Source organism: Pseudopodoces humilis, chromosome 17 (assembly GCF_049639895.1).
Source record: "Pseudopodoces humilis isolate 2021_Gansu_Grassland_sample_001 chromosome 17, ASM4963989v1, whole genome shotgun sequence".
NCBI classification, from domain to species: domain Eukaryota; kingdom Metazoa; phylum Chordata; class Aves; order Passeriformes; family Paridae; genus Pseudopodoces; species Pseudopodoces humilis.
In genome coordinates, this window is record NC_142216.1 from 5,346,769 (window position 1) to 5,477,048 (window position 130,280).

The 130,280-nt window shown below is 45.2% G+C and overlaps 2 protein-coding genes across 2 annotated transcripts; both read right to left on the reverse strand.

Moving 5' to 3' along the window:
- Positions 1–727: 727 nt before the first annotated feature.
- On the reverse strand, positions 728–12,340 carry SAP30L (SAP30 like). Its single transcript, XM_005523605.3, has 4 exons — positions 11,957–12,340; positions 10,031–10,153; positions 8,277–8,375; positions 728–6,325 (listed from the first exon to the last, which is right to left on the reverse strand). Exons 1-4 carry the CDS (start codon positions 12,140–12,142, stop codon positions 6,197–6,199), a joined length of 537 nt encoding a protein of 178 aa, XP_005523662.1. The 5' UTR covers positions 12,143–12,340; the 3' UTR covers positions 728–6,196.
- Positions 12,341–15,795: 3,455 nt separating this feature from the next.
- Positions 15,796–96,984, reverse strand: GALNT10 (polypeptide N-acetylgalactosaminyltransferase 10). The gene is made up of 12 exons (XM_014253225.2): positions 96,715–96,984; positions 59,131–59,233; positions 58,129–58,267; positions 54,881–55,047; positions 38,395–38,580; positions 36,701–36,884; positions 35,679–35,796; positions 27,536–27,643; positions 25,568–25,789; positions 24,199–24,315; positions 22,337–22,486; positions 15,796–21,627 (listed from the first exon to the last, which is right to left on the reverse strand). Exons 1-12 carry the CDS (start codon positions 96,886–96,888, stop codon positions 21,460–21,462), a joined length of 1,836 nt encoding a protein of 611 aa, XP_014108700.2. The 5' UTR covers positions 96,889–96,984; the 3' UTR covers positions 15,796–21,459.
- Positions 96,985–130,280: the final 33,296 nt, after the last annotated feature.

Here is a 130,280-nt window from a genome sequence, read left to right on the forward strand (position 1 = left end):
GCTTCCTCAGTGCAGCAAAAAAGTGAGGCACCTTTGTCTGTAAGGCTGATGGTCAGGAGGAGTATCAGAGAAAGAAATAAAACAAAGCATTTAGTGGGAAAAGATCTTGAATGCTGGGATGGGGATGGTCCATGTCATTACTGCTCTGGAGCAGTGCCCACCTTGTCAGCTGGGCATGCAGGTTTGACTCTGGACAACAGGAGCTATAAATCATGCATGAAATGAAGCCGAAGATGTGCTTGAGAAAGGAGCAGAAGCACAGGGTTGAACTAGACATAAAGAAGATTCATTAGAAAACATGAATCAAATGAGAAGCTGCACTTGACAGACTCTTCATCGTACAGGAGGGGAGGAATTCCCATCATAGAAAAAGCTCAAGACGCCCCAAAACGCAAGGGCACATGGCTCTTCAACAGCCTCCATCTTTCTTGCAAGTTGCCTTTTTGTTGCATTCAAAAGATTCCATTAATTGCACCCGTGAAACCCACATGGATTTGCTAGAAAATAATCCCATCACCTGAGATTTCTGCTGCAGGCTTGGCATTCCCACTGAGCAGTGCCATTCGCTGCTCCATGTCTGCAGTGTTTTCAGCCCTGGGGAGGTGGGTGGGAAAAGGCAGTGAATCTGAGAAGCCTGGCACAAAATATCCACACAAACCAAAACTCCCTTGGCTCTGGAACCATCAGTGCTGAGGGTAGAAAGGCAAACAAGGGAATGTGGGCCTGGTTGCTAGATAGATCATTTATTAAAGTGAAATTCAGAATTTTATCTTTTTCAGACAGTACAGAGTTAAAGTCTCATACACAGTGGAAGCAGGACATTTCCTACACCTCAGAGAAATGAGTTCTACAGTTTTTGCTATAAGTTACTAAGTTGCTTTAACAATACACAGCTATATTACACAGTTAAAAATACAAGGTGTCCAAAACATTTGGCATAAGATCAGCACAACACATGGAGGCCAGAAACAGAAGAGGGAACACAGTTTTCTCTCCCAGTAAGCCTGCCAAAAGACTCCAAACCATTCTGCAAGTTACCTGCTACCCACCTCTCCTGCAGCAGACTCTGTGGAGCAGAGGTTTGGGTAGGACAGGAGTAAACCCAGCCCTGGTGAGGCTCAGGTAAGCCAGAGGCTCCTGGAGCCTGCTGATGCACAGGATGGCCTGCAGAGCTGCTTGCAAGGGAAGTTCAGGTTTAAGGCAGGAGCCTCCCCCTCTCCCCACACTTTGTTCAAGCATTAATTCATCCCAAACAGATGTGTTCACAAGCAAGTCAAAAACACGAGACCAGGGATAGCTGTGAAAAGTGCAAGGAGTATCTTACATCCTAATAGCTCATTTGCACTTTGAAAGTGGAAAATGAGAACTCCCTAACTTGATAAGCTAGAGATGGTTAAAGGGCATCAGTGACACGAGAAGTGAGGCATCAATAACATTCCTTTCCCTTTGGGACTCTTCAGTCCTTACTCTGGGCGGGACAAGGACTCCTTTTGGAAGGGAGGCCACCTTGTTTTACCCACGTTTCTAAACTGTAGAGACAAAGTGACTCTAGTGCTCCAGGGAAGTCCAGCGATCTGCGAACCTAAACAAACAGTCCCTCAGCAGACCCCTCCTCTCCCCTCCAACTGCAGTTCCTGCTGAAGATCTCCCATTGGTATTTACATTTGGCTCAACCAAAAGATGTAAAGTGCACAGCTCGCCCTCCTCCCCCTCTCATAAAACATCCATCACAAGAGCTGAGGCAGAACAAATCTCCCTCCACGCTGCTGCTGCTGCTGTGGAAGCGCGTTTTGTTCAGTCTCCCTGTGGGCCATGTCCTGTTCATCCTCCCTGTGCCATCATGACCCGCATGAAAACTCCCATTTACTGTAGATTATTTTGGCTCTTGTGTTCAAAGCCTCTCTGAACCCAGCCTGCACTTTAGACTCACTTGAAATTCCAGGCTTGACATGTTCTGGTCAATTTTTACACCCCGGGGTATCTAGTGGTTTACAGCCACTTTTCTAAGGAAAACTGGGACACCAGAATAGTGGAGAGAAGTGGTACAAAGCTCTGCTTTTCTCAGGCTGAGCATCTAAAGCACCTGGCAAAAGAAATGTTGTTTCTTAATGCAATAGTTTACTTCAGGTTGATATACAATAATCTTTCAGATTATAAAATTTTGAAAACTGCATTCTAACAGAGCCTCCTTGGATGTGTTTGCACTTTTCAGCCATCAGGTTGCTACTGACTCGAGTCTTTGCATGCTTCCAACTCCCCTGAGTTGAGCTCAAGCCAATAACTACCAGCAATGATTTCTTCTTCTTCCCTTGAAGTGAGCAGAGGGTCAGCATACAGGATGAAATTAAACCCAGAAGAGATGTTTCTGCATTATTTGGATTGCATACTAATGGCTTTGGATCTATTCAGAACTCTAATTAAGTTAATGGAACTCTGAAATGAGAATTGAGCTAGGCTATGGAATTGCATTAGGCTATATAATGGCTGGAGACCTTCAGAGACAATTCCTCTGCCCCATGGTGAATGTCACCTATGCAGGCTTGTAAGAAATAAGCTTCCACTATTATAAATAGAAGATGACATCTGGTCATCCTCCGTGCCCCCAAGGCTTGTGCTCCATGGTTCAAAGCTAGACAGAATTTAAGGCCCATCTGTGAAAAGCAAAATGCAAAATGCAAAAAAAATATACCAGCCAAAGCGATTTGGGTCTTACACCTTTCCAACAAGTCCCTTCTGAAAGTGCTGAGAAAATGTCCCACCTCATGGCTTCACAAGTGTGAGGTTCAAACACATTTACTTTGACATTTAAAATAAAAAGTTGGAAAGTCTTTTTTTTTGTTTTTTTTTACTTGGCATGCAGCATAAGGAATCGAACACACAGCACGGTATCGTACACAACGACAATTGCATTGTTGCGTTTTCTGGTTATTAGACACTAAATGCTTTTCAAGAATCACAGGCACCCTGAACATGGATATTGCTACTGAATTGACGTGTGGTTTCAGTTCATAGCACGGGAGCCAGCAAGTGGCTGACCCTTCCATCAAGACCATCAGCTTTCTGTTGCTCAAGGTGTTTTGCTCTAGCTAAGTTGAGAACAAGTAATAAGGCATTTGCAAGGGGTTTATAAGGCCATGGGGTCTGACAGCCAAAGATTCTTCTGTTTCTTTGGTGTCTTGCCTCCAAGCTTTCCACCTTATAAACAACTGCTAATGGCTGGTAAACATCTCTTCATCATCACACTTCACTAAGAATTTTTTTTTTCAAAAAAGTATAATTGCTTTAGAAGTGAAACCAACAAGGATCACATTTAACATCAATTGACTATTTCAGGAAAAAAAGAAAAGAAAAGTTTCCTGGATACCACCTCGGCGCAAAAGCATTCCAGTGAATACACCTGAACAGATGGAACCTGCCACCGTATTTCCTTGAAAAGAATCATTTTGCTGCTGGCTACTAAAACACCCCAACAGATTTATTTACTCTTAAAAATTAAACAAAATAAAATACAACCACAAAAAAAGTAAATCCCAAACAAACTACATTTTTACAGTTTTGGTCTAGAATCACAGAATCACAGAATCAATTAGGTTGGAAAAGACCTCTGAGATCATCGAGTCCAACCTATGACCAAACACCACTGTGTCAATTAGACCACGGCACCAAGTGCCAGTCTTTCCTTAAAACACCTCCAGGGACAGTGACTCCACCACCTCCCTGGGCAGCCCATTCCCTTATTTAATCACCCTTTCTGTGAAGAAATTCCTCCAAATGTCCAACCTAAACCTTCCTGGTGCAGCTTGAGGCAATTTCCTTTTGTCCTGTTGCTGGTTGCTTGGGAGAAGAGGCCAACCCCCACCTGGCTCCACCCTCCTGTCAGGGAGTTGCAGAGAATAAGGTGCACCCTGAACCTCCTCTTCTCCAGGCTGAGCAACCCCAGCTCCCTCAGCCATTCCTCACAGGACTTGTGCTCCAGATCCTTCACCAGCTTTATTTCCTTTCTCTGGACCTGCTCCAGCACCTCAATGTCCTTCCTGAATTGAGGGACCAGAACTGAACACCGCACTTGCGGTGTTGCCTCACCAGTGCCCAGTACGGGGGAAAAATCACTATGAGGCATAACCCTCTCAACTCAGAAGCTCATTTTCCCTTGGTAACATCCTCTGATTACATGAGCACGTGGAAGGTTAACATGCAGTCAGAGAATGTACCCATCTAAGCATCTGCCCTGAATGAGAAAAGCCAGATCACGTTGACTGATGTGGGAACTACTCCACCCTTTCAATAAGGAAAGGACCAGCACAAATAGGAAATTTTTAAACATTCATGAAATACCGACACAAGACATTCTCTCCTCATTCCTTGAACCTCTCTCTTGTATGATGTTCTAAAAATCCATACGGAATTAACAAGGAAATGCTGAAACAATCACACTCCCCAGATGTCACAAATGGGACATGTATCATAACAGAGTATTTCTGCCTACGACACAGGACTTAAGACATGTTGAAGTTTGTTGAACATGTTTTTTGGAGTATTAGCAAACAATTCAGAGTGATGTGAACTCGCTTTAAACTGTGACTTCAATTTTAAAGAGACCCTGGGAGAGTTTCAACAAGAGCTTCACTAAGTGAACCCTTCATGCCTTACAAAACACAATGCAATACTAAGCTGAGACCATGACCAGTGTGTTTAGCTCTTAAACAAAGCTTCATCCAGTTCTGAAATAATAAAACCTGCCATTTACAAAATGCTAGCTGAAGTTTTCTACTGTTCATTTCGTTGCTTAAGGCTTGTTAAGAATATCCTCTCTATGTGGAGTCTTGGCATCTTGTACCAGAATGGAGACACTGGTCAGGACAGCAAAGAAACAGAGCGGTGCTTTTAATCATGAGATCCCCTGAAGAGAATTTGAGGTCACTGGAGAACAGTCAGTCACAACCAACACTTTTAAAAGCTCCTTTTGCCAAAATAATCACTGTATTATCTGTAAGGACACCTCGGCTTTAAATAAAATCAGGGTGATCTCCTCCTACAGTGCCCTGTTAGGGAGCACCAGTGTGCCACCCTCACTCACACAGCTCTCATGAAAGCACATGTAATGTCTGTGAAACATTTGTGAAAGGTAAATGCTTTGATGCTTCTTACACATTGCAAAGGGAGATGAAATGTAATCATGAAATGCTCCAGTCAGATCACTGCCCTGGTTATGGTGACTCACCCATAAATCTGCTTTATACGAAACAGAGCCCCTGAATATACACAGCAGTTTTGTGACAGCTGCTAAAGCTTCAGTATAAAATGCACATCACTTGTGACCAATACTGACCTGACACAGAAATTAAGAGACTGATGTCTCAAGCCATTGTTTTACCTACCATCACTGAAATATGCATAAATCAATTAAATAAGCACTTCTACCAACATGATCAGACACAGCAAATAGGTTGTGTTTGCCTTAATACCACATTCAGAGAAATGCAGAAATTTTTAAATGCCTACAGAAAATTTAATTAGTGAGTTCTTAAAAGAAATTAGAAAACAGACTGCAGAGAGTTGGTTGGCATCTGTGTCGGATGGGGTCGGGAGGAAAAAATGGCAAAAAAACCCCATCAATTTCAGACTGGTCAAGTGTGTTCACTGGAGTAGATCTGGTGAGCTGGAGCATTTGTAGAAGTTTGGGACTTGAAGCACTGACTCAAGGCAAGACAGAGCATGTGTAGGTGAGCAGCAAGCTTCAGACAAACTTCTGACCCATGCACCTTGATAATGAATTTTATCTCTGCTGCTCTTCCAGTCCTGTACCAAGACAAACTGCATGGTGGTTTGTGATGCAGCCTGAATTCAGTGAAAAAAAATCCATCTGGCATTTGAATTGCACTGAGATGTAGATTTCCAGAAATGGTTTAAAACACCAAGTTGACAAACTCCACAGTTCTACAGGTTTATTTGGTTTCCCCATTATCCTCATTTCTTTGTTCCAATATGACTTTGAAATGAGGGGAAGAAGTCTTCGGAAACATGCTGGGCACATGTTTTCAAATACTCCTCATAAGAATGTCTATATTTTTTTTCTGTCATCCAGACACTGCATTTAAAAAAAATTTACAATATACTTTAACAGTTTTTATAAACCTAAAATGCACAATACCACATGTTCCTTCAAGGTGTCTCTTATTCCAAGGCTTGTTAATCTTCAGTCGAGTTGCTTGCTGCCTTCTGATTTCTGGTCCAGCCTGCTCTTATTGTTCTTCACCATGTAGATGAAATATGCAAGTGTCTCCTTCTCATTCACTGGAATATTCCTGAAATGACGACTGACAGTCTAGAAGGACAACAGGTAAAGAGACAGAAATGCTGGAATTAAAAACTAGAAATCAGAACAGGGTTTCTCTTCACTTTCCAAAAACGATTTTATGGCCACTGAGCACATTATCCTTTGAGTGAAACATGCACCAATTCCAACTGTCAGTCCTCATTTACCTCCCTCTCTCTTTGCAGCTGGAATGTGTGTATGAACATAGTGTAGCCTTGCTATGTCAGCAGGATTTGCAGCCAACCTACAAGAGGAATTTGGAAGCCAGAACGTCCTCCTGCCAAAGCAGCACAGCTTCTCCTCAGCGACATTTTTGTGCTGAGATTATCTGGCGAGCGAGTTTTCCCTGCACCTCTGTGTTTTAAAGGAGTGTCAGAAACACTGCAGCACTTCGCTGTGTGAATCAGGTGTAGCAAAGTTTTATCCAGAGCTGTTTCCTCTGGACTCTTAAGTCTTCACTGAAAGGAACATCAGGGAATTTGCAATGGGACAGTTAGGGTTTAGTTAGGGCTACCCTTCTCTGACAGAAGCATAAGCCCTGAAACATTAGCTGCTTTTTCCTCAGAAAGTGAATGCAGAAAACATGCTAGAGCTGGACAAGATCTACGTCTCACACAGAAGAAACTCTTTTTTTGGTACCCAACACAGATCTAGACTGGGATTTTGAAGCAGGTTGAGCAGTAAGTCACTCCAAGGAGATTTATGGAAGCTTGAGTTTTCCTTATGGTGGGGTAGCATGAGGAGTGTAAAAGCCTCAGGCAGCAGTGATTAAAGCATGGGATCTGGATGAGGATCTGCCATAGAGTCAAAGCTGCTTCACCTGGTTCACAGGAAATTTGGGAAGTGTGTGACAGCTTTAAGTTAGGCTCCCTTTATTTTCCGCCTGCACAGTAATTGATCTTTTCTTTCCTCTTGGAAAGAAAATTACTCATGGTAAATTGCTTTAACAGGCAGTCCTTCATGGCAGGAGGCAGCTGACATATATGAACTGGTTGGTTAAAATATGACAAATCAGGACTGCTAATGAGGAATCACCCCACCCTACTTCATTCAGCTTATTCCTACATGCCCTACACTGTACATTCTCTATATTCTGTATATTCACTCTCTGGTAGACTCTGAAAGAAAGACAGTGTCTTGCTGACTTTTTTGGTCTGTCAGGATTTTTTGTTCTTTGAAGCAAAAGTAAAACCAAACCAGACAGTTTTAGGCAGACAGTTGTGAAAGCCACAACTTTTATCAGCCTCAGTATTAATGAGCAACTACTACAGATTTTTCAAGTTTAGAGGAGATTTTCCCCACAGCATGACTTCAGATCAAGTCAGGAAAGAGCAGAGCAGAAGCGCAGCAAGTACAACTTGCCCAAATACCAGAGATACAGAGAGTTCTTTCTGAACAAGTAGCCCATATGGTGAGAAAGCAGCAGAGGCCCTTAAGAAAAAAGCCTTTTATAATACAGGATCATCAGGACTAAGGAGGGAAATAAAGAATCTGAATCCATGGACAGTGATGTTGCCTTTAATAATAAGCAATTCCAATGAATTTGAGTGCCTGTGAGGAAAGAAAAACTAACAGCAGCACTTAGGGAGATAATTAGTGGGTTAAGTCTGAGTTTCAGCTGAGGAGCCATCCCCAGAAAACACCCAAAACTGGGTCCTGTTCCTGCTCCCTAAAGGGCACCAACTGGGACTATGAAAAGAGTGGGAAAGGAAGCAGAGACAAGCAAGTTACTAAAACAGGCTTTCAACAGCCAGTGTCTGTGCCTTCCAAGCCTGTCCCAGGTGAAAGCAAGCAGGCAGCTTTCCTGCTGAAACCTCTCAGAGGGCACTCAGTCAGTACCAGTGAGTCACACAGGTGTGAGTGCCCACAAAATGTGCCCCTGAACAGAGCAGATTTTCTTGTAACAAGAAGTTCCAAGTTTTCTTGTAACAGAGATAACACCACCGCTGTCATCACTTACTTCTGCAAGCTGAGCCTTGTTGAGTCCAGGCCTAGTCTGCAACTTATAATGTCTCTTGTAACGTCGCAGGGTGTTCACTTGGAGCTGGAACAAGTCAACCTGGAAGTGATAAAGGGAAGAGGGCATGAGCACTACCTTTAGCTTCTATGATTAGTTATTTTATCTAAAAATATCTAAAAATAACTACTTCTTCCTCAACAGGACTTCTCATTGCTTGCATTCAGAACCGCACTGGCTTGTCTTACTGACAAAGCTAAGTATATTTTGTATTTGTTAATGCTAAAGGACCAAAATAGCCTCAGGGAAATAGAAATTTTTGTTCTGGTTCACATGCTGTCAACAGAATTGCTGGCCAATTTCTGCTCTCAATTACACCTCTGCAACCTCCAAGCAAAGGGGAACCTTTTGTTCCCACAAGGTTTAAAAAGCTCACACATGAAATAACAATTTAGCAGGCACCGAACAAACGGCTTGTGACATAAAACAGAGTACAAAGATGAAATGAAATTCAAATACTTAAATAGGAAGTGCACAGTTTAAAAGCAAAGGGGGTGGTGGCGAGGTTACAGTAGGGAAGATGAAGATCATGTGGGAAATGCCAAGTTTCAAAGACAAAAGGAATCTCTGCTGAAAACTGAGAGGGAAATGACATGAAAACTGACACGGTGCAGAGTTCCCTGTTCAGCTGAGTGACGTGCATCCAGCAGGTTTCAGCCACCAAATACTCTGTGTGCTCTACAGCACCAACATTTTTAGATGCCAACTGGGTCTCCAGCAATCACCCTGGCAACTACTGCAAAGCTTGAACAGGAAAGTTTTGATGGAGAACCTTGTAGAATGGAAACATGAACAGTGATAACAAAAGGTCAGGTTATCTTAAAAAAAAAACCAAAAAACAACATACCAAAAACTTGCTACTCTTTCAACACCTCCACACAGGAGGTGTGTGCACCAGCTTTGCACCAAGACACAGCTTTGCAGGCAAAATGATTCTTGGTGGCTTTCTTTTTTTTTTTTTTCCTTTCAGAAATAAAAGGCTTTTTGCCAATAGGGTTGGCATTTCCAGCAGAGGGCTCTGCTGACGTGGCCACGCTCTGCTTCTCTGAACATCACCTCTGCACAACTTTTGCCGTGTCAACAGTACCAGAAACATCACTGATGCAAGTGCAACACGCAGTGGCACAGAGAAGGGATTATTCTAGAGTTCTCTATCACAGAAAACTTCCCCCAGGCCTATATCCTGAAAATAAAAATGTGTCACAAACTATTTAAAGGTAGTTTTAAATAGTGCTAAGAAACATCATATATGCAAATAACTGGAGCAGCTCAATATTCCTGGGTATCAAATACCCAATCCAAGAGAGTGACCTATTGAATTCTGTAGTGTATTTGCAAAATGATGCATGCTAAGTAACAAAGAATTATGTCAGGGCATCAGCCACCACCAAAAATAACAAATTTTTAGACTTAAAAAAAATTGGTATCAAATACAATTTTAACTGTATATACGTGAAGAAGCTGTGCAGTTACCTTATCACACCTCTTTTTATAGAAAACTTTACATGGGCAAAGAATCCATATGGGAATGAAGAAAATTAGGACACCACACATTAAAAAAAATTCTTCTGGGAAAGTGAACGCAACTCCACAGCAGCTTCAATGGCATTGCAATTTAAATATAAATATTTTCTGATATATGAGAACATCCAAGTCAAACTTCAACAAGCTAAGAACTGGTAAAGCAGCCCACGAACCTCCGGAACATCCGTGTCGTGCTCAGGAGAATCACCTCCATCATCGCTCGTCTTCCTCTTCCTTTTGTTCCGAACACTTTGAATGAAGTTCTTGTGAAAATCACAAATATATAGATGTCTCACCTGAGAACCAGAAGTGGCGAAAAAGCAATCAAAAAAGATACTGTGAAACAGCATCCAACAGCAGCCACTTAAACACCTGTGTCAGGTGCATCCCTCCAGACTGGTTTGACTGACTGACATCAAGGAATTTCTGATCTTAAATCCCAGCCCTGATATCACACTGTTTATTCAGAGATAACTTACCTTACAAAGACTAAAGGCAAAGAAAACAAAGAACTCAAGTTCCAGCTGAACTTGAACCTTTGCAGATAATATACTTCTTTTTTCTGGCTGCAAACATATGTCAGGAAAAAAACGGATGATTGTCTGGAGGAAGTGCATTTATTTCAGGACTTATTAGAAGGTAACTACCAAAAAAATGTATTATTCCATTCCACTCTTCTGAACTCTCTGGCTTGAATAGTACAGAAGATTATTAAGGAAAGTGTTTTAAAACCTTGATCAAATAAAACTTAGCCTTATCACCTCAATTAAAACAAACAAACCAAGTGCAGAATAGCCTCCTTCCTATTGCTTGTTCAGCCATGGAACCTCCCTTTTAAGAAATATTACCTTACTAGGGTTAGCAAAATAAAGGACTTCACATGATCAAAATTATTTGCTATCTATAAGGCAAAATATCTTCAGATAACATAAGCACCGTACATCCAAAAATCACTCCATGCCGCCTGCTTTACACTTTCCCTTTGTTCCGACTGCATTAGTCTGACTTCCCCTTTTTGTTTCTAAAGCCTGGCATCTGTCAACAAAGACTCATTTCTAAAATGCAAGAAATTACTACGCCACTAGACAAATCTGCTGAGAACTACAACTGGGAGAAATACTCTATTTTTTAAGAATATGTTTCAAACTGAGTCACTTTTCCCGTGACACGATGCATTTTGGCTGTGTAGAAGGGACCCAACCAACTGGGGGAGCTGCCAAACAGACTGACTCAAAACTTCACCTTTTTTTTTTTTTTTTTTTTTTTCTTTTGCTTTGCTTTCAGTGGTTTTGATCTTTAAAGATCAGGCAAGAAAAGCGTGCAGACCTGAATTCCGTTAACGAAGTCACTTCCGAGAAATTGAGAAATTCCTTCTGTGATCTGCTCAGCTCTATTTCTCTGCTGGGCAAATAACCCGTTTCTATCTCGAGCTGACAGCTGTCACTTAATGTCATTAGGCAGCAAACCGGGCTGTTCTGTGTGCGAATAAACCCTGCTGAAGAGGCAGCACATCTCACTGCCAGCTCGATTTTTAACCTGCTTCACTACAACACCAATTCTTACCAATTAAAGAAGTAACGTCAGTGCCGCCTGACTGAAGCAGTAACCACAGCGCTGTTTTCACCTGACAGCACCAGCCTTTCCAACCTGAAACCGCAATGGGAACAGCACTCCTGCCTCCGAAGCGCTGACAGCTCGCTCCTTTGCTTCCCTGCACAGCACCTGCCTCCCAAACGCGGGGTTTAGTGCTTTAGCTACGTTATGCTTCAGAAGGCGGACAGTGCCACGGGGAAAAGCCGGCTCTGCACCCGGGGAACAGCCGGGTCCACCCAGGCACGTCCTTCCCTTCCCGAGCGCTGTAAGGCTGAGGATGGGCAGAGGCGGTCCGGAGGCACCGTGTGTGCCGCACACAGCCCCGCAGCCCGCACCCTCCGCCCGCAGGGCCAGCGCCAAGCCCCGGGGCCGCCCGGGAGCCCAACTCGCCGGGCGGATCCGCATCTCCCCGGAGGCACCGCAGTGCGGTGGCGGCTGGGGCCGGCCCGGCCGCCCCTCCGGGGGGCTCGGCGGCGCCCGGCAGCCCCGGCCGAGGCCTCACTCACACTTTTGTCGATGTCCAGCTTCAGCTTCTTCTGCGAGATGCTCTTCTGGATCCTCTTGCTGAAGGACGCGTTGCCGGCGGGGCGCACGCAGCGGTCCCCGTCGTCGATGAGGCAGCAGCTCTGGCCGTAAAAGGGGGCGGCGGGCGGCCCATCCCGGCTGTCCTCCTCGGTGCTGAACCCATTCATCGCCCACCTGCCCGCCCCTCACCCCGCGCGGGGAGCCGACAACCGGGGGATCAACCGGGGGACGAGCCGCCGTCACTACCGCGCCCTCGGGGGGACCCCGCCGCCCCCGCGGGGGCCCCCCACTAGGGCAGGGGAGGAGACCCCCCTCCTCCGCCGCCGCTCAGCGCTGCCCGCGGGGTCGGGCCGGGCCGGGCCCCCCAAGCGCCGCCGCCCGCGGGGAGCCGGGACCGCGCAGCGCTCGCACACACAAAACCGCCTCCCCGGCCGCGGAAGTCCCGCCCCCCGACTCGCAGGCGGGGCTCTGATTGGGCCGCGCTGCTGGAGGGGCGGGGCTCACCGCGCCGCTCCGAGCTCCCATTGGTCGGAAGAGCTGTCAGTCCGCCGCCACCGCCCGGCCCCCGCAGCCGGAAGGTCGCCGTGAGGGGCGCGCGGAGGGAGCGGCGGCTCGGCCCCCCCGGAGCCTGAGGGGAGCCGGCCGCTCCCTGCGCTGCTCAGCAGGTGCCGGGCTGGGACCGCCCGCAGGATGCGGGAGCCGCGCCGACCCCGCCGGCCTTCGGGCTTCCCCTGCTGCCGAGACGCGCACGGGACAGCCGCATGCAGCCGCGGCACCGCGGGTTCCTCCCGCCGCCCGCAGCTGCACCGGCACCGCTCCTGTGACGGACCTGAGCCCGTAACAGAGCCGGAGCTGCGGCTCTCACCCGGCCCTCGTACAAAACTCGGGGCGGCACAGCCACATATGCCTGTTCTTGGGTCGTCACTCGGGCTGGAGTTCCTGGCTGAAATGTAATTTTTATTTTTTTTTTTAATGTTATAAAAAATAGAGGATTTAGATTTCTTCCCCCAATTACAAGGCAGGGATAGTGAAAAGATAGGACCTGGAGAAGCGTCTCCTCAAAGCAATGTAACTTTAAGCTTCGCAAATTATATCTTCAGGGAAAAAAAAGTCAAAAAGAACCCTGAAAAAGCAAAAAAAAACCCACTCCAACCCCAAAATCTCCCCAAAAAATATAAAAGGGGAGAAAAAAAGGAGGCGGCAAGGGGGGGTGGCGGACAGCAAATAATGAAATTCCTTCTGATCTGTGAAGAAAAGATGTAACTTCTGGAAATGGTGTGACTTCTGTAATACCAGACAGCAAGTGCTGTTGTCAGAGGTTCCTGAGCAGCTATAAAAGGAAAAGGATTTCATCTTCCTGAAGAAAGGAGTTTCTGCTCAGAAAGAAGAAAGGTTCTATAGACTATGACTTCAAAGCCTGAAATCCTGCATGTGGAACAATGTGCGCGAGCACTGGCTGAACTGTGCTGAATCACACGAAATACCTTCCTAAGAAAGAGACTCCTTGAAGCCCTTGAAGGTCATCAGCTCAGGCTGCTCCACACAGCAAGCAGTTCTGCATGCTCTGCACAGGACAACTGAGAAAACTCAAAATCTATATTTTCCAAGCACTCTTTACAATACCAAACAAGCCTCAGAATAAATCCAGAGGGCAGAGACTTAATACTCATCATCAGCTCCGCCTCTTCTCTTGGCTTTTACTGCGGGTGCCCTCGGGCAATTAGTAATTTGTGTTTGTGCATGTGACCAGCAGACAACCACAGTGCACCCTCCTGGGTACACGCTCCCTGGAGCTGGCCGTTCTCACGGGAAGCTGGTGGAAACTAATGACTTTACCCACAGACCAAACAAGCAGTTAGCAAAGAGATTTTAAAGAGAGTAAAACACTACGGCTTATAAAAGCCCCAGGCCAAACTGATTGGAATCTGCCTGCCTGAAGTAATACCCTCCTGGCAAAGCCATACAGATATTCCCTTGTTTTGGGAAAAGGGAAAACACCAAGAGGCCGACAGAGATCTCAGAGCTGCTGATAACAAGCTTTCTGGCTTTTTCTTAACATTAGCAATAAAAATCAAATGGCTGGCTGAGGAAATATTACAGAAGGATTATCTTGACACTCAGGAAGCCAAAACCACAGACTGTAGGGACAGATGAAATAACAGCAAGCAAGGAGATAAAAGGGAACATAGCCCTAACAAGCAGAACTTCTTCCTGTCCGCTTGAGGAGGAGATTGTGTAGGTGCTCCCTGAGTATATTTTGGGAAGAAACGGGCACCTTAAGTGTCAGAACAGGTTGGTACTGACCATCAGATTGTATTTCATCTTGTGCTGCAACCTCTCATCCCTGCAGATAAAAAGGTTTTAAGGCCTTTTGCAATGCTCACTAGAAGGAAAAACCCAGGTTTTGTCACTGTTTGCTAACTCAATGCTAATTACCTCCTGCTCAGGCTAACAGGATGACACCTTTTTTCAGTCTTTCAAAATAAAAAAAAAAATGCATGGAGGTGTTTTTATAATTGGAGTTTATTTCAGCATATTTATCCTCATGGGAACCTCCAGATTTCACAGTCTGCTAGTCTGGAACAAGCTTGCTGCAAAATAAACTGCCTCATGGAGACATTCTTTATTAGGTATCTATCACTAACCTGATCCAATAATTCTTTGTGGGAGCTGCAATGAAGTGAGAAACAATGTTTCATAAACCCATCAGTACCCAGGCAGTTTTAGTGCCTCTGAAGCAGTAATAGCTTGGCCATCCCAGTCAGCCTCTAATCAAATTAGGGGAGCCTGTGCAGGCCTGTAAATCTCACCTGGAGCAGCACTACCCTCTGAAGACAAGTCGGTGGTGTAGCTGTCATCTGGAACTTACTATTTTAATGGAGCCATTCAGGGGGCTCAGGACAGAAATACTTCTCTCTCAACGGTCTGTGCTGCTTGAGACGTCCTGGGAAGAAGGTTTTTTTTAAACTTTTCATCAGCAGAAATCAGACCATTTCCTTTCGCAGTACCTTGGAGAGGCCAATGAAAACACTGCTCTGGCACCTTCCTCCAGACTCCCACTCTCCTCAGCACTTTTCTAGGGTGGCACATATTGAACCTGCTAAAATGCTTAAACTGTCACAGCTTTTGGCACATACTTACCCTGGGCAACGTTCCCGTGGCCAAGAATCACAGCACAGTTTTCCCTGGGGATCATGCCTTGCTGGTCGCCCCCCAGAAACACTCCTTTTCCCACACACAGATTTTCACACATGTCATTGTCTCCGTCCCATCCATTTTTCCCCCACTGTTTTTCACCCAATGGAGCAGAGTAAAAAGGAGTATTGAGAAGGCCACTGAAGAGATGAAGTGGTGACAGCAGGAAGCAGAGGGTCCTAGTGGGAACATGAGCAATGCTGATACACTTCTGTTGGCTTGGGCTGAGCCTGTGCTCCCCACCAGGAGATCAGAACACAAACAAGGCCGTGAGCTGTTAAAGCCCTCCCATGCAAACCAAGGGGTGGGGTGGATTTCCCAGCAGTCGCTTCCAAGGCAAACAGAGAAAGAAGAGTCACAGCCATCTTTTCTCTATTCCTCTGTGCTTCCCAGTGTGTTCTACCAAGGACAGTCCGTGGCTGCCGTCCCTCAGGGGTGTCCTACCTGGGCACAATTCATCCACTACAGCTGTGGTTCCTTCAGGACTGCACCACTGGACATGGAGTGACAGGAAACCTGTGCTGGGGAAACACCACACCAGGGCAGCTGAGCTTATTCTCACAAGGAGAACAGAAATCAATCACTGGAGCAAAGCAGGCGGGGACAGTCATGTCTGCACACACAGTTTTCAGAAAACACATTAAAAATTTATTTTAAATATATTATAAAAGGAAGTCCATTCAACTTTAAAAACACTAGGCATTCTATCAATGATTCCCAATTTATGAAAGCTACTACATTAAAGTGCTACAAGTCCTTTACCACCCCCAGATATTAGGCTGTTGGTCCTAATACGCACAAAATAAATACACACTGATTCAAGAGGCACCATCCAGTTTTACAGAGAAAATGCATGCAGTACAAGGTACAGACAAACTTAGACCTAATCACCGAGATCCTAGAGAATGCATTTCGAAACCAATTCCCTTCTCCACCCTAGAGGCTAAAGCTATTTGTTGCTGTTACCGTAAGGGCTAAGGTTTCAGGCTGTTAGCTTGAGCAGTTTTTATCTTATTTTGTGGTTGAAGTTCACATTTGTTTGCTCACTACCTGGGATTAAGATTTTTCTCCTTGAGTTGAACCAGTATATTTAAAACCACATAGATCCAGTGGCTTTATATAAAACTCCAAAATCACTCACAACTGCTGGAATCTTTGAAGCCTTTTGGATCACACAGAAGCATCAAGAAAGCTCAAATGCAGTCAGCTAAGGAGTGTACTTGGCTAGCAGAGTCAAAAACAGACACAGGCTTTTTATTAGGGTTTCCATGATCTGTCATTGCCTATTTCCATACAGACTCTCCAAGCTAAAGCATGACACTACAAAGTAGAAATCAGAGCAGGAGGTGAGCTTGTTTTGGTTAAACTTCAAATTTATAATGTGAATAAATCAATCTGACTTATTAATGAGGAATATGAAATGAATTGACAAGTCTGTGTTGAATGCTGATGGCAATTTCAGATCTCATTTCCCATTCTCCACCCACTGCATCTCTCTCCACTTGAATCAGGTGAGGATCTGCAGCTTGGTTTAAAATCTGGACTCAGCACTCATTAGGTCAGAAAACAAAGCACTTAAAGGTGAATCCTACACAAGCTGGGAAATTGCAGCACACAGACTTTCCTTGCTTAAGATCAACTCACAGGCCATGGCAGCCGAGGAGCAGGACTCAGTGCTCCTGACTCCCAAGGCAGCTCCCCTTTGCTGTGTATCTTGTGAAACCACGCAGTGAATGCAAGAACCCCAGCAGCTGTGCAAGTGGAATGCAAGGTACACGTGCATCACTTGGGCTGTTTCACACATGGCTTTATCAGGGCTCTTTTGACTGCAAGCGTGACAGGCTGACTGCCAGAGGCTGGCTGTTCTCCCCAATCAATTCAAGTCCCTGTCTGTATCCTGAAAGACAATTTAGAATAAAATCTTCTCCCTTTTCACCTGGCAGTTCTGTGATTGCCCAGTCTGACTTTTAGGAGATGTCTCCCCTGGGTGATGTGAGCCAGCAGAGCTGCTGTCACAGCCCTGCAGCAGCCCCAGAGCACTGTCTCCTGCAATGCTGGTGGTGCCTGTTTGACTCTCAGGTCACTGATATCAGTGCAGCAGGGAAAAGGAAAGTTTGCTGACTGGAACACTCCAGTAGTAAAGGAAAGCAAAGCCCTGTGCACAGACCGCTGTAAAACCAACCACAAGGAAAGCTAGTCTGAGAAATCGCTTTCTTGCTACTTCTGTATTAGAGTTTTAATACACTCTGTATTTCCTGCGTGAAAAAGTTTCCCAGTGATGGAAGGCATCGAATTCTTCTGAAAGACATTTCTGCTACAGATTTCATATGCTTTTGGGACTATTTTTGATTTGCATACTTAGAAAATAAAATGCAGGATCCCACATGCCAGTGAAATCATGAGCCTTTACCATGAGGTGGAACATCCAGCAGCTAACCAAGGCATCTTCCAGTGCAGCTGCAGCTGTTACAGCACACCCAGAGGAAGCTGCCAACCTTTCCAAGTCTTCCTATTAGGAGTGACAAACCTCCCCAGAGTCATTAACAATATCGATTTAACAGAGGGAACCCAAGAGCTTCTGAATTACTGTCGTTCACACAAATTTTGCACTGAAAATCAGACATTTAAAAAAAACCCCACACACAAACACTGCAGGAGTCAAGCTTTCTCTTATATCCTTATCCCCCAACCCCAATCCCTCTCTCTTGTCCAGCAAGGCACTAGGAAGTGGTTCAAGTTTAAGCATTTGCTGTACATTTACATTTAAAAAGGCACATCTTTATTTTAATGATGCTGTATTCCCCTTTCAGGAAGGCTCACACGTTCTTCTATTGTGGTTTGAAAAAGAAAATTAATTTCCTAGGTATAAGAAAAGACACCTTGCACACATGAGAGCCCCAAGCCTATTTACTGTCTGTAGGCCTTAGAGATTAGCACCAGTATAGATCAACAGCTTCAAGAGCAAATCAAAGTATTTTTATGCAACACAACACACACCCTGTTGTCTGGGATTCTGATACTTAAAAGCAGCAAAACTTATGCAGCCACAAAGAGAGGGGTGTTTCAATACTTTGGGGGGAAAAAATATGAAAACATGTATTTGGCATTAGATAATCACCAGTATTTAATCTCCAGTCTTGACTCGCATGCAGATGTGAAGATTTGTGATTATGTATTCATGCTTTAGTGATTTTGCTTACAAATAACCAAAAGTAATTGGAATAATTAACTAGATTGCCCAGCAAAGGCTCAGTTAAAGATGCAGATGATCAAATACAGCTTACATTTCTTAATCAGTGGATGGTTGGCTATATGAAGTCTATGCATTGGTCAACAAAGCTTCTAGGGTACTGCAAAGTATAACTGATGCAAATAATTAATAGCTCCAAGCCCAGTGAGCTAGTCAGAAGTGTACAGAATTTGTGAGGCTCTAACCACACTCAGATCCCAAACCTTCAGAAAAGAGATCAACCATGCTGAGATAGACCTGGTACAACCACTGACACTACATCTCCAGGTTCTGTGTACTGGTAGTGGCTTGTCAAACAGGAATTGCCTCAACTATTGCCTAATCTGTTGGTGCAAGCTGCTAAGAGCTGACCTTTCTCTCCAAATTAAGATCACCAAGTGGTAAAAGACCTGTTCATTGCTGCAGGTCTCTCTGAAGCAAGAATCCAGTTAGCCAAGCGAGGGCTCCCTTCACAAGGTGAGCCCAAGAACAAAGCAAGCCATGCAGTTTAGAAACAGAAGCTAATCCTCTCATTAGAAAACTAAGACACACAAAGCTGCAACCTGCAAGCAGAACAACCTACAGTCCATTTATAGAATATGCTGATTATGTCCCAGTTATAAAAAACTATCACTCTTCATGGACAAACAGCTTCTTGTTCCACAGGCATTAAAACATTCATAAAGACATCTAGTCAGGCCATCTAGTGGCTCCACAGTCAGCACTACTCGGCTAATGAGAGCATTAATAACTTAAGGAAAGCAGCAGTCAGACACAAAGCACTGGAAGGTGACTCTGTCTCCCACAGAAACACAACGGGATCCTCATGACAGACATATTGCAGAAACTGAGAACATAAGACGTCAACTCTGCTTGATACTAGTGTCACTTCCATCCAATACTGCTGCAGAACTGCCACAAGGGAAGTCTAGGGTTATTTTTCCTTTCTTCACCTCCAAATCTTAGACACGAACATTTGGGAAGGCTGGTCCCAGCTGCAATGCAGTGCCCATGTTTCCTGTTCTCCATGACTGCATGGACCAGCTAAGTTGGCAGAAAAGGTCAGACATGGCCTCAGCTGTGAGGATGAGAGAGGTGGAAACGATTCTGAGCCTCCTCCTCAATCCATCAGACTGGAGAGTTTGGGGGACAGACAGCTGTGTCCTTGTTTACTCCCAGCTGCCAGGCACAGCACTACATGGCCTCAAACACATCTGAAACATGGGACACAACCCTACAATTGGCAACAAAAGGGCTTCTTGCTTCTGGAGCTCTGCAGAGGGAGCCATCCTGCTCATTTGGGGAGGGAAGCACCTCCTTGCCTTCACATGAAAGACATCCCAGAGCAGAGCTTCCCTGCCCCTCAGAGGAGGGCAATGTACTAACCATGCTCATCAAGCATCCCACAAGGGTCCCATCCCCATCACCCCAGAGCTGGCTGCATGCTACCTACTCTTGCAACACCCGTGGGCAGCTAGACAATCCAAGGAGCTGGGCAATTCCTGACAAAGGAATATTGTTTACTAATTTACACAGCATCTGTTCACTGCATCACCATTCACAGCTTTTACCAGAAAATGCCACTGCTCCCTTCAGTACAAGATTAAGTCAGGAGAACTAGTAAATGTGCTTTTGCAACAACTTCATTTTAAATCAGATTTTTTTTAAATACTTGCTTCAGATAAACTTGAACCAATGGTCCTCTATTCATTCTTTAATGTCAGTACATTCCAGCTCCTGGGATTAGACAATCCTGGTTCATTGTGTGGCAGATCCCACAGCCAAACCTGAAGGGGTAACACCTTGCACTGCTCACTCACTGCACAAGGGATAGGATACCAGGAATGGGTCCATCAGTCCCACATCTCTGCTAAAGCAAACAGATTTCCAGTCACAGTAAACTGAACAGTGCTGTGGATGCTGGGAAATGAGAAGAGATTAATAGCACGTTTCCACAAGGCTAAAACGACCACTGACCACAGGACTTGAGAAACTAAAGACTGATGAACAAATGGATAAAGACCAATGGCTAATCTCAGCCCTGATTTAATTATCCTGAATTAATCTGCTCACACCAACTGTAAATTAATTTAGCCTTCAAACCCCTAAAGGAAGAATGGAAATTGTCTTCACGCAGTAGATTTAACTCTGAGAAATCCTGGAGATGTCTGTGCTAAAAAGGTTATAAGAAGCAAATTTGGAACCTGATATCCAAAGGCTTTTAGAATAAAGTCTTCAACTATAAGAACTGCGATTATTTAAAAACCCTCTACTAATCTTTCACCTTGAATATTCAACAGTGAGTGACAAACTGACTGCAAAGTGAATGGACCAGAAACCCAGATTCCTCATGGCTAATAACAACAGTTATATTCCCAACACTTGGCTGCACTTCCACTAGAGCTCATTCCTTCATCAGAGCTATGATTTGGAAAGTAATAATACTCAACCTATTTGAAATGTATTTGGTTCAGGGCAAAAAAATATTCATTTCATATTACAAAAATGGGTTTTTGGTGTTTTGTTTTTTGGTTTTTTTTTTTGGTTTTTTTTTTTGATTGGAGGCTTAAATCTTGTCTTCAATATTTTACTTAAATGGAGTTTGGAAGATAAAGCACCTATGTGGGAATGCTTCAGTGCGTGGTATAGCAGCTACAAAAAGTCCTGCAGGGTCCTGGATAACAAAATCATTTAACACCAGACCCCAGTGGGAAATAAAACAAAAAAGGAAAAAAAAACAAACCCAAAAAACAAAACAAAGCAAAAAAAACCCCACCAAAACAAGCCATTTGAAACACATTCAGACTCCTCTAAAAACAGAGTTTCTGTTCAGTCTTAGCACAGAAGTGGCTCTGGCAAAGCCTTTAAAATTCCACCATCCCCAGAAGAGAAGGATGCAGCATCTTCACAATAAAGACTGGCCTGCTAGTTAACCTTCTCCTGAGATTCTCCCTTTTACCTTCATTTAGTGTTTAAAAAAAAGTATTTAAAAATTTTTTTTGTAACCCTCCCCAGTAAAAACTATAATTGTAAAATATATATATATTTTCTCTCAGTCTTTTAAAGATCAAGGTTTCTGTTAAATTTTTCCAAGATGGTTGAGTTTGTGTGTTCAAATATCCACTGCTGTGTTGGAGATGAAGGATTGCAGCTATTCATAAAGATCTTTCGATCACTCTCACTGCAGTCCATACAGCTGCTGCTTACTGGGTGGTAGAGGGTCTTGTCCTGGAGGAGAGAAATTTGATGTGAGGTTGCTTAAGTGGACAAGAAAAGTTGTTTTAAAACCAACAGAAAGAAGTCTTAAAAACCAAGGTGAGCTATTATGCCACTTGGGTGTATCTGAAGTTGTTCCACACTTAACTGTTTGACAAGTATCTGGGTTCATTCCCACCCCTTCCAACAGAATGGAATGCAGCCCAATCCTCACGCCTGCACTGGGACTGTCTAAAGCTTCCCAGGGGCTCTCCAGGCTGGAATCTTGCTGCATCCCTCCTGGGCACCTGCCAGCAGATTGCTAGGTCTAGGACAGGGCACGTAGACAAGAATTTACTTACCTGTGGCCCACAATAGCATTGCTTAGTAGGAGAATGAATAAATCCTTATCTGCTTTTGGCAGGGCAGTCCAGTGCTCAGAACAAACCAACTCTCAGAACACCTCTTTGCAAACACAAGGGCATTGCATCACCTCAGTGGGGACACTGCACAGAGAGTGTCCTCTGCTCAGCAGCCCTGGGGTCCTCACCCTTCTAACCAGTGGCACAGGGGAGTCACCTCTTTTTAATCAATGCTACAAGGACAATAAGCTGTCTGCAGATTCTCTAATTACAGCTACATGAAGAGAAAGAATAAACACAAGTGGTGACATTTTCAGGAAACGTAAGCGCCTCAGGCAATTTGACACCTTAGATGAGAATACGCCCACACACAGACTCACTTTTCGGTATCTCCAGAGCTGGTTCCCCTTCATTCCATGACAGTCATAGAGGGTCACAGGGCTGCTGTGGGAAATGGCATCAAAACAAAACTTCTTGGTATGCTGAGGATCCCCTGGACGGATGTCCTCTCTCCAGCTGAAGGTGAATACCTGTCAGGACAAACAGGACCCTCACAATGGCTGGTACTGGGCATAATACTTTCACTGGCAGAATGTTGTTCCTTGTGCCCACAGAGTGGGGATGGCTTCAAGGAAAGGACACTATCTTCTAGAGAAAAAACTCCTCCCACCCCTGGGGACAGGGACTGCTGACCAGGGGACCCTGTACCAGCTGTCACACAGCATATGAAACAAGATTGTGCTGCTGCAGCCAGCCATGCTGGTCAGCCCAGGTACTAGAGCAGCCCTGGATGTCTCTGCAATGCAGACATACATCAAGGATTAAGCGAGCAGCTGACCAATTACAGCCCTTCCCAGCCAGCAGAAAAGCCAGAGAGCTCCAGCAGCTCGAGTTAATGCTGGCAGCGAACACCGGAGTCTGCACAGGCAGCCTGCAGTCACCTTGAGAAATTGTCCCACACTCCTGGGACAAGAGACCAGGAGCCACAGCTTCCCACCCCACTCACACAAGTACAGGAAGGGCAAACACTTGGGCGTTGCTTCCTGATGCTCCCTTCTGCTGACCCTGCAATGAACTCTCAGCACTCTCAGGTGAAATGAAGGAGGGATGAAAGAAGAGTTTTAACTCCAGTAACTGAGCACACCCTATGCCTGGCAATGCAGTGCCCTGAGGGAAGATTCTGAAAGGGCAGCAGTGGCCCATGAGGTTCTGCAGGGCTGCCAGCCAGCACAGCTCCCTTTCAGTCCCTATCCTTAGCTAGGCTTTTCTGGAGGAACAGCTCTCCTCAGAGATCTCTCACGGGGCAGTCAGAAAGGCAAGTAATGATCAGGGTGCTGCTATTTGAAGCATTGTGGCCAAAAACTTTTGCACAAAGAAACTACTTTGTTCTTGGCTGTCTTTTAAATCCCTCCTGAGAGAGAAATTACCACAATCATTTAGGCTCAACACTACTCAGAAGTTCAAACCGCATTCTCTTCCTAAACATAAGCCAAAACTAATTTTCAAGATCCTCCTGACACAACAGAGGCTTAGTTTTGGTCTGTGTCTGAGTAAATTGGTTTTGTTTCTATTTTTCACGCATCAAATTGATATGCAACAACCCTCTGTCTCCCTACTACTGAAGCCATTCCCTGAAGAGTTATGCATGGCTCTGTAATAGAGGCATTGTTTTCTTGATCCTTTCTCAGCTCAGCTGCTACAGTTTAGACAAACTAATATTTTCCTCCCTTCTGTTACAATAAAGCTGTCGTTTCTGGCACCTCATATGTTGAGAGGGTGAATCTATAACCTGACTGGTTTCATCTCTCCAGCATTGGTTGGGTGTTTATAATGCATTTGCCTCCTGTCAGGAGGATGATAGTGAACAGTTATTGAATGCTCCTGCAGGTTCATTAATATGCATGATGCTCCTCTATCACTTCTTTCAGCACAACCTTTGAAGTTAATATTCACTTTGTTACATATTACAGCTGCCATGTTACTGGTTTATTGTTTTGGCACACTGTTTTCTTGTCATTTCTTTTGTTCACTCTGAGAACTTCAAAGCAGAGGTAAAAGCTCTACAGACTGCCAGGCTCCAGACACCCCTGTGCCACAAGCACAAGCCACATCCTGTACGAAAGTACAATCATCATGTGAGCATTGGGGTGCACCTGACAGCTCTAAATGGCCTTCCCTCAACACTGGTCCTTGGAACTTCACCCTCCCCAGATTTAAGGCTAATGATTTATCAGACTGTTACCTGCACATTGTTCCATGCTGCCTCTCCTCTGTCCTTCACACAGTTTTCCAGCCTCAGTGGGGATCCCAGGGCTCCATGTTTAGTATCCACACACAGTCCAGTTCCCACATTGCGTATCTGAAATAGTTAATTAGTCACTGAATCTCCTACCAGGAAAGAAGGCTCAAATTATCTCAAATTGCAGTATTCGTATGAAGTTAGTTTTTAAGATTCCTCTCTTAGCTGTGAGTCTGAGCTGGCCAGTAACAGTTGGAAGAAAGCACAGAATTCAAAATGGGGCCCAGTTGTACCTCCAGCACACAGCAAAACTTAGCAGTGACAGGACTGCAGAGCACACTGTGGGCTGGGCTGTCTCTGGTGGTGCCATTTTCCACAGGTCTATACCTTATATATCCTCCCTTAAGTCTGTGCCAGTGTGAATATGCTATAGCAAATGCACAATGAATGTTGCTCTTCTGGATTCTTAAGTACTTTAGATTTGGGAGTTACTCTTGTGCTATAGTAAATTCTACATTAATCTTTTGTTCAATTGTTTAACTTAAGCTATAGATTAAATGCTGTTAGACTTTCAGGCTTAAACTGTTGGTTGAGTTAGAGCTAAGTTTAGTAAGGGGGTCCACTCTGAACCTTGTGACTCCATGGGAAGATCTCCCTTATTCTTTTTTATCCATGCCCTTTTCCATTCCCAGTCTTCACACAGGTAACTTTTGGTTGGTTTCAATTTTAGATTGATTGATTTTAGTTTGCTTTTTCTCTGTGTGCTTTAACCTTCTACAAAGTAGAAGTGTGAAGCTTACCAATAAACTTTGTCAGGCTTTCACTTTTATATTACACCTGCTTTTGTCAACACCTTTTCCAGTGATTCTTTAAGCAACCCAAAACACTCAGCCATGAGAGCTGTGTTTAACAACTCACAACCTCGCTTCTGGGGTGAGTCTATTCCCAGAACACAGCTGACTTTCAAAAATATGGATGGTTTTCTTGCCTTTCACATGGGAAAGCTAAGGACAAGAGTAGCTCAACACAGTTGTGGAACCCTTTGGAAATACAAGATTTCACTATTGCTCAGCTGCTGCCTCTCCCTAGTCCTCCCTCTGGCATATTCTGCTTTCTACTAAATACACAACATGCAGAACAAGCCAAGTCTCTATTCTCGTTGGAGCTGTGCACCAATAGAAGCAGCTGCCTGCCCAACTGCCTGCTTTGATCAGGCCACTGCAATGGTAGAGGAGTTTTAGGTTTTGAAACATCAAGCAGATCTTTAAACGCTCGCTCACACCTTACCCACAGCAACTGAGGCACACAGGCAACCTTAAAAAACCAAACCGCAGCCTGTCTGCCCATTGCAGATGTCAGAGCACAAACTTGCCTCTCCCCAGGCAGCTGCTGGAGGCTCCACTGGTGGGTAGAACTTTGGCAAGTCCCAGGCGACCTCGTTCATGAACCACTTGAAGCTTTTGCAGTTGAGGTTGTTGCGGAGCTCCTTCTGAGCGGCGACGTCGCCCGCGGAGAGGTGCCGGTACTCAGGTCTGCGCTGGTAAATGAACTCCGCATATTCATCCATCCACACCTCAGCCACTCGCTTCAGGTTCTGTGGGGGAGAACGAGAGGGGAAACCACCTGAGAGTGCTGTACAAACCACCATTAGCATTCAGAGCAGCTCGCATGTTTTTGCTCAGAAAGGATTTTCATTCACATCCACTCTTTCTCTCCAGCTTCAGGACAAAGATTATTTTTATTACTCTGTAGTTGCAAGGGACTTTTAGAAAGATATTTTCAGTTGAGGTCAAAACAGAATCCTGGCACTTGGCCATTATATCTAGTTCCTTGTGGCTAAGAAAAACAACATTAATCAAAAGTTGTTTTTTTTCCTTTTTTTCTGTAAGGAAACTAGTCAGAACATGATGCTGGTAAATACCACTGGACATTCAAAGGTCTCTGACAAAAAGCTGCTTTCTTAAATCCTTCTTATTGCATCTTTTATATCCATCTAGGAATGGGATTTGCAGTACTCCCTTCTGAAAAGCTCCAGTTCACAATACTCTTTCTTAGCACTATTTTTCCATTTCCTTGGGTAAAACTCTGAGATACCTCCGGAATACTGAGCTTTCAGGTGATGACCCTTCAGAACAGAAGCAAAGGGTTTTACCTCGTGGCAGCAGCACATTTCATGTATTACTATAAACCTTAATTCCCTGTGCACCTCCAAGACAGCAACAAACACCACCCACTCAACACAACCTGCTTGTCACAGTGCACTTGAGAGTGCTGGACCTGGGGCTGTTCTCTGGCAACATCAGGCACACTCTTGGTGCCCCTCAGTAATGTGCCACGTGCAGTTGGGACTCCTTGCATGAAGCTGCTCAGTCCAACAGTGAACACTTACTACCAGAGAAGTTAAGAAGAGTGAGCAGCATGCTGATCCTGCCCCAAATGCAGTGTGCACTCAACACGAGCAGGTGTTTACCTCAAGATGTCTGTTAAGAAGCCAAGAAACAGCCTTTCCTACCTCTCTGCCATCTCCTTCCAGCACTGTGGGAGTCCAGAAGAGCCAAATAGTGAATCAAAAGAAATACAGCTCCCTCCTGATGGCACAGACAGAAGAGTGCTGTTCTGACAGGTCATTGCTGGGCTGAGGAATAAATCCAAATCTATAACTGGGATGATGCCACTAACCTGGGAAGCATTGTAAGGCTGTGCAAGCCTTAAGATTTCAGAACAGCAGGGCACCTCTCTGAGGTTTTTAGTTTTGCAGCCTTTCTGCTCCTAGGATGTTTTTCTCCCACCAGAGGGCAATACAATCCCTCCTCAATTTAAAAATTAGCTAGAGAAACCCAGTGCAGGATAGACAAAATCTCTTTCTTCTTTGGGCTACACTAGATTAAGTAATAAGATGGCATGGAACATTCCATTGTGGAAAATTACAGCTTGCCCATTCAGTGGTCTGTGATGCTTGAAGTTGAGAGGTCTTTCAATCACCAAAACCAATCACCACGCTGAAGCCTGCTGCTCTTGGAAAGCACAGCTATAAAATGACTGAAGTATTATACAAATAAAGCCATATCTTGTTTTTATAGCCAGCGCCTGATCACAAAGTCCCTGCCCAGCACCCAGCAGTGGCTGATGTCTGGAGCATGGCAGCTGTTCACACACACATCTGCAGCTCTCACCCTTTGTGCTACACATCCAGCACTGCAAAACTGCTCAACTTGCACTGAACAAGTGCAAATTACAGACAAAAGCCCCTACATTTGTCTCCCATTGTGGGGTGAGAGTAGACAACAGCATGGCCACGTTGCAGTCAGACTGTTGTCGTGGGAATGTCACTGCCACTTACTCTTGCCAGGCTGACTCCTGTGGGAACCTTGTATGGAACATATTTCCTGTAGATATGACCAACTCTAGAGCAAGGGATGTCCTCCATGCGACCCCCACACATCCATACCTGTGGAACAGCGGAGAAACACGTTCAATCTTGGCTTAATGGAGGAAAATGAAAAAGACTTCCAAGGAATAAAAAAAACTTAACCCAGATTTTTACATTAAAGTACAGTCTTCCCAAATCCCCTCCCTGCCTTAGTCCCAAATCCTATAACAACCCGCTTAGAGCCATGCAGCAAGCTTTGATTTAGCACAAGTGTTCTCAAGCCTTCTGTACAGAAAAGAACAGGGAAAAAAATCCAAGCACTGAGAAAACAGCACACACCTTGCTTTAAACTGATATATGTTATTACAGCAACAGTAACCACAATAGTTAAACTGGGCTGCCATAAAAAGCCCTGGGTGTAGGTTGTGTAACGAGGCTGTAAAAGGGAGGCCATCTCCCTAGTACAGGTGGTCATGTGTTATGCAAAATGCTCCAGGGAATTCATGAGCCTGTTCCAGTGCCAGAAATCAGAAGAAACTGCTACTTTTTCCCGTGGTTATCACTGCTCTTTTATGGTTTCATTGCTGACATTCATTCACTGCTTTTGCAGCCTTACAATTAAGTGGAAATTTCTGCCTGGTGAACACATAAATAGCTTTAAAAAAGCCCTCAGGAAGTCACTAGAACACACTGCTAGTTGGAGATGACTACCTTGATGGTTGGTTAATGTCTAGAATGGGCTCAAAAGCTTCCTTCCCCATATGGGAGGATTTCATTTTGTGCCAGCACTCTGCAGCAACTTTTACTTTCTTTTACTCTTTATTTAAAACATGGATGTAGTAATTTTGTCCAAGTGAAACAAAAGGAGACATTTTCTAAACCAGTCAATCTACCTCATTAGGTTTAAGAAATATTTCTGTGCTTCACAGAAATATCCAATCAATACTTAAATACCCTTTAGAATGCCAAACAAACGACTTTCTGAATTTCTGAAGCAAGGCACTGCCTTTGCCCTTCTGTTTGTCCCTGGATCCCATGGGAGTGCCCCAAAGGCCATGGATTTTGGGCAGGCTGGTGCAGTGCTCTTGATCTCCCCATTCACTGGGGCTAATTTGAGCCACCACAGTTCACTGTACAATGAGCTTAGTCAACAGCTTCACACATAGCAGGCAATTCCATTAATATTCTACAGCGATGATATTAAATACTTAGCTCGGAAGAGAAATATTTGGCCAAGGCTGCTGCATAATTATTAGCTCTGACACTAAAGTCCTCTGGAGTTTCAGCTCTGTCTGCTGGCCCTAATAACTACAGTCATTTGCTGACTGCGTATAACTTAATGGAGGTTGGTTATTCTCAGAGAAATATTTTTCACAGGCAACTTTCTAAAGTTCAAAGTTCTTAATTACATTTTGTTATGGTGAGAGAGACAAGAAGAAAGTTGACAAACACTCCTATAGAATTTCATTCCTTTTGTCCCTTTTGTGTCCCGAGAGGCTGGTGCAGAAGAGATGAAAAAGCAACTAGCACTCAGCTTCTGTGAAGTTTCTTATGGAATTAGCAATACTTTTTATTCTGCAGTGACTGTGCTTTTGGCTGCAGAGGGCCAGAGCACTATTTTGCTGCTGGGAAATTAACAGGCTGAGAAAACAAGCATTTGGGCATGGTTTGTGTTTCTAGGAAGGCTGTGAGGGCTGCAACAGATCTGGGAACCATAAAAACCTGCAGGAGCAGCAGCAGAAGCCCTGAGCTCAGCTGCAGACACACACAACAACCTGCACTACTCTGCACTGCACCCTGCAGTGAGAAGCCCGAGAGGTTCACAGCAGCTGCAATTTAGTGTAACACAAGCCTGGCTGCAAACACCAGCCTGTTTTCCTTGCTGCCTACCCACAGGATGCTGCCCCATCTCTAAGGAAAGGCTTTCAGCCAGGCCACCACAATTACTCTTCTCTGGAGCATGATGTCCCTGTGTAAGCTGAGCAGCAGAGTCCTGCAGTCAGTCCAGCTGGAGAGGAGAGAGCTGTCCCTGTGCTGCAGAGCTGGAGAGGCAGCAGGAGTGGGAAGCTGGACAGAAGTGATGGGCCAGGAGATTGAAGCTGGTACAAGACTCCAGGCATAGAAGACAACATTACACAAACATATGCAGTGTGATCAGAGAAGCTGCTTAATTGAGCTGCTTAATAAGTAAAACCTAACATCAGTTTGACTTGCTCTTTACCTGATCATGCTTTAAAATATTTACTTGCAAACTATGCTGCAATGTAGGCAATGGAAAGCTTCCTAATCCCTACCAGCAGAGGTAGGGACCTTTCAAGGCACTCTGCCACTTCTGTGCCTTTTTAACGTTGCCTTATGCTGCCAGTGACAGTGTGGCACCCGCAGTACAAATCTAATTTTAAAGGCATGCTTTCCATTCATTCGTTGCTGCTTTGATTTATTTTATTAGTGAGCTGCTTTGTGTGGTGACAGAACTCATTACAACCTCCATAAAGACAATTACCAGTCCTTATCTATACAACTGGAAGAACGGGGAGAGGGAAAGAGCGTGATATGCATTGGTAAAACACAGCTAACAAAAGCATTAGAAAGCCAGAGCTAAAGGTCAGAGAATCTCATCCAGGGGTCTGTCAAAGAGTAAATGCAAGGGAAGCAAACCCAAAATAGCTGTGTGCTAGCTGAGGGAATGCTTCCACTCAGTTACTGATATTTGGTTGTTTTTAAACAAGAGTACAGTTCCCAGCACGACACACCAGAACGTACACTGCTAAAAATACCGTGCTGTCAGACAGCTGAAATGGTGCTGGGCTGTGGGGCAGCTCCTCATGCCTTCCCCACATCACTGACTGTCCCTTACTGTCTTCTCCTTCAGCCATGGGAGCCAGTTTCTTCTAGGTGTTTTACAGCTCGTGCCTCACTCCTCAGCTGACGTGACAGAAAACGTCAGAGCCTGAACTTGCAGCTGATTTCAAACAGCCATTTATGCCGTAAGAACAAGAATTAAAGCTGGTCAGGCAGACAGTGCTTCTTACAATAATCTAATCAGATCTCATCAAGAGAGAACAGGAAATTTCTCTTCTTCCTCGGGCACAATTTTGCCAATCTGCATTTTGGGCTTGGAATCCAGCAGCTGACAGATCTGCTAGAATGAAGAGAAAACCTGGCTACACTGAGGTCAACGGGCACACTGAGCAGATTTAGCTAAGGCCACAGTCTCACCCTAATAATAAAAAAATACACAAGGGAAATAAAATAACACTGGTGATATTGCTTCCATCTTCCCAGCAACCTGAAGAGCTGTAACTCCATATTCATAAAGCGACTCCAGAGCCTTTGATTCAGTCAGTATGCTGTGAAAGCAGCAGATAATATGCCACCTATTCTCTACATGGGAATGTTACGCTGATCCAATTCCCTTTCTGCAATTTCAGAAAACAATGTCAGGTAAGACAGCTGAACCTCTCCTCTCAAACACACAATACAATGCTGCAGTTGGTGTGTGAACACAAATTATCTGGGTATACAAGGTTTATGGTTTCCAAAGACTGCACCATGATGAGCCAATGCTTCCCAAGAGAGGGAAAAAACACAAAGGATAGCTAAGCCTTGAAAATAAAGCTGCTTCTGCAGGACACAACAGAAATGAAGACCATGGGATGGATCAACAGAGAGCAGCTGGCTGGTTGTGTAAGCACACACTGAAAGGTGGGAAGGAAAGGACACAGAGGGTAAGTCATGGGGGTTCTCTGCATAACAAAGTAGGTGAGAGGATGAAAGCAAGGCAAATAACTCAGGAAAACTGTAATCCTCTATACTGGAAGCATCAGCTGTTCCTGCTGCTGGGACTTGGTGCTCCCTGAGAGATTAAGGTAGTCCGTGAGGCACTGGGATCTGTGTGTGCACAGCACCTTCTCACACACCACACACCAGTACAGCCCCTCCTCACTGTCTGGAGCATTTGAGAGCGATGACAGCACTTTCTAATAATCACATTTCAGGGAGTGGAGGGGAGCACTTCCCTGCTGCTGCTTGGTGGGAGGCTGCTCAGCAACCTGAACCAAGAAGAGGGTGAACAGAGGCAAAAAATTCAAGTCAGTGGTCTGAAACTGATCTGTGCATCACCAGATAGGGAGAAAGAAGCTACCCTGTACTGCAGCTGAGAGCCTTAGAATTAAGCAGCATGTGCTGGCTAAAAAAAAAAAACAAACCAAAAAAAGCAGCAGAATGCCCAGCCTGTTCCAGTGTGGGCAAATGTGAGCTGCTGGAAAGTGGAGTGAGTATGTGCCTGGAATAAGCAGTGCAGGCTCACAATCAGCACTAACTTCGGCAACACAAGTAGAAATGCTGTCAGAAGGGATCCCTTGGCAGCTGCACCCGAACTACACACCTGCCAGAGCCCAGTGGCAAAATGGGAATCTGAAACATGCTGCTGGCATGGGACAAAGGAGAGGCAGGCATTAGACATGTGAACAGAAGCTGTGCAGCACTGGGATTTGCTGGAAAACACGTAACATGTTTTATGCTGTGGAAATCAGAAGCAGTCCATGCTGATAGTTTGGGAAAAGGATCTGGAAAAATGCAATGACCTACAATCACCAGGCTCTTTTCCTGTTGCTGAAGCAAGAACTGAAGACCACAAGTACTGACCAGTTCTTTTGTCTCCCTTCTAATTGTTCTTTTTAGGGCAACTATCAATTTGGCTTGTTTGCACTGAGCCTTTGCATTTTATGAAGGCTTTACAATCTCCAAATTACAAGGCAAATGTTTCTAAAACTGAAATGATTTATCACCTAGAGAGGGACATTCTGGAGTCTCATTCTTTGCTCTTCAAGTACAGCATGCAATTCAAGGACTGAAAACCACACCACTCGGATCTGAGATACAAAGTACATCTATATTTATGCCTACACAAGTCAGAGACGTCCCTTTTTACTCTTCTGTTTCCCCATAACCAGAAAAAAATCAGAGACTATGTATTTATGGAAGAGAGGCGTGAAGCAGTTTAGTGGAGATTTATGTAAGCCAAACAGAATAGAAGCCACAAAAATACTGGAAAAGAGGCAACACCATCTCAAATAAAACTGATGCAGATAAGTGCTGTACAAAGTAGCACTTGATGAAGGGAACAGTTTAAATGCTTCACACATACTGCTCCAAATTAAATGCATTTATGTCCAAAAAAATGAAGCAGTTATGTAGGCAGCTATTACATTGTGTTTAGAAGAGGAAAGGTCCATTATAACTTTGGGTAAAGAACTGGGTTTTGCTCACGCAATCAGGAAGATAAAAAAGATCAAGAAAACTGTAAGAGAGGAGAGGTAAGGAGATGACTCCAAAAGAGTGACTCCAAAGAACCCCACCTCAATGAAGCCTGCTGAACACAGGAGCTGCGAGGCAGCAGAAAAAGGTGACAAACGCCCCACAGAGAATGCTGTGAGTGCTTGTTTACCCTTTTTCCAAATTACAAGAACACACTTCAAGGTCAGCACCTGATGATTTACCTGTAACTACCACTGGAGATTGTGATGTGTCTGTTGTGTCTGGGTGACCTGACCAGGATCACCCTGAGCTGCAGCAGTGCTGGCTGTGAGATGCTGAGCTCTGGATACACACAGGTCAAGAGAAGGAAGGAGTGCCTGTTATCTGCTTGAATACGGAATGGATACATCAACTCCTTCATTTCTAAACTAGAAATTTCTGTTTTAAGGGATTGCTAAGGCCCAGAAAATGACAAACCAGAAGTTAAGGTTAGAAAGTTCACCTCAATTTTTTTTGTCCCTCCTACATACAATATTTCCTAATGATGTTTGATGCATATGTTTCATACAAAGTGAAAGGCTTCACTTGGAAAGAGTTTGATCCACCCTCTGGCTAAATGTTTTCTGAGGTGCTAAACATTGATGCTTTCTCTGTTGGCTTGCTTGAAAATTTCTGCTCAGAAGGAAGCAGAGCCAGCTGATAACAGAAATAGGTATGATTTCCAAAAACAAGGGCAAGAGGCTCCTAAATAAACTTGTTTATTTCCAGTCTCTTGACAACAGAGCCCTGTATTTTAAAATAAAGACAAAACCAGCAAGGCACAGTCCATAAATGGCAAAAAAAGAATATGCTGAAGGAAAAAAAAATTCCAAAGCACAAAGTAACCCCCCAAGAAGCCCTGTACTCCTGGTGAGGCTCGAGGAGGCCACATCCAATGCAATGGATCAGAGGCCAGCAGTACAGAAGAGTACTTGCACCCACAGCCACCAGGGACAGCAACAGATTCTTTGATAAAACTGGTCTGTAAATCTGGCATGCTTAGAATCTGAATTCCCATGAGATAAATAATGTGAAAACAGGTACCCCATGCCTAAAGCCAGAGCTTTAAATTATTTGACACTGCACCTTTAACTACAAAATCTCAGTCTGCTTCTAAAGGTAAAAACGTAGCTCTAAGCTCACCAGGAAATGCCATAGCTTCATAAATTCTATGAACAAACCTTCTATTCTTGCAATTCCAGCAGAATTATTAAATCTATCAGTCACAGATGAATGTATCAATTTATCTTAATTTCTGAAAATACACTGAGCCTCTTTCAGAGAAAACTTCATTTTTCTGTTGCACAATGAAAGAAAAAAGGGGGTCTTTGCAGAGATTAATTAAAGCAAATTTATCCCTCCATAAATTACCATCTCTGGACTGAAATAAAACACAGCGTGTTTCAGAGGGGATAAGCAAACAGATGAATGAAGCAGTCTTATTTCCTGCAGATCAAGCAGTGTGACTGTCTGCTGTGGCACTGGAGACAAAAGGCTTGCCCAGCTACTGTCATCACTCTTGGAAACCAGCATTTTCAGAGAGGAAGAGGCTGAATGCTGCCCCTCCTGCAGAGAATGAGCGCCTTACACAATTTCATTACACGCAACACAAAGATGAAATGGCTCTAAGCACAATGACACCCCCAAAGAGGGTGCCCTCGTCCCTCCCTTCCTGACACTGTTACAGAGGACAAGGGACATCCAAGATGACTTATGCGTTCTGGTGAGGAAATGATGGAAGCAAAGGCTGTCTCAAAATCAATGTCTTTTCTCCTACTGTTTGCTGTCCAGTAGCATACGGGGTGTGTATGGCAATGTGGCTTGCTGAGGATTGATATCCTCTGAACTGCACAGAGGCATGGAGGTTCAGGCATCTGTTTTGTAAGAGATCAGCCATGACAGAATTGCCGAACTGTGTCCTACATCCCTGCTATCCTCTAGCCTTGTGCCAAGGTCAGTTATCTTAGATCAGTGGCATCCAGACACCTGTAAAATTAAATATTCAACCTCTTAAAGAAACCTCAGAGTTTAATGTAGACATCTTTACTCAGTTTGGTCCAGGCTATGGGAAGGAATCCCCCCACTAAAGACTGGCCACTTGCCTTCAGGGGTTTGGGACATTGTGGTGGGTTTCCCAAACTGGATTTCACAGTGCCATATTCCAACCTAACACAGGTACCAGCAGTCTTGGTGGGTTACAGTGACTTGTTACTCTTTGTAAGCATTTTTGGTCAGCTGGCTAACTCTCAAAGGCCTCCACTGACCAGCTCAATCAGTGAGTAGCAGAACTGTCCCCAGGCCAGGCAGATAATGATCCAAAGTCACTGCCAGCAACAGTAATGACTCCAGTTGTTGAAGATTTCTTCCTGGGTAAGTAATAGCCTGAGTTCCTCACAGCCGGGGGTCAGGTGGATTGACTACAGACAAAGTTGTTCTCCTCTCTGAGAACTCAAGCTGGAACTGGAATCCTCCTGCCCTCAAGGAGGAGAATATTTCCCCATCTTGCCAGGGTGAGCACTGAGCAGCCCCAGAGGCAGAGAGCTCCAGAGAAGCTGACTTACCCTTGCTGGGAAGAGCGCACACATGGGAGCTGTGGCCACAGAACGGGCCACCCCAGCTCACCCTGCTCCAAAACTGGCCCTCACAAGTCACTGCTCACATCAGTGCTGATTCTTCTGTGCACTCTTACTACTCCCAACTCTTTCACCTTCAGTCACACGCAACAGTAAGGACAAGACAGATCATTCACATTCTGCGCCTCAGAACAAATTCTTACTTTTCAAAACAAAAGGAATTTCCAGAGAACATGGCTCACCTTAAAGGATATTTCATACTGCTCTCCTCCCCATATCTCCAGACCTGCATCATACCCTCCCAGCTCCCAGAACCACTTTCTATCGACTGCAAACAGTCCTCCAGCCATTACAGGAGACCTTAAGGAAAAACCAGACTCCATATTACAAACATATTCAAAGACACAGATCTCTAGCTAAACATTTAAAAAACAAAGCAAGATTTGACAAATATTCTTTTCACCACCCAGCATACCCAGTGCCTTTACAGCCACATCAGCACATCAAATAGTTGTTTTGGTGTTATCTCCTGATTTCCCACTTGCAAACGAGGAGGACCAGACCAGGCTCCCTTCAGAACCTGCCAATGCCTCTCCTCCAAGCAGGCAGGAGTTGACCATTAAGTGACAGGACACCACCTCGGGCCCAAGGGACCTGTACGCTTCATACATGGTGCTCTGCTTCTGTTGTAGGATTGAGTCTTTGAGTTTGACCTCAAAAAGTGTTTTGTTGGTTTTTCTTTTTTTTTTTCTTTTAAACACTGCAGAGTACAAACACAGCAGAACTGTCTCAATGTTGGCAAGCACAGCAACAGCAGAGCACAAATTGATCACAGATTTACTTCTGCAGTGCACTGTAATAATCAAAATTGCTATAATTATGCTCCTAGGTTTTCTTCTTCCCCCACCTGGGAATGACACATACCCCACCATTGGTTTGTTGGTTTTGGCAGAGCATTAGAGATACTAAGTTATGTTTGAAAGATCTCAGTAATAAATGACCACATTAATTGTTACACATTAGAGTTTTCAGTGAAATGTTAACTTCTGCAGGAATTAACGTGGCAAAAACCAGCAATGAAAAGGAGAGGGTTCACAGCTACTATACAATGCTTTTCTTTTAAACCAGCAAAGCAAACAGCTGCCAAAAAAGCAAGTAGCTTAACACCAGCTTCTGGCTTTTGCTGTGCTGAGGTGTAAACCAACCCTGCAGCAGGGTGTTATTCATTAGCTGGCTCTTAGCACTCTGCATTTCAGTAACTTACTCAAAGGGATCACTGGGATCAGGTTTCTGCAACTCAGGAGGAATAGGGATCCTCTTGTAATACATCTCCCAGTCAAAGGCCCCTCGCATTGCATCTCCAGCCTGAGTCTCATATCCAAAGTGGTCGTGATCAATAACATCAATCATTGGGCAAACGATAGTCTTGCGGTTTCGGGCAATGCGATCTGAAGATTGGAGAAATATGTTAGAAAACCTGCACCAGCCAGTTCCTTTGACCATGAAATTACAAAAAAAGAGCATCAAAATATGAAGTTGTCCAAGAATGACAGAGCTTTCTTCCTGTTCCTTCTCTTGTGAGCAGATGCTTGAATTTATATCAATTTATCTGCTACTTCTGCAATCCCTGAGAAAAACACCAGGCACCCATCACCCAGAAGCAGAATGGGAAGACACAGCCACACTACCCCAGAGAACTGACTGCCAGGCTAAAACCAGACTTCTTGTACTTGATGAACAATCCTCATTTCCACAAGTGACCAGGATATGAACCCCTTCTGTGCCGATCCAAATCCAGGGAATAACCCACTGCACCACCCAGCTCTAACTGCCACACCAGAACCTGGCAGGAAGGGTTTCAGACTAATAGCGTAAGTGCTCTCAGCACGGTCAAGAAATGCAAGTGTTACATCCTCCCCTCCAATCTTTTCTTCCAACCAAATAATACAACACAGGATAAATTCCTGCATAAACATCTGGAATTTCTTAAATACTTTATTACTGAGATGGCCTCTTGTTGGAAGTTAGCTCTCAGAGTAGAGGCAATAAAATGATGTTTCAGCTTCCAAAACACATCTCACAGAAATCCTTTCTGTGCTTTAAAAAAATCAAAGCATCCTCTTCGTGTTCTCATTTAAATGGCATTGGAGCTAATTCTGTCCTCCCTCCCTGGGGCTCGTAAAGCTGCAAATGTTTCAAACTACTGCCAGATACAAACTGTAGTGAAAGCAACAGGATAAACCATCCATCAATCCTGGCGGAAAATCTGACTCTCTTCTTAAAGCTCCGCTTGGCTGTTGTTGCCACAGCCTATTTGAGCAAGTCACACCTCAGAGAGCTCTGACAGGTCACTGGCAGCAGGGCTGGGAAGGAGTTTGGTACCGGCTGGAGGCAGACAGGTACCAGAACCAGACGGCACTGTCCCTTCAATTAGTCATCCTTGGAGAGAACTGACACCTCCTCAAAGATGGATTGCTGCCTTGGAGAAGGGTGCCCATGTTCTACAAATACACACCAGCAGCTCTCATTCACAAGAAGTGTTTTTCACAGCCTTGCAGACTATGAAGTTAAATATAGTTATACAGGAGATAAAACCCTTAAAAGCTACTCAAAAACTGTATCTGAAGATCTTTTCTGTATCATAAAGCCATTCCTCTCTGCAAGCTGTTGCATGACCATGTGATAGTTTACTCTTCTAGCAAGCTGTAAATTATTTAAGATTTCATTTAATGAGGAAACAGAAGAATATGATTTCTGCTCTTTAATTAACAAAAGCATATGACAGGGTTACTGCACAGCGCAGGACTCCAGAACAGAAAAAAATCTCATACTAACCACTACAAGTTGCCGACAATTCACTTGAGTCCTGTGGTTGCTTTGCTCTCTCTTTTATATTTCACCTCTTTTATCCACTTACAGCACGAGGGGAAAGCAGCAATTCCAACAACCCCCACTCACCTAAGAGAGGTGGCAGCCAGTTGACATTGGCCTCGCAGTGGGAATCCAGGAAGGTGATGACGTCCCCGATGGCCACCGAGGCTCCCAGCATGCGAGTCCTGATCAGCCCTTCCCTCTTCTTGGTCCGCAGGATCCGCACGTTCGGGAACTGCGCCATGTAATCTTCCAGGCGTTTCTTCAGGTGTTCTGTACGAAAAGGAGACATCTGGACACTGGAACAACCAATTTCTTAAAAATGCTGTTCTAGCTTCACCAGAAGGAGATGTCTTTGGAAGTATGGCCTCGACAGGTAACAAACGCAGTGACAGGAAAAAGGAAGTAAAAATTACTTCTTTTGAAGGTCTAAAAATAACTGCCTAAGCAAGACTTTTGAAGATGTTCCAAAACTTAAGAAGCAATTAAACAGAGGAGGGAAAAAAAAAAAAAAAGAGTATAGGATGAGAAAGAAAGCAACAGAGGAAAAGCAAAAGGAATAAAAAGACAGCTGTCAGACCCTGAGTCAGGATTCTTGGACACTTGTGGAAAACCACTGAAACTTAGGGAATTCATTTTCAGAAGTAAACCACACTCAGGGCATTTAAGTTGCGTGTGGTTTCTTCAAAACACACAACAATCCACTCATGCATAAATAAAAACCAGGAAAAAGCCTAGTCAGACACCCGTCCAAGCTGCAAGGGAGGCACAGCCACAGTGTGTATGGGGATGGCTTCCTTAAATGCTTATCAGAGATTAGCATTTAAATATGGAAATATTTACACTACTGAACATGGACTGGTGCCACATCTGAATTAACACAGGCAGTGGCAGTCACCATGATTAACAAGAACTCAAACAGGAGAGCTGCAGAGAAAGATCACTGAGTGATCAAAACAATGGACAGCTTGTTTCAAAGTGGAGATAAAAAGTTTGGTCTGCATAACGAGAGAGTGGAACACAGCTGTCTTTACATCAAAGAGTGAAGCAAGCAAAGAAAAACCTAAAAATAGGCTGTGCTGATGCTGGTCTCATCACTAATGGGTTGATCTTTTAGGCATCTGAAGTTTTGACAGCAAAGCCCATTCAGAGGGTGCCAGGGATTGTTCATTAATGCCCCACTGCAGCCAGTAATGGATGCAGGAAAGAAGCCTCACTAGACAAAACTTAGTATGTTACATCTAAGCAAGCGACTCTTAAAATCTCACACAACAAACTTGACTAGAGGCAATCACTGAAATACAAATACCCTCACAGGGTTATTTGCCTTCTGTAGGGAACACATCCTCTCCACTCTGTACAGCACATCTTCCTCAGCTTCCAAAGGAGGCATGAAAGGCAGGGGCTGGAAAAGCCAACAGCAGGAAAGTGTCCCTGAACAGGGCACCAGGGAGGGTGGGCAATGGAACAGCTCACTGAAAAGAGCAAAGGAGTGAATAAACTTAACCTAGTTATGAGCTCTCAGCCTTGTGTTGACCTGGCAACTGTGAGAACGGTCAGAAGCCCTGTGGTAGCGCACATTCTGTGCCTGCTCTTTGAAGCAGCCATCATGTGCCTTCCTTCAAACATCACCCAAATACACCTCCTTGCTTTTGAGGTATTCCCAGCAAGCTCTCTGCCCTGTTCAAAGCTTTGTTTAACATTCCCCAGGATTTTTTTTTTTTCCCACAGATCCATTTTAGTGTTTTGCCTGACAAGTGCAATTGTCCCACAATATCTACACAGGTTTCCCTCTCAATAGAGCCCTTAGGACTTCTTGATGTCTAGTGTGCTTTTCCCTCATCCTTTTCAGGTCTCTTCTGAATAGATCCTCTCAAGCAACAAGAAATTTTGTCCACTCAATTACAGATTTTTCAAATAAGGGCCTTCCACAGAGACTAGACATATTATTAGTGTAGCTGCCTTCCTCCTGAGGCAGTGGGTAGACTTAAAACGAGAAGAGGAAAGAAAAAAAAAAAAGAAAGAAAAGAAAAGCTCCCACTGTTTAACATTAGAGCTCATCCCTTGCCATTGTTAGCTTGTCACAAAAGATTGTTTCATCGCAGAGAACAAACAATCCTCACTTCAAGCAGAAATCAGCTACGCCCAAACCAGGATGCAGACTTTACTAAATGTACCCGAGACAAGATAAACATGAGAGTGGCTGCTGGTGCTCGTTATAATAATGGAGGGAACAGTCAAACACTCTTGGTGTGATTTCCCTAACAACAGCCAGAGATTGATAATAGCAGAAGACACTTGGAAGATCAGACTACACACTACATTATCCAAGCCAAACCTATAAAGCTCTGGAAAGTCTTAAAAAATCCAAGGCTCCAAACAAATGGAAAATATAAAGAGACTTTCTTCAGCTCTTTATTTTGATTAAAATGAGAAAATGAGACTGTGAAAGATACCAGAGGTTTGTCTACCACCTGTGTGTTGGTCATTTCCATCTCAGCATCACTTGCCTTTCTGAACTGTTCTGGTTTGTGGTGCAATTTCATCTGTGGTGACACCTGGTGCAGGTGAAGTGATTCCTCCAGCCTGCTACCAAGCACTGGAATGTCCTGGGGTCTCACACACACCCAGAAGGTGAACACAGAGTCACTGCACTCGGCTGTATCAGTTGTGATGATGATGATGGCTGCTCTGCTACACAGACTGAGGACAGGGTGATTTGTATCTATTGATGAACAAGCAGCTAAAAATGGAGACTGGAGTTTTCTCAGGCAAGTACTCTGCAAAGAGTCAGCAGAGAGTCTAATCCACTGACTTCTCACTGCATTCCCAAAAGCTGGGTTTGATTCCACAGCACTTCTTTACTACATTTCCACAGTAAGAAACTACCAAAGCATTCCATGCTTGCAGTGAGGAGCCTGTTGTTTGCTGCACTGGTCAAGTGCCTCACACATCAGGAATCATGTCCCTGATGGCTGGGAGAACAAGGAAAAGCTGCAGGTGCTCCAGCAGCACCTGTGTGCTCACACTGCTGCAGGGATCAGAGGGATGATGTTCAGGTAAGCTGCTCCTCCCAACTGCTGCAGAAAAATCCATGTTTGGTCACTGCATCTTGTAAGATTAAGACTTCTCTATCATGGACTGCAAGTGGGCAGAGTTTATTGCATCTCCTTTGCCTAACTGAAGAGTCACAGACTTCTGAGCAACCTCACAATATACAAAACTCAGTAAAATGTGGTTTTCAAATAGATTTTGTATTTTCCTATCCTTGTGCTATCCTTGCCACACAGCCTGGCTTCTATGCACCCATTTAGAAAATAGTTATTTAATTCTATTTCAAATATTGTCACAATTAAGCCAAATTTTGCTTTTAAAAGAAAATTAAAAAAACCCCAAAAAGTGCCATTAACTGCTACAAAATTTAATGAAGCTTTAAAGAAAATATATTATGGAATCTTGTCACACTGAGTAATTTTTATTACAAGGGCAGTTTTTTTTAATGAAAGTTGTTAGGTGAACTGGATGGATTCCAATGGCTGTGCCTATGCTGGGCAAAGGAACACAGTCCAAAAATAGAAATGAGAGTAAGATTATCTGCAGATTAAAAACTATTCTGGTAGTTTGCTAAAACACTTTGCAATAAAGTTGATGTACAGTGTATACATTAACAGTACAGTCAAAAACTGCCGCTTTCTTTACTTTGAACTGTAAATAAAGCTGACAGAGAAGCTTTAACAGGCAGCCTGCTTTACAAAAGCAGCCCTAAACTTGCCAAAATAAGGCATTTTTTTTCCCCCTAGGTCAAATTTCTATGGTGGTCTTACTGTATTCCTACTAGCCTCAGATCCCTCTAATCTGGTGACCACTTGTAGCATGGCAAGGACTTTCCCAAATTGGAATTCCTCATATCCAGCTGACTTTTCATTCCAACATTTCCACCTGAAGAGGCACCTAAGAAATTCAACAACAAGCGTAAGTAGAAGCTGGAGGAAGACGAGTCCAAGGAGGTTTTTTTTAAAATAGCTTATGGTCCCTGTAACAGCTCTGCAGTATTTGGCAAGGAAGGGATTTGCCATATAAAAAAAGAAAAAAACCCAACAAATTTAAAATATCAGCCATGACTTGAAACTATTAAAGTGATTCATGTCCTGAGAAAGAACTATGAGTGAAACACTTCTGTCCTGCCAGTGCAACATTTCACAGTTCATATGGTACCATCAGCTTTGGTTTCTGAATTTTACACTGTACAGCACATCTGCAGCTCCAGTGCCTTGGCCATATGTGTATCATCAACCCAATCCAGAAGGAACAGCACTGCAGAAATCAGGAACATTCCCAGACACCTTCCCATGTTACTCAGCTGCCACTGGTAACACCAAAGGTCCCTCTGTCCTACAGGATTCTGGCACCTGCTGAGCTGCTTTGCTTGAGTTTACACTCAGAAGCTTGAAGATGTGGAGATGGGAGAGCCACTGGACTCAGAAAATCCAAGGAACCTCCTCTTCCCACTGAAGGGCACAGGAGGACAGGACTGGAGGATCTGCAGAATTCCATTTTAGGCAGAAAAGAACCGTTTCTCTTCTCTGCAGGTTATTTTGGCTGCTTTCCAACACCAAAGCCTGGAGTGCCAGCATGCATCTAGCATTTGTTTACAGGTTACCCTAGCCTGCCATCCCTACCCTCCCACACACAGACATGCTTGCTGAAGATTACAAACTAATCCATTCATTTTTACTTGGATACTTGGCCCTAACGTGCTGTTTAACAATTTAAAAACGAATTATACTTCTTCCTGAATCCATCATAATGTGCAAGCCAGGCCTCCCTGAAATAGAAGATTCTAAATCATTGAAATTAACTTCTCTCCCTGTTTTGGTGCAGATGAGTAATCCTTTGAAACAGGAAAATGTGCTGTTATCCAAACAGGCAGCACTTCCACTAGTTTTAATTTTCTTTCAATGTTTTCACACTCTGATCACTGAAGTTCGTTGGGAGGATAATAAATTGATTTAACAAATTGCACTATGAGCACCAGCCTCAGTAATAGAAAACTGATTAGGCTGATCACAGCTTTCCAAGCTGAATCTTCTTACAAAGAGGAAAAGGCCTGAGAAGGGAGAGAATTAATATTTGTTGCTTCACTGATTACAGTTCTGGGGTAGACTCCAAAAGGGAAGGGGGCCCAGTGTCCACTGCCCATTCTGCATCAGTGTTGGGTCTCAGCACAACTTTGAAAACAAAAAATTGTCAGGGGAAAGGGTTTCTGTGCATGGGACAATAGCTGAATGTGTACCACCCCACACAATAACATAGCATGGTTTGGACTTCAACAGAGATTTAAAGGCTTTGCTGAAAACCTTACTGGTTTTGTTCTCTTTCTAAATGGTTTCAAACCAAGCTTCTGTTTCAGGTACCATGAAGTGCACAGAAGTGGAAGAATGGAGCCCAAGCCATAAACCAGATTGTGAGCTAGTGGGGAAAAGACCAGTGGTGTGAGCCTGTGCTGTGATAAACTCAGGTGCATAAACTTCTGCTGTCCTGCCTGTGCCATCAGTCCATCCTTCAGTTTGCAAAGGGAACTTTCTCAGTGCTTCCTCTTCCCTACAGCAGATATCCCAACCCTGCTCAGGTATCCTTCAGGAGATACTAGCACTCAGTACAGAGACAAAGGTGCGATTTTAAAATGGGAAAATTCACACTTACTGGCATTAGTACATAAATACACCCAGACTCCAAGGAAAGGTAGTAGGCTGCACTTCCAAGCAGGGAAATACACAGGGAGTGTTCATCTTACTGACAGCACAACCTCTCAATCTCTCAGCAAAGTTTAATTTGTAAAGGAGTCTATTCCAACTGCTGCTTTCTGAGTGAATCCAGAAAAATCCATTTACTTATCTTTCCCTCATGCTGTAAAGGTTTAAACACCTTTTGTTCCTTGGGAGCAGAGCAGCCAACCTGTGGTGTATACATCATTTTGTAATTCGCACACACTGACCTCCTGGCCAACCCACAAGACCAGCTTTTCCCCCTCCACCAGAACCCATCTCTCCCAGGGGAAACAGTCAAGTCATTCTCATTAGTTCACTCTTCTCCCTTCCCGTTTTGTTAAATATGTATCAAGATTAAAGCTCCCTCTTAGGTTTTTCCCTCTTCTGTTGACTACATCTCATCTAAAGAGGGTATTTTGTGACTCTCAGTCATTTCCTGTTGATTGCTTTTAACCTCAGAGCTGCTGTGCTGGCACACACACACTGGAGAGATGCAGGTTTTGGCCTACACAGCCTTTGTAGCTGCAAAACAGGGGTGAATTCCTTGCAGTACACTTAATATTCAGCTCAAGTTTGATGTAGCCATGGTGACTGGTAAGGAAGGGCATTACTGTCCCAAATACTGCCTTCAACCCAATGAATCATCTTAAGGCCACATCAGTAGCTTTGACTGTCCAGTTGTTTAATCAAAGGAATACCTGCACTCTAAAAATCTTGAATTGCCTTGAACCTACACCATCAACTGCTTTCTGGGCACTGGAGAGACAAGCAAAAGCATCTCACAAGTTTGTTCCAAAGCCTCCTGTGTGCCCAGGGAGGGTGTCAGGATACAGCCACTGCTGCCAGTGACATTCTGCACGGTGTATCGTGACATGAACCTAAAGCCTACAACCAACAGCAAGGCAAAGCTTGCCATCATTTGAAGAGATGCAGGCAGATGAAGTGTTAAGTAAGTTCTTACTGAAAGAACTCACTTACATTTTGGAACGTATCAAAGCTGCGAGATTAAAGCCTTAAAAGTCACTGAGTTTTGCTGGGGAAAAAAGAAAACAAGATGCCAAAACAAACCAGTCCTCGGAGAGCTGGCTTTGTACATGAATAGTGCTGATAGAGGCAAAGAACTTCTTGGCCTGAAAGTATTTGCTCTGTGCAAATCATCAAAAAAGGAAATATTCCAGAAAGAGCACAAGGATTGACAGAGAAATCTGCTCCAGACTTTTGTCTTGTTAGAGAACAGTCCGTTAGGCCTGAGATGTAACTCACTTGAAAGTGCCTTTGATTTGGTAGGAATGCACCCCTTCAGATCCCACAGGCTCTGATCTCAAGTGTCTAAGTGAGGAAGAACAACTATGAAGCCTAAAATTAATAGCAGAGAAGTACAAAGTTTTTGCTCTGGGGTTGCAGCCAAACTGGAATATTGGAAAACTAACTGATAATCTTTGTCCTACAATGATGCTTAAACATTAAGAACCATGAATAGCAAAGCAGAAGAAGGTTTATCCTGTAGCTTGTGTGTCAGAGAACAGAAAACAATGTATTAGGCAAATAAAAAATTAGAAATACAGCTGCAGGGAGAACACACTCAAATTGACTTGCAGTAACAAACTCTGCCATGCCAGAAGTATAATTTACCAACTCACACTTTACTCTTCTAGACCTCTTCACCATCAGTTCCCAGCACTCTGGTTTACTTTACTCACAAGCAATGCAGTTATAAGAGTAAGCCAGTGACATCTGCTAGAAAGATCAATAAATCTATTAAATCCTGAAGCACAAATCCAGGCCTGTTCACAGCTGTACTGATATCAAAACTAAGCCATCTCGTGGGCACTACCATTCTCAAGTAACACATTAATTTTATCTGGAAGACAGAGGACAGGGCAGGACTGACACCTGCTTTTAAATCTGGAGCCTTGGCTTCCCCCTGCTCAGCACAGTTAAACTCCTGTGCTCCATCAGTGCATCCCTGCTGTGGGTAACAGACTACAGTGGTCCCCAGGAATTGATGCTACACTGAGAGAATTGTGTGGCATTTCTCTACTGAGAAAATCTAACTGCAATTAAAACTAGAAAAGGAATGTGGTTTGGTTTATCCACTTTTATTTTTTTCAGTTGAAGCAGCATTTAGCTTCCAATTTTCTCAAAGTGAAGAAGTTTCCACCTTTATCAAAGTCCCTGTGTGGAACAGCTGCTTTGTTAATACCACTCCAAATGCAGGTTTAAATAGCAGAAACTATGATTACCAGTAATAGATATCATATATGGGCAGAGGGTGTTTGAATCACATTTCTAATTAACTTCTATAGAGAAGCAGCTGTAAAGCATTAAAATGCTGATTTGCACTGCAGCTGGCAGATATCTAGATTTTTGACTCCTAGCAGATGAGGACATGCACTTCAAGGTGAGGAGAATAAAATTAAGCTGTTTTCCTGCAAAGTTCCTCTAACAGAAGCTACATGTGTAGGGTTTCTTAGTAGCAAGCAATGCACTGAGATTTACTTAATGAGCTGTAATGGAAACTCTGCTCAATTATTTATTTTTTTTAAACTTTAGACTGCCAGACATCCTTCACTACACAATAATTAGCTGAGAAAGAGGTCACAGTAAACTCGACCTTTTAAGGCCACCTCATCTCCTTTCTAGAAGAATCTTTCAGCCACAGCAACTGATCTTAGAGAAATAAATACAAGATGATTGTTAAGTTAATTCAGGCTGCCACAAACAAAGCTGTAGTAAACAACTACAATAGGCCCTCATGCCTCTTAAAACACTAGAGAATAAACTTTTAATGCTCCCCAGCCATTGCCTAATGAACAGTCCAGGTTTTTAGGCATCCCTTTATGAAGGGAATACATGAGTACAGACATTAAAGACACATTAAAAATGAATACTCAAAAAAGGGAAAACATAAAATTGAATCTCATCCACATCTCACTCTGATCCAAAGCAGACTGTCACTGTTATCTAAAGTATCCCACACCCACAAGACACTGTTAGAAACGGAGAATAACAAATTACTCTCTTCTCAATAGCAAAAATGGGACATCTGCACCACCTTTTATTGTATTGCTCCCTTTGGGAAAGAGTGTTGGTGAGTGCACAAATTCACTCCTACACCCATGTCCCTGCTCTGCTGTGCTACCTGGGTGTCATCCTGCAGCTTGGCACAGAAATTTCACATCTCTCCACCCAGAAGAACCAACTTTCTTCCACTCACACAAAGGGAGATCTGTCTCACTGACTGTTACTTCAAGGACATTTTTTATGTGTCTAAACAGACCCGAGATGGTCTGCAATTAATTCTAACAAGGAAAAAAATCCTCTTTATTGTGTGACTTAATTTACAAAAATAATCTTTTTATCAGTTGTTTGGGACAGTATTTACCACAACTTCTATGAGAGACCTGAAAGCAACACTTTAAAAAAGGTTGTGGAAAAGCACAGTTGGCCCAAAAGAGCTTGGCTTTGTCGTCTTTTCTCCACGCTTTATGGTAAAAAGCTTTAAGATAAACATATTGATAATTCAGCAAGAAAGTCTGTCATCACTTTGTCCCTAGCACAGTCACTCTATTTTCTGAGATGTACTATCCAGATGCACTTTAGTGCATTTAAGAGAAAAAAAATTACTTTTACAGTGCATGTGCCTAAAGATAAAAAGATAATCTCTTTAGCTGCATAAATCCTTTACTGTTCCATTTAAAGATCAAAAAGAATTCAAGTATTAAACCTTTTTCTATTTTAGATACTAAGAACATGATTTCTTTCAATTAAGGCCTGGCAGATGTGGTTAATGGAACAGAGCTGTATTTGCTATATACCTGCTGCTGCACCAAATGACACATTAATCACCCCTTGCCTTCTCCCTCACTACATTACTTTGTGACTTCTGCCCTCCAGACCAAATTATGCTGCTCATGGTTCAGCCAAGTTACCTCACTCTCATTTGGTTTTCCATTCAGATTATCCTGTACCTCCAGAATTACCTGTACAGCAATATAAAGAGAGGTTTAAAATGTCACAAGGATTTATTTGTTGAGGGGAAAAAGCAGGATTTGGTTGTGTCTCTCCTCTGATTTGGGAAAGGACGGGCTCCAAGAGTGTGTAAATATCCACGGCAACTCCAGGGTGGGGCCATGGCAATGGTGCATGAGGGGAGAGGGCAAACAGTGCTGGTGAAAACCCAGGGCTGAGGTGACACTGCTTGGGGAAAACACTCCTAGGACTCCTCTGTTAAAAGGCCTAAAAGCCCCTTGTTGCCTTTCCAGGATGAGCAGTGGCCACACACACACTCCAGGCTCACGGTGCCTCCCAGACGCCAAAGAGCAGCTCCAAGTCTGACTGCACAAAGTCCTGCTGAACACACACAGCTAAGGAAAAAGGGAGTGAAAATGGGGAAGGAATAAAAAATAAATTAAATAGTTGAACATATAAATAGAATAGACTCCTTAAAAAAAGTTTTCACAAATTAAGATGAGGTTCAAGGTAACAGGGTAATCTTGGAAGATGAAGCTGAAATCCAAAATCTCCATAATGACCACCCAAGGGAAAATGAGTTCCCATACACATTCCTCAGAACAAAATTGTCTCCTTGAAATCCACTGCAGCCAAGGATGTATTTACACAGCCTCCTGGATAGCCACTCCCTAAACCAGACTGTGTTTAACGTAAAAGCCAGAAGGTTCACTTTACAAATGCCATTGTCATATTGGGTCAAATATATTCAAATACTTGGGCTGAAAGCTGCTGTTACCTCCCAGTGGCAGGTGCAGATTCTGCCTGGTTACTCTGAGAAGGATGCTCAGCTTTCACATCTTGCCACTCTATGGACATGCAACACCATAAGGCAGAGGGCCCAGCTGGGTTAACACTTCCAGAACAATCCTGATGTTTGGAGACTGCAGTATTTTCAGTGCTGCCACATCCAGCTTGATTATTGTACCAACACAGTGCTTTGCATGTAACTCATGCTTTGGAGATGACTGATGCTGCAGTTCTCTTCCTCAACAAGGGACAGCATTTGTTCTAAAACACTGTCATTTATACCAAAGTAATCTTAAAAACAAGTAAGAACAGGCTGTCACTCAACATGCAAATAATTGAATGCTGAAACGTGAGTTTTATGTGAAATTCAAGCACTTAGCCACAATCACTGATTTCTGTCAAGCTCAGACATAAAATAAGATGAACCCTGTGTGGTGTGTACCCTTTCTTCTGTGCACACAGCCAGCCCCAAGTACACCACAAGATGATTTCTTTAAATGACATTCAGCAATTAAGTCACAGCCTCTTGCACACAGTAAGCTTCAAATGTCTTGAATAATTTTTGAATTTCCATTGCTGCAAAGGGTGAAAAGGTAAAAATCCTACCATGTCTGACATTAAGGGAAAGGCTGAAAAATCCATGATATCAGTTTGTCCCAGAAGCACATAACTGCAAACTATTAGTTTGTTTTAGAGGTATTCTTTTACAGGTGTTTCCTAGATAAGTTATAAGAGCTCTGCAGAAAAGCACTTGGGAGTCCTTGGGCACAAACTGAAGCACAGGAAATGCTGTTTAAGCAGAAGGTATTTTTTTAATTACTTTTTTTAAACTAGGTCACTGACAGAAAGACTGAACAGCAGAACAGGTTCCCCAGAGACATTATGGAGTCTCCATCCTTGGAGACTTTCAAAAATTGAATGAATAAGATCTGGAGAAACCTGCTGTAGCTGAGCAAAGGGGTTGGGTTAGATGATCTCCAGATGTCCTTTCCAAACTCAACTATTTTTGACTCTGTACCTGTTCCAGTCTCACCTGCACCTGTAAGAGACCTCTCTTCCAAAACAAAGGAGTTTGCCTTCAGCCTTTCCCCAGGAGTATTTGATGTTCCACTGCTGTGCTGGGCTACCAAATATGCAGGTGAAGAACGTTCTGACAAGCATCCAGCAAAGGGATGTGCCATCCTCTGCTTCTCCAGCTGAGGGCTGATCATTTATTACAGAGAGGACAGCTTTACATCTGTTCATACAGACACAGAGACAGCTTTTACAGCAGAGGTGTCCACAAGCTACAAGAATTAGGTGGAGACCAACAATTCATTTTGTACAAGACAGACACTAGAGCTGAACAGCTCCATTTCTCACCGCAGCAATTCAGGCTGCAGGCCCAGGGACTGAAGCAGACCCTGAAGAACCATGAACTGCCTGCCTGTTACCTCCTGCCAGCTACCAATAACAATAAATAGCAATAAATGCCATCAGAGCTGATAGAACCTGTGGTGTTAGAAACTGACCTGCAATTCCACTTCAGTTCTCCTCCTCCCATTTCTATGATAGAATAGAACCAAATTCCCACTCAGCAGCATGGTAATTAGATATTCACAAAGCAAACAAATTTCACATGACAGTCACCAGGAGACATATTCATGGAAAAAACATTTTAGTTTTCTTAGGGCCATTCTGGTAACAACAGGCTTGGAGGGATGCACTTAGTACCCTGCAAGCCAGCATATGAAAAGGTGTAATTTAACCTATCAGACCTAAAGAATAGCTATAGAAATTAAAACTGAAGCCACAAATCCACACACGACTGCCACAGCAAGGAGTTTTTATGATCAGGAAATCTAGAGTGGTAATTCACATGTGCTGCATTCTGATTTCTGATTATCCAGAAGGGCAAGCATTATTTTGGACCAGCCTGCAAGAGCTGAGGTTCATCAAACCCAGGAGGTCAGTCTGTGGCTCTCTAGCAGTTCTCTGCACCATGCAGAAAGAAGCAGCCAATGCTGGGCAGGTTAATTCTTATTCTCCAACAATAATTTGCTCAATTGGTGTCTCCCCCTTCAATATAAACTATTTTCTTCTGCACAGAAAATCCCCACAAATGTTTTGAACTGGGGAGAAAGTTCTTACATCACTCTCAATCAAGTTCATGGGGAGAAAAAGCATTATAGCAGTCTTAATGCAATGCTACACTGACAGCAGAGACTGTAAATAAAGTAAAAAATAGCCCTGCAATATTCACTCTGCTGTGACCAACGGCACATGATGGAAAGCAACTCCTTTTAAATCAACCCAACCTACCAAGGGAATCCCCACAGGGGAAGATTTAAGTGTCAGGAAGGAGCTGCTGGAGGTGGCAACATTGTCTGCAGCTCAAGGCAAAGGGGATGGAACCACCACACCGACTGACACCACTGACAGGCAGCATTTCCCACAGCACTCTGGCTGACACAGAATCCTGCACAAAATTTGGGTGAGGTAAGGCTCTAGCCTGTTTTCAGATTTGGAGCATTTGTATTATACTGCAGGCATACAAAAAAAAACCCCAAACCACTCCAGACAGCAAGTTGTTCCAGGACATTTTGACTTTCCAAGTACAAAGCAAAGGAAACATTTAAAAAACATGACTCGTAAAGCTTTTGCTGCTCCCTGTTAAGATTTGCTGTCATCAGGACAGCATTTTTTGGATGAAATATGTTTATTGCTAAAGGTCACAGAGTTGTCTGTTTCAAACAAATTAAGAAATAAATGGCTACTGACACTTCCAGATGATGATTCATCTGTCTGGGAGCTCCAATAACACACGGCCACAGCTGCCCCTCAGGTTTGCTGCAGACCACAGCAGCCACCAACTAACCCAGAAATCTGTCTTCACTCTACTGTCACTCTGTTAGCCAACTTCTCAGCCCTCTTCATAGACACACCAAAAATTCCTTGCTCTCAAGCTTGAAACCAGATGAAAAACATATGAAAATAACATCTGTCAGGAGAAACACTGTTTGCGGTAGCCACTTACTATTTCTATTATTACCAAAGTGCTCTTTTCTTCATGTGCAGCAAAGATTCCCCATGTATGAGATACAGGGATGAAAGAGGCTGATGGATCAGGACCAATATCACCATTCCCAGAAACCAGTGAAAGAGCAGAACAACAGAGAAGCATCCCAGCACCTCAAGGGCAGCTGGCAAACCCCAGCACATTTAACCCCAGCACAGGTCAGCACACAAGAAATGCTGGCAGGAGAGAGAGAGAAAGAGTGTCTCCTTGCCAGGGAAGGTCAAACTACTGAAGATTATTCTTTAAAGAGTTATTAAAGTTCTTGAGGTCTGTTTAGATAACCCTTGAGTGAAAGGCCAGCATGAGATACAGCAGAGATATCCAGTGTTTTATCCTGTCAGAGTAACATCTCGATGAAAAAAATTAATAAAAGATTTTTATTGAGTGATTCTCCTTTCCATCTTTGGCTTTTCACTGGAGTTTATGGCGACTATTTACTGATCTCTTCAGGGAAGGAGATGACATTTACTGTTTGTACTGTGCCCCTCTGATCTCAGACATGGCCCCTACTATCACTACATCCAACAGTGATTCTGCAACTTTAAAAGAAAGATGCTGCTACAGATTTAGGGGACTATTACTTCAAACAGAAGCACAGAATTCTTGAGGACAATACAGAATACTCTGCAGACAATACAGAGGACCAATCATTTATGATTTACAAAGAAAAATCAAGAAATTTCTCCTCATTCTTTTTACTCCTCTCCAGTTCTGTGGCACAGCTGTGATGATAATCAGCTTGGACATGAAGTTCTTATTATCTGCCCAATTTAATCATAAGGAACAGATAACCAGGGCAGTTGCCCAACAGTCCAAATCCAAGAACGTGCTCTTTTCAAACATGTAACATATAAGTAAAAGTTTTCCTGGAACTTCTGCTCCTTCAAGCATTTCAGTTTGATGCACTAAACTATCAATTCTCAGTTACTGGGTTGAAGTGCTGTTGTTTAGGTTTTAATCATTTTTTTTTTAAACAATAGATAAATTACAACCAGAAATTTGTAACCATCAGCCTTTCAAGTCAAGATCATGTGCTTAGGATTTAAGAGCCCCCTAAGACCAAGGATGTATTTAAGCCCAATTGAGGGATGTGTAAGCCAACCCCAGTGTGGTTAAGGAAGAAAAGTGCAAATACAGAACTGACAGCACTGAAGGAAAGATGTTTCATCCTAACCAGTAATTGTCCCAGTGTGCAGAAATCAACTGTGCTAGCAAGAAAATACTGGTTTTAAAAAAAACTCAACCAAGAAAAATCCCCCACAAACAAAGAGAACCCCTACACCGGTTTTTATTAACACACTCTCTTCCCTTGACAATTCAGCTCACTATCCAGCACCTGGAGTCTTTTATTTCCATTTATAAATAGATGCTGTACACAAATGAATCTCGAGTACATCTTGCAACCTTTGTATGAATGGATGACCAAGGGAGAAGAGTTTCTGTCTTATCAGAGGCAGGTGGAACACAGAAGAGTGAGCTGGACAAACAGCACAGGTGCAGATTGAGGAGCAGGGGTGGAGCCAGGAGGGCTCTTTTTCACCTGGTCAGGGCACATCTAAAGAACAAGGAAAACAGATCCACAGGAAACTAGATTTCATTACTTCCACATGTTTGAAAAGAAATCCATTTGTACAATTCACTTGTGGTTACAGAATGAGCTTGTCTAACTTGCTTCTAGACTGAGTAGCAATAAAAAGACCTTGTCAGGAGGGTGGGTTTTCCTTCTCCTCACCTTAGCCTGAAAATCCTCTAAAGAAATACTTATTTCATGTAACATTGATTTGTTCAATGCAGCACACCTTGCTTGAAAACTAATGAGAGAAGAACTTCAGACCAAGTACTACAGCTGTTGGGTAGTGCCTATTTGGAAGCCAGTATAGGTCAGAACACTAAATATTCACAAACTTGTTTCCAAGCTCATTTAGGAGCTTCCTGTATGTCAGATTTCTGGAGATGTATCCTTTAGGATCTGTATAGAAAGCTCTTTTGCCTCACTTGAGTAATATCAGTGGCTTGAACTTTGCAGCTTATAAAGCTAAATAGTCTCAGTAAAACTCTAAAGGAAAAAACAGAGTTACTAGATCTGACCATAACCTCTCAAAGTTACTGTGCCCTCTTCAACACCAGTCAGAGAATTTTTCCATGGGATTTCTCCACCTATGCAATGTCTACGTAACAGAGGCATTGATTCCTCCTTCACTTGCCTTTTCTACCACAGCAAGGGTGCAAAACACAAGGCAAAGCAGAGCTTAATTTGCATCAGGTACCATATAAATGGCTCAGAGAAAAGGATCTCAGCGGCTGCGTGCACACACTGCTGCTGCCATGACACGCGGCTGTTCCCTTTGTGGTGATATGGGGTGCCAGTGACTCCACACCTCTGCAGACAGCACTTAAACCCAATCCAAGGTGACTACTCCAGGCAGTGCAGTACAAAACATTCAGGGAAGTTCCCAGCAAGAGAGAAAAATGGTTTGGATGCTGCACATTTACTTTTCAGGAGCACAAAATTCATGAGAAATGCAAGCCAAAACATAGGCAGTCCCAGGTGGAAACCTTTTATCAAGGATTCTTTTACATGTTCTGCATCAAGAAAGGAAAAAAAAAAAAAGCCAGGAAAGCTGAATGTAAGGAGTGAGCTATTCCCATCTTCTGGCTTTGTTTTTTGTTATTTCAAGAGTCAACACTTAAGATTTTACATTAATGGCTACACAGGCCTTTAGCTGAATATTAAAACCAGCTTCCCTGGCTTTTCATATTGCCCAGAACACAGGACAGCCCATGTCAGCAGCAGCTAAACCAGCACACCGTGAATACAGAACACAAATTTTTTGCTTTCAAATGTACCAGAGCAGGACTCCCCTGAGCTGGCATTCCTCTGCTGCCGGCAAGTAAAAAACCTCAGGTCATTACACACATATCTGCAAGTGCATTGATCCCTTAGGTAGGGAAGCCTGCAGGGGATGTCACACACAAGCCATCCTACCTCTGTCACTGAAGTCATCCACCAGCACGATCTCTGCCACCAGCTCGGGAGGGGAGCGGTTCAGGACGCTGTGCACTGTCCGGAGCAGGGAGGACCATCCTTCGTTGTGGAACGGGATTATCACACTTGTGTTCGGGAGCTTCTCCAGGTACAGCTTGTTCTTGCAGCTGGACACAGACAGAGCAAGTCAAAAGGTGCTGCCAGAACACACCAATAAACACCCAAAACACACCAGCACTTCTGTATTAATTACCAGCAAGCAAATTTTTTTGTCCTTTACTCCTCAGAATGATGCAGAGTGCATTAATTTTCCTGATTTTGTAATAGGGGTGACAAACTTTTTCCTTGTAGGGATGGTTTCAAGGTAGTTTCATAAATAAAATTCTGCACTATGAAGTGCAGTGTTTACTTTCCTGCAGGTGTGGCCATAAGTGGACTTTACACCTTGTTGAACAGGTAACCTCTAAGACCACACAGAGACCCAATGTAGTTAAAAAACAACCAGCAGCTCTTCAGTAGGGGTCAAAAACCTCTTCCATCCCTAGAGCCTTCTGTGTCCAGAACAAACCAGAGGTAGCTGTGTGAATGGAGGTGTGTGGAGGGTACAATGACAATGCCAGCAGGACAAGCTGCCCTATGTCCAGGAGCAGTGTGTCCCACGCTGCTCCCTGTCCCTTGCACGGCCCCCAAGCTGCTGTGCCCTGCCAGACCCTGGGAGGCTGTCACTGTGCACAATTCCATGCACACAGGCAGTAATTCCTTCCCCTGGCCCCCAGAAGGGCAGATGGGAATGAAAGCAGCTCTGGCAGCTTTTTCCTGGTACCTTTCCCGGGGCATGGAGAAGGATGCACCTATGTTATACAAGCTCGATACATCTGTGCCTACAGGAAGTTACTCTGGTGCCTGTGTGAGAGGACAGTAACTCATTCTGGGTGCAGTGAATTGTCCTGGGGTGCTGCCAGGAGCCTGCAGGCTGTGGCTGCAATGCACAGATGCAAACTGAAGCTGCAGGGAACGCTTTCATCCAGCCCTTGGCATTGCCATCCTAACCTTCTTCCAACAGCTACTAGCTCCAGTTCTGTTCCAATATGAGCCAAGAGCCCTTGAACTGTTCCTAACTCTTCTTAAACTAGAATTCTCATTTTCTGACTAACTTTAACAAGTGGGAAACTCTAGCTATTAAGTTTAACCATTAAGCGTGGAGAGAAATTGCTTCCCTCCAGCTACTGTATCTACAATTGCTTTACAAGACCTGCAAAATTAGTATTTAATATTAAAAACCCTAGAGGCGCTTAAAGGAAATGTTATCAGGGGAAGACATGACTGTTGAAACAAACAATTGTATGTGTGCACCAGGCAGATCCAGAACATGCTGTTCCCCAGCTCCCCGAGTCCCACAATTAACAAAGGAGAGGTGACACACTATTTGGTATATTGAAGTCCACACAAACCATCTTGCACAACAGCTGCTTTTTTGCCCTTCCCCAACCAGGGCAGCTGTTGGGGGGAAGCCCAGCTGTGGCCCCAAAGCTTAGGGCAAGGCAGATGATGCATTTTTCCACAGTACACCTTCTCCTCACACTCCCTGCTGTCTGCAGGCACATCTCCAAACTCTCTATTCGTTTACTGCATGTAAGAGTAAAGAGCTGTAAAACACAGCTCCCTTCTTTCTGGAATACTCTTTATGGACTTGTGACTTTATGACTAAGTCTCAGCCTAACTTTGTTATAAAGTGCCCTCATCAACCTCTCCAGTAACACAAACCATACCATTTCATGTATATCTTTTTTAATGGGCACAGAGACTGCACAGCAGATCTTTCCAGTCGTGAATTCCTTCACTGCACATCCCCACCCTGCTCCCTGCCCAGCTAATCCCAGCACCCATTAGGCACATGCTGTTTATCCATTCCTCGAGGCCCCCACAATTACAGTTCGCTGTGCTGGGGGAAAGGATGTGTCAAGGAACAAGCAAACCACTGCAGCAGCACCATTAATCACAGTTTAAGTGGCTGGTGTACCAGACACTTCACTTATTAATTTTATCTGGGGATGGAGATAGAAGTCTCATATTTAAAAAAAGTTTAATAGCAGAATTAGCAACACTGAGTCGGTAATTTCAGGAAACACTGGAGCATGGGAGGTAACACATTAAACCTTCAGATAATGAAATACTGGCATTGTCTGGTGTTTAATTTCTCAGAGCCCAAGGCAGACCCTGTAAATGGAGGCCAGGTGGAATTTAGGTTCATAAACTCAAACTGTATTTCCTAGAACTTGAGCATTGGCTGATCCACAAACATCTTCAGTTACCTGATTTATCTCTGTGTTTAAACATTTCAGCTGCATGCCTAAAATATTTATGGAGCTACACTCACTACTTTGTTTTATGTGTTTATATTGAGAGAGGGTGTCAAAGCCAGTGTATTTGATTAGTTTGCTGTGACAGCTGAAGAGGTAATATCTCAATTGTGAAGTTAACAAATTATAAAAACTGACTTCTGGAACTTGTATCTCATGAATAAAGTGGATGTTGAATTCAGATTTACTAAATTGTAATAAACAGCTTTACACAAAAGAATCTTAGATTCAAATGTCTAACAATGCTTTCAGATTAAGAACTCCAGAAACAGTATTTAAAAACCTCTCAGCTTTGTATAAACAAGGCCTAAGACCTGTTGCACTTTTGCTAGAGAAAACCTTCTAGCTTGACCAAAATCCAGTACAGCACCATCCTACAGTATAATGTCCAAAATCAGATGGACTCTAAAGCCAGCATTCAGTTGGAATTCATTTCTACTGGTAAACCCTGATGTGGCTGCTTTTATGAGGAAGAGGTCCACAAAAATAATCCATAAACCTGGTAAAACTCTTCATACGTAGTTGAGTAAAGCTACTCACATCTTTTTCTGCTCCTGAGCATTCCACAGCCATTTCCAGCTAGTGGCCAACATAAGAACTGGAAGCTCTGGGTTACATTAAAGATTTCTTCTGAACAGGGTTGGAAGTCTGTGGTAATTTGAAATCTTTTGAAATCAAAACCTGATTTTTTTTTCCCCAGATTTGGTATCTTCTATTTCCCACTGAAATTACTACACACCATCCTTTATTAAGGAAATACCAGGGCCCAGCTGAACAATGATTGTATTTTATGAACAAAGGCACAAGAGTTATAATAAAAAAGAACACAGAGGTGGTAATTTAGATCTTTCAAACCTTCACACCTAGAAATGCCAACTGTATACTCACTTTGGATGCCTGATGTCTGGAAGAGAACGATTCAGAGAAATTTTATCACTCACAAAGATATTAAAGCCATTTTCCCTGTATGCCTGGTCCACTCGCTCTGCGTCAGTCATTGGGTAAGGTTTTCCCTGTTCTCCATTTCCTGTGGACAGACAGAAAGTAAATACAGATCATTGCTGCTAATTAGTGCTTAACGGGCCAGAAACTAATCCATAGAGCAAAAAAAAGAGCATCTTAGAGTCCTTAGAACATTTCTTAGTTTTGTGCTGTCATATTTAGCACCAGGTCAATCACATCAATTTAACAATTTTATCTCATAAGCAGTTTTGCTACAAACCACTCAGCTGTGCAAATTGAAGGTAAAAGTCTTCCTTCTGACACCAGAAACAGATGAAGGGTTTTCAGCAATGCTGTGGAGCATCTACAGAATGCCTTTTGTTTCACAGTGGGAAGAATCCATGTGGTTTGAATATCTCAGCACTGCTGGAATTCTCAGCACAGATGGATCTGTGCTCTTGCACTGAGGGGCAGAGCCCTCGCAAACACATCAGTGTAAAGCTGTGACATTCAAAATGGGCCTTATTTGCAATGCAAGACAAACCCCAGAATTATGGAACAGACTTGCATGAACGTTATAGTCCAGAATGTTTTTCTTATTCTTCCTTTCTGGATCTCCCATTTTTGGGAGAGGAACATGCACGCTTTTTTGAGGGGGGAGGCGGGTGAGTGGAAGTTTTTTAAAAATCAATTTTTCACCTGCCATAGAAATACCAAGATTTATGTGATATGTGTGCACTTAAAAATAGTGATTGTGGACTGGAGGAAAAAGGATTTTAATTGGGATTAATAAAGTTGTAGATTAACAGATGAATTTTCTTTAATGCTGAATCATGTCAAGAACATCACCTTGACCCTGAAGGTGAACATGTTGTTCTATAGTCTGCCTACCAAATAAAATCAAAGTTACAGTCTGTATTAAAATATATTTCTAGCAATCTTACATACCTACACGCTCAGAATCCCTCCTTATGGCTTCTTTGTTATGCCAGTCCTTTTTCCTTTGTCCATCAGCATAGTAAGAGTCTTTCTTTTGCCTCACGTATGATGCCTTTTAAACAAAAAATTGGATATATAATAAATACACAACAAATGAAACCTTTCCTCAGCAGCCTCCCCTTCCTGTAAGAGGAAATTAAACATCTCCCTTAAGGCAAGATCATCACAAGCAAGTGGCTTTTAGCCTGAAAGGGGTGAGGAGGAAGTGAGTTTTGCTTGTCTCAGAACTTTATCTATGTCTGTTAAGTGATATTTTTCCAGGGCACCATCCATATGCAGAACAGTATTTCTTAATCAGAGAATCTATTAAAAACTCCCATTTTCATTTTGAAAACATCCAATACATCTTACAGCCTTTTTGTTAATTAAATAGATGTAATGGGAGACCTATTGCAGGATCATTATTAATGAGACGCTACCACACCTGAATAAAATCAAAATAAGATTTAAAAGGTCATTTATTAAGACTCTTGCTGCTGAACCCAATTAGAGATTCCATTTCATTATGTTGTTCCTGAAATTCAGAAGCCACAGGCACTTTGAAAACAAGTCAGCAAATGAAGATCCCCAGTAACCCAACACCTCCAGCTCACCTCTGACTGCACACAATGCAGACTCACATTTGCTGAAGGAAAGAGGAGTCATGAGAGGCACTGCAAAAGGTTTATTGATTCACATCATGCAGGAGAAGGCAAGTGCAGCCCCAAAGCAGCTGAGCTGGTGAAAAACCACACACTCCTGTCATGGAAGGGCTCACCTGAACTCACCAAACATAAATATCAAGCTAATTTGCTTAACCTGCCTTGTGGTTTTCCAGCTGTCCCATTAAGCACCACTGTTCTCCTGTGAATTCCTACCTGGTGATAATGCCACCCCTTCTAATCATTCCCACTAAATAACCCACGCTAGAGCACACTACCATCCTGTGGAATTTTTGCCTCTGTTTTGCGAGAACAATTCTTTGCCAGACCAGCTCACTGACCAGTCTCCTCTCCAGGATACTCCTCTGCCAGAAAAAGTCCTGGAAAGCTCTCACAGACCAGAGCACCTCCTTGCCAGGAGAGTTTCGCCAGCTCTCCGAGCACTAGTCTTCTGCAAGAGTATCATAATGGGCACAGGAACAACTGGCAAGTCTGAAATTTCTGTATTTTAGGTCTCTTTTGTCTCTTGTTTATAGTGCTCTGGACTGACTGCACACACCAGGAGAATTGCTGACAACGCCACTGTCCCTCCTGCCATTTGCTGGGATTAAACACGTGTTTAAAAATCCCTTAAAAACAGTTGCTCTGGAAACCCCACCCACCATTGCAGAGGAGAACATGGCCAGAGTGGCCAGGGAAATCCAGCAGGAAGAATACACAGTACAATTCTGAACCTCACAACACCCACTGCGCTTGTGGGAGCCCAGCACCCCAAGTCAAACCCATACAAAGAGTAGGGAATTCAGGCAACCTGGGGAAAAAAAGGAAAACTGAGACCCACCAGCAAGCAGACATCCAATCTAACAGAGCATTGCTAAAAGTATTTAAATCCCATCTCTTCCTGGGACTTGGGCAACTTAAACTAGAATTGCAGAGGCACCTCCCTTCCCTCTGAAAACATCCCTTAGAAAATACCTGCCCATTGCTGCAGGTACCCTTGGGGGCTGCTCTTGGCTGTGGCTGGGGTAGAGTTAATTTTCTGCACAGGAGCTGGTATGGGGCTGTGATTTGGCTTTGTGCTGGGAGGTGTTGATAAAACAGGGATGTTTTTGCTGCTGCTGGACAGGGCTTATCCAGAGTCAAGGCCTTTTTGCTTTGCCCTCAGTGCAGGGAAGTTGGGAGGGGACACAGCCAGGAGGGATGACCCCAGGGACATCCCAGACCATGTGGTGGCATGCTCAGTGCATAAAGCTGGGGGAAGGAGGAGGAAGCAGAGATGTTTTGGAGTGATGACATTTATCTTCTCTGCTTTCCTGGGGAAAGCTGAACACCTGCCTGCCCACGGTAACTGGGGAATGGATTCCCTCGTTTGTTTTGCTTTGCGGGGTTTTTGCTTTACTTTTTAAACTCTTTATCTCAACCCATGAGTTTTCTCACTTCTACTCTGCCAGTTCTCACCCCACCCCACGGTGGGGTGAGCGAGCGGCTGCGTGGGGCTGAGCTGCCAGCTGGGATACAACCACGACTCATTCCTTCTGGAACACACTAACTGGATGGATCTGGAGCTGTCCTCCACAACAGCTCCCAGGAGACAGGAGAGATGTTTCAAACACACCCCAGAGGATTCACACTGACATCTCCAGAACCCTCTGAGGGAAGCCACAACAGTGGGCTGGTTCAGGAGGGGCATCTCTCACCATTACACAGCTGTCCCACCACAGCAGCAGCCTAAAAGCCATTAAAAAGCATTTGCAGCCATCCCTGCTCAGCGTGTGCATCCCCAGGCTCTGGGCTGGAGTGATCCTTGTGTTTGTGTGCTCAGTGTAGGATAATGTGTACTGGGAAGTAAATTTTCTGCACAGCTTCAAGCCATTCTTCAGAGGGGTCAGCAATGTGCATGTAAACATCCTCAGAGCAAGCAACAACCTAATGCAAGCAATTTAAACCCTGTGATAGAGGGAAAGCAGGCAGCAGCACACCATCCTCCAGGGTTGTTAAAATAAAGGAAAACAAAAAACAAAAACAAAAAGAACAAAACAAAACAAAAAAATCACAGGGACTGCCACTGCATTACACACAGCACCAATGAGGCAGATGGACAGTAGAAAGTCAAGCACACAGATGTATTTCTCTCAGTCCCAGATAAATTTACACACAAAAGCATCTGTGAGCTGGGTTAAGCTAATCCTGTCAGGGCCACACATGTCAGCAATTCACAAACTTTAAATTAAGCAAGAGGGAAAACTATGAAGCACACGTATCAGTTATTCAGACCTCTCTGAACTGCAGTGTGGGACTTCAGAGGTACACAGGGCAAGAGTTATTGATCCTGAGTCCTGGGAACAGGCTCTGTACAGCTCTCAGTCTTGGAGACTTAAAAGGATCAACATTTCTTCATGTTGGCATTGGCAAAATGAAATGAGGACTGTGCAGGGTGAGTCATTATCAGCTCCTCTGCCTGCACTGCTCATGGTGTTTCTGCCCTGGACAACAGAACACCAAGAGAGATTCACACAGGATAAGCACAACATGAACCTCTGTTGGATCAACATAAACCTCCAAGTGGCTTTTAGAATCCTGAAGAGTAGATGCAGTTCCAGGTCATGGCAGACATGCTGCATTCTGGAGCTTTTTTAGGTCTTGGGCAGAGAAGTTACCTTACTTCATCCAGCACTGGAGTCCTCCACTACATTTAATTCAGCTTGGGTAAATGCTAAGAGGTTAGACTATTTCTTACTGTATCCCTTGCAAGCAAACATACAATGCTTACATTGGTTTTGCAGGTCGCTGTTAAAACAGCGTAACTGAAAAGTCTGCTGTGAGTCACTGACAAGTTCTGTCAACAGTGTCTAAACATTAATTTTGAAGTGATTTTCAGTGCTAGAAAAGGAGTATCAGTGTCTTTGCCTCGGTGACCTTGCCAGCCCTCACCATCCACACAGCCCTGGAGGGAAGGTGGAGCTGCAGCAGCCCAATCACAGCCGTATTTCTGGTTAAGAACCACACTTGCAACTCCAACCTAATCTCAGCAGACCACCAAAAGAAGTCAGAGTGAACCATAAAACATTTGCCTTCCCCCTCCTCAGCTGCAGTTCTTATCTCATGCCACCACTATCAGCAGGGCTGTGTGTAAGGCTGCGGGCACGATGCCACCACGGGCAGAAGGATGCACACATATGTCCTCAAAGTCCCTCTCCCTGGGAAAATAGGCAGGTTGCTGACATTGATGTGATTTTGGAAGCTCTTTTCCTTCTTTCTTGCTTCCCCCCCCTTTGTAAAAGATGTCTGAGCTCTAGAAATCCAGACACAGCATACAGGGACCAGAATGTTGCTTTTTTTAGTGGTTTCCTTCAGGGATGCTGCATGGGATTTGACTCAATTATGCAAATTACATAACTTGATGATACTCCTTCAACAAATGCTCTAGACTGTGATATCAGAGCAATCTGCAAAACACAGCAAGTTTCCTAGGACTGATTTTTGCTTTAAGTCTTAAACTAGTATCTCCTTTATGGGGAGCTATGTCATATGTGTAATGCTGTATTTCATCTCAATTGCCACTCTCATCCTAATTTCTCATTAATTCTAGCTGCATAGCAGGAGGTAGAACATTTTAGTCCAAACCCTCAAGCATATCCCCCCTCATGTGCATTTTATCTGTGGAAGGCAGTGACCATTGTTTGAACATGGGAGCTGTCAATTCTGCATGGTTAGGGTAAATTCACATTATGGACGTGGATTTCTATCCCAATAAAAGAGGTCAGCAATTTTCACTTTTGCTCTGCGTTAGCTTTGCATTTCGCAAAAATATTGCTGGTTTTTTTTGAATGGTCAATTGTAAACAGCATGTAAAAAGCACATTTTAAAGTGTGAAGGCTTCATTATGATCATGTAGTCAGGCTGTGTAAGTACACCAGCCATTGAATTCCATCCATTAACTCCTCCAACAAGCCCATAACTTCTATTTCAGCTCAAGCACATTCTCTTTTCCTTAGGAGCTGCAAGTTGTTTACCACTAAGGAGAGATTACTTCTCCAGCAATATCTTAAACTGTTCTCCTTCCTGTTTCCAGCCTTCATTTTTTAAAAACTGAAAATGAACTAAAGTAAAAAGGCATATTAAGCAATACATTGAAAATGGATTTAGACAGATTGCTGTAAATAAGCCCCTTCTGTTGTCTACCACACTGTTGCTTAACACGCCGCCAAAGCAATTGATCAGCGTTCAAACGCCAAATGCACAAAAATGGAATTTTAATTTTTTGTTTAATCACTATTTAGTGCGCCTGGCTGCAGCCAAAAAAAAAAAAAAAAAGTGGATGGAGACATAAGCCAAGTGTTTTCTACACACAAGGAAAAAAGATTTGCTGAAGCATATATGTTAACCATAATGCTGTACAGATCTCAAACCCTCTTCAAACGCTGATTTATTGTTTTCTTTCAAACCAAAGAGTTATAATCAGACCCATGATTTTTGGAGACAGTGTCAAACTGGGCATCTGCTTCACTCCAGACCTCTTCATTTACCCCAGCAAGTCTATCCTGCACTTATACGCTACAAGACGTTGAGGATGCAGAAACAATTCAAGAAAAACAACAGGGAAAGGGAAAGCAGCAAATAAGAACAATTCCTCTGTTTGTTAAAGGAACTTGCAACCTGAGGTGAACTCAGTGGAACACTCAAGAGTACACACTTGGGTACAACCCAACTGTCACATTCTGTGACATAGTAAAGCAGAAAGAGAAAACATCCATAGGCAGATTCTTTCCAGTCTTCCAAAGCCTACAGTACCTGAGGTGGTTCAGGAAGCAAAATGTGAGGGAAGCCAGGTCTAGCAGAAAACAGGAGGAATCCTCCCTCTCACTGCAGCAAACTCAGGTTTTAATGATCGTGGGATTATCCATGCTAAATCTAAGTAACCCTTTGATAAACAGACAGCGTCATTGCACCATGAAGAAATGAAATTCTTGTTTTGGTTTGTCAGAGCTCTATTAGCAAGTGTTGAACAACAAACTGGTACAGCAATCACACAGCATAAACAGACTTCATCCTTTTTACTGGCAGGAAAAAGAGCTGAGACTTTCAGATGAACTAATGAAAAATAAAAATATCACCAACATCAGCTGGAGGCTGCTCCTGGGCCAGGAAGCTGTACATAACCTCAGTCAATCAAAGCTCCTCGTTTACTGGAACAGGAGGCAGCATGCTACTGGAAAGAAAGGCTGCTAAAAGCCTGTTGAGTGATCTACCCAAGTGTTTTCAAAAGGTTAATTTTTGAAGCTATTTCAGTCCATAAAAAATTTAAAAGGTACATTAACATAATCTATACCTTCAACATTTCAGGAACTATTAAAAGGAAACACAGGACTAAATGGCACCACATCATGCAGAATCTTTAAGTGCTTCCAAAGACAAAAAAGCCAAGTTCATCTTCACAGCTTGTTGGGACTCGCATCCAAGCAAACTTGAACTTCTCCTGCAGAATGCTATCCCTTGGCCATCATTTTCTTTCCCACCTGTAACACCAGTAATACTGAAATTCAGATCTGGGCTCTGTTTTTGAGGAGGCCAGACTCTGGAGCATAGAAATATCCTGTCTGTTTACTTCAGCAGTAGAGCCCAGATAGCTGTGGGCACTCCTGGATCAGTCCTTACCCTGTGTCAGAGAATGAAACCACAGCTGGACCAGAACCAGCTGAAGGGATCAGTGCAGCCCAGGCACAAAGCAGAGCCTTTGTGGAGAATGCCCGGGGACATTTGGGAGCTGTAAAGCTATTAAAGAATATGTTCCTTGCAGAACCAGCTCCTTGGTGGATGGGACATCCCGCTGCTTTTAGCTGACTCTGCTTTCTAATGTAATAAGTTTTTTGTATCAAGTGCTAGAACAGTAATTGTTTGAACTGAAGCTCCCCCCTCCCTTTAAATTCCTTCAGTTAATGAGTTTTATTCACCATCAATTTCTGAAAACCCCTTAGCACAAAAAAAAAAAATAAAATTAATCTCGCAAAAAGTCCTGGCTCATCAGTGGATTAAAGTCTGCAGACATCAGCTGAGGACAGTGATACGACATCCAGCTTAGTCATCTATCTCTGCCAAATACCTCACACTTTGTTCTTTGCTTACCTTTAGATATAATATAGTTTTGTGATGTCTGCTGTTCTGAACTTATTGTCTGACTAATTCAGCCCAGGCCTGCAGAGGCACAGCATCTTCCAAGGTCAGCACAGAGCACCAAGCAGCGAGTTCCTCGTGAATTTAAGCACATCTTGTGATAGCACAGCAGTTTCAGTCTCAGACTTTCCTTTCAGCTGTTAAAACCCCAGCTGGCCTAGTTTTAGAATTCATTTGCCCACAACAGCTCTCTCATCTTCTCTGTTCACTGAAACGTTTACAGCCCTTTCCATCTACAGAACTGCTCCACCTCCCACACTGAGCCTGTCTCTGAATCTGCTGAACACTGTGGAACAAGCTCCTGCAGGCATTTAGCTGGGGTAAACCACCTTGTTTTCCCCTCAAGCAATAAGAACATTGCTCTAAGATACAGCAACACCCTACAAAATTCCCGCAGAATATATCAGGCCCTAGCCTCTGGTTGAGATGGAGACAGCCTGCTCCTCACCTCGCCTGAGGTACAAGAGCCAGGAGAGGCTCGGACAATAAACACACAAAATGAAGATGTACACAAAAGTAATCTCTGAACTGACATTCCAAATAAGATTAGATTTCCCACCCCTCCCTCCTTCCCTTTCTCTTTACAACTTGCTGGAAATATAAAACTAGACGAGCTCTCCCAAGGAACCAGGGTCATTTAGTGTTTTATCAACTGTCCAAGAGCTGGTTTTGGACTGCAACTCCTGGCAGAAGCTATGGGCCTGAAATCCAGAGAGATGCACTTTGCTTTCCACAGGATCTAGTGCTAGCTGAAGCTGTCTTAAAATACAGCCTTCCATTCAAAGAAGGAGGGAGCAAGCTGGTTTGGAGATCAGTTTGAGAAGTGACCATTTGAAGCAGGACCTGGCACGTGTCTGCAGATATTCACACTCCATTTAACTCAACTGAACAGCCCACAAGGTGCAGTGGCTTCCTACAAGGGCAAACTTTGGAGCACTTTGTTTCTGAAATCTGACTTTCCAGTAAGACTTACAGATTATGTTGCATCTGCAAAAATAGTTGAATAATCTGCATTAAGATTTAATAAAAATGCAGGACACAAAACCTATTAATTCATTATTTTGGTGAATTCCCTTACTCGAGCTATAAACTCCAGATCAGATTATAGGGATGTTAAGCCAATCAAGGACTGCTCAGATGAACACAACTTCCAAATATTTTATACACAAGCATAGAAGCAAACTCTGTATAATATTAGCATAAATCTCATTAAAAATACCTCACAATGAGCATCCTGAATATCCTCAATACAGAAATACTACACAGAGGTGAAATTCCCAGTACTCAACCAATACAAAATGACAATTCAGGTGGTGCTGCATGTATGTGCACCTGGCAAATGTGTGACTGCAAATTTGACTTTCTTCAGTTTACAGGAAAAAATGTATAGCATTTATAACTTTTTGAATGATAAAACATGGCAATTTGTGCCTTTCGTTCAGTGGAATCCACCTGATTGGGTGCTAGGTCCTTGAGAAACCCTGGTATAAACTGGCATAACTGGTACAAAAAAAGAAATCAAATGATAATAAAAAGATAAGGCTGCTAATGCTCCAATTGAAGCAAGGACAGGACAAAAATCCATCTGCTAGACATGCAAAAGAAGAATTCTAAGTACTTTCTACAGAGACAGACATTTCAAGAGAAAAACACTTAATTTGGGGGATTTACCAATGTGCAAAGTATACTACCAGGACACCCTGCACTTTGTGATAAAGGCACAAGCAAGACTGCATGAGAACATGTTTTCTGAGGTAAGATGAGCGAGGCAGTCTGAAAGCTTGCCAACAGTTATACTTCATAATAGTAAACAGAAATGCTCAGGATTTTGCCCAAAAAAGCAGGCAGAGCACCATAAGGCATCCATAAGCCTGACAGAGCTGCTGCAGTCTGCAACAGCTGACAGTGTAGATCAGATATTTACCTTTCCTCATGGAAATTGGGCTGCTGCCAAACTTACACAAACAAAATTCAAGGGCACATTATGGAAGGTTTGATGCCTGGTGAGGGGCAAAGATTTGTCAGCAAGCACAGTACACTGGCTTCAGAAAGGTTAATAACACTCTTCTGAAATCTCCAAAAAGGTGAAAAAATACCCAACATTCAGCGCAATGGAAAAATATGTTCAATCCATACAAAACCTACGTGACAGATATGACTCAAAAACTGGAATAAGAACTGTAGCTGCCACTTTATTGTGTGCCAGGTACTGAGAATGTGTTTTATGTCAGCACAGAGCTTCCCACAGCAAGTTGCATATCATGCTTAAAAACTGTTTCTTCCCTGAATTTTGAAAGCTACTAGGAGGAAAAAAAAAAATAAATCTGTATTTTAGGGGTTTTTTTTTTGAGCGTTCACCCAACATTAGGAGTTACATATAAAATTAATGAAGTATCTCTAGCCAGATATTTGAGAGGAGGCACAATCTGACTGTCATCTATGGAAAAGTCAGACCCAAAAGCAGAGGATGTCAGAACATCTATGAACAGCATCCACCAACACAGGGAAGGATGCCCAGACCTGCTCTGTCAGCTCACCTTGCTCAGCAGACCATGACTGCAGCTTAACCCTGAACTGTCCCTGGAAATGCACACAGGTCACACAATAAATACTCAGCCAAAAGGATTTCAGGGGGAACTTAAGCCATCAAGAGGCCTACAGATATTTTCAGAGTGCACTCTTCCCTCATTTATCTCCTGCTACCAGGAACAATTAGCCTGCCTACATAACACTTACCCACATCTTGAACCAAATCGCTCCCACTAACTCAAATAAAGAAAAAAGAACCACAAACATTGTTATGTTTTAATTTCCACACTCTTCAGGCAGTACCTTCAGTGCTGACACTGCTCACTTGCCTTGCAGACACTGGGAAATCAACTTTCACTCTGACATCTTTAGTTTAGGGGAAAAAAAATTGAAAAAATAAAAAAAAAAAAATCATTGTTTTCAATAAACTTTTACTATTACTTCAGGTGGTGCTCCAAAACAGGTTTGCTGCCTGATTCCCACCAACAGCATCAGTCTCAGCACAGCTTTTTCTTAGCAGCAATACCATAATTTACTGGCTTTCATCAACAGAATACCCCTATTTCCCTTCTAGATGTTTAAAGATAATTCCTTACCACCTTCCTGGCAAACTTATTGCTTCTTGGCAGTGTTATGTTAAACTGAAAACATCAGCACTAAAAAGCAACATTTAACAGGGCTCTTCTCAAGGAGTTATTTAACTGTTGCTCACACAACTAGTATGTTGTACCCAGCAAATGCACAAAATTCCCACGTTACCAAAAATCAAGAGTTACTGCACAAAAATCCCAAATTCAGTCATTAACCTCTTCTAGGAGACCAGGTCACCACTGATGGGTGGGGAAAGTGGCTCAGAGAACATGCACATCACACAACTACGGACTAAAAAACCCACCAGGAACCACTCGGGGAAGGTTATCCCATGGACAAGTTTTGTGCACCTTAAAAATAACTTGAATTTACAGTAATGTTTAGAGGCTTCTCTTAGCAGTTGAAAGCTGAGGTGTCAAGCACATGTACCCAGCAAGGGAGAGCGTCTGGCACCCTTTCCCCACTCCTCCCTGCACAGGGAAAGCACTGGCAGAGCTCCCTGCAGCACTCCTGTTCCTGGGCACCGTATGTGCATCATCTCCTCACACTTCCCAAGTTTAATACTCCTCTCCCAAGCAAGCTGCTCATGAGGCTTCATTCCACCCCTTTCAAACACCGCATGAAATTGTGAGTATCACACATCTTTGTGCCACCCCAAGACTTAACTGTCCATGCCTGCACCCTGGGGTGGCCCAAGGCCAGCAAAGGATCACATAATCCACACTGGAATGCTTGGTCTAGAGGCCAGACCTTGTGTGGGTACCACTGGTCCCTTCTAGAGATGCCCTCTAGTAGTGACCACTGATTTGGGTGCAATAGGGGAAAATAGAGGCTGGATAAACAAATTAATTGGGTCTGGCTGACAGTGTTAGGCTGCCTGTGGAAGGCAGATAATATTTCCAATAACTGAGAGATGCTGAACACTTCTAGGGAATTGAGGAAGAGCAGGGCTGGGGATGCAGACACCAAAACATTATATATGTCTAGAAGGTGACAAATCACTTTTGGGTGGCATCTTAAAAGTGACAAAATGCTGCTAACTACAGCAGTGTCAGGATTAAAAAGGAAGAAACAAGCAGCTGCTTTGTGGGACACGTAACAACCAGGCAGACAGGAGAGAAAAGAGACATGTCACTCAGTGATGTAAAACTGAGCATACTCAGTCTTGTTATTGTTAATATCCTAATTGGAATTCACTCAAATCTCATCAAAACTTACACATTCTGATGCAAACTCGGGTCATGTGTCAAAACAATCTTTGCCAGAATCTTTCTAGACCCTGTAAAATTATCTATCGATTTCAATACTGGAATAGAAAACAGGCTTGTTAAATCTGCTGATGTCGCTAACTGGAGAACGGGATTAAAATTCAAAAGCAGTCCTGGCCACAGAAAAAAGCATCAAAAATTTAGGATCCAATTCAAAGGGTAAAGAAGACAGCTGTACAAATGTGAGACTTCAATGATTTTTTATGCAGCTGTTCAGCAGCTGTTCTATCATCATGACTGTATGGAACTCTGTCCTGCTGTTTGAAAAAAGCTAATTTCATCCTGAGATATTTACAAAAACATCACACACAGAAAAATACAAAATAATGGATGCTGATGAGGGCAGAGATGACTGGGCAGAAAAGGAAGGGCATGCATTACAAACAGCCCTCTCACTTCTCCACACTGCTGCAAAGAAAAAAAGGCCAAGACATGAAATTAGAAGTACCACACATGAAATTATGGAAGAGGCTTTTCAACTACGTGAGAAATTAATATATTCCATCCTGGGCCAGGAGGCAATTAGACTTTGAGGAGTTTCATTTCGCCACAAGGATCTTAAGGGAGGTCTTTCCCTTGAGAACACACTGAATTCCTGAGATTTTCAGTGTCCACTACCCAGATAGGGTTATAGCAGCCGAACATCCTCATGAGCATCCTTTAGGCATCACATTAAAACATACCACAATATTCTCTGTTTTCCTAGATCTATTCTAGCTCCTATAAGCACAGTAGAACTGAATTCCAAAGAAGCTGAATTATTTAGAACATTTACTGTCCTTCAGGGTCATTACAAGAGTGTAGAAGTTAGCCCTATGATAAAATATAAATTCTCTTCTCTACGGCATAGTCTGACCTCGCTGTAATGAAGCTCCATGGGACTGAGAAAAATTGTTGTACAGCAGGACATTCTCTGAAATAGTTTTTGTAGCATCTCATACCAGAATAAAGAAGTACCCAATTTGACTTGAATGTGTTATATATAGTATTTTTATGAGTCTTGCTTCATATTGAAGCAAGCATGCTTAAGAATCAACAAAAAGGGAAAAAAATCGATAAAGAAATAAAACGCATGGTTATACATGAGATGCAGCAGAGAATGACAGCTACAGACTCTCAGATTTGCTTAGGTGTTTGTTCTACCAAGTCTCATTAAACAGGAAAAAAGAATTAAGTTCCCACTGCTGGGACTGTTTCAGAGAGGGCAGGCTGTTAGCAGGTCGTGTTAGCCTGACTAATTCATTGTGTGTTCATCTCTCTCGAGTCCTCTGAAAATTTATGGTGTAACACCTCATGGCAAAAACAGCACTGGCAAAACAGTGCTGGCTGCTCAGCTCACACAGGGAGCTCCACTTCACCTCTTTGGAGGAATTCTGAAGGTGAATCTCTGTTCAGCCTTGTACAGAGCGGCATAAACTGTTTTAAAGACTCCTTTTAATGGGAACACAACTTGTATCCTAGATTTTGTGTGTTCCCTGGACTCAGGGACAGTTCTGGAAGTATTCAGGCAATGCTCACATGCTCCTTTTAAGAGCCACATTCACTGGCTTTCAGCACAGACAAGGATAACTCTGCTGAAAGGGGTTATGGTTAATGCTGTTCTGCACCATGTGAATGAAGGAAGAGCCACTGCCCTCTGGAGAACGATGTCCTACAGAAAAGCAATGGGAAGATCATGGGTGTAACACACAGCATTTTAAAGAGGTTTTCACAACAGCCTTTGTGACAGCAATTTTTTCTCCCTCCCTGAAGCAGCACAGATGTTTTGAAAATGGAGCACTCTGAGCCTGAAGCATTTCCAGCTGTGGTGCGCAGAGAGGAGAGGCTCCCTCTGCCCTGACGTTTATCTGCACTCACAATTAACAGCAGTCACACTTCCCAAATTCTGTGACGTGGTGAATTGCAATCACACAGAACTGCTTTAACAAAAACTTCATCTCCTTCAAGCTCTGTGGTTTTTAAATGCTCTGTCAGACTTGCACATCTGTTGAGTGAGGAAGTGACCTTGGAGGGGAGTAAGGAGGCTGAAGAAACTGCCGGGAAAAGGAGATGCAATTAGTGATGATGAACTGGTCTTATTACCATAGAAGACTGAAGTTCAAGTCTTGATCTGTGTCATAAGTGAAGAATCAATCCGGTTAATTTTGCCAATAGCCATTCTTTGGAAACCATTTTTCATTACAGCCCAAGAAAGTGCTCTGACCTGAGGAGTGAGAGCATTAACCCAGAGCATTTTGGGGCAGCCAACACTGCCTGAGAGCTGTTGCCCTTCAGACCCATCTCCTGACCACAGAAAGATTTCACAGAGATCCCTTTTGCTTGTGACAACAGCCTGTTTCACACACACTTAATGCAGAGAATCTTAAAAGCCCTGCCAGTGCTGGAATTCTATTAAATAATAATTCAAGACTGAGGTAATGGGCATGGGGGTTTCTTCCTCTCTTCCTGCAAGTCAGAAACTAGTTTTTCATTCAAGAATGATTACGAAGAAACTATACTACATACACAAATGTAGCAACACAGCCTATCACAAGTTATTATCAAAAGTGACAAGCTCATGGCGTGAACATTACATCTTAAAACCTTCCAGCACAAAAGAACAGCTAAAAAGTCCTGAATGACTTTGCTCAGGAGATGGACATCGTACATGCTCCAGCTGACCTTACTAATGATCATTCAAGCTTCAAATCTGCTACTAAAGTCTCCGTTGTAAGCAATTATTTGCCTCTGTGCAAAAATGTTCATTTCATGCTCTGTAAACACATCTCCTTGTGAAAGACCACCTTGCCCATAATGATTGCTTCTGACAGCCTGCTGACCATCTCCTGCAGCAAGTGCCTGGAGCATCTTTTGGAGGCAGAAACATCTGTTCTGCCCTCCCAGAGAAGAGAACGTGTTTACAGGTGAGCCATGTACAATGACCTCGACAAAAGGCAGCTGGAGAGTGTTGGCACTTAAGTAAGACAGAGTAACATGACACTGTAAAATTAAAGACAGCAGCAACTGCTTTCAAGTAGCTGTAATAATTTCTCATAGCATTTAATCAGCTAACCTCTAGTAGAAAACATCCCCTCTGCAGTGCTGCTTCTCAGGGTAAGGATTCATAGATGAGATGGGCTGTGGTAAGAAGGATGGCTTTTTAAGTAAAGGTGGAACTGCACAGGAAGGGTGGTTGCCAAGCTTCAGGGGGATAAAAAACACCACACTGGTTACCAAAACTAGCAGTAATAAGCAGGCAGATTATTTAGCCCAAACCACAGGCATCCACACCTAATCCTGTGAGCAGTCTCTCCCCATGAGATCATGAAACATGATGCTATATGGCCAGTGTTTTCTGCCCAAGAACATTTGTCTGAATCCCAAATCCATTACATACAGTGCCAGTTTTGGGTGTCAGCACATGCAAGACCAATGGGAGACAAGCTACATATTTTAAGGTAATATTAAAAAAAGAAGAAAAAAAAAGAGAAAAGCCTTTTTTTTTTGTCTTCCTGAAACACGAGCTAAGTGTTAGATGTGGAAGTTACCATCTTTGCTAGCAAGGCAAGAGAATCATAAATATGCCAGACATTTAATGCATGGAAACAAGTCAACTTTGAATAATTTTATGCTATTAAGAGATGCACACTGAATGAGGACCCATATATATAACTCACATCTAACACATACTAAAAATCAGCCTTGGTACTTCACAGCAAATTGCTAACCAGAGTGGTCTTTCAGATGCATCTAAAATCACTTCACCATGCAGAAAGAGGAAAGAAACACTTTCACCCCTCCTCAGTATCTACCTCAGAGGGAAGTGCCACTTCTCTCTCAGTACTTCTTCACAGATGACTTCAACCAGACCTATTTTCCCATGCCTCATGTTACAAAACACTAGAGGCCACACATAAGTGAACCAGTCTTTTTTACTTCTAAGAACAGCTTTTGAAATTTGAATTAAGCAAAGAGACTTAAAGATTTAAGTGTCCACATGATGCTCCCAGATTAGGAAATATTTATGTATTTCCATAAATTTACCACTGTGCAAAGAGGCAAGACAAGTTCACCATCCCAAAAAGCCTAAGCCAGAGCAGTTGGCTATTATGAATTATAAAAGCAAAAAGCTCAGATAAATGTCTGTTTCAGTAATCCCATTTAGGACAGCTGCTCAGAAGAGCCTATGTAGGACTGGATTTTCACAAATTACAGGAACAGGAGGGAGGACCAGAACACTTACTGTAATAAGGAGATGTCAATCTCGCCAAAAAGTAAAAAGTAAGATTATTATATGCAATTTAGTGGAATTCGTTTCCAATTTGCATAAAAGAACAAAAATCAAGGCTGCTCTGTACTTTCAAGTAAAGCTAATCTTAGATTCATAAATCCTGATACTTTTGTCCATGGTCTGAAGTAAATCCTTGCAAATTCTTTGAAGAGGTGAGACCAGCAGAGCAAAAACACTTTGCTGAATTACACTGCTGTTCTACACACATCATCTTCGGAAGTAGAGCTCAGTTTAAAGGCTTTTTTCTTGTCTCAAATCCAGCTTCTCTCATTGATCTGGTTGCAGTAAGTCCCCATCCAGGGCTGTACCAGCACAATGGAAGGAAAGCAGACTGGAAAATGGGGGCAAGATCATCAAATTGCCTCTATTACTGAGACAACTCCAGTCAAAGGCCTCCTTAACGGGGCCTGGTTACTGGATCCTTATTTTTCAGCCATGCACATTCAGGCAGTTAATTTACTATTCTTCCTGCCATAACTACCACTCCAAAAGTCAAATTCACATTCATAGTTCCTCATACAGGAACATGTATCAATCTCTACCTCCCTGTAACTTTCAGGCTTATCAAACCAAAGAGGTTAAAAACCTTTTCAAGGTTTAAAAACCTTTTCAAGGTTTAAAAGGTTTTAAAGCAGAAAGTTGCTTCTGCCAAAAGAGAAGGGACACCTCAGTGCCAGCCTTAAAGGAATCAATAAATAATTATTAGTACGTGGGAAATTCCACACATTTTTGTCTGCTTAGTACACCAATTTTAACATCTCCAAACAGTTTAATCTAATTAGTTGCTGCAATTTAAGCCACCTTCCCTATATAAAACTTTAAACAGGTACTTGCTTTAGCTTCTGGAACTGCATCAAGCCTGTGTTAACATTTTAATCTCGGTGACAGCCAAAGAAGAGCCTGATTAAACAACTCCACAGTAACACAGTTCTATTTAACCTTCTTTGCAAGCTTCAGAAAAACCATTGCATAAAAAAAACCCCAAACAACAAAAAAAAACCCAAAAAAACCCCAACCCAATGCTCATGCAGTTATAAAAGCCTTCATCACTTAATCCTCAGTCCTCTTTAAGAACTCTCCTGACCGTCTGGAACACTTTCTGCAGCAGCTCTCACTGCAGTAAGCTGAACATTTCCTCCAAGATGGGGAAAATGAAGAAACCACAGTACATGATGAGTGACATGGGAAAATCAAATACTTTAACCACCAAAACTCCTTTAAATGCATTTTAAAAAAGCAGCAGTTGTTTCAAACAAGCCAAGATATTCCACTTAGACCACAGAGATGAGAAACCACCCCAAATTCCTTCAAGTTAAATAGAAGCCAACTTTCTGCTAAATTCCATCAAAGGTAGGATAATTTTCTTTTCCTTAAGACGATGCAAGCCAAAGTTGATAGTTTCTATGGATTTCAGAGTATTCAGATCAATCTTCTGAGAGCTGCATAAAAATACTGTGTGCTCTTGAATGGTATTTCAAAAAATGAACTGTGACTTGTTTTTTAATCAGGAATGTGAAGGATTCAGGCTCCATGCACAGCAGAGAGAAAGGACCTCTGAGCTTAAGTATGTTCAGACAGCTGCAGCTGAGGGGCATGTACTATCTTTGAGATTTTTTTTTCTGATGAAATTATGGCAAGAAAACAGAGCAAGCTCAAGAGATAGTGGAAATTTCCTGGGTGACTGGAGGAAGAAACTTCTTTGTGGCTCAGCTGAACAACCACTAAGAAAAGATTCGTATTATGAACATTAACCTTCAATGTATAAACTTTCTTTGTAATAATTTGTAAGACAAGAAAAAAACATCCAACTCAACACATGCAACCAGTAGCTCTGGACTCTGAACTCAGTGGAAGTTCTCCTCCTTTCCAAGGATTTTATACATATATTCTATGATTTTCCAGAGCCACCACAACTGGCAAGTACCAAACCAAACCTCTGCCTGAATGTTTCATTTGTTATAGCATGTTAATACAAAGACCCATTTTATGATCCTGTGCAAACAAAATCAGACATGAAAACTTCTCTTCTTTGCCAGGCACCAGAGAGAGCCTTTGTTCAACTGCACAAGAATTCAGTGTAACCAGTTCATACTTAAAAATCAGTGTGCAGCAGCAAATGTTCACCATCCCAGAGCATAGAGAGATTTGCTGGGGGGATTATATCTAAGCAGTTTTAAACACTAATGTGAAATAGCAAAATCCAAATCATTAGACCTGCATTTGCTGGGCTCGGCTCCCGCCCAGGGCACTGTGCCATGTCCCTCCCAGCAAAGCATGCAGGTCCCTGCTCAAGCACTTACCCATTGATGCTTCCAGCCCTAATCTGCTCCTGGAATTGCTCCCCAGTGCCAGGCAGACTCCAGGGATTCCAGTGAGCACAAGCTGGCTTATATTTAAACCAGGCACAAAGCTGGAGCGAGGCTCTTCAGGGGTAACACAGAGGGGAAGGAGATTCCCTTTGGTCACCCTGTATGGTACAAACTAGATGCATCATTAACCTTTTATATATATATCATAAGCACATACTACGTTCTGAAATACCTTTTTACCAAAACAGCTCTCACACACACAAAAAAGAAAAAGTTATTGATAACACTTCAGCAATCCCCATTTTCCTTTAAAACTCTCTAAAGATTTTTGGCAAGACTCCCAACAAAATTTCAAGCGATTAGGACCATTACTTGGTGAACTGCTAACACATGAACAAGCCCTATCAGATGTAGTGCCTGTTTGGCACATCCCTGCCTGAAAAGGTATTTCTACTACTCAGTTTTCAGCCTGCAGCCTTTAGTCACTCAGCCTGTCCCCTCAGGACACCTCCTTCCTCTCCTGTGTTGACCTGAGAACTCTGAGAGCTGCATATGGAATCACATGTTAATGAGGTGTCTACAGCAAAGCACAGATATTTCCCCACTCTCAGGGAATGAAAAAAATGAATGTGAATGGTTTATGCAGTGATGAATCAAGCTGCCTGAGTTTTGCAAGTCAAGGACATCAGGTGTAATTCCCATATCAATATTCACATGGTCCCTCTTCCCCCACAAAGCCACACATCTCATATGCAAGCAACATTTTGTATCCCATATATATGTGAAAATGTCCTTCTGGGTGATTCAAAGGATTCAATGCTATGCAGAAAAGACAAGAAGCACAAAAAAATCTTTAGTTAAAACTATTTACTTTAACCTTGAACAGAGTAAGTGAAATATCACAAAAGTTTCTCTAGCAGAGGGCCATGCCCGGCTCACTGATGCACAAAACAATGTTTCTGTATGTTTTAATAAATACTTCAGTTGTTTTTTTACCTTAGCGCTGAATAGCTGTACACCTGTTACAAATTCTAGGTCAGCATTTAGCTATATGTCAAGGTACCATTTTCAAGTGTCCACCTTCCAGTATTAGCAGTAGAGGGCCAGTAAATAACACCACACAAGACCATCTGTGGCAATATTTGTTCCAGTCTCCACATGTGTCTTGACTAACATCTGTGTCTGTCTCACAAAATAATGTTTTCAGCTAGCAAATCCCCCTGAGAAAAGCAGAAAGTAAATTTTCTTGATTCAGACACTGAACATTTAATTCCTAAAACTTTATTTTCAACATTTCCTCGGAATAGTGTATGTAATATTTAGAGCTGCTGGCTTCCAGGAGACATTTGTCAGAGCCCATTTAGAAGCGATAACATCTAAAACATCTGCAGCTGGTTATAATGCATCAGGAAAATAAAGTTGTCTGGCCTTAGCACTATGCCAGTGTTTAAAGAAGAAAAAAAAAAATCAAAACCATATGTCTGTTCTTAGTTTAGTCTCAAGTGATCCATATTTCATAAGGTAAGTTACCATTAATTTTTAAACTCTTATGAATTGAATTCTACTAATTGGACTTCTTGGGTTTTTATAAAAATGCTTTAAAAAACAACTCCTTAAAATTCCCCAAACCCAGCTGGTTTTGATTGTACCAGTAAAACATCCATAATCTTTCTGTTAAGAGGAGCAAGCTCCAGAAGTTATCATAAAAGTGCCACGGCTAAAATACCTCCCTTGGCTTCTCCCCCAGAAATAAGTTTCCTGCAATTGTTTTATTCAGCTTATCACCATTATGGGTGCATAAATGACATCCCTTCCCAAGTAATTTACATTGTGGATTTTAAATTTAAACTTCATCTCAAATAAATAGTGGCTTACTGCTTCAAAAGAAGTACATGAGAGCAGGGATTTTAAATCAGCCAGGAACTCAGTTTTGACCCAGGTCTTCCGTTCTCTCTGAATGAAAGCTATTCAAACAAGGTGATGGGATTTTCCTGCTGCAAAGGTTCTTTAGCTGCTGCTCCTATGGCCCAAATAGGCACTCCTGAATGTAAAGGCTAAAGCCAGCTTCAACAGCTTGTGCTACAGGTAGGCAAAAATGTTCAACTTAAATAGCAAATGGCCTGTGAGCACAGCTCAGCATCACTAAGGACACTCCACCAGCCAGACCCAGACCAAGAGCACAGGGAGACTGCTGCAAATGGAAATCCTCTAAACAAACACACAAATTGTGCTCCAAACTGCAGTGAAGTGGTCCAAAAACTTTGTAAACCTTCCCCAAAAACTCCATCTTCCCAATGATTATTGTTTTGTGTGTCACAGAGCAGCAACTGTTCACACAGCCGTGATGCTGCCTTGTCTTTTAAATGCGAGCAGCTCTAAACTTCCTTTTACCTCTGCTGCCCTGGAGAAAGCGCCTCTCACAAACCAGGCACATCTGCAAAACACTCTCAAAAACAGAGCAGGAGAGGAGCAAGGCTTGTACTAAAAACCTGACCTCTCTGGGCAAGATGTTTCACAAAGGAATTATCCAGCACAGTGATAGAGGAGGCAGACCACAACGTATTTTGTGTTCATACCTCCCGGGAAACTTAAGGGAGATAAACAACCCTGTCAAACTTTGTTATCTTAGGAAAAGAAACATTTTTCTCAGCACCACAGATGAATGCACTCACTACCCTCACTGCTTAGACTCTGATCTCAGTGCAAAGTTTGCAAGAGCTGTCTCTCATCCTTCTTTCAGAGCACAAAAGACACTTATTTGTCTTCTGCTCCCATGTGCTCCGTAGATGCAGTTTCCCAGTAATGCTTTTGCTGACTGACCCCTCAGCAGTCTTTCCTGTTACTTAATAGTAATTGCACAGCAAACAGACACAGTCATCCATTCCCATGGCTGAATTTTTAATAAGGAAGGATAATTACACAGCTTTTGATTCACCAAAAGATTGCCAAGCAAACAGAAAAGAATTAACATTTTATTTGCTGTGAAAGATTTTGGGATGATGTACATGACAACAGTGCTCTCTATAACCACACATTTGTTTTCAGGCAAAGTTCTAACCTGAAACGTTCTTCCAAATTCCAGTCAGAACTGGAACATCAACTTTATCAGCTCTTGCACAGCTGCTCATGGCTCCCAGCAGAAGCAACATAAACTGACAAGGTTCTGATTTAATTTTTTATAGAACCTTTTTCAACTTCATAGAGCTGAACAGCAAAATGCCAAAGCCAACTGCAAGCTCAGGAAGACACTTGTACACTGACTTTATCTTGGAACCAGCAGTCAAGGTTTCCTAACACTGGCTGAGTCAAGGGGACACTGATTATCATCTTCCTGCAGAAGTTAACTATGCTAGCCAGGAAAAGGTGACAACTCCACTGAAGCTCCTCCAAGCTACCTGCAAGAACATAATCTATGCAGAACTTGCATTTGCAAAGGAAGCAGAACCAGAGCTCTCTTACAAACATGTATTTTAAGCTGAGAACTCCATTTTACTGCTACAGAAATCCACTTCCCTCCAATACACACCCTTTTCAGTTTGATACACAGAATACTTCTGGTTGCAGTGTGTCTTTAAAACGCTGAAAGCCTAATTAAAACCCAGAACAGGACTCAATCCATGTCAGTACATGTATCTGAAGCCAGAACAATGTTTGGCTTTGATACTCTAACCACTGTTTTGGTGGCAGAGAACCATCTCTTCTCACAGAGCTTGGCAGGGAAAGACCAAGAACAGCACAGCTTCTCTTTCTCTGGCACTTGTCACCTTCAGATCACCTCAGCAGCACGTTGAATACTTGCAGCACCATAGCTGGGTGAGCAAACTTGCCACACTGCAATTTTTCTGTATGATTTATCATCAGAATTTATCATCTGTAATCACCCTGTCTTTAAGAAGTGGACACAGGTTCTGTAAAACAAAAGCATTTTAGATGGCTGTTAATGTATTGTCTTATGCAGCACTACCTGCTCTGACATACCCAGGGATTTTGGAAATGCCTTGCTAGGCACATGAAACATTTGTTTCCATTACTGCTAAAGAACCACAACTACACAATTGCAAAATCCTAAAGAGTGACTCAGTAGCAGTGTCAGTTCACAAGAAAGGCAAACTACTGCAAAAAACCCTAATAATTTGTTTATTTGAACTTATCTGTAACCCACAAGCAGTGCAATATTACTCTGTAACTCAGGCAGTAGATCAACTTTGAAAGGAATGTACAGCCAGCTTTCAAAAGACTTCTAGAAAATGCCTGGAACATTTTAATAACTTAATTCTGACTTAGAGAAATCTTTAATTAAGAGAGCATTTAGAAAGCATTTTCAGAACAATCTGGAATCCTGTGGAATGTGTTAAGGCCTCCAAGGAAGCCTGTTCTGGCTGAGCTGAGATCAGTCATGATGTAGAAAGGGAAAGCAGCAGTCAGAAGCAGCCAGCATCATCCAAACCTGAACACACAACTTATCTGCCGTGTCAGTATTTGCCTCCAGGACTGCCCCTTCCACTCTTTTATCACTTCATTTGAGGAATTTGTCCTGCTTTTTCCACAAAGATGGCATTACCCAAATCACAGTCATACAGCACTTGACTTACAAGAATTAACTGCTGCTTACTTTTGCACCAGCAAGCCACTGCTAATCCATGCTCCAGCAAAAAAGCAAGTGAATTAGGTCAAAGGAGCTTAAGTGTTGCACAGCACCTCATATCCACAGCTCAGACAGCACTTCCTCACCCAAGAGCCAGAGCAGACAACAGTAAGTCAAGTCCAGATGGCCAAAGGGTCTTTGTCTGGATACCAATGAACTTTCCTTTACTCTTTAAAGAAGGCTTATGTCTTGAAACGCCTTATCAAGTACTTATTTGGAGGAGATTACACCCTGCTGGGTGCTGTTTTGTAACTTGTTTCAACTATAGCCTTTCTGAAGTACAGCCAGTCCCATTCCAGCAATAGAAACGATGACAGAAATAGATGGAGCAACAAAAGCTACAGCAAACACCTTTCTCTTTCTGAAAGCTGCCCATCCAACCAATGCCTCTGTTTCTAAATGGTCCCTTACACTGCAAGATACCAAAACACCTCAGTGTTTACAGGTTGTTATATATACACAGAAATGTTTACATGACAGACACTTCCCTTCAAGGTGCAGACCAGGAGAGAAACCAGAGCTATTCTGACACATGAAAGCAAGAGAGGACACAATCACCACCCCAGAGTGCTGCAACCACCTTCTGCATCAGCTGCACACTGACCTGCTGAGCCAGAATGCATTTCCCACCCTGGAGCTGGGTGGGAGCCTTGGGAGCAAATATTCAACCCCACAGACTTGAAACATCCGCCTTTGCTGACAATGAAAAAACTAAGGCTGCTCAGGAAATTCCATTAACACAGATTAAGAGTTATGTCAAGCACTGTGTCAGATCCACGGGATGCCAGCTTCTAGTTCACAGCCCATCAGCTTTCCTAGAGTTAGTGCCAAGTGTTTGCCCATTGCAGCCCACTCTGTCTGCTGGGTTTGGGATTAGGATGCTGCCTGAGGAGCAGATGAAGAAATGGATTTTTCTAACATCCCTCTGGAAAGCTGTTCTGCACTACATTTGCTAAAGAGCCTGCTTGATGCTTCCACTGTTGTGGCTGCAGATCACAGCAATCTCTTACACACTCGCCATGGATCGCCCAAGCCACTCTGCAGACCAGGAAGGAGGAAATTTTCAAAACAAACTGAAGCCAAGATTACTTTGAACCACAAAGGACACTTAAAACTCAAGAAGCTTCAAGAAACTAGGTGATATCTTTGCAACTGCTGTCTCTCCCTCCCTGCTTTTTCAAGTATTTCTTAATCTTAAGATCTTTTGGAGGAGGTTCACTGTTACACAAACAGTTCAGCCTCATTAGGTACTAAGCAGAATTGCTAAAGTCAACATTAAATGTGTAAACCCAGACGTGCAATTAAAACCGCGGATTACATTTCATTAAATTTTAAGAGTACATGAAAACCAATCAGTTTTCAGGGTCTTGTCTGCCAACCAGTCTCCTCTTTTGAGGAGCTGCTGAGAGGTTTTAGAGGCCTTTTACCCTGTGATTTCAAACAAGATCCAGGCGCATGATCTGATCTCATTATTTAAATCCTGACCCTTCTTGCTGATGGCACACAGCACAGAACCAGCACCAGAGCAGGTTGCACACACAGAATGGTGATGTGTTACATGCTGCTCTCATTTAGGAAGCCAGAACAGAATCCCAACTGCATAATCCAGCAGCACTGAGCAAAAGCCCAAACTCATTCATGTCAAGCTGACAAAGTTCCTAAACAGGATGGAAGGAAATTTCCTTTGGTATTCTCTTCCACCTCCTGAGTAAAAATCACTGCAGATGATGAACAAGTCCACAGTAACATCACAACACTTCAAGAGCCACAGCTTTCAACACCCTCCAGCAGAAGAGAAAAAAACTCCTACTAAAAAATCAACAAACACAACTTCCATGAGCTTGAAAACATTTTGCTCAAGACCCCCTGTCACTGTGAAGCTGTGACCCCCAAGTGAGGTAAACTGGTGCTCCTCTTAAATGTTTAGATCCTTAAGAGCTGTAAGAAAACAAAGATTAACTATAATCAAGGTTTAAAAGTCAGTTCCTTTCACAGCTCTGACAAACTAAGGAAGAAGAAACTGGATCCATAAATCTCATGCCTGAGCCAGTAGATACAAGTATGAAGCAATTACAGAACTGAGAGACACCACACATCAGACTGAAAACACTAAGATCTTTAAACACTGGATTCAGTCACCAGTGAAAACCAAATGTCCCTTTCAGAACTCCATGCAGTACTGGTGACACAGTACAAAATCCAATTACCACACTGCTGAAAAACTCCTTTTTTTGGTACAAGTACCAGCAAACAATCCAATTTTTAATGTATTTTCTACAGAGCAACTTTAGGGAAGGAAAATAAATATATACTTTCAGTTTGGGTTACTTTATTGGAAGCAGCCTGCCTTTGGGTGTTTTACTTTCTCCTTGCAGATTTCTGACTAGGCCTCCTGTGTGCTATAGAAATACAAATCAAATCTCATGAAGCCTTCACTTTTCCTTAAAGGGCCCAAATAATTTAATTCTGTTTTTCCAATTATCTCAAGAGTTATTCAAAAGCAAGAACTTCCCAGGGTAGCAAAAACCAGAACGAAAATAGCTTTAAAAACACTTAAATATGAGGGAAAACTCTGCAAAAAAAAGTCTAAGTCAGGTAAATCACAAGTGTAGTGAGCTCAAAATAGTTATTTTGTAACTTGCATTTAATTAAAAATGGCTTGACTTCTTGCATTATTTCTTTGAATACTAGTAGCCAAATGTCCCCTTTGCAGCAGCAGTCTAATTTTGATACCAGCTGGGTCATTCTACGTAGCAGCCTAATCTATCCTTTTCCTGGTTTTCAGGGATTCCCCAACCTCTTCTGACTTCCCCTAATACAAGTTGTATTGAGATGCTCTGACAAAAACATTTCAGAGGGGAAAACAAACAGTTTTCATAAACAAATACTGGCAAAGTTCAAGTACAGGCATCAATTGTGATAAAGAGAACAGAGCATTTCCATTTTATTCCCATTTATGTTGAATAGCAAACATTTTGGAGCACTCCAATATAAGTGACAAGATAGGAAAAACAGGGTGAAGCAGCAGAACATTTTTACAGCACTTGACTGATGACTAACCTATGATGTCAAGGGCTAAATATACAAGAAACTTGAAAAATCACAAGGCTGCACATCTTGCAGCTTTGTGTTTGCCACAGTGGGGTCTGTGTCCTTGAGTGAGGTCTGTGGGCGCTTTCAGGACCACATTAAAACAACTGGGTGTGACAGGCTTTTCACCTGATTTCCCAGGTTTTGGTGCATGGCTTATGTACAGCGGTGCCTCTATATTGCACATGAATCACTTGTACCTGTGTGCATGCTTTGGTGCCTGCAAAGAACACTGATATTTGTTATTTGGCATGGTCAAAGCAGGGAGGCAAAGTCAACTGAGGATGTAGCTCCTGTCCTGCAGCTCTTGAGGAAGAGCTGTCAGTGATCCCTGAGAAGGGCAGCAGGGCTCCATCCTCTTCCCTGCACCCCAGGACTTTGAACACAAGTACCCAGAGTCCCAGATGGCTCGTGCAGGACTTGGGCTGAGAGCTGTGCTCTGACCTCGGCATCCTGCACAGGGTGGTCGATGCCAAGGACGGCCCTGGGGGCAGAAGGAGGTGACAAATGCCATCCCAAACCCAAACATGAGCACACACCTCATGGGCTTGACTGGTAAGAATTCTGGGCCCAGGATGTCAGCTCTGGAAAGACTCAGCTGGTTTCTGAGGATCATCCTCTGCCTTAAATCCACAAATTCACAAAATGGTTGGGCACCACAGTCTTTCACTTCCTGAGTTTTTCAGTTCACCCTGAGCATACAAATATCTGCATTATGAAACACCTGCATAATACAGTGATCAATTCAAAGGGAAAACCATGCTCTACATGAAGAAGAAATTAAGGGGAACACACAGAGAAAGACAGCAGTTATCCTCTCAGTTAAACCCCAATGATTTGGAAGACAGCATGTCAGATTCATACAGATATCCCTAAAAATAGCTATTTTCCATTCCTACCCTAAACCCGACCCATAAACCGCTACATTTCTCACATTCTGTCCATTCAGCTTTTTCTTCACACAACCATATTTCTTCCACTTCATCATGCAGCACTGGTCCCACTAATCACTGACATATGCTCCAGCACAGAGTATTTCCTCTGGCATGCTCTAAAAAGAAGCACTGTCACCAGAGCAATATAAGTGCTGGCAAATATGGTCTGTCAGGTTTTGTTTTCAAGGACTATAAAAATAGACTTCACTGCATTAGGCTTGAAAACTCATACCCTCTAGAAATAATTTCTAAAACAAGTTATCACATGACTTTTTATTGTTTTCAAGTATCCAGAGAGAAAATCTGTTCTTTTCTATTTAATTTCACATTTTCAGGTTAAACCAATATTTGAGTTCTTCTACACAACTGACAATTCCCAGCTAATTTATCAGCAATGCCAGTGCTCTCTGCTCACATATTCATGATAATTCATGGCTTCTCAGACGCATTTCTACCAGGAGCAGCCTCTTATTATACAAATATCAGCACTTGAAAAGCCACAAGCCATCAGTTGTTTCCACAGTTCAGGCCTTTAACCCAGAGTGACCAGTATTAGTTTATGCTGGTAACAGCTTTGGCCAAGATGCATGGAAAATCATGTTGGTACAGATTGAGGTTCAAGACAGTTGTTAGTTTGCAATTGCTTTGCCAAGGACTCTTTTTCTGTAATCAGCAGATCCAAGTTCCTATTTGCAGAAAATATGACAGTACAATAAACGAAAATCTGTTATCTTTTATACACAGATTCTCTGCAGCAGTCAAAATCAAGGTCAACACAAGTAGGACCTTCACATGTTGCAGATAAGACTTTTCCCATCTTCCATATCCCCATCAGCAGAGCACACAATTCACATCCAAAGATCAGAAACAATGTGGGGCACAATGGGTCAAGAATCACCTTTCCAAAAATCAGCTGCGACAGCAACAATGATAACCTGGATAGTTCTCTGCTCTCCAGACACATAATCAGATACAATTCTGCCAGTTTCTACATTAAAATCCCAGGTCTTCTAATACTTTGCAGACATTTTTGCAGTTAACCTCCATGCCCTCAGTATCAAGCAAAATAATCTTGAGAAATCTCACTCCAAACACTTTAACTGTACCAATATAACTTCTTCATTGCTGCGAATAAGACCTGTGAGCAGATGCTGATTTTCTGAAGGGAGACTTTTTTCCTAAGCTAAATTAGTGCCTTGAATCAGTTTCCAAAACAGTCACACACATAAAAAAATTAGGAAGCATGCAACAGCAAGATATCCATAGGAGTTTGAAGTATTTCTGACACAGTAAGCCACAGCCTGAGAATCAAAGGGAAGTGGCAGCCCAGAGAGTATTTGGTGGATCAGCAAAACCAACATGCACAGGAGTGAAAAAAAGAGTTATTCCTTCTTACTTGGCTATCACACATAAAATACTGTCAACAGGCCACCTGGGAGATAAATGAGAAGACAGAAGATAATTACAGGGTTCACTTCTTTTTGAGACCCTGAATAAGCCTGTTACACAGTGGCTAACATGGACTGACAGGCTAAATTTAAGTGACCTTCTGTAATGTTACAGAAAATTACTTACTTGCCCAATGAGAGCTTTTTACAACATCATTATGTCTGTATTTATCTAGTTTTTGGGGTTCTGATTTTCTTCAGTGATGGAATACATTTTGCTTGTATTTATCTGAGCTGAAATTACGGTCTCTAATGAGAGCCGCTTCCAAGGAAGCAGAGTTAAGATTAAAGTCAGTCTGAGCAGAATTGAAGGAGCTTCTTAGTCTTTTAAAAAGATTATAAAAACCCCCAGAAAACAAACAAACAAAAAAATCTTATGGGATGCCAGTACTGGTTGTGGTTATTTTTATACCATACCCAAGATCAAAGTCAATAAGACTCTTATTTTTCAAAGGAGCATCATACTCTAAGACATCTTTGAAAACTTTAGTCTAAGTGTTAAGAACACTCAAACTGTTTCACCTGTTTTATTTATTAAGAAACAGCTCATCCCTACTAGTCCCTGTGAACATTTCTTCTTTGGACTTCATCTGAAGGCTGGGAAGCATTGGGGAAGCTCAAGAAAGAAAAATCTAGTTCTTTGCCATCATGGAGAAAAATTGTTTCCTTGCCAGACTGATCAACTAGGTAATAGTAACCTCCCAAATGAATCTGAACACAAGTAAAGGCAACTTACAGAAAAACAAGCCTATGTGATCTTCCACTGAGAAAAAAACCAAAACTGCCTACGATGGGGTTTAAAATTTTAGATCTTCTGAATAATCATATGCAGACAGAGAACAAAATGACTTTCCTTTGAAAAGTCACCTTAGCTTGCACACAGAGCTGCAAGCAAAGGATTTCAGGCTTTAGGGATCAAGCAGAGCAGAACTTTTCATAGCAACTTAAGCTTTTAAAAAAAACCCAGTTGTTCAGGAGGGCTGAAGCAAGGCAGCTCTGTGTGGAGGAGGGACAGCTGACAGTGTTTACAGATAAGACCTGGTAAAGTCACAAAACATCACAAGAACTTGACTAACAAAGACAAAATGCCAGTCTAATCAGATTTTCTGAAAGGGAGAGTATTCAAACAATAACATTTCATGCATCCAGAAAATTTAAATTCTTGCAGGAGAGAGACTGATTTACTGTTATTCTGTGAATCTTTTTATGACCAAATAGCTCTACAGCAGGAAGACAGGCTTCATTTACAGGCATCCAAGTTTAAGACACGAGTTCTTTTTGTTTGAAATTTAACCCCTTTCCTGGTCATTATTTCAGTAACCAGCTGCATTTTCTGTGTATTTAAAAAAAATTCTGACTTTTGGAAGCTTCACTTCAGCAGTTGCCTTGTGATCTGCAACCACAAAGAACAGGACAAGTTCTTTCTGAAAGCTACATCAGGGAAAGGTGTCAGGTCACTGCCAGATCAGCTACAGATGGCATGCACATGAGAAATACACATTAGTAGCAAGGGGAGATGCTTTGATCAGAAATTAGTTACCTCTGGGCAGAAGCAATTCTCAGCCTAACAGGGAAGGATGTCAGCATTCACTGTTTTGAAAGACATTTTTTAGAAGCTGCTTTCTGCTATGTGTGCTAATTGAGAGGGAAAAAGCTATCAAAGCTGAAAAATTAATAAGAATTTGAGACTGGAAAATACAGCCATTTTATTTGGTGACATTAAGGGTGAGCTTTTCCACCAAGCTGGGAAGCACAAGACAGTCAAGACTCAGTCCTCCTTCCCTTCCTTTGCTTTCTATTTCTGGCCAAGGAAAGAATCAAAATATCCACATGAGTTACACGAGTTTGCTCATTAAAACAGGGTTTCCATTTTAAACCCTCCAGGTCTCTGAATGCACTCGTGAGGGACATGATTTGCAGTAGCTGGCAGCCTGTGTTTCCAGAAAATGACAGGTGGACTAAATAAAACCTTTTTATTCTTGTGAGCTACAGAAGATGTGCCACTAATGGTCATCAGATTTAGAAAGATAACTTAGCAAAGCAGGAAGGCATGAAGGAGTATCAGAGGAAACGCTATGAGTGGGATAGGAGAGACTTTGGTTGCAATTAAATCAACAATTTTTCTACTGAAGCAAGTTTCTCCCTTGGATAGTGGTTGCACCAGAGCGCCGCTGATGCTCCACTGTAACTGTGGTTTAAAAGCTTTAATTATAGATATATACTCTGGGGAGCTCTCTTATAACCCAGAGCTAAGATTAGAGAAAATGGAGGAACTGCAAAAGGCCAGAGAAGAGAGGTAATTATTTAAAAAGAAAAGCAAATTTAAGGACCAAAAAATGGTAGACCTCCCTTCTTTCAAGCTGCAAGTTAAAGCCTTATCAAGTTTACACAAGGAACAATAAGGAGACATGTCAAACAACCCATATGTTGTACTTTAGGGGGTGCAGAGCTGCCAGCAGATCTCAGACACAGTAGAAGTTACTCTTCTACCCAGGCATTTGAAAAGGAGGGCTGCCTGGCAACTCTTTGTACTTGTATTGATTTACTGATCTGTAGCTTTCTCCAATCGTTTGCCAGACCCTGTAAATCTAACAAAAGAGGCAGAGTCTGACAAGTCAGCCATAATTTGATATCCACTACTACTTATATTCTTAACAAAGCTGTGTAGATAAACACTCCATTCCTTGTTGCCTATCCATCACCCACGCAGGATAACACAAATGCAGGAAATACCACCAGGGGTGTTGGTTACACCGATAGAAAAGATATCATTGCGGCTGAGAGGCCAGGCTTCGTGTGGAGTAAAGCAGGACCAGTAGCTCTTACTGGCTCCCTGAGCTGTAAGAAGTCATGACCTGAAGGGAAAACCACAAGCAGACTCTTCAAGAGATAACAGACAATATTTAAGTTTTTTCCACCACCACCAAGACAAAAGGCAGTCTGAAAGCAGAACATGGATTTTTAAAATTAGAAAGTGGGGGCTATTATCCCTGGATTTGGAAATTAAGCATCACACTGTTATACTCCTGAAAGTGACTCAGGCACCAGAATTTGTTCAGGAGTCTGTGAAACATGATAAACAGATTCACACTATCCCTGAACTGCTAAAAATCCCCACCAACAGCTTTTGGTTCTGCAAACAATCTGGGGCCTGAAGGCAAGATAGAATGTCATTTATACAAGTCTCTAGAAGTAGAGGAATCCCAGGCCAAGCTGCATCCAGAAGGAATATGCAAGTGACCAGCCTGGTCTAGGACTGACCAAAATCTTTCTGTTCAGGGACAGATCAAGTTTAGACAAAGTGCAAATGTCAGACAGAAATTTGATTTCAGAATAAGTACAGAGAGCAAATTAAATTAACAGAAAGTAACCATTCCCAATCTAGTTCAGACTGATTGAAGCAACATATAAATAATATTTGAACGAGTGATTATTAAAATAATCATTAATGTCTGTTTGCCATCACAGCAGACAGGTTTTAATCCATTCAGCCTTTCCAGTTTTCTAGACAATGTAATCCAGAAGAAAAATCTACACACACACACTCGGGTCACTTGACCTGAGGGGACCTATTACTAATAAAAAAATTTCATATGCACAAAAATCACTGCAGCCACCTCTCTCCCTGAGTGTACATAGAATTGTGCATTATTCATGCTACTACTGAACAGAAGCACTGTTAACTCAGGTTACTCCACAGATTTAACAGGATGGAAGAATGAAACAGGATGGACACTAGAGAAGGAGAGTGTCCTGATGGCAAATATCACAGCAGTTTTCACATGAGCGTTTACACCGTGCTGAAGTACCAGGGAACTCGCTGCACTCTGGATGAGGTGCACTCCATAAAAACCTACCACTGACAGCTCTACTAAAACCCACGGGATAACAAGCTCACAGGTGGAAATGGCTGCTTTCATGGGGAATCAAAACAAATTCCAGCAGCACAATTTTTCTTCTACTGATATTTCCAGCATACAGTGGAATCCCTCCTACCCGCTCCGTACTTCCCAGAAGGAAGCTGAAGGCTGCCTGCCTTCACCTGCTGCAGGAAAAGGCTGCAAACAAACAGGAGCAGCATGCAGAGTTGTTTTAACACCTGGATACAATTTCCTCAGAGTTAGACAGGGTCTGTTCCTACACAAAGTAAGCAGCGTTACAGCTGGCTCCACAAGGAAGCAAATACAGAGTGACAGGAAGGTAAACTGCAGTTCTTTATCTTTTCCCAGTGACGCCCGTAGCTGTATTCAAACAGCTAGTGGAAGGTGGCACTATATAACAAAGTCTGATTGATAACAGTTTTCTGCTTAATTTCACCAACTCTCCTCACTGGTAATAAGTAACTTCCCGTTAGTTTTTCAGTCCTCTTAAGTCAAATACCTGGCAGTTATCTGCCAGGAGATTTATAACTGTGGTTGCTCTTAGATCAGTTGTCTCTTGCAATTTGATTCATATTCTTTCAGGAAAATCACACAGCTCTGGAGATCACCATATGATTATGGTTTTCACCAGTAACCTAAAGCACAGTCCACGTGCCAGGAGCCAAAAAGTTTTGCAGTGGAAATCTTCCTTCCATGAAGAAAGGTCACTGTTGCAGCAATTAAGTGCATATGGAGCACGTTTAAACAGTGAAACAGAACAACTTTTCCAATAACAGAAAGACCTGCTTGGGGATGAAGAATAAAAAAGCATAATAAACCTTTTGTTTTCACACAGCATAGGAGACCTACAATACAGCCCATTTGTTCATTCAGCTCTGTGCTGCCATTACAATGATGATTACCACAATGAGACCTTGAGTAAAGGCCACTGAAAACTCCAGTTTCTTTATAAACATATTTTCAAATTTTACTTTGCACTTTAGAGCTGTGAGATGGTTTAGACACTTCACCTTCACTTCAGCTCTCTTTGCCAATCACGAGTACAGGACATGCTTTCCTAGCTCAGGAAGCCCTGCTCATTTTACAAGTGCACTCACTGAAGTGATAAACTTCGGAGCAGCCCACATTCAACCAGTCACTCTTAAATTAAGACAGGCTTGTTCAGCTGTAGCACTTGCACTCCAGTCCTTTGATGCCAATTGTTTTACACTATACTTAAAAAATAAGCTTTTCAAAGTCTCCCTTTACATCAGCTGATGAGTGCCTGGCAAACACAGCTGCCACCACAGCAGTGCCCAGGAGGTCTACAGAGAGCCAGGCCCCCGACAGGAGCAGCAGCAAGGTCTAGGACACGACCAGTCCACCTGCCAGAAGACTCTGCCTGTGAAATACAGCAGGCTGGTTGTCCAATTTCCTTCTGGCTGTCAGAGAGCAGAAAAGGTTTTCCTCTAATTTTCCCCAAGCCCCTCTCCTCCCTCCCCAGCCCTGACCCTGTTTTTTAACAAACACCCTCTTCCTCATTAGTTTTTTTGCCAACCACACCACGATGCTGACAAACCTTGACAACCTCACAGCTGCCCCCAGGTCAGAAGAGCAAAGCCTGTCCCCTTCCCCAGCTGAGAAGGACACGAGCAGTGGCAGCCTGGAAGGCAGAGCATCACTCCCCTCTCAGATCATCACCAGGGCTGCATTTTCAGCCATGCTGGCTGCAAACTTTAGGCTCAATGACTCTGAAGCCGAAGTTTATCTCCCCAAACTTTCCAACAGCAGCATCCTCCCAAGCCATTTTTCAATCCCAGGTTTGTAGTTGGTTTCCTATTGCCAAGGAAGCAGCAGGAGGGTGTACCCCACATCACTCCAGCCGGCCGGCAGCAGAGGGCACCACACAATCACCGATGTGATTTATACACTTCCATCATGCTCCCGAGTTAATTTATAGAGCACAAATTACTGCTACAACAAGCTACAGGGTGACTCCATAAAGCATTCATCATATCAGATAAAAACGTGCTGCCACGAAAGGCAGCTAATTTGCTACAGTGCTTTTAGCCAGCAATTCAAAGAAAAACCTTCAAGCTTAGTATCTCTCCGAGCTCAAATGCCACATTCCCAGAACAGCAGGTTTCACACCGAGTGCAGATCTCCAGCCTGAACACAGAAGTGCAGAGCAGTAGCTCTGCAGAGCATTGGAAGCCACAAAAATACTTGCATTAGCCCAAGCATAAACCACCAGCCCACAGTCTAACTCATCCAGGGTTCACACACTGCAAAGCTACATCCACATCAATTAAACATTTCGGCTGAGGATGCTCAGCAGCCTCTGAGGCAGACAGCAGAGATCCAAGAGACAAAAGGAATAGCTGCATTCCTTTTGCTTCTTCCTACCCCCACACCCACAGATCGTATGTTTTTACTTATTGAATAGTTGTTAAAAAAAGAAAAAGATGAATCTACAGAAAAGTCAATCTGCATTCCGTGAGCACACCGAGACACACGTAGTGGTGAGCAAACAGTACAGTCATGAAGTGAAAGCAGCTTCTAAGCTGTCAGCAGAAACACTTCAGTACCACGATGCCACCATCCCTATTTGAAGCCAGACCTGTTACACACCCCAGGAAAAAAGGACATCCCAGATCATCTCCTCTGCTGAGCCACTGTACAGAGCGACAGAGGCCACTTCTGAGCACACAGCAGTTACGTGAGGACTAACTCAAAGCTTCAGCTTTTCTATGGAGATCTGCAGCACGACCTTGAGGCCAAGACCTTGATGACTTCTCTCCTCTGTGGAGCGGGAAGCACCCACAGAGCTGCAAAAGAGCAAACCCAAAGGCAGAAGGAAAGAGCAGAAACTTCACCCTCCTTATTAAAGCAAGACACTATTTTCAGCCACCATAATGTTTCCCCTGAACATGTAAATACAGAAGCAATTAGCTGCCTAGGCACTTCCGCAGAAACCGTTTAGAATAATCTTTCCTAGAATATATTTACATTGTTTCTGATTGCTTAATTTTCTGATACATTTCTTTTAGGCACTAGAAAGATTAAATAAAGCCAAATCACCTATAGTGATGTATATTGCCGTGTTACTGAAGGTAACATGCAGCACACACTGACAACAAGAACTCCTGCATAGTTTCAAACTTCAAAATTTTAGCATCACGCCAAGGTTCTAGGGATTGTTTTATAGCTTTAATTCAGCTGTTTCTTAAAACCTTCTTCCCCCTTCTGCTGTTACTCTGAGGGATAAAACTACCGACTGAAACAGCAGACACCATTTAAAGAGAAAGAATGAGCCTGGACAGAGATTTCATTGAAAAGCTCAGTTCTGAAGTACATAGGAAATGTCCTCAATTCAAAGATTAGCCTGCACAAAAAGGCAAATTAAAGCCAGAAACAGAAGAAAATCTTTTCTGACTGCTCTGAATATATTTTTTCATTATATTCTCTCCTATCATCTGGAGTTTTTGTATTAAGAAGTCAGCTCTTTCAAACGGCATTGGGAACAAGCAGACAAACAGCATATTCATTTGCAAGCTGGAAGTTGATTATTAAGTACAAAACCCATGAATGCTTGTCGGGACCGAGGAAGAGAGGCTGGAACCATTGATTGTGAGGATGCCCAAAAAACTCTCTGCAGTCAGCTGGCAGATACCTCTATGACAACAGCAAAACAAACCCACACAAACAAACAGAAAAACAAAATCACATTCGAGTTGTTTTTATTCTGCTTCATCTGAAATTATTTTTACCAAGACAGCCTGCTGTCCTTTAGGCTATGTTTTTCCTTGCTCAATGCAACTGGAGCTATCATTGCAGGGCCAAATCATTCAAAAAATAAGCACATGACACAAATACATCTTCACTCACAGACCCCCTGCAGCCCGTAAGTCCACGTTAATTAGACTGGAAGATGAAGCCTTCAACCTAAAACCCAGCAACTCTGATTTACACAAGTGTAGAGAGGTTTTACTGCAAATTTTCCTGCGAGCTGCACAGGCGTTTTCTGCCCAGCTCCACACACCATCAAAACAAAAGCAGATCTCAATTCACTGACAGCTGCCATACTTTACAGAGACATAAAGAAAAATGGAACAGGCATTGTGTACAACACAGGCAGCTCAGGATACCTAAACACCGAGAACACTGCAAGGACACTGAAATCAGCAGAGAGACACTGCCTGGTTTACACCTACCCAAAGCCCACAGTACAAGGACAATTTTGGAAGACCAAAACTGTTCAAGTCAACTTGTCACTTTGAAGCCTCTTAAAGAATAATTACCAACTTTCTCCTCATTATCTCTGGAGGACACATGATTTTACGGAGGTCTTCATTTCGCCCTAACATTGTGCCACATGGAGTTACGGAGCAGAGCTTGATTTTCACCAGTCATGCAAAATAGATTCCCTGCATCTCACAGAAATACAAGCATAAGGCAGTAACATCAGGAACTCCAGGCATGTAATGATCACTGCATGATCACATCAAAAGGACTTCTGCACAGATTTGAGGATTTGCTGCAAATGTATGTTTTATGACAGGCAACAGCCCTTTCCCCAATTGCATGGGACACAAGCATGGTTTCATCTAGACTTACACTGAAAAGCTTGAATTTGAAAAAGCATTTCTTGGGGAAAGAAGAGCTCAGCCCCAGTTTGAGTACAGCTTTTTGAGAGCCTTCTCTCCCTCAGAGCAGAAATTGTCACAGCAGGTTTCTCCACCTTTACGGTGCAGTTACAGCAGGAAGTCTCCAAGGAGGGAAAGATTTAGACAACTAAGAGTTTTAAGTGGTTTAGAACAAGCAGAGCCTTTTAGAGTGGCAGCTGAACTGATAGTTACACAATGACATTTCAAGCTTTCAAGTCCCAATCATTTTTAATGGCACAAAGCTAAACCCAGAAGGGGACAAAGCAATTACACAGCCAAAAGTAAGTGCAGTTAAACTGTGCTTCCAATCCAGCCATCCTCACTCACACACTACACAGGTCTGGATGTTAAATTTACTACTACACCAGTGGCACAAGAAAGGAATGCCGCCATGTGTTGCAACATCCTCAGGCCACGTATCCGGCAGGCATCCTCTGCCTCTCAGGAAGAGTTATTCTCTTTTCCCAAAGGAGCATCGCTGACATAATCCTCCAGCTCCACCTGGTACTCCCTGCTAGCCCTGGCCCTGAGCTCTGCGGGGACGCAGAGTAACAGGTGATGTTTGCGCCCCACGCCCTTGCAAGGCAGGTGAAGAGAAATGGCACGGAGGCACTCCCTAGGGAAACAGAACTGCCGCTCTTTCCGTGCACGGATGGGACGAGCTCCCCTTCTTCGCTCCTTGGCGCAACAAGCAAAGACCTTGCTTTATTTCCTTACCACGCTCAGCCAAAAAAAGGCAATGAGACCCTCCCGTCCCCGCACCCGCGAATTGCCGAGAAAGTACTCGCGCTCCCCCTCCAACGCAGGCACAGGAGACATAAAACATCTCCTTCACAGCCGGGAGCCCACCCGGCTTCCCTCCCTTGCCCCCTCCTCTTATGGGGGCGGCTGCCGCTTCTCGGCCCCCTCTGTGACGGCGAGGGGGTCGCACCCAGCCCCGCACACGCCCCGTGCGACAGGGGAGTCCCCCCAGACCCTCACCCAGCGGCTGCCACGGGAACCCTCCCGACCCTCACCCAGCGGCTGCCACGGGAACCCTCCCGACCCTCACCCAGCGGCTGCCACCGCTCTCCCCGGCACACTCGGGGCCGCTCAGCCCCCCCACTCACCGGCGCCTCACCAACCGCTGCCCCCGCGGCAGCCGCCCCGTCCCCGCCGGCCGCGCCGCCGCCCTCCAGCTGCCGCTCGCGGTACAGGGACCAGAGCCCCACATTGGGCAAGAAGACGAGGGCGGCCAGCGCCAGCCCCACCGCCTGCAGCAGCCGCTTCTGCTTCCGCCGCATCGGAGCGGCTGCCGGGAGCGGGCTGAGCAGCGGGATGGGGCCGAAGAGCCGGGGCTGAGGAGGGAGCGCGGCCCCCCCGCCCCCGCCGCGCCCCCGGAGCGCAACTTTCGCCCGCGCCCGGCGGCGGCGCCGGGCGGCAACTCCGGCACTTCCGCTCCGCGCGCGGAGGGCGTGGCCTCCGAAACCCCGCCCACCGCCCGGGGAGACCCCGCCCCCGCTCCCCGCTAATTACCCTCCGCTAATGACCCTCCGCTAATGACTCCCCGCTAATGACTCTCTAAGAACGGCGCTCCGAGGATGCCGCGGCACGGCGGGGTGTCTGGGCGGGTGCCGCCGGAGCGGGATTCGAACCGACCGCCGATGGGGGGGGAGTTAAGGTGGTTAATTGGCTTAAAACCCCTTAATGGGGGGGAGCCCTTAGATGGGAGCGGGGACTGGGCTGGGAGAAGCAGAGCAGGATGAAGGTTAAGGGCTGTAGGTGCTCCCCGAAGGGTCCAGGTGGTCCCCGAAGGGCTGGAGTTCGCCCCACGGGCCCACAAGAACCAGGAGGGGACAATCCTTTCTCCTCCACCACGGATGGAGATGCCATCGCCGGCCACACCAACAGGCACGATCGCTCCAAATCCACCTCCACCCGTGGCTCGCATTAAAAAACAGTGCTGTTCTGTCGGATAGCAATTAAGTGGCTTCAACTATAATGTAAACTATATAATTTAGAAGCATAGGATAGTGTTTGAAGGGCCTTTTTAGGAAAAACAAACAATGGCGGCAGAGCTTTCCCAAAAATGGGGAGCGGATCCGTTTCCTCAATGAAGAGCAGGCAGCCCCGGCGCTCAGGAAGATGCTCTGCCAGCACAACAGCCGTCAGGCTCGGCTGTGTCAACAGCGAAGCTGTGACAATCCGGTGCCCTGCTGGGCACTGGTAAAATAAATATTAGTTCTCTTCCAATGCAGACCTCCGCAGGGAAATACCTAATTTCCTGGAGCAACAACAAAAAGTCTACGGAAACCATTGTGCACCCCACATTTGCAGCTCTTGCCACCCTCGCCCCACACCAGCAAGTGGATTTAAACTTAAATAAACTTCCATAACCCACTAGATGGCATCTTCCAGCAGATTTCAGTGTCTGCTGCGAGAGCCAAATTATCAAGGAAAGCATTTAATTTAGAGAGCAGGTTACAGTTCCTAAGTCTAACTACATGTTAAGGCAGCTTGTGCTTTCATTTTAATTATCGATGAGAATTTGTCGCCAGCTGATTTCTTTACCAGAAGTGTTAACGCTTCCATTGTTTCTCCGTGGGTGGAGAAGATAGCGACCCGTGAAATCCCTTCACTCCTGCCTTTAGAGCAAAGCGTATTCCCTTTATCATCACTGAATCACCTCCGGCAGCGCAGAGACTTAGGCTGCTCCTGAATAATGCATAGCCACTAAAATTGTACAACAATAAAGCTACATATACATTACCTGGTACTGTGAGAATCCAGGCTGGAAAGCTACAATACCTCTGATTTAATGCTGCAGTGCCAGTGTACTGCCATATGGACCCTTATAATAACATCCACATCCCCTTGCCTCTGCAAGAGCTCTTTGAAAAGTGGCTGTGAAATAGCAGGAGGTTTCGTAGGGATGCACACAGGCTCACAGGCTGCCCTTGGCAGAACATCCCCGTTTATATAAAGAAATGCCAGCCACAAAGTTTGGGAGTTAATTAAAACAAAGCCACTAGCTGGCTTGACATATGTTTAAATTTAGGATTGTGAGCCTGCTCGCTAAATTAAATGTTTGCTTCATAAATTGGCATCAGCAGAGTTGCACAAGTTTTAACTGGGAGCAGATTATGGCTGGTGCAGCAGGTAGATTAGTATTTTGTATATGTGAGAGCATCCTGAATGATCAAGCCCTCTGAAGAGCCTCGTGGGAATTGAAGTCTGGCTGCTCCTCAGTGATCACTCTGGAAATGGATGTTCCAAGTCTTCCCTTTCTGCTTTAAGAGGGAGGGAGTCCTGTTGGGCTTACCAGTTAAAATAATTTATACTCCATGCAGCTGCCTTGGTCCCAAAGAAATAGATATTTCTAAACATCTAAAGTAAAGGTGTTGTTAGGGCGAAAGTAAAGGTAGAACATGTCTACCTCTTCTCTTTCTCCTGAAGTGTTTTGGTGGGGACAGAACTCTGATTTTGGCCTGTTGGATACAATGCCTTGGGGATTGATCAGGTACATGCAAAATAAACATGGATTTACATTTCTGAGAAAGGAGAACACCTGTGGCTGTTAAGCCTCTAACTGGAAAGGGAAACGGTGTACCTTCCCCAGGCATTTTTTCAAAACAAATATAGGATAAATTAATAGCAGCTCAATCCCCGTCTGGAAGCTCTCTGTGCTAGCGAGCTGGGTTGCCTGGTTTGCAGCTCGTGTGCTGAGCTGCTGCAGGGCAGAGTGCAGCAAAAGTGGGTAACAGCATCATGAAAATTAAAAGCCTTGATGAAGGATGAGGAGCAGTGTTGACCAGAGGGACTTGGTCAGCAGATGCTGGGAAAGGGCAGGAGAGCATTGAAAAATGCTAATGGGAGTGGATGTGACAGGAGTTCCTGGGATAAAGCCCACAGATGGCATGACAGCATGGAGACGAGATGGCACAGACTTAGGGAATCAGTGTTCTCCTGCCTTCTGGTCTCCTCCGACTGCAGCTCCTCAGGGCAAGGACTGACTCATGTGAAGGGCTGCATTTTGACCTTGGAACTTCTGCAGGGGTGGCTGATGCAAAGCAGGGAGTCCTTTGGATCCCTGTAAGTGAGGTGAATGGTTATGGGATCCCCTCTCTCCTGGTGAAAGGTCATAAGTGAGACAAGAGCTGGCTTTCCATGCTCCCAGCTGCAGTTCCAGCCTCCCAGCATGGGTTACGGGGAGAAAACGCTGCCAGAGGGATGGCATATCTGCAAGGGGGAAACAGGGAAAAATATCACCCATGAGCCTGTTAGGTTTTTTCCCTGGGTTCCCAGATGGTGCAGGTACACATTACCACTATGGGGGATGGAGTGAGGGAGCTCCCATCCAGGTCTCTGTGTCCACCCTGTGTCCTGTGTCAGATGGCTGCACCCACAGGGAAAGTCAGCTCCTTTTTTGATATGTGTTTGTATGCTGGTGATGCTGTCTCTTTTCTGAAAATCTCATTTCTAGCCAGGAGGAGAAAAGGAAAAACAATCTCTAAAAAATGAATGAACCTCAGCCATGGCTGTGTCACAACAGGACTTTTGTTTTCGTGGCATTTCTTTATCCTTTGGTGTTTATTAGTTGAAGTTCAGCTAAAATTTCATGTGAGCAGAATTGATCTGTTGGGGTTTTTTCCCCCCTTTTTCTTTTCTGATAAAAGACAATACTGAGGAACCTGCTCACCTGTGGGCAGGAGCACAGCCCTTCTCTGCTCAGTGTGGGGGTGCCTGTCAGCACAGCCCCCCACAGCGATCCTGCTGCACTCCCCCAAACCCTGGAGCTGCTTCCAGCCAGCACTCAAGATGCTGAAAAACAATGTAAATGCCTGAATAGCTCACAGAAGTGAGATGATTACAGGCTTTTAAAACGAAATTGCAAACCTTGTCACTGCGGGAGAGCATCCAACCCTCTCCCCATCCCTCCCAAGAAATGAAAAGACAGCACCAACATCCATGAATCCTTGTGCCCTGGTTGGAAGTTACCTGTGGCGTGACTGACCTGGGGTTTTATCTGCATAGAACAGACTTTTAGCAGAAAAATAAATAAAATAAAACCAGTGATCCACCTGAGCAAGCAAAATCCCTACGATCAACAGGAAAATCTGCCTGAATTTACTTTGGACAAACAGAGCCCAGCAGTGCAGGTCAGGAGAGGGTGGCTGAAGCTGGATGCTGGAGGAGGATGCTCAGGATCCTGCCTGGAAAGTGGTGCCATCACCCATGGTCAGTCCTCCAGCCTGGTGCAAATGGAAGAAATTACTGCGTCTGTCTGCAGCATGGAGATGTGCAAAAGCAATGAAGCTGTGGAAAGAGTTTTCTAAAGTGTGACATTTTTGACTCCTCTGGCCTTAAATCAGGTAATTTCACTGATTGCCTGTGGCAGGGGAAATTGCTGATGTCTAAGTTGAAGCACAGTCCTGAAGATGAGGCAGTGATGGCTTGCTGGGTGGATAAATACTGGAGCAGGGTACGAAGCAAGGAGGGAGCCTCACGCATTTCACATTGCAAACAGAGGCACCGACATATCCAGAGATTTCCTTTGCACAGGAATACATTTTTCCTCAGGAATAACATGAATCCATGCCCCCCTTGGCCAGGCTGCCCATCCTTCAGGAAAATTAGTGGCTGAGAGAAAAAGTTCTTGCTGCACTGTGCAGGGTCTGAATGGTCCCAGCTCTGCCCGCTGGACTTTGGTGGTCATCGAGGACACCACTTCTCCAGGCAAAGCTTTGCACAAAGCCGTGTCAGGCTGCTTTAGCTCTAGAACTGCTTCTCCAAAGCAGCCCTGACAGTTTGTGCATAATTTTCAGCGGGGCTCAGTCTAGGAATGAGGAGACAGAGGGTCTGTTCCTGGCTGTCTACTCAAGTAACCTTATTTTAAAGAAAAAACGAAAACCACAAATGTTGTTGCAGTCTCCCTGGCTGGAATAGGCAATGAGCCTTGTCTGCTCCCTCTGCTCTGAATTCAGAGCTGCTGCAATGAATCGGACTCATTCCAAGTCCGGTGGAGCCAGGCAGACAGACTGCAGTCAAGATGTCCCCAAAACTCCCTGGCTTCTCTGAGCACACTGTGAATTTTGAGGCCAACACTCTCTGGGCTTCTCAAGGGATTTGGAAGCTCACGCTCTAATAATTAAGGCAGCTTTGAACATCGTAGCCTTCAGCCTCGCTTTTCTGTTCCCTGTAGCAGCCATTAGTGCTTGGAACAGGTACCAGCTCTTAAAATGGGCTCGCCAAGGGCTTGCATGGTTTTGACAAGGAGGAATTTAAAGAGACTCTCCAATGAATATGTGAGAGCAACAAAGAGCTGATTTCAGTGGAGGTTTGCAGCTTTCCTGTGAACAGGATTCATTCATTCATACATCACTGAGCTGAACCTGGAGGCTAGGTCTGCTCTTCTTCCAGTGCTGGGTGCATTCTGGGGTGAGAGGAGCATCACTGGGGTCCAAAGTCTTTTTTAGGGTGGGTCTGCAGTGGATCAGAATGCTTGTATGCTCAAGCTTTCTTTTAACAGATTATTTACTAAGTGTGAAAAACTCTGTTTACACCACCAGAAAATAACCATGTGGAAAGGGGAAACAGGGATAAAGATGCTTAACCTACCGCTAAAAAAATATGGAAAGGGAAAATAATGCTGATTTGAAGAAAATTTAGGCAAAGTGATTAAAAACTTAAGTTATATGGATAATATCATCTGAATTATCAAGGGGAGAGGAAAAAGGGCTATAAAACCTAAATAGAGGAGAATCAAATTCAGAACAGATGTCGAGAAGCACCTTCCCAAGTGGAGAATCAAAAAAGCAGGGAATGACCTACCAGGCAAGGCTGGAATGGACACACTGGGGCTTTCCAAGATGAGATGTGACCCTGGATCACAAGCCTGGGGCTGCTTTAGTGGTGGACTTGGCAGTGCTGGGTTAACAGTTGGGCTCCATCATCTTAAAGGTCTCCTCCAACCTAAATGATTCTATGATTCTAAGCACAGAACAAAATGTGCCAAGTGGCCTCTGTGGGACCTTGCCCTGCCTTCTGCAGCTGACAAAATCAGCTTCAGGATTTTTCATATTGAGGAAAAAATGATTGCCCTCAACAAGGGGAGCCTGGGCAGCTCTTCCCATGGGAGCCTCCTGCTTCTTCAGCCCTCTGGAATGAAAAACACAACATGGTCAGCCTTGGAGGGGGCCTGAGCCACCCTCAGGTGCTTTTGCCCACTCCAGGGAAAAGGTGGCATTGCTGCCACCCATGCCATGAGCCAGTGCAGAAGGTGTGCAGTGGGGGATTCACCTTCCCCCTCTTCCCCATGGATCCTGCTGGAGTTTGTAGTGGAGACACTGATTTCTGCCACTGCTGGAGGAGCATTTGGCAGCTGGAGTGGCTGTTAGCAGGTGTCTCAAGTGGCCGACTGGAGGGCACGGCGCTGAGCCTGCCCTTGCTGGGCTGCTTTGCCAGCAGTGAGAAGGCTCTCCTCTCTTAAAATAGATCCTCTCCAAGGGCTCTTGTGTTCAAGAGCTAGAAGGAAACCAGGACCTCTGTCCTTTATATTCTGTGTCTAAAAAGAAAGGCAGAAAAAGCTGTGTTTGAGAAGCAGAGAAGGAAGGCAGACGTGGTGTGGGATGGGATGAGAGGATGAGACTGGGAGGGCAGCTGCTCCCTGGAGCTTTGGTGCTGATCCATGGTGGTGAACAGGGGAGCCAGGAGTTCAGTGGCACCAGGAGCTTGCTGCTCAAGCCTGTGGGATGAGTCCTACTGGGCCAGCTCAGACCCTCAGCTGTGTCTCAAAGTCATTGCCCTCTGCATCTTCAGGGAGCCTCACTCCTCCAGGCTGCCCTGTGGCTGCAGGTAGTCATCAGCCAGGGATGGAGCTGCTCAGCTGCTCAGTGTGTTTTGCCAGTTTTTTATCTTTTAGAAGTGAATTCGTATCTTAACATCAGAGGTTTGGATACCTCATGTTTTCTTATTCACATCCCCAGGGTTGATCTTGTTCTTTCTATTTCTTCAGAGCCTGATAAAGCGTTTGGCCTCTGAGACACACAAAGACGTTGTGGAAGGAATTGTACAGCTCCCATCAGCTGAATCTTGTAATTCTGTTATGTTTTAACTCTGATATACAAAAGAGCATAGAGATTATCTGGATGTTAATGAAGAGGCAGTTTTCTCCCTGGAAGGCCCTGTCCCAACAGGCATTTCTAGCCTCTCCTTTGGAGGAATTTTCCCCTTCCTTGGCTGGGAAGATGCTACAGTGACTTACACGGACCAGACGTTTGCACTTGGAGAGGTGAAGTTCAGCTCTGCCTTCATCCTGAAGATCCCAGATGTCCTTTCTTCTCCTCCCCCTGTAGTCTGCAGTTCATCCTTCCCATCCTCCTCCTCCCTCTCCCCCTGCCCTGTCAGGCAGCCAGTAATGAGTCTCCTGGGGCAGCAAACAACAACCTTAAGTGTCAGCATTTGTGAGAGGCAGTGATTAACCTGGGACCATGAGGAACACTCACTGTGACAGGCTCTCAATGCTCCCTGGGCTCCTTCTGCAGGGGGGATGACATGGGAGGAGCAATGTTGGACTGGGGTGGGAGTAGGAACAGAGGAGGGATGATGCTGCTTTTGGAGGAAGCCTGGGAAGCAAAATCCTGCATGTCCCACATCCCTGTTGCTTAGCAGGTGACTCTGCAGGGCTGACACGAGGCACCAGAGACATCCCAGGCCGTGGCTGTCACATCCCATTGCTGTTACTGCTGCTGAGGATTGTTAATTCAGCAGCCCTATGTTAAAGACTTGAGCAAAGCCCTGTGCAGAGCTTTCTGCCTCGTTCCCAGGGGATACAGCAGGATGAAAGATAACTGACAGCTGCTTTGAGCGTGCTAATAACCATCATCTTGCAGTACACAGCGCTGTAAGACAAAGCACTTCCCATGGGATTCCCCCAGACTTTCCCTCCTGGGAAACACATCAAAAAGTTTCAGAGGAGACAGGAAAATTCTTCCACCCAGGAAGGCCTCAGGCTGAACCCTGTCCATACCACAGAGAGACTGCAGAAAGGAAATAACACCCAGAAAAGTCCCTTGGCCTGAGCTGTGTGGTCACTCTCATGGTGGGCCAGGGTCGGAGGGGTGGTATTGGGGGTCCCCCTATTACCAGGGCAAAGACAAAGGGGTTCATGTTCTTTTGTGCCCCCAGAACTCTCCTGTACAGTTCTGGTGTCTGCTTGCTTAATTTGTTGGAAACTGAACAAGAAAGTCAGTTCTGGGACTCTTGGATTTCAGCCTGAAGCTGACGCATAGATTTGCCCAGGAAAGCAAGCAAGGGAGGAACCAAGTGAACCAGAGTTGAGAGAGCAATGTTTTTTTGGTTTTTTTTCTTTGCTGCTGGGCTGTCTGAGAAGGGAGAAGGGAAGGAAAACACAGCAAATGTGTCCAGCACTGGAGAAAAGACGCTTTCATCTGGGAAATCACATTTCCCTGCTCCTTGCACAGGAATTGCAAAAGCGTGGACTCTCCTATGGGAATAGCTCCACATGGACTGCTTCTCCAGCCACCATCATGCCTAACTCCCCCTTTCTTCCCTGAAATACAGACCAAGGAAGAGCAATGTGACTGCAAACCTAGAGAACCATGTCAGAGCCACAGAGAGTCTCCTAGCTGTAATGGGGTATGCAATAAGCTTAATGAATCTCCATCACCAGCCCACGGGAGTGTCCTGGCTGTGTGCATTGTCCTCTGGCACCCTGAAGGCAGCCAACAAATAATCAAATTAGGACAATCCCAGATTGCTCTGCCAGCTGCTGGCACAGTGGCTGTCAGGGCAAGCAAGCCCTCCCCACACCATCCTGCTTCCCACGGGACCCTGTCCCTCCCTGGGCTTGGACAGGACCTGTCCCTGCCATGGGCATCAGGGACTGCGTGGGAAAGGCTGCACATTCCTGGAAGTGCTGAGGGGCACAGTAATTAACAGTGGTGATGGACAGCAGTGGGGAATTGTGCTGGAAATGAGCTGGAGAGGCAGGAGATGAAGGGCAGGGAGAGGCCACCCTGTGGGGCTGTGTGCAGGTTGTGCATCTCTGCCAACGTATCACTTCTTGAAAGAAAAATACAGTGACCACAGAGCTGGTTGGAAATGCTTCAACAGAACAGTTTTTATTTTTTTCCTCCTCAGAGATTGCCAATTTGTTAAATCCCAGTTGTTTTGCACCAGCACACTTCAAGGATGCTGTGACAAACCTCAGGCAGGTCACGGGCCCCAGCTCTGGCTGACAGACCTGAGAGCTCACATAAGAGCTCAATCCTGGTGCTGCTCCTGTGGGAAGGAGGGGACAGCACAGAAGATGTGACACACTGAAGCTGCTAACCCCACCTCTGTTGTTGAGAGCTGAGCACAGAGGCAGGGAGGCATTCCTGGTGTCTGTCCCCCTGCTGACCTGCTCAAGATGTGCTGACACTCTGGTGCACCCCCAGACCCACAACCACCTCTGCCTTCCAAGTTGTTTTGCTGGAAGCACGCAGTTCCTTCACTGCTGCCATTCCCTGGTGACTTTCCAGAGCTGTCTGTGTGCTCTGCTGGGATTCAGACTGGGCAGAGTGCAGGGGACATTGGCTGGCTGGTTACAGCAGGCTGTGCCTGACATCTAGCTGGGGACCACAGGGAATCTCAGCACAGAAAACTGCTCCTGTCTGGCATTTTCCCTGGCTAGCCCATGTTTGAGGTTGGGCCAACATGGTGAGGATGGATTTTGAGTTTGCTAAACACAAGCTCCTTCCCATCCCTCGTGCCTGCTGGAGGAATCACCCACCCTGACAGGAGGCTCCATGCTGGGGAGAACAGGACACTCCAGTCTGAAAACAGACAGCACAGAGAGCAGCTCTTCTGCTCATGTAGAGCCTCTGGGAACATTTCTAGAAGCATTTCTGCCATTCCAGGCACAGGGATGCAAATGATTCCTGGAGGGTTTCTCAGCTCTGGGCTGACATGTGACAGAGCCAGGGGAATCAGTGAACTTCGTGCCCAACTGAGACAGCCTGGCTGTGGGCTGGGACTTGTTTCCTCAAATCAAATTCACTGCACCAGTTTGGCTTTGCTGGAAGTGGCATTTCCCACCTTATCACAGGGCTGATAGTTCCTAAAATTGTGCCTCTTAGAGCCTGGCTTTAGATAAGCACAGACACACGTGGCTGCCGAGCTTTGTGTGCTGCCCCTGAGCTGGGCCCATTTCCTCAGAGAAAAGCAGCCAGAGGAGAAGAGAACACAGGGGAGAATCTGAGGGGAAACCCAAAGGGATCTGCTGGGCTTGGAAAATGTTGGTGGTACCGTATCTGGGTGAGATGTGAGACTGGAGACCATCTGAGTTCTTACAATCTGATGAGAGGTCAGGCCACCTCTCCTAAAGAAGAAATGAATACATTTACAGTACCCAAAGGGAGCGCCAGTGGGAAGACACAGCTTGTGGGACTGGCAGAGCTTTCTCAGGAATGAGAAAGGAACCCTGGACTCGGTCAGTTATAAATAATTCCAACCTTTCAAAGCAAATAGTCCTGAGAGAAACTGAAATGTAAGAGGCAGGTGGCATTGTCTAAAGTGTGGGGAAATGTTCAAAAGAGCAGATTCCTCTTTTAGGCTCCAGACAACCCTTCCACTCAGCACTTAGGCAGAGTCTCATTGGTGTGGGATCAGTCAAAAGAAATCTGTGTGTTGGTGGATGGGTGGTGTGGCCCTCGAGCCACTTACAGTCAGGCCTCAGGGGCATCTGCTGCCTCATATTTAACATGTGCATCCTAAATGGGCTTTTCTTCCCCCAGACCTGAGATGTGTGTTTACAACTTTCTCCTGTCCTGTGGGGGCTCTCAAGATGCTTTATGGAAGGGAAATTCTAGTGTTTCCTTCTCAGTGTGATGCCAGGGGACTCACTGATCCCTGGGGAGCTGTTCAGTGGCAGATGGGCTGACAGGAGCCTCAGTGCCCATTCCCTGGGCTCCTGCACCCAGAGCCCGAGGGAATGGCCACAGCTGTATCCTCTGGCAGGTCCTGTGCTCTGGCTCAGGGCTGCCAGGCTGCCACTGCCTCCCTGTGAGCTCCCAAAGTCCCTGAAATACAGGGCAGTGACTTCAGGGGGAGTGCTGCGAGGAGACAGATAATGCTGGACAAGAGGAAAGAAATTAAAACAATAAAAAATGAGCTACATAATTCCTCTGAGCTTCCACAGACATAAAACCTCTGCTCTACAGGCACCTGGGTATATCTCATCAGCTTGGATTGGATTGCTCCTCCACATATTTTGGTTGTGTGGAGGAAGAGAAAAGAAATGTTGTGGCAGAGAAGAAGAAAGGCTGGAGAAGACTATGAAAAGATGTGAGCTGCCAGTGTGTTTTGAGTTGCTTTATTCTGAATCAATATTGAACTGAAGAGGAATTATAAATCTAGCAGATTACAGCTGAAGCAATGCCAGGGCATCTGTTTCCAGATATTATTATTTTTTTCTTTTACTGGCTGGAGCAGCTGTTTTTACAAGACTCCACAGTAAAAGAGTTATTAAAACAAAGGGGGGAAAGAAATAACAATAAACAGAAGATATATAGCAGACAAGGAGTAGCAGAGATGAGGGGCTGGGAAATAAATGGAAGAGGAAGAATTTGACAGCCAGCAGTTTGTAACCAGCGTCAGGTGATACAAAATCTGGAAGATGTTTGTTTTACAAGACAGTGATCCCCAGCTCCAGGACTGTGCCTGGTGATTTATGGCTCCTGGCAGCTGTTGCAGAGGTTGAACTAAGAGCAACAGAGACAGAAAAGTGTAAACCACCCTTGGTGATTGCCTGTTGTTTCCTAATGGAAGGGGATTTATTAGTAGGAAGCCCATGGGAGTGGCTGGGGACACATGTGGGAAGGTTCCCAGCTCCATTTCTCCCTGTGCCTAGTACCAAACTGACTCCTGATGAAATTCAGGTTATAATTAAGGCAAGGGGCACAGAACTGAGGGCACTCATGTGGCTTAAAGCCTTACTGTGCTTCAGCCAAGATGATGCAGTCAGCAGAAGCATGCTGCTAGGCTGGCTGAGGATGGAATTGTGTCAGAATGAAGCTCTGTGAGGTCACGAAGCCGCTTTTCACAGTTCTGGCTGCTCCCCACAGCTCTCTGGGAAAGTGTGAGCCCACTCAGCCTGGGGTGCCTTGTCTGTGCATTGGCCTCCAGCGAGTTACAGTCCTTACTTTCCCAAACCTTTATGTAATGTAACAGATTTCTCCAGAAACTATTCTAAAACAAGAAAAATGAACCAAAATCTGGTGTCCCTCCCATAGTTTGACCTCTCCTTACACAGTCTCCAGCTCTCCAAAGGGTGGCTCACAACCCTTGAAAAGCCTTTTACAGCAGCATTTTGCAGGATTTACTGTGGTACACCCCTCTAGTTACATGGTCCCCGATTTTTGGGAGCTCTGCCATGTTTAGGTGCTGTGTCCTTGATATGTGCTTGAAATCTTGAAATCAAGTAAAAACCCCATTTTCCAAGCACTCCACAAGCAAGGAGAATATTCCTGTCATTGCTTTACCAGAGCTGATCACTGTGGCTGCCAAAACTAAAAAGAGGATTTTGAGCTGTATCTGAAGCTGCTCAGAAGCCAGAAAAGAAAATCATCTGTCATTCCATGTGCTTAACTTTCTGTCCCAGGAGTGACCCCTGTGCTTGCAAACAGCACTCACCTGAGAGACTCAGGGGATGTGGGAGGCAGCCCCTGCTGCAGCTGACACAAAACCATTCAGGATGTTGAGGATTTGGCCTTGTGCTTGCTTCAGGTTTATTGATTCATTTTGCAACAATGCCCCGTAAATAGATTTATTCTTATGGTTATAATTGAGCTGATGAGAGCTTGGGAAGTGGGGACTGAAAGCAAGCAGAGCAGAAACCAAGCCTGAAAGAAGACACTGATGGAATGAACACATCTCCCAGACGGTGGGAAAGAGGAATTAATGTTTTTCTCTCTGGACACTGCATTGGAATGGCCCTGCATGCCCAGATCCAGCGCTGCTCTCCTTTGGGGCCTTGTCCATGGGGCACATTTGTGCCCACAGCCCGTTCTGTGCTGCCACCAAGAACCCACACCCAGCACTCTGCTGTGTCCTTGGAGGGTTCCATGAGGCCCATTCCTCCCTCCCTCCCTCCCTCCCTCCCTCCCTCTGGCAGTGCCCTGTCTGCAAACCTAAATTTTAATGCTTTTCCAACCTCAGCCCTCTCTATTAAATGAGGAGAAGCAGAATTCTCTTCTTTCCCTTTCTTTTTTTAGCCTGTGTTCTTAATTGCTGAATCTTTCATCTCTTTTAAAGCATCCAAGGAGCACAGAGAGCAGTGGCCCTCCAGCCACTGCTGCAGCTCCAGGATGTGACCCCAAGAGAAATTATTCAAATAAATTTGCAGTCACCTCACAAACAGCTGCTGAGCAGGAAGGCAGGAATCTTCCCCCAGTCCACAATTTGATGCAGATTATTCACATGGTGCTGCTGAGGAGTTAATACACTTGGCTGGGACAGGACAGAAATGATGCCTGCTTAATATGACAGAAAATAAATAGAATCTGCTTTCGAAGGATGCGTTGACCGAGCTGTCGTGCCTGATGCTGGGGAGACAAGTGTCTACAAGCTTCAGCTTAATGTGGCATGGAAATGTATTGGGTTGTATTTATGGCCATATACAATACTTAACTGGCTATTGTGCTGATTAAATATTTAATTGACTGTCTGTGAGGAGAAATGCACCATTAGTCTATAGGGAATTACACTGTTCCTTGTGCCTGCTCTTAAATGAAATGTGTAATTCGTTGTCACTTGAGCATAATGTTAACTGCCCGTTAAGGACATATTTTCAAGGGAAATAAATACAAAACTTGCCTGCTGGCGTTGCCCCAGGTGAACCCTCATGTGCCTCAGTGTGTGCACAGCCCTCAGGGGCATCCCAGGGCTCAGGGGACAGTGGGGAGGGACAGCCAGGGAAGGGACTTTGGGGTTCCTGCACTGCCAAGTGGTTTTTAGAGGTGCTGGTTGGGGCTGATTTTAACCCCTTTTCCACCGGTCTCTAGCACTGTGGCTGCCCAGGTCCTGTAAGGGGAGAGAGAAAGGCCAGCAGGATGTTCCTAAAATACCTCTTGCTGCTGAGAGACCTGTCAGAGACCACCAGGAGAGTTTCTTTGCCTGGTTTTGTTTGGGAGTCTGGATTCAGTGGGGGAAATGGAAGGAGGAAAGAGGAAGGGAGGAAGGCTTGTGAAAGCAATTGTTTCTTCCCTTCCTCAGGGCTACCCCGGGGTACAGCAAAAGCAAAGCACACGGAGCAGAGCTCTCTTGCCTTGCAGACTGCACTGTGCTGAGCACCTGCAAGAGAAAAATTTAGAACGTGCTGAGTTTTATTCCTTATCATTATCATTAACATTTAATGTAAGCCCTGCAGCTTGTGATGCAAAAACTGATGGCATTTTGTTGGAAACCCACCCTGCCCTTGGTGCCCAGCATCGCGCTGAGAGCTTCCAGCAGCACGGACCCTGATGGCTGCACAGCTCCCCCACCACGGCTGCCACGGCTCTGTGATTCATCCCAGCAATGAAACTGCCATCTCTGTTGAATAACTGATCCTTCAGCAGTGTAACTCCTTTTCCATTGACAGTTTGGCAGGCTTCGACAATTGGCTCCTTCTCTTCAGCAGATTTTCCTGTCCCTGCCCGCGTGCCGGCTGCAGAAGCAGCTCCAGGGCAGCATCCTGACTTGCAGCGAGATGCCTGCTGTGTTTGATGCTTAAAAGCACTGGCCAGCTATTGACATTCAATAGCTAAACCTCATATTCTGAATACTGCAGCTTTATCAGCGTCCTTAGAGCCAACATTGATTGGGCTGAGCTGTCTGATAAGCGCAGCCCTGTGCCGCTCTCCCACGCTCCCTGAGCTAAGGCGGGTTTTAACTTCTTGATGAATGGTCCTGAGCTACAAAGCTTCTCTTAACAGGATTGACCTGAAGACACAACTATCCTAGGGCACACAGCAAGGAAAGCCCTGCCAGGGCTGGAGCAAGTGAAAAAGCACTTGTTAAGTGAAAGCACGGTGTTAATTTTAGCCAGGATCCCTGTCCTCGTTAGGCGCAGGCACAGAGTGACGTTCCCCTGGCTGGCACGGGCAGCTCGGCTTGCCTGGCACCAAGGCTTTGTGCCCATGTTGTGCTGCAGTGTCCCCAGGCAGAATCATCTCCTACAAGAACCCCAGTTCAGCTCTACCACTGTGGCTGCTCGTCTGTCTCCCCTCAGCCCCTGCTGGAGCTGGGAACTCTTCAGGGCACCCAGCCTTGAAAGGAGCTGGCTCAGAGCTGGGGAATTCCCTGGGGATGACAAGGAGGTGGCATCAGTCATGCAGGACCAAGAGCAGAGCTGCATTCAGCAACATCCATCCTCCCAGTGCTGGCTGGGAAAGCTGCTTTCCCACAGGGGAAGTGGAATATATGAGTGTCAGCAGCCAGGGCTGCCTCTTTCCTCTCCTCTGCTCCACCCTGAGGGTAGGGGACACACGTGTGGCTGGGACAAGCTCTGCCAGTGCTGCCCCAGACACGTTGTGGTGATGGTCTGTAGGGAACTTCATTCAACACTGATCAGCAAAATCCAGAAAATCCAGCCTGGGTTTGCTGCAAACAGCTCCAGAACAAGGGACACTGCTGGGAATGAAGGATGCACCTTGTGGTGTTTCTGAATATCAGAGTTCCTGATAGCTGTGCTGGGAAGTGAAGAGCAGTAGAAGGTCCTGTCGTCCAACTCCACTGGTGTCACCTGCTGCCACCACCCCCCAGCTATCCTTTGGATGCCTCGCTGTGTGCTGTGAGGTGTGACAAGTCAGAGCTGCCACCATCCCCGTGGGGAGCAGTGCTGCCACGTCTGGGCTCACCAGGGAGATGTCACCTGGCTCCCTGGAGGTATCTCAGCTCTGAAATACCCCAGGTGCCAGGCCCCCACCTCCCAGCTCCAGGACCTTCAGGGAGGCAAATGCAGATTGTCTTAGGTTGGTTGGCTTTTCTTTATTTTTCTCCTGTTTTCCTTTTTTTCCCGTGGCTTTCACACCTCCCCTCACTCTCTATTTTTAATCAACTGACTCAACCCTGGTTTCAGTGTTTGAGGAGTGGAAAGGTGATCCCACTCCATCAGCAGGGCACAGCCCACACATCTCCCCTCTGTGCTGCTCCCCAGCCCACACAGCTCTGCACTGTCACGTGTGTATCCCTGCCAAGATACCACTATAAAGTATTTTTGCCTCTATGGAGGTGGGGTTATGGGGCTGAGGAGCTGGAAGTCCTGGTTTGGAACTGCATCAGCCCTTGGGAGATGCAGAAAAGAGCATCCTACCAGCTCTGCACCCCACAGCCTTAAACTGGGACTCCAGAGGGCCATCAACAGCCCTGAGTGTGGGACAAGGGTTAATGAAAGTGAGAGGCTGGTGGGGAATTGGAAGGAAGCTGATGTGGGTCAAAAGCCCCTTCCCAGTCCAGGGATCCATCTGTGTGAGCAGCCCCTGGGAAGTGCATGCCTGTGTCAGCCCTTCCCAGAGCCACAAGCACATCTGGCTTGCCTGTCCTTGCTCCAAGCCTGGTGGTTTGAGCCATGCAGGATGTGTGTAGGTCCAGTTCTGGACTTTATTTTGCCACCAGCAGTGATTTTGGTAGGACCCCATCGTCCCTGTCAAGAGCCCATCCCCTGCAGCCTGGGGAGAGGGGGCAAGAAGAGGCATGGGGTTTTAGCTTTTCTTTAGAACATTAATCACACTTTAATTATATTGAAACCTGGAGACATGGCAAAGGATTAAGTGGATTATCTTCAAAGTAATTTGTTATCAAATATTTATTCTTCTGGGAAGGGAGATGCAGCCTGAGAAATCCCGTGTTATCCGTGCTGCCAGCCAAGGACATGTCATGTCCTTCGTGCCTCCACCCTGACCCCTCGAAATGCAGAACATTTCCTTGTCCCCTGGTGCCCCTTGTCCCCTGAAGCCGGTGGCTTTGAAGCCAGCTCCGTGTCGGGGATTTGCCGCTGCAGGAGGGGATCCCAGTGCCTTTCTGGGGGTCTCTGCTCTGCCAGGTGGCTCAGTGGGAGCAGCCAGCAGCGCTCCCGGCTCTGGCAGGGCTCTGGATGCTCCCGGCCCCGCTCCCTGCGGCTCCTGCCCCAGCCACAGTGGGAAGGGGCCGGGGGCTGCAGCTCCACCGCTGCCGGCGGAGCCAGGGAGATGCGTGGTAAATCGGATTCAGCCTGAGCTCTTTATCCGTTCGCAGACTGTGGGTTTAGTGCTTGGATGCTTCATTAACTAATAATAATGAGTCATTGTATTTGCCTCCTGGGCATTGTAAATGATCCGGTGTCAGGAGACGCCGCGAGGACGCGGAATGGCAATGAGGCTGGAGCGGGCTGAGCCTCGGAGCGAGGATGGGGCTGAGGCAGGACCTGTGCCCTGCCCACCTGGGGACACTGCCCGGCAGGGGACACTGCCCACCTGGGGACACTGCCCACCTGGGGACACTGCCTACCTGGGGACACTGCCCGGGAGGGGACACTGCCCACCTGGGGACACTGCCTACCTGGGGACACTGCCCACCTGGGGACACTGCCCGGCAGGGGACACTGCCCACCTGGGGACACTGCCCGGGAGGGGACACTGCCCACCTGGGGACACTGCCCGGGAGGGGACACTGCCCACCTGGGGACACTGCCCGGCAGGGGACACTGCCCACCTGGGGACACTGCCCGGGAGGGGACACTGCCCGGGAGGGGACACTGCCCACCTGGGGACACTGCCTACCTGGGGACACTGCCCACCTGGGGACACTGCCTACCTGGGGACACTGCCCACCTGGGGACACTGCCCGGCAGGGGACAGCTGCACAGCGATGTGGCCCCGCTGCGGCTCACAGCCAGCCAGGCTCGAGGCACCAGAGCTCACCAGGGCACTGGGATGTCCACGATGTTCTCCTCTTCCCTCTGCTCATGTACCTGGAACAGAAGCTGTTCTCTCCATTTCCTTCCCATTGATAAAGAGACTTTTCAAGCCCCCCTATCCAAGCAGCTCTCGCAGTCCCCCTCTGGTGCTGCACCTCAAGGTGACGTGACAGGTACTTGGGGACTGCCTTTGTAGAGCATCTTTGCATTTCTTCTAAGGATAACTCCTCCTCAGGAGTGAAAGCAGAGTGCTGTGCAGAATGGGAGAAATGTGAATGACAAACCCGTGCCCCTGACACGTGGGGAATGCCTGTCCAGTGCCTGTCACAGCCCTGCATGCCCTTGCACTGTGCTGAGGGTGAAGACAAATTACCAGATGTGCAGGGCACTACTGGACGTGACACAGATGCCTGTCCACTTCCTTGTGCCTTGTTTGAGGCTCCAAAATCTTATCCCTGATTGAAACAAAGGGGAAGGAAGAAATCAGCGCAAAAGCAACAAGGGAATCACCAACAAAAAAAAAAAAAAAAAGGAAACCAGCTGGTGGGCTGACTGTGCAAAGAGCAAGAGTTGAGGTGAGATCTTTCCACCTCACACACATCGTCAATGGGGACAGCCAGAGTACCTCCTGCAGGAGGGGCAGCCACCCAGGGTCTTCTTCTGCCTCATTTAGCTCAGAAACTCCTACCATCAGGAGCTGAGGGGGTGGCAGCAGGGTCCCTGTGTGTGTCAGCACAGCCCCAGTCTGCCAGCGGGGCAGGAGCCTGTGCAGGGGGAGAGCCCCTGCAATGCTGTGAGCTGCTCGTACCCCACATTTCACCCCAACTGCACACCCTTTGCTGACAGTGCCAACCTCAAATCTGGGGGACCAGGCACCCTCCAGTTCAGAGCCAGACCCCATGAGCTGTGGGTTGGTGCAGCTTTGCACCACCTCTGTTCACCCAACATCACCCCACCACAGAACGAGCCAGCTTTGTTTGACAAGGCATTGTTTTCCATAAACCATGTCGACAGGCATTAATTAGATTTCTATCCTTTAATTCTTTATTAATTGAATCTTATATCAGCTTGTCTTTTACTTTGCGTAGGATTAAAGCCAGGCAGAGCAGGCAGCACCGATCTGGGTCACCCCCTGTTTTCTCCCCAGAAGCCAATTCACCTTTACCTCCTGCAGCATCCCTGGCTCTGGGCTTCACTCCAGGATCTGGCTCAGGCAGGGCATGGAGCTGAGGCACCCTGGCCTACTGCTTCTCCAGTGTTTATTCCTGGCAGATGATATTTAATAAGGCCACATAATTAATGAACTAGAAAGTGCTTCAGCAGCTTGACGTGAGACAAATATAGCTGCCTGCTCATTTCCAAATACCAAACAGAAATATTTGCTGCCTGTTTCTGCCTGTTATGTATCATTAGCAATTCTGCCATCTCTATTAAACATTTGTCTGTAACAATACAAATACAATTTTAAAAACTCCATTCTTACTGCCCTTAGCCCTTCTGGGTATGCCTTTTCCCTGGTATTTTCACTGTTTTTTGAATTCTTAACACCTCATATCTTCCACAACATAACGTAAGAACCACTATTTGGTTTTCCTTGGCCACATATACATATGTACATTTTCCCATTGTAATCGCTGCTTTCATTTCACTGCTGTCCCACAATTTTCTTTCTCTGACCCTGAAACCAGTCCTTGTTGACTCTGAAAGACCCCTCTGAATGTGTATTTTTCCATCTGGTTTCTTCCTTTCGAAGGGAGGCAGAGCACAGAAGCCTTCCCAGGGCTGTGATGGGTTGTGATGGGTTGTGATGGGTTGTGATGGGTTGTGATGGGTTGTGATGGGTTGTGATGGGTTGTGATGGGTTGTGATGGGTTGTGATGGGTTGTGATGGGTTGTGATGGCTGTTTACAGATCCTCCTGTCTCACCCCGGGCACGCTGATTCCCACCAGGGCCATGAGTTCAGCTGCAGGGAGCTCCTGCTGTGCCTGAGCCCCGTTCCAAGAGGCTCCTCGGGTCCCCAGGTGAGCAGGAGTCACTCACTGCCCTCCCTTGTCCCCCTGCTGGGACTCAGTTTCCCTTCCCGAGGACTCTGTTACACAACACCCCACCTTTGCTTGGCCGTGGGAGGTGCAGTGAGAGAACTCCCACTGCTGGAGGTGGGAGAACGGGGAAGAGGGAAAACGTGTCAGCACGGTTTCTGCAGGCATCAAGAAGACACTCGTGTGACTCTGGCTGTGTTCCCTCCCGTGGGAGGTGCTCATGAGCCAGTGCAGGCAGGGATGCTGCCAGGACAAATGGGCAGAGCCTGCTGCAGGGAGCCAAAGGCAGACAGACACCTGGAGGAAACACCCTGTGGTGTCACCTCCTGCAAGCGCAGGATCATGTCCAGAGAAGCTATAGCTACTAGGAACCAGCATGGGACACCAACGAGACGGGCTACTGTCCATGAAACCATTTATTCAGCATGGGAACAAACTCAGATCCAGAGACAGAGAGCCCCAGATAAAGGCAGGGTGATGGGTTTTGATGGACAGAACCAGGATGGAGTTCAGGGTCAGGGACCACTAGGAACACAGCAAGGGAGAAACCCCAGGGGTTTAAACCCAATCAGAATATTGATTATTGAGAATATGTGATATGGAGATGGTGATGTCCCACTCGGTCCCCATGGTGGCAGCCCTGTGTCAGATCCTGGGCGATTGTCCCCGCGTTGCCCTGGGACCAGTGTGGGGTTCACTGCTGGACTCTCCATCTTTGCAATAGTTGTTTCCTCCCATCTGCTGAGCAGGGGCTTATGTCTGCCTTCCCCTGCTGATGGGAGGGGAAGAAAACTCAGGAGGGGGTCCCAGATAAACTGCTCCTGCCTCCAGGACATTTCCTTGTGTGTGAATTAAAAGAGAAACAAAGTGGATTAAGGTCTCTGCAGCTCAGTTCTTCCCTGAGCCTCCAGGCATTTCCACCCATGCAGTTGTTTGTACTGGTGCTGGAGCAGCCCTTTGGCTGGAGGCACAAGAGGGAAAAAACACTGGGATGGAGTTTTGGGAAGAGGCTGGACCCTCAGAAAGCAACTTCCACAGTCCTCAAGGTGGAGATGGCTCAGCAGTGCCCTGACAAAGCAAACCCAAACAGAACACACCACGACTTTCTACATTTATTCACATTTTCTGTGATCTCAGTATTCTCCTTCGGGTTTCTGAGCTTTCCTGCCTTTCTGTGTCGTTATTTCCAGGCCTCCTCCTGGAGTATGAAATCTCAAAATGTGCTCCTGGTACAAAGGAAAGCCTCAAGGCAAGGAATAACCAACGCTGGAGGGAGAAGGCAGCAGACACCACAAGGCTGGTGGGAATTAGCAATTTCACAAACTATGACTTGTGAGCAAATTCCCAGCTGGAAGCTGGCTGCAGCTCTCCCTGAGCCAGCTGTCTGCCCAGCCTGGGCAAGCACACACACAAATGTACGAGCAAGCTTGGGCCAACCCTTGGATCTGGAGCCCCATCTGGGCACTGCAGGAGCTGGCTGCTGAAATGCTGCCCTGAGCCCAGCCAGGAGCCCCTCCCCAGCACTGCCTTCCTTGATGCTGTGGGTTTTGAACCAGCAGAGCTCCATCATTACACTCCTGCCCCATCCAGGGTGCAGCAGGTTTGGGTTGATGGTCCCGTGGCAATCAGGAGCAGCCCTGGAAGCGCACAGTCTGTCCTGAGGGACTGTGTTACTTTGTTTACTCACAGCCAGATAGGCGGATCAAAAGGAAAATATCAAGCTTCAATGGCCGGGACTTGAAGTTGTGTCGCTGCACCTCTTTGCAGTGTGCAGGACTTCCTAAACTGAGGAAAAGCTACAGCACAATGGGATAATCCAGAACAGGGGGAGCCCACCTTGTGCTTGGGATGAAGGTGGGGGAGCTGTGCCCCGGGCACACAGACACTGTTGTTGTGCTGGGAGTAGGGTCCAGATCTCTGTGCAGGACAGACCATCCTTCCTCAGGTGGCAAAATATCCTGCAGGCTCCCAAACAGGCGGCCCCGTGGGGCAGGTGGAGGCACAGGGCTCAGGAGCTCAGGGACCGGCCAGGGGAAAGGGCAGGAGAGGGAACCGAGGCCCTAAAGTGAAGCAGAAACACAAAGGAAATTTTCTCTCTGTTATTTAGCTGGCAGAAGGTGACACTGGGCTTGTCACCCGCTTTCATTACGTCTCCAGGGCTTTTCATGCAAATTCAGGCAAACAATTTCTCGGTTCCCTTTTAGCACTCTGGGAGGGCCAATTTCATTTCAGGAGCAGTGGGGAACAATAATCATCTTGAAGTGTCTTCCATCCTGAGAGACACAGATAAGAGCTGTGCAGTGGACTAACAGCACTAATTTGACGTTTTCAGCTGATAGCTTTGCAGATGACAAAAATCAGACACCATAAAAAGCTGGTAAACTCCATAGCAGCAGGGTTACCCCCTCCTGCACATCCCTCCCACTCCCCTCCTCTACCCTGAGAGTGAGATGAAACCCTGTCCCTGGGGTCACTGCTGCTCATTGCCATGGGGAGGGGGGTTTGCTGTGGTTGGGGCAGGTCTGGCTGCTGGCTGAGCCCTGGGGAAGGAGCAGGACTTGGCTGTGGCTGGCAGGGAGATGCAGGTCAGTCTGGTAGATGCAATCTGTCCTATTTGTGCTGTACTTCTTCTTGGGAAAAAGAATATCACCAGTCTTCTACCTCTTTGGAGAAGTCTCTGGCCATGTATCCAAAGGGAAAGAGGTTACTTTAGTGCTCTGAGACACCAGTTGTGCTTCCTGATCCAGTTCATGGAGCCAAGCAAGAAAAATCCCACTTCAGCAAATCTTTGTGAGGTATTTTCCCGATCCCCTCTGCGGTCTGAGCCCATGACAAATTTGCAGGCAGTTGTGCTTGTCCCCCTGCCATGCACACTGCCAGCCCCTTGGCTCACCCAGGAATGCACAGGTTTGTCTTGCAGCTCAGTAAATCCAATTCCTTCACAGGAGGGGTGGCTCCCCAATCCAGCTGGGTACCCGAGCCCTGGGTGGGTGCCTCTGCTTTTTGGGAAAGCAGGTGGCAAAGTGACAAAAAGTGGCTGTGAATGTATCCTGTGAATGAAGGGAGTTGGGCAGGGGCTGGCCTGGTGGAAAATGGAGCCACTGAAAGCTCAGCAGTTTTTCTGGTCCAGAGCCACGTGTCCAGACAGGATCAGCTCCCTCTGCTCTGCCCAGAGACAGAGAGCAGCTGGGCTGCTCCCCACAGTGACAGCGCCTGCCTTCTTCCCAGCCAGCCTGCCCTAGCTTTAATTGCTGTCCTGGAAGGGTTTCCCTGATTTCCAGCCCCAAATGTTCTTGCTGCTGCTTCAGTCCAACCTGCCCAGTCCAGCAGAGCATGAAGAACAGGCCCTCCCTTTCTTGACATCACTTTTCCCATTACCTCCTTATTACAACCTTTTTGAGCTTTTTATTAAACTCTTTTTGAGCCTGAATCACAGTTTTGCCAGCCAGTCTTCATGGGTTTTGCCCCATGTGGCCCTCTCTGTCCCCTCCTGCATCTGGTGAGGATGTTCTTCCCCCTGCAAGAGTTCCTCTGATGGGTAATAATCCCACTGCCAGGCACACACCAGCAGCCTGGAAGGCTGCACATCAAACTTCAGTGGAGGATTCATTTCCCTGAAGTCCCTTTTTTTTTCTATTTTCCTCCTTAGATAAAATACAGGATTGAGTGACCAAGCCATACATGAATCCAACTGGGCCCAGTTTCTGAGTTTTAATTTCTGCCAGGTGTGAAGTCTAGGGAAAAAACCAGAGACAAAGGCACTGATTTCTCCCTGGGACGAGCAGGAGTCCAGCTTGTGGAGCACAGCAGGGTTTGTTCACATGAAGTTAAGCTGAGCCACAGGCACTGGGAACAACAGCTAATTAAACTGGTGACACTGGGGCAGGCTGGGCAGGGCATTCTGCAGAGAGCAGAGGTCTTGCTGACAGAATGAATCCGCTGCCAGCTGGGACATGAAACTCCACCCAGTACTCAAAAATGTGATTTTGAAGCCATTTTGAAGCCTGAATTGGGGTGAAATGCAATATCAGATTTTTATTTTTTTTCCATGGGAGGAGATGTTCAGCACAGCTTTAGGAGAGCTCAGTGGGGTTTCTCAGCTCAACATGTGACTGCTCAACCAGTGCCCATTAATTCTGTTTTCTCCCTGAAGGCAGAAATGGGACTAGGCGAATGTCTCTGGCTGTCCCACCCTTTCTCCCCGAGGAAACTCATATTTTTTCATCAATCTTGAAATATTCCCAAGGAAAAAAATGTTCATTTTTATGAGAGTGGCATTAGAGCCAGCAAACTGCAACCATGGGAAATTCCTACCTGATACGAAATTCATCTCACTCACCTGAGCTTCGATTGCTTTCTGCCTCTTTTTTAATTATTATTTTGACCACAAGCTGCTGAGGACAGGCACTGTTCCTCCTGGGGCTGCTGTGACTCCCCTGTGGGATGAAGGACAGATGTACCCAGCCCAGGCTGAGTCCTCCAACAGTTTGGGAATGAAGAATACCAAGTGGAAGTTGCAGAGGAGCTGCAGCTCTGCTTCCATCCCACACCCTTGCCCTCTTTTTTTTTTGCTTGCTGATAGCAAGCACCCCTTTGAGATTTCCCTTCAAGTCTCTGCTAAAGCTGGAGGTGTCATTTTCCTGATATAATTTTTGAGTTGCACCAGCCCAGCTTGGCTTTGGTCCTGCAGCAGCTGTGTCCTGCAGACACCTGGTGTGGAGAGGAGATGGCCTCAGCCGTGCTCCATCAGCATCCCTCGCTCCCAGCTCACACTGCCCAGTGCCTGCAAAGGCTGGCCCCCTCCTTCTCTGGCATTTATTGTGGCTCTGCCAGAAAAAAACAAAAACAAACCAGCCCTACTTGCTCTGTCCCTTGCAGGGAAACCATACAAGATTTCTCATCTTGCTCCCAAATGTAATGGAATAATGTCTTGCTGGCCTGGCTGGTTGCAGTTCTGGGGAGGGAGACTTTATAGTGTGGTGGTAACACCTTACTGGTGGAGGTTATGTGCTGCCCATGAATCTCAGGTGGGTGTCACTATTTCTGTTTTCCACAGGCAGATTTCATAGGAAGGGACTAGCAGAGATCACCCTTCTCAGCTCTGGGGCAGGGCCAGCTCTCTCAATGCCACTGTTGATCAATATTGCTTCCCCTGGTTTTAATCCCTTCCATTTACCATCTCTTGGAGCTGGGATTAACATCCCAGCATCCCCCCTCAGCCTTCTCTGCTCCAAACTGGGCCCTTTTCCCTGGCTCAGGGGCTCTGGAAATGTGTGTCCAGCCCACTCAGGGCTGTGTCCCTGCAGTGGCTTCCAGCAGCCTGCTCCTGCCCAGGAGCCCTGGGAATTAGCAGGGAATGGACAGGGCACTTAGACAGGGGAGATAACACTGCTGAGATATTTACACTGCCCACTGAACAATTTCTCATCTTGCCAGAGGGCAGGCTCAGCCCTGCCATGCCCGGGCTGCTGTGAGGAGGAGAGCTCCTGCTATGGGAAAGGCTTTCCATGCCTCTGCAACTGGGTCATCTAAAAAATTCCTCCTTTCTCTATGGGTTGTTTCTTTGTTAGGTGGGCTTTTTTGGGTCTTTTATTTTTTTTAAATTTATTTTTTGGTGGCAAGGAGAGGGATGCTGGGGAGAGAAGTGACACTGGAGGGAGCAGGGCTTGGGGAAGCCCACGAGGAGGGTGAGCAAAGCTGCCCCATCCCATACAGGGTCAGCCCTGTGTCGAGTGGCTGTGCCACTCCTGTAAATCCCCCAGGCACTCCTCCCTGGTCTTTTCCAGGGAGGGACTTGCAGGACAATGATCTCATACTTGCTAAGGTAAAAAATATCTCTAGGAAATGCACCCTTGTAAGGGACACCCCCAGACTCTGCAGCTGCCTCAGCACTGTCACAAACCACATTGCAACTGGGATTTTTCCCTTGAGGGAAAAACATCCACTATTTGGCCAAACACGTGGAGCAATATTTGCAAAGTGTAAGGAAAAGCATTGAAATGTCCTCATCTCTGCAAGCTGTCAGAAATGAGGGTGTGGAAAGGGAGCAGTGGCCTTGTCCTTCCTCGAGAGATGCTGAAGGAGCAAGGCTGCAGTACCAGCATCCCTTTGTCCTTTGGTGCCCAGTCTGGGACTCCAGCTAAATAAACCCACAAAGCTCAAATGTTAACTCCAGAAAATCGAGGAGGTAAAGGTTTTTGATGGGTCTCCTTCCTCACGCTGTGGCTGGCGGGTGAATCTCATTAGCCCAGTTACAGTAAAATGCAGACGAGGCTGTGTTTTGAGACTCCTGCTTGAGATGGGGCTGGATCCAGACTCAGCCTGCAGAGCCTGCTGGCTGCCTGGCAGGGACCTCCCAAATTCTCACCATGATCTCAGCTGGAGGATGCTCTTTGCTTCCCTTTGTAAGAAAACTGCAGGCAGGCTCATCCCCGATGGCCTCTGGGGATCTCTCAGCCTTCACAGCTGCTGTCCCCAAAGCCACAGACCCAAATTCACATCTGGGTGGAGCCTTTGCTTCCTCTGCCATGAGGCAGCTCCTCCTGGAGCAGCTTGGGCTGGAGCTGGATCACACCTTCCTCACCTGAATGCGGGGTTTGGCATCATTAAGAAAAAATACCCTGGTTCTTTTTATATTTCCCCCCCCCCCCAATTTATAGCTCCTGGCTTTGTGCAGCTCTTGGCTGCTCTCTCAGTCCCCAGCTGGTCTTCCAGGACTGCTGCATTAATCCTTAGCCCTTCAGCCAGGGATGCTTTTTGCCATTGTCTCCAGTAAGCAGGGCTTTGCTCAAACTGGTGCTAACATGACAGCAGAAATATCTCAGAAGACTTTTAAAACCCTGCTGCTCTTGAAACTTTTATTTAGCTGCAATAGCTCCTGTGTGACCCCTGCTTGGGTTGCTTGAACAACAGCTGGAGACTAATGTGGGCTGTGACTCCTGGGGACGACCAAAGCCAGAGAAAAAGGCCAGCAAGGATAGTGGCACAAGTGATGATCTTGCTAAGAAAAGCTGTAGCTGAAAACCCAGAGCTGCCCATAAATCCCATCACCTTGTTATGCTCCTGAGCAAAAAACAAAGCAAGGTAAAAAACCATCACAAAAAGTGCCCTGCTGTAAAGCCTGTGTATTGTAAAACACAAGACATAAAAATAATAATAAAGTTGCAGGGAAATCTGGAAGCACAAGCTCTGACCCAGCAATAACAGAGCATCCCAGGCACGCTGTGGGCAGGAGAAGGCAGCCAGTGAGGTTTCAGCATCAACTGGGGTCTGACTGGCAAAACTTGGTCTTCCATGTGTTCAGCTAATTAAAATTCCTCGGACTAAGAAATAATCATATGCATTATGAAGTGTTTCCCCCCTGCTAATATTTTAATTGCCAGCTACTCCCTGCTCAGGGTGGGGAGAGGGGAATAAGAAGTTGAGGAGTCGCAGTGAATCATCTGAAGGAACAGATGGAGTGAGGAGGGGACCGGGCAGGGATTAGCACTCCTCACACGCGTCCCCACACAACCCCCCTCACCACAGGGCTCCTCTCCCAGCACAGCCAGGAGAAACCTGTTCAAACAACAGGTCTTGCATTAATATCTCATTCTTTATAAATAAATCAATAAAGGAAGCTCTGTTTGGCTGCTCCTCCTCTGAGTCACTTAGGAGCCCCGTGATGCTTCAGGTCCTGCTTCATCCCTGCGCTCTCCCTCCTTGGTTGGACGTTGGTGGGAAGGGGACACCACCATCCCCGCTCCTGCACGGGCTGAGAGAGGCTGTGCAAGCCCTTCTGAGCCCTCCAGAGCTCTGCAGGTGCCCCATGCCCTTTTGGGGGAGCACATCTCAGCCCTGAGGAGCAGCCTGGCTCTAGAGGGGATCACCCCAAAGGAGGAGCCTCTGCCCAGAGGTTTGAGGTGCTGCCATTTGTTTATAGCATCGATGTTTTAGAGTTACAGAGTCGAAATGGAAAGTTTTAAGCCTGCTGCTAAGACCCTTACAAATAAATGACTTGGAAAACATGTTGGGGTGCTGGGAGGATGTGCTGCTGTGTGTTTCCATGGGGGTTAGAGAGGGAACTGCAATGGTCCTGTGGGAACAGGACTGCTGGGATTCTGCACCCAGGCTGGCCCCATCCCAGCATGCAGGCTGTGAAACCGAAGAGGGTTTGGCAGAAGATGAAGTGGCTAATTAAGAGCCTCTAAAGATGAAAATGTTGTGATGGAAGCATGGAGACAAGAACAATTCCCACTGAACATCTGCAAAACATCTGGGCTTTGGATGGCTTTGCCTGCAGTTGGTTTGGGAATTTATCACAACACCCAAGAGAGCAGGGGTGGGAAACCCAGAACCTGCTCTGCCTTTTCTCCATATGTGCTCGCAGGCTCCCTGTCATTTTTGTGGTGTGTTTACTCTTTTTTTTCCAACAGCTTGTGTCTTATTGAGGAATTATGATCTGAACCACTGAGGCCCTGAGGGAGCAGGTCTCTGAGCAGAGAAATGCCATGTAACACCTCCCAGGGCGGATGGATGCTGGCAGACACTGCACTAGAACAAGAAGTTCAGGTGGTTTCAGATAAACTGCGTGTGCTGGGTTTTAATGCATGTGCAGAGCTGCTCTGGTTTCTGACGAAGGCAAAAGACTGCCATTTCTCAGTCTGCAGCTCATGAAAATTACTTAGAGAAAAAATTATTAATATTACCTACAGGAAGCGGGTGCATGCAGCCATTGATCAGCACGGTGTCCCACAACAGAGATTTCTGCTTTCTTGGAGTATTTGTTCAGCTGTCCAGAGCTGAGCAGCTGCTCCAGGCAGGAGTAGTTTTGCCTGGTGATGGAACAGCCACAGAGCTGGGTGTGAGCTCTGCCAGGAGCAGCACTGCAGGGGGTGATGGTCCCAAAGGGAGCAGAGCCAGCCCCTCATCCTCTCTCATGTCTCAGGCAGGTCATCTGGAGGCACATCAGCTCCTCTGACAGAAGGAAACCCTTTTCCAACCAATGGGTCTGGGCACTCAGCATTGCAACTCACAGTATTTTCCGGGCAGCTCACCTCAAGCTCCTCATCTCACTGAGTGTCCCTGTCTTTGTTCTGTATCCCTTTGCTCCCTGGTGCTTGAAAAAGTGATTGTCACCCCTCCTGTACTCCTCTTGTACCCTAGTCCCGAGTGTGAGATGAGCCTTTGACCATCTAATTTTTAAGAAATCAAAGTACTGTTTCTCCAGACTGAGCCTGCCCCTGTCCCCTTGCTGCTTGCATGTTCAGTGAGGCAGCAAAGGCTGAGAGGACCCTGCAGGGCACCTGTGACTCAGGATAAATCCTGGTTGCTAACCCTAAAATCTTTAAAAGCATAAACAACTGATATGCCCTGGACCTCTTCTCCTCTCTGGCTCCCAGATACCTCTGGAGTGCATGAACAAAGGGCTGTGTTCCACCTATGAATCCACTATAGATCAGCTGTGTTGAGCATGTTATGCTCTGCTAGGAGCAGGTGACTACTGTCAATGGATGTATTAGGATTGCAACCTGATGACATGTCCTCTCCTCTCCTCTCCTCTCCTCTCCTCTCCTCTCCTCTCCTCTCCTCTCCTCTCCTCTCCTCTCCTCTCCTCTCCTCTCCTCTCCTCTCCTCTCCTCTCCTCTCCTCTCCTCTCCTCTCCTCTCCTCTCCTCTCCTCTCCTCTCCTCTCCTCTCCTCTCCTCTCCTCTCCTCTCCTCTCCTCTCCTCTCCTCTCCTCTCCTCTCCTCTCCTCTCCTCTCCTCTCCTCTCCTCTCCTCTCCTCTCCTCTCCTCTCCTCTCCTCTCCTCTCCTCTCCTCTCCTCTCCTCTCCTCTCCTCTCCTCTCCTCTCCTCTCCTCTCCCCATTACTGCAGCCAGGCATTGATGGGTCCATAACTCAGGGCTCAGGGAGCACAGCACAGTCCCAGTGTGTTACAAGGTGATCAATAATGAGTAGGAATTAATGCACTGGAAATGATGGATTCAGAGTCAGTTTGGAGTGTGGCTGTGGGCTGTCACTGTTGCTTGTCCTAATGGGGACAGCAGAGAGAGCTGTGGGTCACAGGCAGCTCCCTGAATCTGTCTGGGATGTGCACATCACCTTGGCTGAGCTGGCTGAAGTTAAACAGCTCATGCAGACCTTCCCAGGAGCCTGGCCATGTCTGTCCAGGATGATAAAGGTGAAATAAATCCCAACCTCCAGGCACCTCGTGCCTAGGCTTCCAGGCAGAAAAGCAAAGCTCCTTATGAACTGCAGATAAAAGTGAGACCCTGTTGAAGCTCTTTAAAGAGTGGCTGGCTGCAGCTCAGTGTGGGCAGAACAGCCTTGATTAGGCAGCAGAACCTTTCCTAACTTTTCCCTGGATGAGGCACAGTCTCAGCTGTGGTGGCTGCACTCCACTGGGTCAGCTGAAGGAGTCCTGGCTCTGTTTAGTGGGGAAAAGCAGCAGCATTTCCTCTCTTGCAGCCACTAAATATTGCTCTAATAATCAAAAAGCTTTTCAACTCTGTAAACCATGTCCTGCTAATTCTTCCTGCAGACACAACCCAGGACCCATCCTCTCCCACCTCACTCATTTTCCACTTTCTCTGACCCCTTATTGCCTAATAAATGTTGTCTGATTCATTTCTGGAATCTGCTGCCGTGGTGGTGGTCCTGCCCAGGACAGGCACCATCCCTGGCTTGTCTGGGCTCCTGTTCCAAAGTCCTGCAGGAGCAGCACTGCTGAGGGGATGGGGCCAAGTGGAAGGGCTGGAGCAGCAGCAGAAAGCTCCTGGGTTCCTCCACTGAGGAGGTGGAAGAGCCCTTTGACAGTCAGCTCCTTGCTCCAGAGAAGGAGCTGTTTCTGAGTGAGCCATGATCAGGAGATGACCTCTCTCAGTGCAGAATTGGTTCATCTCATTGGCCAAGCAAGCAAAATGGAACCACATTTTGGCCTGTCCCCCAAAAGCAGTGATTGGTGGCACTGAGGGGACAGGGGCTGTGGGAACTGTGTGACAATTCAGAGACTCAGGCTCCAGATCAGGCCAGGGGCTGTCTGGGGTGTTTGGTGGCCTCAGGGCTCCAGGAGGGGTGGAGGGTGGCACTGTGTGTGCTGTGGTACTGACACACCCAGCTGTGGTCCCTGCCTTTGACCAGGCACTGGCAGGGCAGCACTCCCAGCAGGCACATCTGCACTGTCACCCAAACAGCCCTTCTGGCGTCTGCTGCATCAAACAGAGATCTCTCCATTTGCAGCAAGCACAGCCAGAGGGTCACGTATTTTTGGCAGCTGCTGAGATGAGGAGTCTGCAGGAAGCTTCCTGCATCATCTGCCCTGGTGAACCCACTGGCTCCAAATGTCTTCTGTGAGCTGGAGGCAGCAAGTGGCTCCTTTGGCAGGCTGAGCCCATCCTCACACCCTGAACCATAATGTTATAAACATGAAATCTCATCAGGGCTGCCAAGGAAAAAGCTCCAAATCACAAATACCTGCCATTTCAGCGAGATGACCAAGCAAACAGCTTCTTGCACCAGCGCTGCCTTTTAAGCACTCTCAGCTGGGGTCTGATGCAGCTTCTTTGGGTTTGCTGTTCAAGAGAGAAAACAAATTCATTTTTATTTTAAATGGCAAAATCTTGGTCAGACTCACTGACTCAAACCCCTTTGGCATGATAAATGTTTCAGCCAGGGAGTAAGAAAAGTGTTTATCTTCTGTGGGGAGGGAGGGTGGGTGCCTGCTTCCATCCCTTCCCAGCAGGAGCTCTGTGCAGTTGCTCCCAGCAGCTCTCCAGGCGCTGTGGCGAGCTTCCCCGAACACTTTAGTGCATAATAGGACTGGTTCAATAATCCCATTACAGCCTGTCTTCAGGATGCCAGGACTAATTGGCAGGCTCTGGGACCTTCATCCCCAGCTGGAATTTTATTGCTCATCACAATTAACCACAATGCTGAAGTCCCTCGGCCACACATGTGCCGTTAGCTCAGCCTGGAGCCGTGTCCTCGCTGGGCGCTTTGGGGGCCCCACTGCACCCTGTCCCCAGCCTCCAGCAGGGAAAGTTCACGGTTATTGCTGCAGCTGATTTGCCTTTACTTCATGCAGTTTGCGGCTTAATGGGATTTATTTTGCGCATGTCCAGTTGGAGTTGCTCCTGCACGGAACACGGGCTGGGAGCCACTGAGCCAGCAGAGCTGGGGAAGCCAAGGACAGCCCCAGCCTGGAGCTTGGCTGTGGCCATGGGATGGGGAAGAACAGCCTGAGCTGGCGCTGCCAGTCTGAGGGGCCGTGGGAGGGGCTGTGATGAGGCTCTGCTGGGCTGGCCACATTTCTGTGTCGCAGCTCTCGGCCTCAGCAGACTGCCCCTCTCAGCAGAGTGCTCACCATGTGCTTCACTTTGAAGGCAGGCAGAGACACTGCTCACCCCAGTCCAACAGGCACGCTTGTCAAAGTCTGGGGTTTGGGCTTTTTCCTCATCTAAAATGCTTAAACAGCAATTGTGGCTCATTCTGGTGGCTTGTTTTATCTGGGACATGCTACTTATAAGGAGTGGCACATCTTTTAGGGAGAGAGCAGAGAGCTGAGGACAAACTCTGACAATGCAGCTGGTATTGGTTTTATTTCCTCTTAAGCAATTCAGATTTCAGAGACTCAGTTCCCACTGGGGTGCTTGGTGGTGATGAGGAGTAAACTCTTGGCCCCTGTGTTTGCATTTCCCACCCTCAGAAATGACTCAGATCCCAGAGTCACAGACTGAGCCTTTGAAAGCTCACCAACCTCCACCCACAGCATGTCCTTCAGCTAGAGACTAATTACAAGATGATACTGGACATGCCAAAACTTTACAAGGCTTCAAAAAGTGATTAGACAAATCCTAGGAAGAAAAGAAATCCATCAAAAGCTATTAAGCATCAAGACAAGCTTTGGGACCCGGATGGGAGGATGCCAGGGAAATATCCCTCCAGACTGTTCACTACATCTACTCTTCCAGAACCAGCACTGGGATGTTGGGCTGAAGAAACCCTTGGTCTGGCCCATATACACTGATTTTGGCTTCTCCCTCTCCCTCTCTATTATTGCAGGGTCTCTGTGCTGTGCAGGGCTCTTTGCCATCAGCTTCTGGAGATTTTTTTAATCAAGAGCTGGTATCTTTTGGTGCTGGAGCAGAATGTCAGGCACATCTGGAGTGCATCTGCAAAGAAGCTTTGGGATGAGGATCTGTCACGGGGAAAGCAAAGTGTGGCTCTTCAGACAAAAACTTGCTGAAAAGAGGAGAAAAAGAAGGCTGGAAGAGACTTGTCTTGATTTTCACAGCTGAGGTTGGCATGCAGGAGTGGCAAAGCCTGAAAGCCCACAGGATGCAGCCAGGGAGGGCTGTGCCATCAAGCTGCACCAGCAGCTGCCCGGGGCTGGGCTTCAGCTGCTGCTGGAGAAACCACACCACAGGAATGATGGTTTTTATGTTAGGTGTGGGCTACAGAATCAGGTATCCACTGAGCAGCAACCTCAAGTACATTTCAGTACTCTCTTCACTGCTTTTATGTTGGCTAAACCCCTGGTTCAGACCATTTCTCCCAGCTAAAGCTGTCAGTCTAAATAAAACCCTGCCCTCTTTCTGGCTCCAGCTCCTGTTGTCTTGGTTTCAAGCCCATCACCCTGCCCTGCCAGAACCTGGCAGCACAGTGAGATGCTGTGCCCAAAGCCACCCCTGGGAGCCTGCCATGCCCCAGGAGAGGCAGCGTGCCTGATCCCTTTGGTTTC

Bases quoted from the DNA above. Each gene is read 5' to 3' on its own strand.
- GALNT10 (XM_014253225.2), bottom strand. From the start codon at position 96,888: ATGCGGCGGAAGCAGAAGCGGCTGCTGCAGGCGGTGGGGCTGGCGCTG. The intron at 25,790-27,535 runs GTAAGTGGCAGT...TCTCCCCCACAG, and splicing joins CAGGAGTCAGCCTGGCAAGA to AACCTGAAGCGAGTGGCTGA. The intron at 22,487-24,198 runs GTAACAGTCTGA...TTGTCCTGACAG, and splicing joins CAGCATGGAACAATGTGCAG to GTATTCACCTTCAGCTGGAG.
- SAP30L (XM_005523605.3), bottom strand. From the start codon at position 12,142: ATGAATGGGTTCAGCACCGAGGAGGACAGCCGGGATGGGCCGCCCGCC. The intron at 10,154-11,956 runs GTGAGTGAGGCC...TCTGGTTCTCAG, and splicing joins AGCTGGACATCGACAAAAGT to GTGAGACATCTATATATTTG. The intron at 8,376-10,030 runs GTTCGTGGGCTG...TATCACTTCCAG, and splicing joins ACGACACGGATGTTCCGGAG to GTTGACTTGTTCCAGCTCCA.